Here is a 144,179-nt window from a genome sequence, read left to right on the forward strand (position 1 = left end):
ACCCAGCTTGTTATCAGTGTGCAGCAAATGCTTTAGAGTTCCCGGTGTCCCAATCTCCCCTATTGGGCTCACCAGTGTTCATAGGCAGTTCCAGCATCTCTCACAGGCTCCCGTTCTCCCAGCAGTCAGCATTCTGTCGCAGAAGCTGTTCTTTTCACTCTGTGGTCCCCTTTGTGCTTTCTACATTGTTTGGCAGCTTCTCCTGCCTACCGTACCTCAGCAGTAGACCTTACCTCTCAGAATCTCTCCGTCTGATGCTTCCGGCAGTACACCCGCTCCGCTCTGCAAACTGTTTCATCTCTGTGTCCTGACCGGCTTCGAGAATGAAGTGCCTCTCTCCATTTTAGCACCGGACTGGACTCAAAAAACAACAAGAGCACGCTTCTAGTTCTGGACTCCATACTGCTTCCTCATCTCAGTTATTTCATGAGGAGAATGGGAACACGCATTACAGTTTTCTCAAAGTGAATGGATTGTCTCTATGTTGCAGTAGGCCATATATGTTGGGGCATATAAAGAGTGTGTGTCATAGCCTGAATGGAAATAGGGATACCTGGTCCCTCCATTGAGTCTCCTTCCCACACATGGCGGTTACCTCTGCCATGTGATCCTTCCTCTGACAACAACCCCAATGTCAAGATCAAATACTGGCAGCCCATCCCATACCACATGGGAAGAGGGTTTCTGCTGGGGGGGGGGGGAGTGATAACCTCACTAGATTCACCACAGTCCACTGGTGTCCTCCTCAAATGGATTCAGCTTGTCCTCCTGTGGTGATTTTCCTTTAGTGGCATGGGCAGATGCTATGTTGCTGCCGAGCTTCTCCTTGTTCCATTGCATGAGGTCCCCCATCTTCTTGTGGACATCTTCCACAGTGTGCCTCTCAACACCACAGACATTGATATGGTCTTTGATATCTTGCCACATCCTCCACCACTAGGTCATAGGAAAGTTTCTGCCCGCCCAAGAATACAGGTCAACCTGGTGCTCAACAATGTAATCAGTGACGTTGTTAAGCTCCTCATCTGAAAGTGCTTCTTCCTTGGTAGCTTCTTCTCCTTGACCTGTGCCTCTTCATGGGGTGCTGCCTCTTCCTGCTCTGCAGGCTGATCCTACTTGCCCCTAGTGGACTTTGGTGGTACAGGGGCACTTGTTGGCTCACCACCACATGTAGCAGGTGGATGCTTCCCTCTTCCCCATCCTGGTTCTTGCCCTCTCCGTGGAGCCCACCCACTCATCGTGCAGTTAGGAGAAGGTAGCCTTAAATCTGGCCACAAAATTCACATGGCACCCTCCAAAAATATGAGTTACACCCCCTAACTATCTCTGTCTCTCCGGATGACTGGCAATTTGATAGGCATTCAACCCTCTAAATTTCTCAGTCTCCAAGTATGACAGGAAATGCGCATTGCGCCCCCCAACAATCTCCTGCAATACGCATTCATGGAAGGGCATGGCATATACATTGTTAGGCACATAGGCATGCTGCGTGCAGGGCATCAATTACATGCTTAGGCCCCTCCCTCTGATCTTCACACTGCTGCCTCTTGAATTCATGGAGACACCTGTTCCCCCTACTTTGTGCCATTTCTTGCCTGCTCTTTAGCTAGATTGCCTCCAAACCTTGCCATCGTCTGCTGCCTGGTAGTGTGTGAGTGCTGACTGACCACCGGCACGGCCTTCCAGTGCCTGCTATTTCCCCATTAACTGTTCTCCTGTGTCTCACCTGTCAGGCTCTGTAACAACCTCATCTGCCATCTTGTTACTTACACCTATCTGTTCCACCACCACAATGCCACAACACACATTGTCAGGGCCGAAACTGCTCACCAGTAAGACTGAGATCCTCCTCATTGGGACACCCTTTCCCTCCTTTCCTCTCTCTCTCTCTCTCTCTCTCTCTCTGGCCACCCACTCTGGGCCCTCTTCCTGCTCCTTCCTGTGAGGCTAAGAACCTTATTTTCATCTTCGACTCCACCCTCTCCTTCTATGCTCACATCTCTGACGTCTCTGAGAAGTCAAACTATCAGCTGCACCTCCTCAGTGGTAGTCTTCCTTTTCTCACTTTCTCCCAGAAGCTCACTTTCTCCAGAGTTCTGATCCTCTCTATGCTATTGCAATAGCCTCTTTCTAAATCTTTCGGCCTCTATTCTTCGACCTTTACAACTTATCCAGAAAAGGACTACAAGACTATTCCTTCGCCTCAAGCTCTGAAATTGCTGCACTGGCTCCCTGTGGCTGCATGGATCCAGTTCAAGACTCTCAGCATCACGCAAAAGGCTTTTCCGGGCCTGGGACAGCTCTAACTCCAACTTTCTCTATCAAAACATCTTCCTTCTCAAGCTCTCAGCTCATTCACCTCCAACTCTCTGATGGTCAGACACTACTCCAATCGGAGAACTGGGGGACAATCTATCTCCTCAGCTGGGGCCTCTTTCTGGAACAGCCTCCCTGCCTCTATCAAACTTGGGCAGAACCACCCCTGGTTACGGAAGTAACTCAAGACCTTCCTTTTCACTTCTGCATTCTCTCTTCCTCTCCCCTGCTAATGCACCTGACTGCTCCGCTCACTGGTCACCTGGTCGGTACAACATCCTTTCATCGCAGGACTTTTTTTGCGTTTTTTCTACTGCAAATTTGTTATTGAAAAAAAACCATCAAATTTTTATTGAAGGGGTTAAAAAATGATATATATGGGATGTGGGTTTTGTTAATAGATATAAACTGAAAGGAAATGGGGGTTGGGTGGAAATCCCCTCAAAAATAAATAATACAAAAACTCAATTTTGTTTTAATCACAAATTTGTGGTAAAAATCCCTGAGAAAAAACACCATGCGATGAAATGACATGGATCCATCTGGTCACCCTCTGAACTCGGGCCCAGGCTCCTGCATGTCCAGCTGCCCTTACACTGCCTCCGGGCTCCCCAGCACATAAGGGTCTGCACTAAGGAGCCACCCGCAGGCTGCACTTGTGAGTTAACTGCACGTCCCCCTTCTCCTCCCCCCTAGCACTTCTCCCCTGCCCTCTCCCCCATACGTGCACAAACTGGTCTAGTAAGATCATTATTTTGTCCTCCCTTTGTTTCCCCCTCCTTGTCTTGTCATGCCTACAAACACTTGTGCACAGCCACGTTATAAATGCTGCATCATATCATATCATATCACCACCTGCCTCAGGGGGAACCATGCTACATCGACCAGCACCCCCAAAGCGAGGCTGAGAACTGTCAACTTCACTGCCATCAAAGTTGGCATCCTGAATGAACAATTTCTGCCTCATTATGACAACCATTGCAGCAGGCTGTGACATATGGACGTCAGAAGATCTGGGAGGGCAGCATGGCTGCCATCAATGCAGAGTGTTTTGCAGTTCATACCATGGAACACACCAAGTAGTGCTTGGAGCTCCAGAGTCAGGTGAAGCTGAAGGCAGCCCTCAAGGCAGGTACCACCATGAAGGTGCACCTTGCAGGCTGCCATTGGGTGTCCTGGAGAGGATCAACTTAGCTGTCCATGCCCATATCCTTGAACTGCAAGTATGGATCCAAGTTGCTCGTGAGAACCCACATGGTGTACTTCTCTACTGTGTTTGTATGGTTTGCATGGGTATGCATGATTTGAGGTAATCTCATCTGTACACAGCATGTGTGTTGCACAAATCTTAACAGACATGCAGCGTTGTATCGATGCTAGGAATATATGATGGCAGACATTTGCGAAGTGGACAGTCATAGGTATGTCCACTGTCAGTACATGGAGAGAAAGTCTACTTGTGTGTATGTAATATGAGTTGCTGACAACAAGTACTCAGACAGGAACAGTTGCCAGTTTGAGATTTTGGGGGTACATGAGGGACATTCATGCACAACTCCTCTATGGGTTGCTCATTTGCAAATGATGATTACATCATCCAAACAAAGCAGCTGAGGCTGACACATGTGTATGGATGTCTGGTAATGACATGTTGATACATTAGACTTTCAGGGACGGCTATGTGATCTGTTAGTCCACTGCTAGAAGAGCCAGTAATGGCATGTCATTATGGCATTTGTTTGGGCTTGGAGCAACAGTAATGCTGCTTGCTCCTCAGCAATAGGTGCCTGTACGTGTTGCATGCTTTTAGGTCGGACTGTCAGGGGTGAATGTTGCTAGATATAAGATGGACACGTGCCCAAGCAGGTCTGGTAAAACCTCTCCCCCCCTCGCATGGCCATACTGTGCAGAATCAAATACGGGCTGGCTGGACGGGTCCTGCATGGAAAAGGGAAACTTGACAGCTACAGTGTACCCAGCAGCACACTCTGCTTGCCCAGGGAGCTCCACAAGACCAGCTATACTCCCATTTGTTTAGCAGTTGCCTGTCCTACTAAGGTCTCCTCACTAGACCACTAATATTGACTGGAAGCATCAACTGATACATACACTATTTCAAGTGTAATGGTTTACTTTTTAGGGTTTGAAATTCAGTTTGCAAATGAACAGTATTTAAAACTCATCAAATCAGTGGAATCACCCATACACCTATCTTCTTTTTCAAGTGTTTTTGATTGCAGCATCATACAGGTACATTTCAGCATTTTGCTTACAGCATACAGGTGATGTCATCAATGACATTTGTGATGTCATCTTTGATGTCCTGGGTGTTCGTCTTAGCAGTGCACGGTGGTGGCGCGAGTTATGGTTGCTTAGCTTACCATAACTGCCGAATTTCAAGGGTTTTTAAGTTTTACTTGGAACCATAACGTCCCTTTAACAACGTTTTTTCACTGAATTTCATAGGTTTTTAGTAACGCAACTTAACCATAACGTCCCTTTAACAAAGTTTTTTCACTGAATTTCATAGGTTTTTAGTAGTGCAACTTAACCCTAACGTCCCTTTAACAAAGTTTTTTCATTGAATTTCGTAGGTTTTTAGTAGTGCAATTTAACAATAATGACTTTCACTTTATATACATATCATATGGAACTGACTGAATATCTTCTACTGTACTTGATGTCCGCAAACTCATTTAATGTTTGCGGACATGTTCAAAGAACAGTACCACTACCTAAAAAACTCTGGCGGGGTATGTTTGATTGTTGTATCATAACATAGGAACATTTAACAAATTCAAAAAAAAGCACACAAACACATTATATGTACTAATACATAAGAAATGTAACCCATATATACAACACACTAACCATTCATTTAAATGCACTATGTTCTAAAATGGAATATATCACAAGAAATTAAATTGGCTTCCAACATAATTACCTCACAAACACAACAGAACTGAGAACAAGAGCAGACCCACTGAGTACATAGGACATATTTTACCTGAAATAGTAAGTGTACTTAATTGTATTCATATATTTATAAACTTTCTGTATTAGATAAAAAAAAAATATTATCTTTTTTTTTTTTCTCTCACAGAAATGTCTAGTACTCTGGAATGGCTAGAGGAACATTTCCCACATGAAGAAATATCACCAGATAGTGAAACTAATGGTAAACACTTTATAATATAAAACATTTAATTATGAGACTTCCATCCCTTCTTCACCTAATAACAATCATGATGAAACCCCTAATTCTCCTGTTTTTGTTTCTGTTTCTGCCTCACCTTCTCTGTCATAAATTATTAATATATGTTAAATAAAGTTTAATTTTTATATTGTGTTGTAAATAGTTTCGTTTTTTTAAAAAAAAAAACAATGTAGGTGTCCGCGGACAGTGCAGGTGTTCTGCAATGTTCGTAAATAAACGAAAATAGAGGTGTCCTGAAGAATACTATACCTGTTCGTACTGTTCGCTAGCAAGATGAAACTATTCTAAGAACACACACGGTGTCCTGAAATGTTCGTAAAAAAAAAAAATGAAAGTGTCCTAAATAACACTATATCTGTCCGTAGTTTTCGCTAGCAAGTTCAAACTGTTCTAAGAACACACGCGGTGTCCTGAATTGTTCGTAATTAAACGAAAATGGAGGTGTCTTAAAGAACACTATACCTGTCCATACTGTTCGCTTGCAAGTTGAAAATGTTCTAAGAACACAATTGGTGTCCTGAAATGTTCGTACATAAACGAAATTGAACGTGTCCTGAAGAACACTATATCTGTCCTTACTGTTCGCTAGCAAATTTAAACTGTACTAAGAACACACGCAGTGTCCTGAAATGTTCGTTTCACGTGTGACGCAATTTTAATTAGTTCAGGACCCGAACAGTGTCCGTAGAACATCAACGCGCATGCACTAGCCAATCTCCGTGCATTTGGTGTCCTGCGGACATGCGCTTCCTTCGCGGACTTGTTCGCGAACGGATCATATGACCGCGCCCACGCTGATCGCGTTTTCTGAATGCGGACACTGTTCGGGTCCCCGAACACATTAAAAGTACATTTTCAATTAATCCATAATATTTTTCAATAAAATCTCACCATGGCACAAGTCCCACATAGTAATCCTGAGTTTCTACATACCTTTTGAAACTTTTCAAACTTTTTGTTTGTGTTCGATCTGTCCGCGGACCGCGCGCATGTCCGCGAACTGCGCACAAGCACCCCTATAAAAGACCACGCCCTAGAGCTTATTCTCATTGTGTTTCTGGCTATTCTTCAGAGCACAGCTATTTCTCCAGCAACTTGCTGATTACACCATCGAGATGGCATCCCTGGCTGCAGAACTGCCACCTGGTGCTGCACCTGCTTCAGTACCACCCTCACCCCCTCCACCACCACCACCTCCCCAAGGGCCTGAAGAGGGGAATAGGAGTGAGGATGCAGAGGAGGAAGAAGAGGATGATGAGAATGAGGTAGAGGAAAACCCTACTACCCGCACTAGGCGTGAGTCTTGGGTGTGGCGGTTATTTACCATTCATGGTAATGTTCCTAAGGCTCGTGCGAACCGTGTTACCTGCAATGAGTGCAAAATGATACTCAGTTGCGGGAAGCACAGTAAGTACAGCTTTGGGACCACTACTATGAAGCGACACCTGAGGTCATTTCACTCTGGGGCTATTCGCAGGGTTGTACCTTGCGAAGAACGTAGCAGGTTGATTTCCTCTACTTCATCCTCTGTTTTATATCCTGTCACCACAAGGACCACCTCTGTGGGACAGCGTTTTCCTCAAGCTGCCTCACAGGCCATACAGAATGCTGATGACCCTTACCTTTCGAGGGTCACAGTTGTATGTATGTACTGTGACACAGTACTCTGCAGGGGGGAGCGACTTCGTAGTGCTTTTGAGACTATCATCTCAGAGCACGAGAAGATCTGCTCACTACCCAAATAAAACCCACTCTACATCTTCCTCTCTCAGCTCGCCCTTTCTTATCCCTGTGGTTGGTGTCCCCCCTTTACCTTCCTTTCCCCTCCTCTCCTAGTGCGTCGTGTATAAAAAACCAAAAAAAATACAAATATCAAAAATCAAAAAAAAAAATAAGGCTCTTTTCAGAGCCGCCTTTCACAGTTAAAAAATAGAAGTGAAAATAAATGAAGCAGGGCTCTTTGTATTTTTTAGAAGTCTGCGGACAGTTCGCCAACATTTAAAAAATTGGGTTGCTACCCCATCACAAACATTGCAATTTTCTCTGGGAAGAAGTGGTGGCTGTGAAAAGAGCCTTTGGGTGGTGTTTGTAAGTCAAAAATTATAAATGCTTAACACCTACTTCAAAATGGTTGTTGTAATTCCAAAAAAGGTCACAATGCATTTTGTACATTTCTCAGAAAAATCTGATTGCCAGCATAAGTAAGATGGACTCCATCTCTGCGGAAAATGTATGTACTACGAAACATGATATTTTCATTGTGAAAAGAGGACTTGCCAAAATCTCTTAGAAAGGCACAAACAGCCTTATTAACATTGCGCCTTGCTTTTTCCATTTGTGGACCAAATGAAGAAGAACGAAGCCACATTTGTCTCTGCGCAATCCGTGAAAATATCACTTGAGAATTAGGAAACATGTCCATAACCTTCCCAAGTCCTTCTTTCATAGCAAATTGCAAAAAAAATCCAGTCACATGTCCTAAAACGTTCCCTCCACAATGAATTACAATTATGTCTGGCTGTTGCTCTGTCTCCAAAGTAGCACAGAGAGGTAGCAAGTTCAACCACTTCATTTCACGTACTCCATGCCAGTGTACTTCCACATGTGGGAATCCAAGATATACAGCTACTCCACAGCTTTCTGCATGCACCTTGTAACGCTCACCTGATTCTCGCAGAGGCGCCGGTCTTGACTGGGCGACTACCGTATCTTCAAAGGTGATGTGTAGCACCCGGTTGGCTCTTTGGGCTGGACCTCTGTGCACTGTATGCCTGACGTGTAGAGTAAGATGTCTGCAGATAGAAAATATGGGGTTAATGAACTGGGGTTATTGGGGTGTCCCTATCTCTTTCCTCTTCTCCTCTCCTGTAGACCCCCAAAGGTTAACGCTCTCACCTTAGGTAAGTGAATGCCGAGCTCTCCATCTGCCTCGGGGCAGGGTGCTGTAACCAGTTTCTTCACTGGATAGGTAGCGCAGGCCTCTTGACTTCAGAGGACTGCTGTTCGTCGTTTACTGCACGAACGGTAAGTTTCGAGTCATTCAAATGTCTTTAAAGTCTTTAGTAATGATGTCTCTTGTTTTGCAGGGTTCCGGCGATGGCGGATGACAGGCTGAAGTGAGTTGAAGATGGAGCCCGTGTGATGAATAGAAGCGCCTGGAAGCACGTAAGTAAGCGCTTGTTGCCTGCTTCACGATGCGCTCTAACTGTCTTTTTATTTTGCAGGTACGAGTTCGGAGCGGCTGCAGGGTGCCGGAATACCCACTGGATTAGATGTGGAAAGGAGTAATGGCACGTGAGTATTAAAGTTCCCCAATGTCTTTAAACGCACCTTGTTTTGTCTTTCAGATGCGGGATGCAGCGCCGAAGGCCTCCGGAGCGTGCGAAGAGTTGGTAAGATTTTGCCTTTCAGATGCCGGAATGCTAACCTGTTCTTTCTTGTCTTTATAGGTGTTGCTGAAGACTGGATTCAGGATGGTAAGCCTTTGCCTTTCAGATGCCGGAATGCTAACCTGTTCTTTCTTGTCTTTATAGGTGTTGCTGAAGACTGGATTCAGGATGGTAAGCCTTTGCCTTTCAGATGCAGGAATGCTAACCTGTTCTTTCTTGTCTTTATAGGTGTTGCTGAAGACTGGATTCAGGATGGTAAGCCTTTTTCCTTAGGCCCAGGACCGGATGCAGAAGACACGATGAGCGTTCTGCTGCAGAGGTTGCAGAATAACGCAAAGCAAGATTCATCCACCGGGTGTGGTTTAAATAGCCTCCTGTAGTGCTTAGGTGTCTCCTTCCACAGCCACGCCTAAGTAAGAAAAGAGTTCCTGGTAAGAAAAGAGTTCCTGCCTTCCAGAAGAGTTCCAGTGTTCTGAATCTAGGGAGTGGCTCCAGCCCCACCCAACAGGAAAAGTAGTTCCAAACAGAAGAGTATCAGAGGCTCAACTGGCAGGCAAGTAAGCAGCATGGTCTGCTGAAGGTAAGTCCACCCAAGCATTATGAGCCCGGCGCTTCCAGCGCTGGGACTGGGCATATTTATGAGCCTGGTGCCACTGGTGCCAGGACTGGGTCCAAAAGGTCCCAATTGGGACTGGTTGGCACTCAAACCTGGGTTATGGATCTGCTTCCAAGGGAGTTGGGAAAACCCTGACCTTTTGGAAGCAGAGATCATGACAGTACCCCCCCTCAAGGCCCCTGCCAAACCGGGCTTCTCTGGGGGTTTTGGCTTGTCAGGAAATGTTCGGTGAAATCTTTTGATTAGGCGAGGAGCGTGGACATATTCAGCAGGTTCCCAGGATCTCTCTTGGGGGCCGTAGCCTTTCCAGTCAATTAGGTAGAATAGTTTAGATCTGGAGATCTTGGAGTCCAGAATGCTTTTGACTTCAAACTCGAGTTCTCCATCCACTAGGATAGGTTTTGGAGATTTGGTTAGTCTGGTTTGAGGTTGCACGGGTTTTAATAGAGAGAAGTGGAAGACCGGATGTATCTTCATGTGCGGGGGCAAGTCCAACTTGACCGCTACTGGGTTTACTATGGTAGTGATGGAATAGGGACCAAGGTATCTTGGGTTGAATGTGCGTGGGCCTTTTAGAGATAGATATTTGGTGGATAACCAGACTTGATCCCCTACTTGATAGTGAGGGGCTTCCTTCCGATGTTGATCTGCTCCTTTCTTGTATTGTTCTTTAGCCCTTTGAAGGTGAAAAACAGCTTCCTTAAAGGCTTGGGTGATTGTAGAATGCAGGTAGTCTACTGCTGGTGTTTCAAGATCTTGGAGGGGATCCAACTCCGAGGTTCGAGGGTGACTGCCGTACAAAAGAAAAAACGGGGTTTTCCCAGTTCCCGAATGGACAGAGTTATTGTAGGCATACTCGGCTATCCAAAGGATATCTTTCCAAGTTTTTTCAGTTTGTTGCAGCATGCAGCGTAAATACTGTTCCAGAGTTTGATTGGTCCTCTCGGTTTGTCCGTCGGTCTGAGGGTGGTGACTGGTCGATAGTCTCACATCAATTTGAGCCGACCGACAGCAACTTCGCCAAAAATGAGAAATAAATTGACTACCTCGATCCGAAATTAGAACCGAAGGAAAACCGTGCAGTCGGACGATGTTTTCGAGAAATTCTCGGGCCAGAGTTGCTGCTGTTGGCAAGCCTTTGAGCGGAATGAAATGCGCCATCTTGGAGAATAAGTCCACGATTACTAGAATCGTATTGTATCCGGAGCATGGAGGTAGATCGGTGATGAAGTCCATAGAAAGCGTATGCCAAGGGCGAGGTGGGATGTCAATAGGGCGTAAGAGGCCTGCTGGTCTTTCCTTTTGACTCTTGTTTTGGGCGCATACTCCACAGGACATTATAAAGCCTCTGATATCTTTTTTCCAAGACGGCCACCAGAAGTAGCGCTTGATCTTTTCTGAGGTCTTGGCTATACCGGGATGACCTTCCATTAAAGAGTCGTGATAACAAGAGATTACTTTTTTCTGTAATTCTGTGCTGGGTAGGTATAATCGTTCTTGGAAATACAATAAGTTGTCCTTTACTGCAAAGTCCTTTCCCTGCAGATGCCAATTCTGTATGTCTGCTGGAGTTACAAGTTGCCTGGCTTTATCCTTAACTTCCTCTATGGATTCTGTGGCGATTACACCCAGAATTCTTTGTTCGGGAATGATTGGTACAGGTTTAGGGTTGACCAAGTGTTCTTCCACTCCCATCCGAGAAAGGGCATCGGCTTTACCGTTCTTTGTACCAGGTCGATAGGTAATTATGAAGTCAAACTCGGCAAAGAATAATGCCCAACGGAGTTGTCTAGAGGATTGGGCTTTTGCGGTCTTCAAATATTGCAGGTTTCGGTGATCCGTAATCACAGTAACGGTGTGTCGGGCCCCCAGCAGATAATGCCGCCAAGCCTTAAAGGCAGACTTGATAGCCAGAAGTTCCTTGTCAGTAATCGTGTAATTGATTTCAGGAGGCGAGAATTTGCGGGACCAAAATGCCACGGGATGCAACTGATTGGTTACCGGGTCCTTTTGTGATAGAACTGCCCCCATGGCAAGGCTTGAAGCATCAGTTTCCACGATGTAGGGGAGTTCGGGGCGAGGGTGTTTTAAGATTGGTGCAGAGATAAATTTAGTCTTCAAATCCTGGAAAGCTTGTTCCGCCTCGGTAGACCATTCAAAACGTTTGTTTTTCTTTAACAAGGCAGTGATGGGCTGGACTATTTGAGAGAATTCGGGGATAAACCTGCGGTAAAAGTTAGCGAAGCCTAACATGCTTTGCACACCTTTTACGGAGGATGGTGATGGCCATTTGAGAACTGCATCGACCTTCTTTGAATCCATACGCACTCCGCCAGGTGATAATATGAATCCCAAGAATTCAACTTCAGTCACGTTGAAAACACATTTTTCCAACTTAGTGAAAAGTTTGTGTTGACGCAATCTTTCGAGGACCATTTTCACGTGTTTCCGATGTTCAGATTCCGATGAAGAATAAACGAGGATGTCGTCGATGTAAACAACAACACATACATCTATGAGCTCTCTGAGGACATCGTTCATAAAATATTGAAAGGCGGCCGGGGCATTGCAAAGTCCGAAGGGCATGACCTGATATTCAAATAGCCCATACTTGGTGCGGAAGGCCGTCTTCCATTCATCGCCCTCTTTTACTCGTACCAAGTGGTAAGCTCCTCTAAGATCCAGCTTTGTATATATGCATGCTTTTCTGACTTGGTCCAGGAGTTCAGGGATCAAAGGTAACGGATATCTATTCTTAACGGTGATCTGGTTCAGGGAGCGATAATCGATACAAGTTCTAAGGTCTCCTTCCTTTTTTGGAACGAAGAACAAAGCTGAAGAAGCAGGGGACTTGGAAGGACGAATAAACCCATTTGCCAGGTATTGATCCAGGTATTGTCGAAGGTGAAGGTTCTCAGGCTCGGTGAGGGCATAAATTCTACTACAAGGAGGAGTAGATCCAGGTATCAGGTCTATCTGGCAGTCATAAGACCTATGAGGAGGTAGAGAGTTAGCCTGATCCTTCCGGAAAACATCTTGGTATTCTAGGTATTCGGGAGGTAACTGGCGAGTCTCTGAAGAAATTGCGGCCAGTGCAACACCAGGTGGAGGGTGACAAGTAGAGACACATTCTGGAAACTGGACCGTTCTTGCTCGCCAATCGATCAGAGGATTGTGTTTCTCTAACCAAGGTATTCCTAGAATAATCTGAAACTGAGGGGCCTTGATCACATCGAACACGATCTTCTCATGGTGTCCATCTTGACTTACTAGCGTCACCTCTTGAGTGGTATGCGTTACTGGCCCGGAGGCTATCTCCGTACCATCCACCGTAGTAATGACGTCCTTTACAGCCTTGGGACAAAGAGTTAGATTCATCCTCAAAACCATTTCATGATCCACATAATTGCCGATGGCACCGCTGTCGACGTAAGCTTCAATTGCATGTAATCGATCCGGATTATCAGGGCTAATGAGGACCATAGGTATCACGAAATGCGAGGTCACGGAACTGGTTTTCACGCTCGGCAAGAGGACCTCTATTCTTGTCGGGCGAGGTCGTTTCCCTGCTCAGAGTTTGTAACTTTGGTAACTGCAGCTCCTACTGCCTTCTTGGCAGGTTTCACCGGACAGTCTCGAAGAAAGTGCCCTGAGTTTCCGCAATATAGGCATAATTGCAACTGTTTCCTCCTTTCCCGCTCCCTTTGTGTTAGAGGACCTTTCAGACCCCCTATTTGCATGGGTTCCCCGGAGTCTACTCCTTTGGAAGGAGTTGGCGGTTTGGAAAATACTCGAGCATCAAACTTGGAACGATCGGCCTTCCTGTTCTGCAGCCTGTGATCTATTTGAACGACCAAGTCTATATAATCCGAACAGTCTTGTGGGGGATTCACTACTTGGGCTAAAACGTCTTTGAGCTCTCCACGTAGACCTCTATAAAACAGCGTAATCCTTTTGTCCTCAGGCCATTGAGTTTCCACTATTAGTCTATTGAAAGATGCAATATAAGCCAAAAGGTCTTGATTACCCTGTCGCAACGAAAGAAGCTCATTGTCCAAGGCCTGCCCCTGTGAATGTCTTGCGAACAGTTTTTCCATACTAAGCTGAAAGGCTTGAAAATCATGGAGAACCGGATCATCTTGATTAACTAGAGGGATCGACCAGTCTGCCGCATTGCCACTAAGGTACGAAAGTACAAAAGCTACTTTTGCTTGATCAGTTGGAAAGGCTGCTGGCCGGCATAAGAAGTGCAACCGGCACTGATTGATAAATACTGCAAACCTCTTTGGGTCACCAGAAAATCGTTCGGGCGGAGCCAGAGGTACATTCCCAGGTAGGTTGATCTGCACTGGATTCATAGAGGATGTTGAAGGAAGATTTGCCCCTGATGCGGGTAACGGGGTCTGTCCGGCTTGTGACTGTAGCACTTGTCTAGCAAGATTGTCTGTTCTCTCCTTGGAAATAATTAGTTCCCTTCTTAGAGCATTTGTTTCCTGACGAGCTGCATGCACTTCTGCCCTTAATTCCCCATGTAACCGGGCTAGGGGGTCAGTATCCGAGATTTCCATAGCGCCTGGGCGAGAGTTTTGCGGTAGGCTTTGCGTTCTGTAACGCTCACCTGATTATCGCAGAGGCGCCGGTCTTGACTGGGCGACTACCGTATCTTCAAAGGTGATGTGTAGCACCCGGTTGGCTCTTTGGGCTGGACCTCTGTGCACTGTATGCCTGACGTGTAGAGTAAGATGTCTGCAGATAGAAAATATGGGGTTAATGAACTGGGGTTATTGGGGTGTCCCTATCTCTTTCCTCTTCTCCTCTCCTGTAGACCCCCAAAGGTTAACGCTCTCACCTTAGGTAAGTGAATGCCGAGCTCTCCATCTGCCTCGGGGCAGGGTGCTGTAACCAGTTTCTTCACTGGATAGGTAGCGCAGGCCTCTTGACTTCAGAGGACTGCTGTCCGTCGTTTACTGCACGAACGGTAAGTTTCGAGTCATTCAAATGTCTTTAAAGTCTTTAGTAATGATGTCTCTTGTTTTGCAGGGTTCCGGCGATGGCGGATGACAGGCTGAAGTGAGTTGAAGATGGAGCCCGTGTGATGAATAGAAGCGCCTGGAAGCACGTAAGTAAGCGCTTGTTGCCTGCTTCACGATGCGCTCTAACTGTCTTTTTATTTTGCAGGTACGAGTTCGGAGCGGCTGCAGGGTGCCGGAATACCCACTGGATTAGATGTGGAAAGGAGTAATGGCACGTGAGTATTAAAGTTCCCCAATGTCTTTAAACGCACCTTGTTTTGTCTTTCAGATGCGGGATGCAGCGCCGAAGGCCTCCGGAGCGTGCGAAGAGTTGGTAAGATTTTGCCTTTCAGATGCCGGAATGCTAACCTGTTCTTTCTTGTCTTTATAGGTGTTGCTGAAGACTGGATTCAGGATGGTAAGCCTTTGCCTTTCAGATGCCGGAATGCTAACCTGTTCTTTCTTGTCTTTATAGGTGTTGCTGAAGACTGGATTCAGGATGGTAAGCCTTTGCCTTTCAGATGCAGGAATGCTAACCTGTTCTTTCTTGTCTTTATAGGTGTTGCTGAAGACTGGATTCAGGATGGTAAGCCTTTTTCCTTAGGCCCAGGACCGGATGCAGAAGACACGATGAGCGTTCTGCTGCAGAGGTTGCAGAATAACGCAAAGCAAGATTCATCCACCGGGTGTGGTTTAAATAGCCTCCTGTAGTGCTTAGGTGTCTCCTTCCACAGCCACGCCTAAGTAAGAAAAGAGTTCCTGGTAAGAAAAGAGTTCCTGCCTTCCAGAAGAGTTCCAGTGTTCTGAATCTAGGGAGTGGCTCCAGCCCCACCCAACAGGAAAAGTAGTTCCAAACAGAAGAGGATCAGAGGCTCAACTGGCAGGCAAGTAAGCAGCATGGTCTGCTGAAGGTAAGTCCACCCAAGCATTATGAGCCCGGCGCTTCCAGCGCTGGGACTGGGCATATTTATGAGCCTGGTGCCACTGGCGCCAGGACTGGGTCCAAAAGGTCCCAATTGGGACTGGTTGGCACTCGGAACCTGGGTTATGGATCTGCTTCCAAGGGAGTTGGGAAAACCCTGACCTTTTGGAAGCAGAGATCATGACACACCTTCAACCAATGTATCCACGAATCTCCCAAAATCCAAACAAATTGTTTTCTGAAACACACACCCATAGCTATCTTTTGTTCTCTCAGCAAAAAGAGTATCTGAGAAACTCTCTCCTGGCACAACACACCCACTAAACTTTCCTGACCAATCCCTTTCAGTGCTTATTCTCATTTGCATGACTTCTGAACCCAAAAATCCCCGGATGTAACTCCCGATGTCCGCGAACTACCGCCATGTCTGCGGACATATCGTAACATGAACAGCCCTTCTACCATTTCCACTTCACTCTCTCTGCATTCCCTCATTGGATGTAGCTAAAAAATCACATGACCATGCACCAATCACATTCAATACCTCTAGATCTAACTGCATCATCATAGATCAGCACTGCAAATGTACTGTGAATCTCTCTGAGTACAAGTGTCATATCATTGGCAAGCACCATCTACCAGAAATACTGTACAAGTCTCCAAGATTTCTACTTGCAGCTCCATGCATATCCATATGCATGAACACAAACTTCAGGTATGCATATTTTCTGTACAGTAGATGAACACATTTTCAAACAGACTTTTAGCTTGTGTAATCTGTAAAATGAATTTACTGTATTTTTTCAATTTCCTAAAATCAACTATCACTTATAAACCTTTATACTATTTACTTTCTTTATACACACACACTCAAATCATGTTAAACTAACATTTTTTAAATGAAATATATAGACTACATATATTCAAACAAAATTGCATGCAAGCACAATCTATGTTTAAATCTTTAAAAAAATACTTATACAATTTAATATTTTTTTGGTTTTATTTATTTATTTACTTAATTACTTTAATTAGACATGACATTGAGGCGCTATTACCTAGAACAGCTTACTTACAGAAATAGTGGTATTCACTGGTATATTATAAATTTCACAAGACATAGTAAAGATATTTTTTTTGCTACAGTTAGTCATTCAATACAATTTGTTCATTAAGAACATATCATATGTACTGAACTGATGCAATGTATCTTATGTAAATAAATTAGTTTAATGGTTTTAAAGAAGGCACTGAGGATTTCAATTAAAAAAAAATCAATATCTAAATTAAAAACAAACAAAGTTACTAATTTGAAACTTTTACAATTGCAGTGAAGACCAGTCTCCTGAAAAGATGCAGCCGAATTCGAAGAACAAAGAAGAACTAAGAAGTTACCTGTTAATTTAAGAAAAAAAGAAAGTAGAATATCACCATAATATTTGTATTATTAATCAAACATACTATAACGTTAATACAAGCTATTTTGGTGCCTAAACATAGAGTACCATTTTGTCCAAAAATCTCCATGTCTTAAACAGCGATTTACAGCCAGAATGGCCCACAAATTCCTATTTTTGGACACACAAATTACCCAACTGAACCGCTACAATTTTCATATTATAGAACAAACAACTGTTTTAATTGTATACATTAGATTTACTGTTTTTACTTTTCCACACCACTAGCTTACTTTTTTTTTGTCATCTGAACCCCAGTTTAGTAACACATAAATTCAAGAATACCTATCCCTACTAGTTGCAGTTCCCAATGCACAATCACACACCATTACATACATCTTTATCATCTTACTCAAACACTCATGCACACAGCACACATACATTCCAGAACACCCCAACCCATATCTTCTTTATTTTTTTCAACAGACCCTAAAGAATGCCTACCAAAAGTCAAGTCCATAGAAAGCAACGCAAAAGTAGAGCAAATGAAAATAAAAGTGTCCAACATAAGCATCCATCTCTAGCAGAATTTGTAAAAAAAGTTGAAACAAAACAGCTAATACAGTCATTAAGTGAAACACAAGAAGTTTCAAGTACAAGAACTTTGCCTCCTCTATCAAAATGTAAAACAAACCAAAAAACAATTAACAGAAAATCAGCTATCACTACAGATAAAACTACTTCTTCAAATTTTAATATAGTGCAAAGTAAGCATACCAAGAAAAGTATTTTAGCCAAAATGTACTGTCACAAAGTCCTTCAAAATCTTATAAAAACAGGAGAGAAATCAGGTTCAATGCTTAAAACCTATCGTATGAAATTAATCTTAGAAGCGTTGATCGAAAGTGCAATTCTTCTGAAAAGAAAGTTATTTATTTTACTGTTAAACAAAATGAAACCATTAACAAAACTAATAACTAAATTACAAAAAAGACTTCTCAATAAGCGAAATGTCAACAGAAAGAACTTCTTAAGTATCTGCGGAGGTGAATGGAATCACACTACGAGCACAGAACCATATTTTAATGAAGAAGCGTACAAACAAAAGCAAACAAATACAATTGCCATACATAGCAGTGGTCGAGGTTATGAAAGTGTGAATAATACCATAATGGAACAAGAAGTAGTCCTTACAAAAATATGCCCTGAAAACTTAGAATTACCCATCCATTCAACTGAATCAGAACATCTAGTGTACAAATGTCCATGCACATCAATGTGTAACATTCCCAAACAATGTTTCAAATCTTTACGCCAATTCCTCAATAAATATGTAAAAAGCAAAGACAAAATCAAAATTAAATTACTGCAAAATATGGATACCTGCCAGTGCGCAAGTACACAGGACTCCAAGGACATTCATTGGCCTGCATTACAGGACCTACTTGTAAAACCACTTTCCATGATATCAAAAGGATATCAACACATCATTCAACTATAAGAAATCTAGTCTATAAACTGTACTATGCTAAAAGTCCTGCTTTAGCACTAGCAAAGTTAAATAACATCCTTCTACATGGTACAGCAAAGGACCTACTTGAAGAAATTCACTATATCGAGAAAAAATATTTTGGAAGTGAAAGCCATTTACAGAATGAAATAGCTTTAAACCAATTAAGCAACAATTCTACATATGGCAACCTTTTGCTAAACACATACAAAAAAGAAATACTAAAATTTAAAAGTACATCAGCTGAATCACCAAACCATGTATGTGTATGTTGCCGTAGAACTTTTTATAAAAGTAACACAAAAACGGTAGACCTATCATACAAAATAGAAGTCAATGAAGATTCTAAATGGTTTGAATTAGCTCTCTACCTTGTAGCAGAAAACAAATATGAAATAACTGAGTCTTAATATTTTGCAGTTACTGCACTACAAAACTTGACAACAACCAAACTCCTTCACGTGCTATCACAAATAATTTGGAATTATACCCAGTACCAAAACCCCTACAACAACTTAATTTATATGAGAGCATCATAATTCAAACAGTACACCCATTTCAAGCAATAATACGCCTTCATCCAAAAACAGCAAAATTACCTCCCTCTGAATTGGTAAAAGGCATTCGTGGAAAAGTAGTTTATTTGCCATTAGATCTAAAAGAAAATGTGCATACTCTAGGAGTGCAAGGTCCAATGCAGCAATCTTTAATTATCTTAGTAAATGGAGTACCTACAAAAGACAAAAAAATATGGCAACAGCTGGTAGATTTATGTAAAGTTAGACAAGCCTTCCAATATCTTAAAGAGAATAATGAATATTACAAAGAAATTAATATTGAAGAAACCTTGAACGATACAACTGAAATAATTCAAGGAACAGAAGAAGCTGGTCAATTTGAGCTAGTAGATCCTGCTACAATATCAAATACTTTAGACCATTATACAATTCATCATTTGCACTGTAATGACACCGTAGAAGATGTACTGGAAATTTACCAAATGCGTCAAACAAAAGGATCGCCAATCAGCATATGGGAAAAAAGTATAGAAGCATGTCCTTTTCCTCTACTCTTTCCTACTGGCAAAGGAGGAAGGTATGATGATAGACCTATTCAAATATCAGCTTCAGAATACCGCTCATTACGGATGTATTCTGAACATCCCAGATTTAGACAAAATGTGGAATACATATTCCACCTACTCTTTGAAAGTGAACTAGCAACTTTATGTTACAGGATCACACTTTCAAAATATGACAGCTACACAATTATTAGAAAAAGTGCAACAAAAGGATGAGGTTTTACAATCAAATATTACAAATCTATTAGCAAATATGCGTGGGACTAAAGAGTACTGGTTTAGACGTCATGGAGATGTACGTTCTATGATCAGAAACCTTGGCCCACCCACTTGGTTTGTTACATTAAGTTGTGCAGAATATGCATGGGAAGATTTTCATGATTTCCTACGTATATCAAATAAAAACAAAACAAACATAGAAATACTAACACCTGGAGAACTTTGTTCTTTGGATCCTGTTTTATTATTTTTACCATCACTTCATTGCTATGCTACAATTTATTTGTAATAAAACTGTTCCTCCCCTTGGAGAAGTGCAACACTTCTTTTGGAGAAAAGAATACCAAGCCAAAGGAGCCCCACATATCCACATGCTTTTATGGATTAAAGATGCTCCAAAATTTGGTCAAGACAGTGATGCCACTGTTTTACAGTTTATTGAAAAATATGTCACTTGTGAAATTCCATCAGAAGCCACAAATAGTGATCTTCATGCACAGATTTTACAATTTCAAAGACACAAATGTGGAAAATATTGTCGTCGCAAATACAAAAATAAAGGGAAATACTACACCAAATGCCGATTTGGTTTCCCAAGACCAGTTACAAATACAGGTCAAGTGAACAACCTCATGTCTTCAGTTAGACATAGTGTTAAAGGTAAGTCACCTAAAAATACATATTACATAAAAAGAAAAGAAGAAGAAAAATATATCAATGATTATGATGCAATCACTGCCCACTTATGGAATGCAAACATAGATGTGCAGTACATTGCAGACAATTCTACCGCAGTTGCACGATATGTCACAGCAGACTTAAAGGATAGTTCCGGGACTTTTTTTTTATTGTCCCTACGGTTCGGCCATGTGTTTTTAAGCATAAATCGGTAGATCGTAGAAAACAATCGCTGCGCCTCAGCTAATGACGTGTCGTCATGGAAATGGCAGGACGCCTCTTTCCTCAATAAGTATAAACACACCGTTTCACAACACACAGCAGCAGATTTTCGATTCCAGTATTCTCTCTGTGTTACTTTGAGTATTCTGTGACTCGTTTCTGTGCTCTGGTCAGCTACCTTCGCCACTTCTAGGCCTTGTGAACACCTGTACCATCTCTGTAAATTATTTTACTTTCTTTACCACACAATGGCTACAATAATGCCGTATATGTACGAGCCCGAGTACACCGAGGAAGAACTACTGGAAAGGCAAGCACGCGAAAACGATGGGGATTCGGACGGCAGTTGGGAGGACCAGTCAACGGATGAAGAGCCTGGACCATGTCGCATGGATGGCGTCTCCACCTGGTGCACGTGCAATCGGTGCGAGCTAATGCCCACTGAGGAGGAGAACTGCTGTTGCCGTGAAAATTCCGGGTGCTTGGCCTACATTTCGGAAGGCGAGCCAAGTCCGCAATGCATCACCGAGCTGCCAGAGTTCAGGGAAGCCTGCCTCTCACGGACCGTGTTGAGGATGATGATGGTGCTTATGCACGAACTTCGCGGCACTGTTCGTCCGCGTAATCCGAGTAACGACTAAGTATACTCTGGTTTTGATGTCAGTGATGCCACTACTATGTCATGGTCGTCTCCCACATATAAAATTACATCTACATATCATTCGAATGCATGTAAATTGGGTCCATATTGTGCATTTTCTAGATAGAATTTTTTTCAAAGCAGAATGATAAGAAAGTTTTGTCATTTTAATACAGTTTGCATCTTTCATTTTCACAGGTGGTACAGGCTGGTGGCCTATCGTTGCTTCACTTGGTGGCTTCACGGGAGGCTCGGACACGGCGTTCGGAGAGTAATACCTGCCTGTGCGGTACTTGCCATTAGACAACATTTCCCAAGCGACAGTGGACAATACCGCAGATTTTCCCTGGATGTGCTGCAACCGGAACTTTACAATGTGTAATGTTTATTATTTATGTTCAATTGAAATTAAGATCTAAAATAAAACCCAACATATATTTTAACAATGGTTGTTTTCATTTTTTAAATGAATCTAGTGTGTCTCCATTGAATAGTCTTCCTGTGCCTTGTCTTGTCACACCACATGTCTACGGCCAGAATCCTCCCTCACGCTGGCCGCCCACCTTCAATCCACATAACCTTTGCACCCATATATTCTCCAAGTGGAGCTGTCAGGGAGCGATAAAGGCCAAGAGGTGCCAAAGACCATGTACACTTCAAAGTGGTCTATAGAGCATGGGTTGTTGTTCCCATGTCTACCTCCAGACCCCGTGTCTCCTGCCAAGCATCCCCCCTCACGCTGGACGGCCCCCTGCAATCCACATAAGTGTGTCTCCATTCACGAGTCTTCCTGTGTCTTGTCTGCACGACCAGCGCCCCAATCCACCCCCCGCCCTATCAAAGGCAGTTCGCACCGGGGTACTTGTGCTGCCAAGTGGAGCTGTCAGGGAGCGATAAAGGCCAAGAGGTGCCAAAGACCATGTACACTTCAAAGTGGTCTATAGAGCATGGGTTGTTGTTCCCATGTCTACCTCCAGACCCCGTGTCTCCTGCCAAGCATCCCCCCTCACGCTGGACGGCCCCCTGCAATCCACATAAGTGTGTCTCCATTCACAAGTCTTCCTGTGTCTTGTCTGCACGACCAGCGCCCCAATCCACCCCCCGCCCTATCAAAGGCAGTTCGCACCGGGGTACTTGTGCTGCCAAGTGGAGCTGTCAGGGAGCGATAAAGGCCAAGATGTGCCAAAGACCATTTACACTTCAAAGTGGTCTATAGAGCATGGGTTGTTGTTCCCATGTCTACCTCCAGACCCCGTGTCTCCTGCCAAGCATCCCCCCTCACGCTGGACGGCCCCCTGCAATCCACATAAGTGTGTCTCCATTCACGAGTCTTCCTGTGTCTTGTCTGCACGACCAGCGCCCCAATCCACCCCCCGCCCTATCAAAGGCAGTTCGCACCGGGGTACTTGTGCTGCCAAGTGGAGCTGTCAGGGAGCGATAAAGGCCAAGAGGTGCCAAAGACCATGTACACTTCAAAGTGGTCTATAAAGCATGGGTTGTTGTTCCCATGTCTACCTCCAGACCCCGTGTCTCCTGCCAAGCATCCCCCCTCACGCTGGACGGCCCCCTGCAATCCGCATAATGCCACGACATATAGACGTCATTCATGCACAAACACACCCCTGTTTCGAATTATTTATAACCCACTTCATATTTCTAATGAGCACTTCTTTGCGCTTTGCTAGTCAACCCGTGAAGGAGCTGGTTATCTGCTCTTCGTCTCTGTTAACTTCCGTGACCACTCCGAGGAAACTACAAGAAAGTACTCTGATCCCTGCATCTAACTGTTTGTTCGTCAAGGTAAGGCCATGTACCATAATCATTTTGCGTCCAATTTCTTTTTGTTCAAGACAGTACATGCAAGGAACTAGTCACATGTTCTGAGTTTACATTGGTATTCATAGAGAATTGTTGATCTTTACTTTTCAGAACTTTCCACAATGCCTGCCTGTTCCATTGGCGGTTGCCCTTCGAAGACCCATAATAAATCTGAAGGTACTATAATGCATGTTTTCCCTAAGACAATAGATCAGATAAGAGAATGGGTCCGATATTGTGGATATCCACCGTCTGAGCTTGAAAGTAGAGTCCTAGAAGTCTTTGCGGACAAGAGGGGTGATCGATACCGCATCTGCAGCAGGCACTTTAGCTCAGACATGTACTCCACATCATTGCTAATAAAGAAGAACACACCGCGAGCGAGGCGAAAATTGCTCTCAAACGCTATTCCCACTCTATTCGTCCACATCCCTCCACTGGTGAGTCAAGTTTACGTATTTATCTCTCGGCCTTGCGGTAGTGTGTAGCATTAGCTAACAATAATTTCCCCATTTATGTATCCACTCAATATGAAGGCGGAAGATTCTCCATCCGTGTCGTTATTGCAGTCATCAGCCACTTCAAGCGCCTATCGGGTAATCTTACTTGGCTATTCTGCCACTGACTTTTTTTAGGCATGTAAATCAATAGTTTTAATTTATCGTGTAATTATTTTACCTAATGGTACACCCTTGTACTCGTCCTCTAGTCTTTGTTTTTAGTTATAATTATTGTTATCCAAAATAATGCAAGTACTGTCTTTCAGGGAGATGCTGAGGAGTCCAACGTATTGACGACAACCGTTGATGTCACTCAGATGCTCGAGGTACGTTTCCGGACAGTTCCATCGATGGAGATCATCAGATCTTGCATTCTTGTAGCGTGATTGTTACACACAATGTTTCTTTCGTTTTTAGCCATTGATATGTCCTTCTGTCGTCGCCCTCCTATGTGTCTTCTTTTTTCAATATTGTGTTCATTACTAATGAAAGTCCTACGTTTCAGGGAGTCGCTGGAGCTTTAGTCCAAGAAGAAGGGGGAGCATGCAGTTACGGGTCGGCGCAACAGCTTGCAGAAGTGTGCACCGCAGTTACATCGTCCCTTGATGTTCTTATGCATTTCGAGGTATGGATACTGACAGTTCGATCAAGCGAAATCATATGACGTGATTACATCCGCTATACTTCCTTCTTTATTAACGCAAGGGAGATGACGGACCTTCTTCTACAAGAACATCACCCCTAGTAGTTGATGCAGATCTCTGGGTGGTGACACTTCCAACGATCGAGCAAATCGAATCATATTTACATATCCATTATTTATTTTAGACAACTGATCATCTGTGCAGGTCTATTTAGATGAGCCGTTGACGCCTGCACAAAGTTTCTGTTCTTTTTATCAAAATAGAAAACCATACTAATGCAATTACTGTGTTTCAGGGAGTCACTGAAGCATCATCTTCAATAATATCATCAATGGAAGTCTATGAGGAGCCCGAGGTATGGATCTAACTCGATCAACAATGCGTGAATAATTGTCGTTTGAATGTTCTACACAAAGCATTCATTCGTGTTTTGCTATTGAGATGTACGTGGGTATTGGTCCCCAAGTACATTTTGTGTTTTCGATATTATTATACATACTAATGAAAGTTCTATGTTTCAGGGAGTCGATGGAGCGTCAGTGCGTGATGGATGTGCTTATCATGAAAATATAGTCGTTGCAGCGCAAGAGGAAGTGGAAACATGCACACACGAGTCGGAGCAACAGCGTCCTGATGTTGAAGTTCGAGGCAAGAAAGTTTCAAAGAAAAGAAAGCAAAAGAAGGTTAGTGTCCTGGTCACTATATTATGTTGTTTTTCACTGTTAATAGTTCAATACTGTAAGTTGTGTTTAAACTGAACATCCCTTTTCCAATCTGTCCTCTAGTTGCGAGTGGGTGTACGAACTAGATCTACACAGACAGTGAAGCGAACGAGAGATGTTGCTTGTCAAACCTTTTGGCAGGGACTTGAGACTGGAGATGCATCGTGCCAATGGGAAGAATATGAAGTGATTGACAACGGAGCTATACCACATCCAGCCATTGATAGTGAATGTCCTCCTGGTAGTTCGGATGCAGTCGGAGATCAGTTCACAGAATCCACACCCGCAAAAACTAAGACCGTGAGAAAGTTGAAGAAATTGTCTTATTCACCCATCGCCGGAGAAGGAACAGATGTTGCAATGGAAGAGAATGAAGTGGACGACAATGAAACACCATCAATATCACTGAACATAGCGGAAGACGATATCATAGATTCTACCTTTCATGTGAGTGACATGTCCACAACGTTACAGGCCGAACCAGCTGGGATGCAGAGTGACAGTATAAGGAAAGAGGCCAAATTCATTGTATTCGATAGTTGTTTGATTGATATTATTATTCGGATGAAATGTGGGCATTCGGTTGGTGGGGAAGTATGTGGGGAGCCATTGATTAATGTGACTCGTGCAATTCGAGGCACTAACCTTAAAATACATGCCACCTGTACAAAATACCATCCTTTCTCATGGTCTGCACAACCCACGCTGGGGCAACTGCCAGCAGGCAATCTACTTTGTGCAGCGGCTGAGCTTTTTAGTGGTTCAAGTTTTAAAAAGTTAGAGTCTTTCTTTCAGTTTGTGGGAATCCATTTCATTGCGAAAACTCAGTTCTACAAATACCAAACCGATTATCTATTTCCAGCCATTAGCGAAGTTTGGAGAATGGAAAAAATGTCTATTGATAGTACATTCGCGGGCAAACGGTTCAGGCTAGCCGGTGATGGACAGTGCGACAGCCCAGGATTTTCAGCCAAGTACTGCACCTACCACTTTCAGGACATGGAAAGTAAGAAAATTGTGAGTTCGGTGGTCGTGCAGGTGTCACAAAGTACATCCTCAGTGGCCATGGAGAAAGTTGGCTTTGTAGCATCATTGCAAGAACTACAATCGCAGGGAATGGTGATCGACCTGATAGCCACGGACAGACACGTTTCAATTGGCAAGACAATGAGAGAAGAGTACAAAAATATAAATCACCAATTTGAAGTTTGGCATCTTGCAAAAACAATCAATAAAAAAATCTCTGCTGTAGGTAAAAAAAAAGAAACGCAAGGTATTTCACAGTGGTCCAAGTCAATCAGCAACCATCTTTGGTGGAGCTCAAAAACATGTGGAGGGTCGTTGGAAATTCTACTGGAAAAATGGCGGTCAGTAATGCTACACTGCACAAACGTTCACCGTTGGAACACAAACCAACATTTCCACAATTGTGAACATGGCCATTTGTCCACAGAGGAGGCACGGAAGAAGAAGTGGTTGATTCCTTCATCACCCACTCACAAAGCCATTGAAAAGATTGTATTTGATAAAACTATAACAAGAGATTTGAGGGGACTCACGGAATTCTGCCACACAGGAGATTTGGAGGTGTTCCACAATATGTGCCTAAAGTACAGGCCAAAACGATTGCATTTTGGCATGGAGGGCATGATAAATCGGACTCTTCTAGCGGTCTTGGCACATAACCATAATGTTGGACGTCAACAAAGTAGGACGACCGGAACTTTAGGGACGCTTCGCTACAATAAGGCCTTCACTAAAAGAAGTAAACAATGGGTGATCAAACCAGTGTTTGAGGATATGCAATATGAGTTTATTGAGAGACTTATTGTTGACGTCCTAGATAGGCACATAAATGGAGTTGTGAACGAACCTGTGCAGGGGACAACTGCATTGCCACCCAACATTGCCTCTGTTCCATGTCCACCTAAAGAAGAGCTCATTGAGAAATACACATCACGGTTTAAATGATTGTAATTCGATTGTCTGTTCTCTTGAGTCTCCTCATGTCGCAGGCCCATTGAATATGTGTATCTATGTAATGTGTAAATTAAAGTGATTGCTCAGTGTACATGCAATGTGTCTATCCAACCTTGTTCATCTGCGCATTAAATTAAACCAAACAGTATTATAAATCATTTTTCAAAAAATATAGAATGTCTCCGTATTTATGGTTCTCTGGGGCTGCAAAGCACGCAGACAAAATGCAAAAATGGAGTGTAAATTTCAAGTCCTGTGAGATGGCCTTACACTGAATGTTGCTAAATAGGAATGTGCGCTCGTTCGAAGTGAAGGTCAGCTGCTTTGATTTTTTGCTCGGGTGCCGGAATGGCCCACGACTCAGTATAAGGTTGTATTGTTATTTGACCTTGACAGGCCGGGACCATCCCGAAAGACTTCTTTTTGGGGGTGTGGGGCAATAACGTAAGAAGCGATAATGAAGCCATTTCATGTTCGTTCATTAGAAGAAATAACGTCGGCATAGAAGGAGTGGTATTTCGGGGCTGCCCTACGCACAGACACAATGGAAAATGCAAATATAATGTAAGTAACTCTTTAGATGAGTTTATACCGCAATTTAATTACTATACAGTAGCTTTAAAGACGGGTTAAGTTGTACTTGTTCGTTCTATGTGGCATATTGTTTTGTACCGCCACTATCTTGAGGAGAACCATCTCCTTTTACGGAAGCACCTCAAAACCTTCCTCTTTGCTTCTGCTTTCTCTCTCCCTCTCCCCTGCTACAACTGGTCCACTGTCTGCGACCTCGGTCCTGGGCCCTTCCACTCTCCACCTGCACTGCCTCCCTGTCAACCCCTGCACTGGGGGACTGTCTCAGTATCCTACAGCCACCCCTTGATGTATAATACCCAGTTGCACTGTCCTAGCTATGAAATAATTTCCCGACCTAATATATAAAATGAATAATTTTAATAAATATCTGATGGTGAGACTAATTTCATTTTTTATGTTTTTCAAACAGGTTCATCATGCATTACTGCATGTGTCACGAGTACCAGACACCGGCGGATGGTTTTTTTAACCGCCAGTTGCTTCTCCGCGTGAACAACGTTACCACCCTGACCATTTTATGGGACGATCGCCAAGTACAAGTATGCCCTTACGCGGTACTAACGGCTAGATGCAACATACAGATCGTTGTGGTGGCCTAGTGCCTCGTTGTTGGAACAGCCATGCGATTATCAGTGCGACCGAAGAGCTTATTTTATCGTAAAACAACACCCTGTGTACTGCACACGAACATCGCTTGCCTCAAGACGAACTATTTTGGATCGAGAGCAAAGAAAAATGCAAATCCCAGAATATTCTCTAAACATTTGATGTCGAATAAATGTACTTTGCCAAATGTACAATCTTGCTGTTTGCTTTTAAACCACAGTTGCATATTCCGAATTGTGGCGCTGTATTGTGAGATGATCTAAGACCCTGTGTACAGCAAAGGAACATCGCTTGCCTCAAAACGAACTTTTTGGAACGTGAGCAAATAAAAATGAAAATCGCTGAATATTCTCAAAACATTTGATGTCAAATAAATGTACTTTACCAAATTTACAATCTTGAAGTTTAATTTAAAAGTACAGTTTCATATTCCCGATTGTGGCGCGCTGTGTTGTGTGAGCTCATCTGTGTTGATTTCCGGGTTCTGTGTGGAGTCGCGTAGAAGACGCCTGGGCGCGTTTGCCTACGCAGCTCAGTCACATCACGGATAGAGGCGGGGAATATGAATGTTTTGATAAAGTCTGTTTCAGGGGCGGGGGATTTGATTTAGTGCCGCAAAAGCAGGTGAGCCAGGGCGATGCGGCAAGTGAGAGGATTATCAGAAAATGGCGGCTGATTTTGAGTGCGTTAATGGACGAAAAGTCGGGTATGGTCCATAGGAAAGTTTTCGACGATCTACCGATTTATGCTTAAAAACACATGGCCGAACCGTAGGGACAATAAAAAAAAAGTCCCGGAACTATCCTTTAACTAAAGCAGAAAAGACAGAGCTTCAAGACCTCTGGAATGACCTGTCATCAGATAAAACAGTATCTCAGAAATTATACAGCTTGGGCATAAAATGCTCACCCATAGAGAATGTGGATCATATGAAGCAGCTGATCGTTTAACTGGTACTGCATTGTATGGTAAATCTGAAAATATAGTGTGGCTAAGTCTTGGTCCAGCTAAATCTAGAAAAAGAGTTCTAAAATCATATGAAGATATAGAAACAATAGCCAAACATGATCCCAACAGCCAAGACATTTTAAAAAACAATTTCTTGGACACATACTACCCAAACAGAAGTAATACTTTGGAAAACATGTGTCTATACCACATAGCCCAAAACTACACATACAAAAATAATATGAAACCTGATGAAAAAAAAGGTAAATATAGAGCGACAAACTGTGAAGGCAGCTTAGTTAAACTCACTAAACCAAATTTAATTAATCATATCAAATTGTCATTAAAGACTCCTCAACATAAAGAAGTATATTACATGTCCCTGCTACAACTCTTCAAACCATGGAGAAAAGAATAACAATTACTAGAAAACTATGACTCATATGAGGATGCTTTCAAAGCAAATGAAAGCACTATAACTAATGTAAACTTTACACAGAACAAAGAAATGTTGCACAATGAACAGCAACGCGAAGAAGAACTCCAAGCCCAACTAGATAAGGACACTCCTGACAGTAGTCAACCTTCTGTAACAGGAAGCCAAGAACCACTAGGAGAATCACTAATAATAAATGAGGCAGAATTAGCTATGATAGAAGTAGAAAACACCATGGGGGTATTAATAGAATTCAGCGCACAAGTGGCACACGCGGCTGGCGTACAGTGTGCGCGTGCGAATCCCTTTGCCAGCCGCGTGCGCTAAAATCCATTTCCGCGCACAGCGTATTCATGGATTCCAGCTACCAAAATCAGCCGTGGCACACAGTGGCGCAGCGACCCTGCAGCAGCGCCAGTTACGCCCCCAAGAACGCCTCTTGCGCAGGGAAAAGCCATCAAAATCCCCAATCCAGTGCAAAGGGCTGCGCTAACCCTGTACCAGCACGGCAAGCGGGCTACGTGTATCACTGGGGTGCGCGGGAACTACCTCACGTCATTTCAGCTGGGTACGTGCATTTCAGGGGTGCGCTGGAAGTTCCACACGCGATTTCAGCAGGGTACGTGTATTTCAGGGGTGCGCGGGAAGTTCCACACGTGATTTCAGCAGGGTACGTGTATTTCAGGGGTGTGCGGGAAGTTCCACACGCGATTGGCCCCGTGCGAGCAGGGTACGTGTATTTCAGGGGTGCGTGGGAAGTTCCACACGCAATTCCATCAGAGTACGTGTATCTCAGGGATGCGCGGGAAGTTCCACACGCGATTTCAGCAGGGTACGTGTATTTCAGGGGTGCGTGGGAAGTTCCACACGCGATTGGCCCCGTGCGAGCAGGGTACGTGTATTTCAGGGGTGCGCGGGAAGTTCCACACACGATTCCATCAGGGTACGTGTATTTCATGGGTGCGCGGGAAGTTCGACACGCGATTGGCCCCGTGCGTGCATAGTACGTGTATTTCAGGGGTGCGCGGGAAGTTACACATGCGATTTCAGCAGGGTACGTGTATTTCATGGGTGCGCGGGAAGTTCGACACGCGATTGGCCCCGTGCGTGCATAGTACGTGTATTTCAGGGGTGCGCGGGAAGTTACACATGCGATTTCAGCAGGGTACGTGTATTTCAGGGGTGCACGGGAAGTTCCACACGCAATTTCAGCAGGGACCGTGTATTTCAGGGGTGCGATGGAAGTTCCACACGCGATTCCATCAGGGTACATGTATTTCAGGGGTGCGCGGGAAGTTCCACACGCGATTTCAGCAAGGTACGTGTATTTCAGGGGTGCGCGGGAAGTTCCACACGCGATTGGCCCCGTGCGAGCAGGGTACGTGTATTTCAGGGGTGCGCGGGAAGTTCCACACGTGATTTCAGCAGGGTACGTGTATTTCAGGGGTGCGCGGGAAGTTCCACACGCGATTCCATCAGGGTACGTGTATTTCAGGGGTGCGCTGGAAGTTCCATATGCGATTTCAGCAGGGTACGTGTATTTCAGGGGTTCTGGGGAGTACTACACGTGAATTGGCCGTGTGGGTCCTCCCAGGTGTTCGCTCTACAACCTCCACGGCCTCGGCAGGCATCCCACACCACAGGGGACTACCCTGCACCCCTGCTCATGTCCCGCAGACAGCCCATCCACCATGGGCTTGCCCCCCAGCCAAGCCACATGTCACCTTGCACTACTGATCAACAATGCATGTCTCCCAGCACCCCCACCCCCCAGCAGTCAGGGGCACCCTCCACCAGGCCCCCACTCCTGTCTCCCTGCACCCCCATTCCCCCAGCAGTCAGGGGCACCCTCCACCAGGCCCCCACTCCTGTCTCCCTGTACCCCCACCCCCCAGCAGTCAGGGGCACCCTCCACCAGGCCTCCACTCCTGTCTCCCTGCACCCCCAACCCCCAGCAGTCAGGGGCACCCTCCACCAGGCCCCCACACATGTCCAACTCCTGTCTCCCTGCACCCCCACCCCCCAGCACTGTGGGGCACCTGCCAGCAGGCACCCACTCATGTCCGACTCATGTTCCCCTGCACCCCCACCCCCCAGCACTGTGGGGTACCTGCCAGCAGGCCCCCACTCATGTCCAACTCATGTTCCCCTGCACCCCCACCCCCAGCACTGTGGGGAACCTGCCAGCAGGCCCCCACTCATATCCAACTCATGTTCCCCTGCACCCCCACCCCCCAGCACTGTTGGGCACCTGCCAGCAGGCCCCCACTCATGTCCAACTCATGTTCCTCTGCACCCCCACCCCCAGCACTGTGGGGCACCTGCCAGCAGGCCCTCACTCATGTCCAACTCATGTTCCCTTGCACCCCCACCCCCCAGCGCTGTGGAGCACCTGCCAGCAGGCCCCCACTCATGTCCAACTCATGTTCCCAGCTAACATGTCATCACAATCTAGATCCCTGGTCCCTATGGTCAACCTCCAAATGCAAAACACCCACCTGAGTATTGCATCCACCCACTTAGAAATGGCAATAACATAATAGAACACCAATTGCAAGTTTGGAGACGAACACATGTCCCTCACATACACCCAATGGGTGTCAGTGAATCTCAAAACCCATATAATGACATGCATGAAACCAATGAGATGATACTACACATTGAAGTTTGATCACAAAATATGTATTAAAGGAAACATGAATTGAATCAAAAATAAACTAACAGAAATGGGAATGCAAAAAAAGTAAAAAGAAGCATGTCCGTGAAAAAATGCAAAACCAAAAATCAGAATCCAAAGGAATGGTGTCCAAAGTCACAGTCCACAAAAGAAAATCCAATGGGGAATTATAATTGAAAGCCATTGCACCATGGGTAAATTGTAAAAAGAAAAGAAAATCCAACAGTGAACTATGTACAGGTGAACAAGCCAAGGTCCATGATCCCAACAAAAGAAATGAAACCTATCTAACAACACTACCTAATAAAAAATAACTATATACAAAAATGTGGCCCATTGTCCAAAAGGTCCAAAGAAAATGCAAAAACAAAGGAAACCTAACACTAACTACATAACTATTTACATGGGCAGCGGGCTAGTCCAACGGCTCACTGGATATTGTCATGGGCCAGGGCATCATCGATCTCCTGTTCAATGGCTTGGAGGCGGGCATGTTCCCTGGCCCTGAGGTCTCGCAGGGATAAAGCAGTGTCCAGCTCCAACTCCTTGCGAAGACCCTCGAGGCACTCAGCCCGCCTCAGCGCCCTCCGCATGGAGTTCTCCGCCCTGACCATTGTGAGCCGTTCCTCCTCTGCCCGCTGCCGCTCCGCACCTATCTGCTGGCCCAACGGCTCCCACACGGAAGCCACTCCCATTCTAGGGTTCTCCTGCCCTCCGGCCGATGCCTGCACCCCTGATGTTGATGGCCCCCGAGCCATGATGCCTCCCACGTCGAGCCTGCCACTGCCTCCGACGCAACTGCCTGTGCCAGCACGACGGCATCCAGGCTGATGGAATCCACCGACGCCGTTGTGCACGTGCCCTGCCCGATGATGCCGTCACATCCTCCATTTGCTGGGGTCCAGTTGCTGGTGTGTCCACCCCTGCTGGACCTCTGACTCCCGACTGTGGCAGGGATGGGATCCCCACCGAGCCGGCTGGATTGGTCAGGGGAGGTCCACAGGGGGCCCTGGTGGCATCTGGGCCGGAGGACGGCATGGAGAACGACTGGTGCATAGTCTCCACAGAGGAGGAGAGGGTCGCCAGATTGGCAGACACATGTAGGAAACCCCCGACCATGGCCGATCCCAACTGGGCCACGTCGGCACGGTGCTCTCCGTGATGACGTGCATGCTCCTCCCGGGAAGCACGCACCTCATCACGAATTGCACCTGTGCGCAACACAACACCAATCAGGACCTTCTCCATACGGCCAGGGGTCCCCTCGTCTGCAGGTGGAGGGAAGTCAGATGACATGGACATCCCCCCTACCTGCGGACGGGCCTGGGATGGGGCATCCCTGCTGGTGCATGGTGGTGTAGTCACAGTGTCAGGGACAGTGACATGCACAGGCCCCTCCACGGCGACCTGTGCTGCCTCCTGCCCCTGCCCCTGGACTGCAACACTTGCACCAGCAGGGATGCCCCCACCAGGCCCCATGTGCGCCTCTGTAGCAGTCTCCTCCTCCTCTGCGGAAACCACCAACCTGGATCGCTCCACCCGGTCTTCCGCCCTTGCAAGCCCCTGTGGGGGCTCACCCACCCCTTCCGCTGCAGCCGTGGGTGCATCCCCGCCGCTTTGCTCCACAGAGCCGTCTCCGCCCTCTTCTTCACGTGGCGCTGTGTAGAGGGAGACATAGAACACAAGCATCAGGGTACTGTACAATGGTCCCCTAGACAGGAAGCAATAGCAGATGAGCGGCACTGTCAAAGATCACTTCCATCATGTTCCTCCACAACACATGGCTCAGTGCAGGTAAAACACATGCGGTAACAGGCATGGCGCATGCTATGGACATTAGCATACATGTCCAAGGGATTCTTGAAACATAAAATGTTGTTTTGGAACTCACATGCATCATGGGCCATGCCTATCATATGCACACACTTCACCCTAGTTTCATCCATCTGGCCTTGTACACCACAGACACAGTGGATACAAGGATGACTAGGCTGCATCAGTGAACCTGAACATTGTGACAGACATGTGTCATGCATCCCTGGCATTTACAAGCCACAGACACACAGGTCAGACACACAGACATGGACAGCATACATGTACATGGCATCAGCACCCATCCGTCTCCCCCACCCATGTCCAGGAACAGAGACTGGCATGCTTTCATGTGGCCATTCCGCATAGGGCAACCCATGTTGCATTTGAACACATGCACCAACCGTGTGGTTCACACATTACTGGTCTCACATGCATGACGTCCCTGCACACACACATGCATACATGGCCTATGTCACACATACAGGCAAGTATCAGACAACTAGCACACTGCGACATGCCCTGTCTCACACAGCAATGCTTGGCCACTTACCGCTCAGCTCCAGACGGGTCAGCCTCTGAAGGATCTGGGCGTGGAGCGCTGGGCCTACGCGTTCCAGGACCCTCATCTGGATGGTACTCATGCGGCCCCGGCCCCCCTCCATGAGGCACCGGGCCTTCAAGAGGGTCCTGGACCTGCAGTCATCCCAGCGCTTCTTGACATGTTGGTAGTCGCGGACTGCCACCCCCTCCGCGTTGATGGCAGTCACGATGTCCGTCCAAATCCGAGTCCGTCCTTCCTTGTTGGCGCGCTTACTTCCGAAGAGGGCATCATACTGCCCCAGGACTTGCTCCACCAGGACACCAACTTCGGTGGCAGTGAAGCTGGTGCCCCTCTGCCTCTCTGGCCGGGGGTTGCCAGTGGTGCCAGATGGTTCAGTGCCCGACATGGCAACCCCAGAGGCAGGAGTGGGTGGGCAACTGGGTCCTGGGGCTGGGCTGTGGAGCGATGGTATCCCAGTCGGGAGTCTTCTGTTCCAGCAGGGGTGGACAAAGCAAATGGACCCCTGCAGATGGCTGATGTGCAGGCACCAAATGGCAGGGCACGGTGGCAGCAGGCAGGCAGGCAGGCAGGCAGCAGCCGATGGCTCGTGGGAGGCTGCTCGGGGCTCTGGGGGGCAGTAATCCGGCCTTTTGGGCAGGAGCATGGTCTTCCGTGTGCTTACGCGTGGCCAGCTTGATACGGAGTGATTTGGAACGTGAAAATCTTGCACGTCTGCGTGTAAATCGAGGAAAGGCCCTTAGCGCATAAGCGCGTCAGCACCCATACGCGATTTCATTGGACCAAAGGCCCTTAGTGCGTAAGCGCGTCTGTGACGTTTCGCGCACGGGCGTTTCCCTGGCTGGGCTTGTAGATCCCACGTGCCTTTACATTGCTCTGTACGTGCTTTTCGTGGGGTGCGGTGCGTGTGTTGTCCAGCCGTTGTGGTTCACACGCTATTACTTCACAGCGGGTGTTGGCTACGCGTTCTTCTACACGCAAGGCAGACGGTGAGTGGTACCCGCTCCCCCAGGCCCGATCGCGTGAAAAACTTCACGCGAACCCCCGTGATACACGTAGCCCGCTCCCCCAGGCCCGATCGCGTGAAAAACTTCACGCGAACCCCTGTGATACAAGTAGCCCGCTCCCCCAGGCCCGATCGCGTGAAAATCTTCACGCAAACCCCCGTGATACACGTAGCCCGCTCCCCCAGGCCAGATCGCGTGAAAAACTTCACGCGAACCCCCGTGATACACGTAGCCCGCTCCCCCAGGCCCGATCGCGTGAAAATCTTCACGCAAATCCCCGTGATACACGTAGCCCGCTCCCCCAGGCCCGATCGCGTGAAAAACTTCACGCGAACCCCCGTAATACCCTGATCGCGTGAAAAACTTCACGCGAACCCCAGGCACAATAGCAGTATGGGACATTCATCATTGCTGTAGATTGGCGCTTTTGTCATGCGCAGGGACGCTACCGCCTGCCTTCGTGTGGCGGACGTGTTTAGGCCTGTGCGTGTCTTTGGCCGTGCGCGGCTTTGCCCTATCCAATTCCATGAATACGTGTGGTTCGCGTGCGTGTGGGCATTCCGTCTGCTTCACAGCAGTAGATCCCAGTTACGCCCTTATTTTCGCGCGTCGTTCCAAATTCCGCGCGTTACGCCCCATGTTCCGCCCCCTTTTTGGTGTGTGCGCCGAGGTTGTGCGCTTTCACTGTGCGCGTCGCAGGTTTGGCGCACATCCCGAGGAAACCACGCGCAGGGACTTCTATGAATCGCAAGTGGGCGCATGCGTCTGTTTTTTCGTGCTTGCGCCTGCTTGCCCCTGCTTGCGCATAGATTTTCGGCGCACGTTTGTTCCATGAATCGGCCCCCATGTGTCAGTATGAAGATAAGGAAGACTTAACTATACTACAATCAAAACTAAACAATGAGCAAAGTAGCATTTTTCAAGAAGTAACAAAACAAATTGCACATGGTGTAAAACATGAAAAAAAATATGTTCCTGCCATAATTATAAACCTATACTACTGTACGCCAGTGGTGAAGCTGGTTCTGGCAAAACATTCCTAATCAAAATCATTAGTAAGTTCCTTCAACAATTGACAAACAACAAACGGTCAGCTGTTGTCACTGCCCACACAGGTTTAGCTGCCTACAACATAGGTGGTGTTACATTACACAGATTACTACTATTACCAGTAGAACAACCAGAACAAATTACACTATTAGAAACTTTCTGCAGAAACTGCAATGGAATTACGCAGAGTATTGAAACAAATGAAAATGCTACTAATAGATGAAGTGAGCATGGTCTCCAACCTGATGTTAGCTTTGATTCATCTCAGATTACAAGAAGTACTCAAAACAGACTATGAAGAGCTCTTTGCAGGAAAACACATACTTGTTTTTGGAGATCTGCTTCAATTAACACCAGTAAAAGGTGAGCCTGTTTTTAAAACATTAGCACACAAACTCTGCCGTAAAACTGTTGGCAGCATTGGAAATGTCAAGCTTTGGCAACATTTCCAATACAGAGAATTAACAGAAAACATGCGGCAATCTGCATATCTCACTTATGCCAACATTTTAAAAAGTATCAGAGTTGGTATACTTTCTAAAGAAGCAGAAGCAATATTGAAAACCCGGCACATTAATGCACTTTATGGCGATAATGCATGTGCTACAGATGTTATGGAACAATTAGCCCACAAAAATGTCAATTGTATGGCCTTAATGCCAACTCTTGCAAGCTGTTTCAAATTCAATGAAATCATGCTAAGTAAAGAAATGCAACCAATCATGGAAATTAGCACCACAGACAAACTAGTTGTACATGGTATGACACTACCCATGTGTGACCAAGCCACAACAAGACTAAATAGTTTAGAAAAATCTATCTCAAACACAGCAGGCTTAGAAAAGATATTAAAATTATCCTTGCAGAGTAATGCTTAAACGTAACGTTGACGTGGACCAAGGACTAGTTAATGGAGTACTAGGTACAGTTGTTGGCTTTCAAACATACCCACACGACAACAAAATTTAGTTTGTCAATATACTCTTTGACAAACTTTCAGAAGTAAAAAGGATAGGACGCTCAACAGCTAGATTCCTTCTCTTCAAAGATATGTATGTACGCAGAGAACAATTTTCTCTAACTCTTGCATACGCAGTCACGATTCATAAATCACAAGGTCTTACCCTAGACAAAGCAATGATAGATATTGGTAACACAGTCTTTAAAGAAGGCATGAGCTATGTAGCACTATCACGCTTACGTACACTTGACGGTCTATTTCTATCAACTTTGATGCAAGCAAAATAAACGCTGATATTCCTTGCATTTTAGAATACAATAGACTTCGCTCACTATACACCCGCCACCTAAACACATATTCTGTTCCACAAAAAGTAAAACATTATAAAAGAAAAATAAATGAAACAGAAATGCAACAGGATGTCACTGCAAATCCTCCAAAGAGAGTAAAAGAAACTAATACTTCATCAAGTACCACAAGCAAAAAAGAATCAATTAGGGAAAGTAAACCAAGTACTTCTTTAAAGAAGGAAGACAAACTCCAAAAAAACAGTTAGATACAGAACTACCTGGACCATTTAAATTCTCAAATATAGTTGGTATAAGTTGCTACGCAAATGTAGCAATGAATATTCTATTTCAATTACCACCAATTGTTGACAACATATACTTACACAGTACAGACCCATTGTGTTTGCAAATGTTAGTACTTCACAGAAATGCAGCAAACAATCCTGACAACACGCATAGTGTTTTTGGAATAAGACAACAATTGGACTACTGTGCTGGAATGGTGAAATTCACTATTAATTCACAGGAAGATCCACAAGAATGTCTAATGTACTTATTACAAGTACTGGAAAACAAAAACATACCTATAAATGAAATCTTTCAGATTTCATACATGTGAAAACATACATGCACTCTCTGCAACAATGTGACACAAGAAGAAATCCCCAATGAACGCTTCATATATATATCAATACCAAATTGTGAATCCATTCCATTTCAGCGACTTGTACAAAGTGCAAACCATGGTAGATTATGCTCTACCTGCAATTCAGATAATCACTCCACGTTAGTAATACAAACACATAGTAAATACATAATACTAATGCTTCTACGTTACAATGCAGATGGTACTAAAAACAACTGCAAGCTGACTGGATTCACACATGGTCAAATATCACTTGGTAAGAAAACCTTCACAACAATAGGTATAATCTACCACGCAGGAGCCACAACCAATTCAGGGCACTACACTGCATATATAAAAAAGAAATGTGGATGGTTTGAATGTAATGATAGTACCATTACTCTAAAGCAGAGATTACCAGGAAATCTTACACACGCTTATTTGATGTTCTTAAAACCAACATTTGATAACTAAACTGTATTTAAACCCTAAGTAAACTTGTGTTAAAAAATATAATCTATTAGAATACTCCAAAGCTATCTAACTGCTCAAAGATTCTACAACAACTAATCAGATAAATGAATACCACTAAATTAGACCAAAAAATACACAGTTAGAATACCCCAATTGGTATCTAACTGTCCCAAAATTTAACAATATCCAAATAGGTAAATCAATACCACTAAAATATATCAAAAAAATAGACAGAATACACCAATTAGTATCTTACTCCAAAATGTTATATCAAAACAAATAAATAATATGTTACTGCTCCAAAAAAATACAACAAGCCAAAGTATAAAGCATTAGCCAGAAACAACAAGTGAACACTGAAATCAAACAAACAAATAAACTGTAGCATAACAGAAAAAGTTTTTTTTTTAATCCAACATGGATTTTTTTTTCTCCCACAGACCCAATGATTTTAGCAACAAATACAGAAACTGAGCAATTTGCACAGTACTCTGATTTGTAATCTACTAAATATGAGGGTCCAAAAAAAAAAGTATATTGATTATACAATGTAATAAGTCATTACAAAATACTAATACCAACATGCTATTTTCTTTTATCACAGAAATGACCAAGAAAAACATGTACTCCCGTTACTAGACCAAACAGTAAGTATACAATAATAAGGAGAAACATAGCAGCATATCACATCCATAGTATCTAATACCTTTGTTCCTTATACATTTGTTTTTCACCCAAAGTTATAAGCAAATATGAATGTGATATGCTGCGGTGGTTGTTCCCAGGGCATACAGTCTTGGGTGCATGGCCAAATGGCCATGCAGCTAAGACTCAAAGTTTCACCGCGCTGTCCACGGACGACCGCGAATCCAAGATGGCGGGCGCTACCGAAAATCTGACGCGCTTCACGCTCCACCCCGTCCAATCAGCGAACACGTTGCATGTGCGCGAACATCACGCAAGCTGATTGGCCAATCAGAACACTGTCCGTGGAGCGAACAGGGAAGTGTGTCCGCGGACCGAACACAGATATCACTAATTTTTTTTTACCTACTTTTTGGTCATTTTACAAAAAACTACTGGACGGATTTTCACCAAATTTGCAAAAGCACGCTTTCGGGACCAAGCCGCTGCTCCTGGTCCAAATTTGGTGAAAATCCGTCCAGCGGTTTGGGCTGTAGACGCAAGCAAAATTGTTTTCCCATTCAGTCTATGGTAAAAAAAAAGTTTTGGGACCACCCTTATAACTTTGCCCCCCCTGGACGAATCCTCACCAAACTTTGCATAAAAATTCAGAGTGACGCAAATACTTTTTTCAAAGTTTGGTGAGGATCCGTCCAGGGAGAGCGAAGTTGTAAGCCGCCCAAAAAGTGCTCTTCCTATGGAAACAGAAACTTAACCATAACTACATGGCCACTACCGTGGCCATGTTATATATATATATATATATATATATATATATATATATATATATATATATATATGCAATCACCTAACGGTGACAATAATACAATTCAGAATACAAGTCAAACAATTGAATTCACTTATAATGATGCAGTATAGAAAGCACAGGAAAAAGAACAGTTTTGGTTTGTGAACAGATAGCGTTTAGGTTACTATTTCCCAATGAGCAAACCTACACAAATGTGAGTAAGCAGCAGGTATTCAGGAATGAAAGACAAGGTCTAGAGTTTTTAGGCAATCTTCCCTCCCCAAACAAGAGAGAAAATCATTTTCGGCAAATGACACTTTTAAACTGACAGGTGAAATGGCTTCGTAAAATAATGTAAAAGGGTGCAAACATGCTAAATGGAGAAAGGTTCTAAGGAAAGCAACTCTAAAGAAGTCCTAACACACATGAGCTATCATATAAACAACAATACACACTTGAGATCAAGATGAGATGGAAAAGGCACCCAGAAATGGGCAAAAGACACATGTAACTTTGACTAAAATTGAAAATTTGCAGCAAAATTTTACTATGCGATATTGGAGAAAAACAGGTCAAATACACTGTTCCACAAAGGTTTTAGTTGTGGATGTAGCTAAGGATCTTAGTTATCAGTGAGAGTTGAAATTTCATTACTATCTTTAAAACCAAAGAAGTTATAGAGGTTTTAGTGAGAGGCGTTCTTGCAAAATAGGCGCGGAAATTAAAACAGGAATTCAGTTTTAAAAATGACAGATGGGTTTTCTTATACTATATTAAGGACTATTAAAAAGAAGATGCCACAGATGAAACTTCACAGCTACATGGCCAGCGCAACCAGTCCATGGTGGATACTCGATTTATGGGATTTTCTTTAGTTATTCAAAATCACTAAGGAGTTATGGTTTTGTAACACAGGTGAGACAATCAGCGCAAAAAGGATTCTAACAATACTAGGGTTCTGAATTTAAAGATGGGATGTTTTGAGATTGGGGCAATACAGTGCAGATATACTATGGGTCACTGTTCTTCCTATTATACTTACAGTCCCATGAAATTAAATTGGACCGTCAGCTCTGTTCAATGAATCAGGTCAGTTCTACTGGCAGCAAGGCACCTCGGGAGGGATTGGATCAGCGGCGCGGTTCTGGTCAATTTGGACTGCATCTCAGACTGGATTTGGAAGGGCCCCTTCTGGTTACTGGACACGGTAGACAACAGAATGCAGGTTTCAGCGGGCATGCCTTAATGGTAGCAAGCCAAGCTAAATCAGAATTATTCTTTTAAGTTCTGTATGTTTGCAATTGGGTCAAGCTAGCAAGAGTTCTGTGATGTTAAAGTCTGGATTCTGCAAAGAAAGAAAGAATTCTGGATCAGCTACAAGATGAAGAGTTCTGGAATAAGGTGATGCGCTGACATGTGGATGGTTTCTGGAAGCAGTGTGTACTATATGTAGTGAAACTCCTATATTTATACATTACAAAGTTTATGGCGTGGGCAGAACTTCAAAAACACACCCCCATGTCTGTGAGCAGCTACAGGCATGTGCTTTGTCCTGGTTGGCGGTCTGAACAAAGCTTTCATCTTTTATGACAAGATTTAGAAACTCCCACCTTGATTTTTACCAAAACATACATTTTGCACAAATGTACATTTCTAACATTATGTACCCAAATGAACTTGGACACATATATTTTATATTCAATTGTCTACATTCATATTCACTCCCCATCCTTGTGCAAGCTGTCTTGGTCATTCTATGGATTTTTATCAATTTCAACTTTAACGGTTTGGATTAATCATTTCTAATTCAGTACATCTCTGCGCTTCGATCAGTGGATTATCTACATACAATTTTAGGTTTGCAACATTATTCGTTCTACTACAATAAGACATTTTTCATAACTTTGGTTCCATAAATGTTACAAGTTTCATCAATGTCTTCAAATCACAAGGCTGAAATTAGTTTAATGTCTACCAATTTTCAGATTTGTTTCTCTTAAGGTTGCTCAGTTAAAGATTTCTAAACTTTAATCAAACATAAGGATTTAAAATAAAAGTCCTCCTTTGTAACCTCCCCTTCTCAGGTAGCAGCTGTCCAGTCTTTTGATCAGGGGGAGGTTCCGTCCTGGAGGGGGAAGTTCCTGCCCCTCCCAGAAGAGGTCAATGCTCAGCCTGTCCTTTGTTCTTTGACTCAGCCCCAGACGAAAGTCTACTGAGGTCCCATTGTACTGCTTGTTGTCATTATGCGGGAACCATTAGCATCACTTAAGCCTTCCTGTAGCAAGGGAATGTCAAGCTGAGATGTCAACTTTCCCAGGCCAGGCACTGTCAGATCAGAAATAAATAGTTGGTTGATTAGCTGCAGACTGAGTTTCTGTAAAATTCACCTACAATCTTTTATTTAAAAGATATAAAATGAACAGAGTTTATAATGGATTTTGACATTTTAAATGAATTAAGCCCTTCATAGAAAAATGCTTTAACAGGCAGGTTTTTCACTTCCTCATGAACAAGAAAACACTTTTAAACTGGGTTTAACATCCAATTTCCTTAGGTAGCTGTCAGGCAGTGATGCCTGTATTCCTCTGACTGCCGGGAGAATCCATCATTTCAGCACACTTTCCTTTCCATAATTCTCTGGGAAAATGACTGAATTTTTAAGGGGATTTTCGTATTTTGCCCTTCTGTTGCCTTGTTTCAGGTGACAGGTGACAGATGACAGATGCCAACAGTGATTCCTGTGTTTACACCAACTTTGCCTGTGTGTGTGTCAGGGTGTGCAGCTCTTTTGTGGTGCACGCACCATGCACAATTTTTCAGATTCTGATGCGCACAGTGGTTATCACCTCAATTTTTGGCAGTTTCCTTTCACCATTGGCAAAGGGGTGCAGCGTGGCGCTTTAGCGTGGATAAAAATATTCCACATATCCACCCCGACTCCATTGTGACATCCAGTCGTGGGGGAGTTGGGCACGTGGTATTATTTTTCCTTCGGTCCATGTAAAAAAATAATCTAGTTGTTTCTCCCGTCAGCAAGGGATGTGACACGCTCTCCTTGCTGGTTCTGGTTGGGGGTGTCGTGTAACACTCCGTTCTCTTGATTCTTTATTTTTTTTCGGTCCCCAAGGAGGTCTCCTTGGTGATTAGGTGGTTATTAGTTCCAGTGTTAGAAAACAGAACATAGCACGGTTATGGAAATATACCCACTACTGCTCCCGAGGGGTGAAGTGGGGCAGATGCATGAATTGAATACAATTTACAATATTCCCCGCCTACATTTAATAATGGTCTTAACCATCTTTCCTTGTACGTACTCAATGAACCTTTAATAATTATTTTTATGTCTCTGGATTTTCCCCTTCTAGGTTCCCAGTAAGCTCCTTTATTTGCCGCAAAGTATGCCTCGGATGGCAACTCTTTAGCTGGTTTATGTGAACCCACTTGTCTTCCCCTTCTGTCAAACTGCCCTTGAGGATGTGGATTCTGTTTGCGACTGGTGAGATTCTGTCCACAATTTCAAAAGGAACCCCCCAACTTGGGAGGAATTTGTGCTCTTTGGCTTGGTTCCTTTGGACATTTTACAAGTAGACCCAGTCTCCTACTTGATATTCCTTTTTAGTTGTCTTAAGGTCATAGTGGGTCTTCATACTGTCTGCAGATCTTTCTAGATACCACTGAGCATACGCAAAAGCATGTTGAAGGTGTGTTCTCAGATTTTCAACATACTCATAAATTGTGGAGGCATTAATCAAGATCTGCTCTTGGGGTAGCACCATCCTTTGTCCAGTCATCAACTCAAATGGAGATATTTTTGTTGCAGAAGAAGGGGTAAATCTGATGGCCAGGGTAATCGAATATCCCAACTTGACCCAGAATCTGCCACACACTTTTTAAATATGCTCACAATAGTTTTATTGTACCTCTCAACTCCACAACTAGAGGAGATCCGGTATGCAATGTTGAATTTCCTTTTTACCCCAAGTATCTCCCACATCTTTGTCATCACTTCGCTAGTGAAGTGACTACCTCGGTCCGACTCATTCCTTTGGGGTAGTCCAAAACACAAGAAGATGTGATTGATCATCAGGGCAGGTGCCTTGTCTGCCTTGCAATTTGGGGCCCAGAGCCATTCCACCCATTTAGTAAACAAGCACGTTATGGTTAACATGTACTTGTTCTCCCTAGAGGAGTGAATCATGGTTCCCGATGAAATCGACTTGCAAATCTGACCAAGGCACTGTCATCCCCCTCGGTGTGTGAGTGACATTGGCTGAAATTGTGCACACACAAGACACCCCTTCAAGTATTGGTCGAGGTCCTGCCCATGTGTGGCCAGAATGCAACCTTGTAATATTTCTAATGTTGTATGAAACCCCTGATGACCGGCTGTGGCCGCATCATCGGCGTGACTTAGCATCAGGCTTAAGAATGATGTGGGGACCACCCATTGGTCATTGCCAGATATGGATCTCCTCACCAACAAACCGTCTTGGATTTGGACATTTCATCAACACTCTGAGGTCCTCTTTCCCAATGCAATCGGTATCCTTCAGGGGAAAATTCTCAGGATCCTCAATGTGTTAATAAAACTTACCAATTATTGCATCCCCTTTTTGGGCCGTAATCAAACCAGCATTTAGGGTCTCCATACTCCACTGGGCAGTGGATTTCCCCCAACAGGGACTCGATCTCAAGTAGATCCCCTTGTATGGCTCTGGTTTTGGCCAGCTGATCAGCTAAGTCATTTCCAGTTTTGTCTGGCCCCTCTACTTTAGAATGACCCTTGATCTTTTTCCAGTAGATGGTCATCCCACTAGAGGTGACCAGATCAGTTTAGCAGTCCTTTGAAGGTGCACTTTTGGGAGGCGAACGTTTGTTGCCATGTGCATTTCTTAATCACAGCACTGCGAGCTGCGGTTGCTCTTGCTGTGTATCTATCACTTCCTGGAGGAGGCAGTACCTGCGGAGGCCACGTGACGGATCACGTGACCCCATTTCCTCATTTAACAACAGACCAGCCGCCCGAGTGGTGAGTTTAGCAGTCCTTTGAAGGTGCACTTTTGGGAGGCAAACGTTTGTTGCCACATGCATTCCTTAATCACAGCACTGCGAGCTGCGGTTGCTCTTGCTGTGTATCTATCACTTCCTGGAGGAGGCGGTACCTGCGGAGGCCACGTGACGGATCACGTGCCCCCATTTCCTCATTTAAAAATGGACCAGCCACCCTTGCGGCGTTAAGCCCGCAGCCGGGACAAGCGCGCAGCATTTACAGTACTGTTTGTCAGCTGTTTGGCTCTGGGTGGCACTGGAGGTGATCCTATACTACTATACTACTTCTGCAAGTTTGATTCACTACCATTTTGTTATTTGTATGGTATATTAGAGAATTTAGTAGGACACTGGGTGACTGTGGAGAAGTTCTCTTTGAGCCCAACTATAGCCCTACATTTTCTATTACTTACGCTTTTAACTTGCATGGAATCTTGTGTTGGCCAGCTCCAGTACTTAGTTGGACATTGGGGAGGAGAGACGGACTAAGTCTGCTCCTCAAGCCATCGGGCGTTCCTAAGGCACTGTAAACTCAATATAACTTTTTTTAAATTTACGTTATAGTTACTTTGAAAATTGTTGCATGTTACACAGATTTTAATTACATTGTGCTTCGTTTCCAGCCCTTTCTTATTCCTCTCCTTCTTTTATTTTGCTACTCTATCCTCATAGAGGCTGCGAGTTGTACTCTCCTCTTACTTTTTATCTGAAGGGAGTGTTTTTTTGTACAATTGAAAATATTTAAATATGCCAGCACTTAGAAGCGGGTTTGAAACTGTGCAGCAGAGTCTAGAGAATAAGATAGTAGAAGTTCAATTGGTCTCGCCAACACAGTGTGAGGCCCTTGTTAATATAGACCATATGGAAAATAAGACTGCCTTTAATGTATTTGTTGAGGTTAGGGATGGATGATCCAAGATCCAAGCACACACCCGAAGGGAGTGTGGGGGGACCATCCATCACCGATTTTGCAGTTGTGGAGGTTCAAGCTCCCACCGGGAGACATTTTGATATATTAGATATAGAGGCCACTGGGGTCCATAGGGATATGTTGGATTTAGACAGGAACATACAGAGGAGGAATGCCTGCAGCAAAGTCTATTTGGTACTAAAAGAATGGTTCGTTATCACGCATCCACTCCACTTCAGAAGATGTTTTTAAGTGGAAAAATGCAAGCTGGGGAAATTAACAGCTTGGATTTACCCAAATTGAATACAATGGGAAATAATAAGGATAACTACCCATTTGGCACTAAGCATTCCACTCATATCTCGCCAGCAGTGTTTATTTTTGGGAGGGATGGTCAGAATAAGATGCAAGGTGCTATTAGCCCAACCCAGTCTAAGCATGACAATTGGGGAGAACAATTTAAAGGGACACCTATCCATTCAAATCATAATCTTAATTTACCTAATGGGGGGAAGATTTGGATGATCCTTTTTATTATGGCAGATGCTACGGGCAATTTACTCAAAGCATTTATCGATCTGGGGATACCGACAGGGAGATTTCTATCCAAGGGTAAAGATGTGAGGAGCCTATCTGAGGGGGCTCCGAGTTGTATTACTAGAGACACTACTATGATGGAGAAACAACAAGAGGGTAAGCAATTAATCCCCACTAGAAGGGCATTAGAGACTTCTACAATGCCTATACATAGGAAGACAACTTGCACTCAATGGATAAGGAACAGTACCTTTGTCCTAAAACAGTGGATAGTTCCACGGAACCTCACCAAACAATATTGGAAAGTAATTCTGGTGTTAAGAATAAACACAAAATACCCTGTTCAGACGGGGAAGAGAGAGGAGATTACCTGCTACCCCTTCTTTCTAACCTCCATATTAGCTTAAATCTGGCTTTGAAAACTATAGGTGAGTCCCAAGAGATGCTCAATGGCTCTATGGTAGGCCAACAAGCAGCTTTTAACCAATTAGTCACTTGTTTGGCATTTTTGGAGGGCCTACTGGAGGGTAAATCCCATAATTATCATAATATTAAAGAATAGAATATATACGATAAATATAAAGAGGAACAAAGATATGGATGCTAAAATCACCACTTTGTTGGAAATTATGCTTTCCGGGGATCGCCCTACCTCTTTAGATAAAGGGATAGTGGACTTAGACCTCCATGACCAAGGAGATAAAAAATCCAATGAAATGAAAATAAAGGTGGAAATTAATTGAGCTGTCCTGATAGTCTTTCAGTCCTTGTGGACGTTATGGTAAGAGATACTGGGGGCTTGCTCTAGAACAGTTTTTGGAAAACTCTAGTGCCCATGAGCAGGGAAGTGAATCATCTAAGGTGAGGGAAGCCTTGAACGTTAGTAGTGAAGAAGCGATAATTATCCAACTTACTCCACCTAAAAAGGGGAAAAAATGTAATCAAAAGACTAAAAGCCTGATTCATGGAATCATTTGTGTGAAAAACGCAGATTTGCGCGCCTTTCTGCCTGAAAATCCCTGTTTGAAGTATGGGGATTTTTGGGCAGAAAAGCATGCAAATCTGTGTTTTTCACGCAAATAATTCCATGAATCAGGCAGTACGCATATAGAGAAAAAAATAGTAGACCCAGTATTAGAAATTGATGGAATGATTAATTCTGATGAAATAGATCCTGTTAACAATTCGGACTATGATATTAATGAGGTACCACAATCTCCAGTGAATAGACATAAAAAAAACAAAAAAACAAGCTATGGTGCTCAAAATAACTAAAAATATGCCCAACACAAAAATTAAAGGCAGAAATTCTAATCTTAAAGCAATTAGGAATATTATAGCTCAAGAAGAATGTGAAGATAGTGAGGTAGTGAATGTCCCTAATAGAGAAGAAGGTAAGGCACGGAGGGAGGTTTCCAACAAAGGCTCTTTAGCTGGGGGAGAAAAAAATACCAACCTGAACATGCATGAGAGTAATCTACTGAAAATTGGACACGACCACCCCCAAACTAAACAAACCAAGATGACAGCTTTTGGCAAAATAACCAGCACCAAACATGCCAGAACATCAGTAGGCATGCAACAAATTAAAATTCCCCCTGCGTCCCAAGTTATAATGCCGATAGTATATTCCAATACCCCCCCCCCTTAATGTGCCACTTGCTATGGTCGAGAGTGGGAGTGGTTGTTCGACTAATAATATGGGGGGAAAGTCCCCTTGATACTCAGTTGCTTAAAACCCAGGATTTCCAAGGAAATGCGTTGGCTTAAACATCTGTTGATAACACAAAGATGCAATCTAGTTTGGGTCAGCCCCCTTTAAAGATCCACACAGGGAAGATTCTGGGTTGGATCAATAATAACAAAACTGACTCTCAGACTAGTTTAAATACAACACATCTTTTAAATTTGTTCAAAAAACATCTTCCTTTATTGCGGGCTATAACAACTGATGATATAGACGCTATCGCCTTACCCAATCATAATAATCATTGTATGGTAAGTTGTTTTCATTCAGTGATGGTGGCAGATATGGTGCGTGCACAAGAAAAAAATCTTAATTCTTTGGGATATGATCTAACTACATTATCAGACGACAAAGAGGCTGATCATTTTCTTCAATACAAGGAACCGATTAATACTCAAATGCAACAAACTACACAATTGGATAATAAAAAAGTAGGACATGTAGATCCAGGGATGGCTTTAATTTCTAGTCTTCTTAATAGTGGTCAAGATTGGTCATGGTTGCAACCAATGCTCAAAACATTAGGGACCCTTACACAAGGTAAGGGGTGTTCCTAATAGTTTTAATATCGAGGTTATTTCCTAGAATTCATGTGGGGGACTACACTTAAATACATTCCTGACTAAAGGTGAAATTTACACCTGTCCCTGTATTTATTTTTTTCAAGATGTTGTCTGATATGTATATAGAGGGATTCTATACATTCTCTTCTTTAGCATCTAGGGGGCCAGCTGATCGCCCTAGTGGCAGTTTAATTACTGCTGTTGATTTTAATTTGGGGTTTCAGGGTAATGTTATTTTTAGGAGTGATTGGCTTCTGGGTATTGTTCTAACGTCAAAGAATAATGTAGATCCGATCCTCCTGTTGAATTTATATTGGAATCAGCTAAAAGTGACCATCGATACAGTGGAAGGTTCTCTTGGAGAAATTTTGGGTGGTTGGTTTGAGAAGGGGTTCGGAAATTGCATTATCTTGGGAGGTGATTTTAATTCGGCCTGTGCTGAGGGCTCTATGCTAAATGAAAGAGGGGTGATCCCTAAATTGCTTCATCCGAGTATTAAGAGAGGTATATAATGGGATAAGTTCCTTGATCATTGGGATTTGGGGCTTTTAGATCATGACACAGAATGGAATTTACCCAAATATACCTGGAAAAGAGGAAGCAACAGTTCTAGAATTGATTTTTTCTATGTATCTAATAGCTGGAAGCAAGCATGTGGAAAATTGACACTGATAAAAATAGAGCTAGGTGATCATATTCCTATATGTTTTTCTTTATCAATTCCGAATATTTGTAATCACACTAATCCTATGTTTTTGGGTCTAAAGGCGGCAAATAATGGGAGAAGGATTGTTTGGAATAAGAAAACAAATATGAAATTCAATACCTTGGTTTTGTAGAACCTAACCCAATTATCATATCGAATTAGTAGGGAAGTGGACTTTGTGTCGGGGGGATCTTATTACAATAATATTATAATGTCATGTGTTTATAAAATCAGCATAACACATAATAACTGAAATCTAGGGGGAAGGTAGGTGACTCCAGAATCCAAGAATCCAAATGCATCAAATATAGGGATTTAAAAACTTTAAAGAAATTACCCATCTCCTGGTCTGAATTTCAGTTTAGGAAGAAAAAAATGATCATGAAACACAAACATCTGATTAAGTCCCTGAGAATGGATCAATTGATGATGTATAATCTCTGCAAGGGCAGAGACGTTAAATTTTGGGCTACTGTCAACAATGCACTCACGCCAGCAAAAGATAGACTTGATTGTCCTATCTAAGCTATGGCGTGGTGCGCCTATTATAAGGAAAAATTTGCATTGCCTTCTGCCATCTCTAGGGAACAGGATTTGGATTTAGGTCCTCCAGTGGTGGGTGATTGTGGGTGGGATATTGAAGATATTATGTGGGCCATCAATAAACTTAAACCATCTAGCGCGCCGGGCTCCGATGGTATCCCTCCTTTTGTCATAAAGGTGGCCCCTGAAATGTGGGCTGAGATGCTCAAACCCATATTTGATGATATTTTTAAAAATCATATCATCCCTAAATCCTGGGCTCAAAGCATTATTGTTCCAATATTTAAAAAAGGTGATGTCCTCAACCCCCAGAACTATAGACCCATAGCTCTTTAAGATGCTTCTAGTAAGGTTTTCGGTATTCTTCTTTTAAGGGACCTTAATAAAGTTATTAGGAGGAATGTCTGTTTTAGTAAATTTCAGGTTGGTTTTAGAGAGGGTCTGGGAACCGATCTGAATGGTTATATTTTGGCCCACTTAAGAGATACAGTCCATCAGTCCAACACGGGTGACGTCTTTATGGCATCCCTAGATCTTTCCAATGCCTTCGACGGGGTAATCAGAGCAAGATTGTGGACTAAAATGTTATCAATGAAAATTCTGTGAAAGATTGTCCAACTCTTGGCTCTGTTGCATAGGAATACCTTGGTCAGGGTTTGTTTGACCCAGGAAGGTTTGTTATCTGATGCTATTGACACTAAGGTTGGGGTCAAGCAGGGCTGCTCACTTGCACCCACGCTCTTCAACCTATACGTTAGCAATGTGGAGGACATGTGGCACGGTCCCTCCATTGCGCCAGCTAGGTTGGGGAGTTTGGCTATTGAATGGATGGCCTTTGCTGATGATTTTATTTTATTTGACCGTACTCCACGTGGCCTTCGTAGAAAGATGGATTTTTTTTTCAGTATGCGATGATGAACAACCTCTCACTGAATGCATCCAAATCCCGAACGATTGTGGTCACTAAGAAAAGAATTGTCAAATCATATACTTGGAAGATGGGAGACGATGGGGTGGAACAGGTCCAGGCTATAGCATATCTAGGCTTTAACTTTACTAACAAATCTAGCCTTAAAATGTGGAAACTGAGCCTAGCAGAAAAAGCGTCAAAACTAAAAATTCAAATGAAATTTTTGAAGGTTAGGGTATGTACATTTTCACTCCTTCCGATCAGACGTTATTATCTTGCAAAAGCTGAGCCAATTCTTTTGTGCGGTCTGGACATTTGTACCCACGATATGAGCTCATACCTCAATGTGGTTCAGGGGAAATTTGGAAAGAAGTACTGGGCCAATCCATGGCAGTCCCCAATGCCATTATTCACCATGAGTTATGTCTTATTTCACTTAAAGCCAGATACCTGTGGAGACAGTTATGTTTGTTTAGAAAGATGAATGATCCTCCAGCAAACACCTTATATGAGTTGTTCAATAGGGTCGCTAAATCCAGGTCAGTAAAATCTAATAGAGGATTCAGTGATAAAATGAATCTTCTGTTAGATACTCTAGGTCTTTCTTTAGAAGACCTGGTACAACGGCCAGGATTAGTTAAGAGACTTTTATTTAAGGCAGATTGGGTGGACACTGTAAATGGTATAGTCTTACTCCTCTTATAAGGAGTATGCTAACTTTGGACATGTAAGAGAATGTATTCCGCTTTATATACAAAGATTCCCTTGTTACAGGGCAAGACTAACTTTTATGCGCTTTAGACTCAATCAGGTGCCGACTTTAGAAAGGATGGGTCACTGGGGACATAAAGAAGAGATGCCTAGGCAAGCTCAAACTAGTTTCACATGTCACTTCTGCGGATGTTGCCATGTTAGAAACTCTCAAAAACCTTGTCCTATCCTGTACCCACTTTGACTCTAAACGAGCGCTCTATCTTAACGATAGATTTAATAGGGATCTTGAAATGTCCATCCATTTGTTTTGGAGTCTTTGTATGTGCAGTGTAAATATTTCTTTAATTCTGGCATTAAATCTATTACTCCAAAATATAATAGAGGAATTAGAAAAAAGGAATTCTATATGTAAGGCTTCTACAGAAGAAAAATAGGACTGGCAAGATAATGGAAAATAAGGGAATAAAAAAATACATTATTAATTCAGGGCTGGTATAGATATTGTCTGATCTTTTTACGATAATGTTTGTGATTTTGATGAATGTTTTCTACACTATATATGTTGTTTTATAAAATGAATTGTATATGTACATTGTGTATGAAATGTTTTATGTAAACTAACAATGCAACAATAAAAAAAAAAGAGGTGACCAGATCATCAATATTCTGTATTAATTTTCCATGTTTTAGTGGTTTATTGTTAGCACATAGCATGCCTCTGGTTTTCCAATTAACCAGCTGCTCCACAAACCCGTTCCGTACATAATCTGAATCAGTAATTATGACCAGTTTGTGGAGTTGGTGTTGGACAGCAATGAGGATGGCTTGATGCACAGCCATCAGCTCTGCCACTTGACTGCTATGGGGACCAATCTGTACCCAGCGGAGGGTCCTGGGGGGGATTCACCCATGCATTCCCCATGCCGGCCACAAGTTCCTTCTTCCCGTTGTTGTCAACATGGTAGGAACACCCATCCACATAGACAGTGGGCATTCCTAGACACGTGTCGTCTTCATAGACTTTGTGTGGGGAATTAAGGTATGTCTCCATGTTGTCCTTGATTTTAAGACTTTCGTCCTCGAGACAGTTTTCTCTGGCACAATCATGCAAGTCAGCCAGACCTTGCACGAGGGGGCTCTTCTTATTTTGGCCATATCAAACCTCCACAGAAAAGCCTTGCATTGACATAATCCAGGAAGTAATTCGGGAATTACTCACATTTCTGGCCCAGATTCTGTCACTTTGCAGATATTGCAGAGACTGCTGTGGAGTCTCCACTATGATGTGTTCCCCCTGGATAAACGGGCCGTAATTCTTCAATGCCCACGCCATTTCCAGTAGTGCTCACAATTGTTGAATTTTTCCTCCACATAGGATAAAGTCTTTCTCACATACGAGATGACTTTATTGACCTTGTCATGCTTTTGGTATAATAGTGCAGTCAAGCATGTATTTGAGAACCCTGTCTCCTAGAATAACTCTTTGTTTTTGACAGGGTAAGCTAGGCAAGGTGCTTGTAAGAGGCTTCTTTTGAGTTGTCATACTGCCTCAGCTTGTTCTGGACCCCACTCCCACTTGACTTGTGATCTTTGCGTAATCCTCAATGAACTTTCTGTTGTAATTAGTCAGTCCAATGAGGCTCCTCAGCTCATGCAAAGTTGTGGTTTTTTTTAGTTTCTGGAGTGTGTCTACTTTCTTTTCTTGGGGACAGAGACCCATAGGAGTTATCTCATACCCCAAGAAGTTGACACGGGTCCTGCACCACTGTGCCTTTTGGAAAGAGAGTTTTGCTCTGGGAGCCCTCAACTGTGTCAGAACATAATGGATCTCCATTATGTGTTCTGCCACGGTTGAGCTTTTGAATAGGACATCATCTACATAGGCCAGGTAACCCCTTTTCCTCCAAGTCGGGCATGGCCTTATGCAAAAAGATATTAAATTAATTTACTGGAGTTGATGTATCCGAAGGGAGTCCGGGTTCCAGTGTACTGCTGCCCCCGAAGGTAAAGGCCAGTTTGTATTGGTCCACCCTACTGGCAGGTACAGTCCAGTACCCATTGGTCAGGTCAATGGCAGTGTATACCTTTGACCCCTGGATCTGGGCCAGCCCTTGGTCAATGTAGTGAAGAGGCCATGGGGAATTGTGGACCCATTTGTTAAGCTCCCTCAAGTCACCACAGAATCTCCACTGGCCGTTTGGTTTCAAAATCCCCAGCACCGGATTATTGAAGGTGCTGTGGACTGGACGAATTATCCCACGGGACTAAAGGGTCTTAATTATTTCTGTAAGGGACTCCATAGATGCGAGGGGCAAGCAGTACACTGCTTCACAAACACTGGAGTCATGCCAGGGTCCGTGGGAATTGTTGTTGTATGGATTTCGGTGCGACCACAGTCATATGAGTCCACCGTAAAGAGATCTTGAAAACATAAGCAAACTTGTCTCTATTTTTGCTTTTGCTCCAGAGTCTTACAGGCATCAGCTAGGTTGACTCTCTCTTCAACCATCTGCCTGCAGCCAGGAAAGAATTCTGGTTTGACTTTCTCAGCGGCCTCCTCCAGCTGGGTGGAGAAGGCCCTGGTTCAAGTACTGACTTGGAATGATGGCTTCAAGTGGGGAAGGCAGTTCTGGTGGACTTGAAAGATCACCTCATCCCTCCTGAAGTCACAGGTCACCTCTTCCTTACCATAAGGGCTGGAAGAGTACACCAGGAAATTCCCCCATGCCGGGTGAAGGCCCTGTCTGGTGTTGTGTCATTGTTGCTATCACTGTCAAAACAGTCATTGGAATTGGTCCTATCAGTTCATTACCTAAACCTATGGAAAAATATCAGTCATCAACCACCATTCCAATAATGGTGTCTGCGCCCAGAGTGATACTCCTAAGGTCGCTGTTATCTGCCACTATTGGAATGGTGTTGTGTTCTGTATTGACTAGTGGTGTTGGGTTTAACCCCAACCCTTGCTGTTGGAAATGGGCATTTAGGTGAACATATGCGTCAGGATTTGCAGTTTTGTCCTCTTTTAATTTTTACTTTAAGTGTGAATTGTTGGGTCCTTTCTGGCATGGTGACTTCCTGTCCAAACTGAACTTCAACTGCATATGGCAGCAATTGAGCTGACTGAAATGCTTTCTCTGGACCATCAAAGTCCATGGGATTAGCCGTTAATCGGAACCAGGCTTTGAGGTTTATTAGCTCCAAACTAATGGCAAAGCGATTGAGAATGTCACTGCCTAAATAAAATGCAGCATGGACATCTCGCACAGTCCAACAATTATGGACTATGCTCTTATTGCCTATGGAAATTTTTAGCATACACCTGCTAGGCAGGAGATGTTTGGAATTGCGTGTTTCCAGGTCCATTTCCCATTTGTCTATCAATTTAAAGGTGGGAATGACTGGATCTTTTGGGAGTTTTCGGAACATGGTTTCGCTGATGAAGCTCTTACCGTTGTTAAAACACACCCGGGTGAGAACAGAGTCCTTCCCAGCATTTAACTGAATAGGGATGAACAACTGTTCTCCAATTTTCTGAAAGACAGCCAAGGTCTGAGATGGTTTCTCATCATTTTGGACTACAGAGTGGGATTTTCTGATTGTGAATTGGTGTAGAATTTCAGAGTATTTCCTTCCAGTGTGGAATGCCACTTGAGACTGGAAGGAAGGTTGATTTTCAGAAATAGAGAGAACTTCCCATCACCGGTTTGTTGTGCTACAGCAATTACTGTCACGTCAGGGTTTTTGTTGTTTTGAAAATGGAATTCAATGTGGTCAGGTTTTTGTTCAACCATGTGGCATGTGCCATTTAGACTAACATGGTTGACGCTATATTTTAATTTTCGGTCGGTTAGTCTGGGTCCAGAGGACCTTGTTTACACAATTTATTAGGAGAGATAATCTACGCAGGATGTCATTCCCAAGTATACATGGTGTGCCTCTGGAGTCACATCTATGACTTGTGTTGCCCAATTTTAATATCTAAATCCGCAGTCCCTTCAAGAGGAATTTAATTCCCATCAAAGTTCTGAAGTTGTCCAGGAAGAGGGGTGAGATTGATCTGGTATCTCTCCCACCTTCCTGAATTCAGCTGATCAAAGGCCCTTTTTGACAGAAGGGTGGCTTGGGATCCAGTGTCCACCAGTGCCAAAAATGTACATTGCCCCTGTATTTGGCCTGGGGCATAAAATCTTCCCTCCTTTTCCTCAAACGGGCAAAGATAATGCGCATTTTGGCACAATTGGTGGGTTAATTTCTTTACTCTTGATTCTGACAGAGGGGTATTTTGGGCAGGATTTTGTTTGGGATCTTGGGAATCTGTAAGAAAAAGGTGACAGTTGGATATTGGGGAAGTTTTGGGCTCCCCTGGTTCTGATTCTGCCCCCCCCCTTTTTGGAGGCAGTCACCAGAATTGGTTTGGGCAAAGTGATTTTCTGGCTGGTCATTCTGGGGTTCAATGATGGGCGGTTTTAACTCAGTCCCCACATTTACCCAGTCTTGATTTTCCAAGGGCTTTTAAAAAATGGGGAAGGAAGTGTCCTCTAAGGCTTTAGATCCCTGTTACCCCTGTGCCTCCTCCCTTGGAACCAGTGGATTGTCGGGGTGCTCTCATTGAGTACCAGACCCTTGGTTTGAGGGGTTATGAGCCGGCACGCTCATCTGAGGGTTCTGCTGAGCCCTCACCATGTGACCCAGATCCTGTGATAAGTTCTGGACCTGGTGCTCCAGTTGGGACACCAGCTCTGGCTTAAAAGGGGGTCTCTGTTCCATCCTAGGTGGATCACGGGAAGGGTAACTGTCTCTTCTCCCATAATACCCTTGGTTTTGATAGTTCTGGTAACCCTCCACCCTTGGCCTCCCCTCTCCCGGATTGGGATGCCTGGGCTCAAGAAAGTGGGGAAAGAAAGGAGGGTTGTTTTGGGGGTTGATGTTTGGCGGGTACCGGGAGAAGAAGCTCAACTCGTCATTTGGGGGATTACTGCCCTCCTGGGGAAAGTTAGGAGGGAACTTTCCTGGGTTGGCAGCTACCTGGTTGGATCCCCCCCCTTGGGCTGGGGGAGTCCACACATAGCCCAGGATGGGTCTGTTGCAACAGGGATGTATATAATCAGGGGAGTTAGGGGTCCCATTTGTGGGATTACCTCCCTGACTACCTGTCTGGGATTGGCCCGAGGGCTTTCTGGTTCTTTAGTTAGAAGGATTTTGTACAAGAATATTTTTAGGCCCCCCATCTCTATATCTAAAATGGGGGCAACTTTCACCTCCGCTACCTTAGCAGCAGCAGGGGTGTTGGCTGGTTTGGGGGTTTTATTTGTATTTGTATTCACTACCGGTTTCTGCACTTCATAAATACGAGTAGCCTGTTCAATGACCCAGTCTAGTGATCTCTTCTCGTCTTCTCGTGAAAGTCCCTCACCAGCTGGGTCATGATGTATTTAGGGAGTGCATGAAAGAAGGTATTAATGAACTCCCTACTGTCTGTGTGCACCCTCCTGGTGGTCTGCGCAAAGGCACGTTTTAATTCTTGCACAAATTCTTGTGGGGCCTGGTCTTACCCACATTGAAGATTGTAGGCCACCTTGCGGGCCTCTTGAGAAATCCTATGTACCGAAAAATGTTTTAAAATGGCCGCCTCATAGGTGGTCTATCTTGAGTGCTTCTGATCCTCCAGCCCCGCAAAGAAGCTGGAGTATTCAGGGGAAAATGTCCATTTGGCCTATTGAATGCAACTATGGCTATCTTTCAAATGGAAAGTATCCATCATTTGCTTGTATAACTGGAGGTGCTCCCAAATTGAATATTTAGCATTTTTATGATAGGAAGTTATGACGCTCCTAATGGCCTTGATCTGTTTCATGGGATTTTTCAGTAGGGCCCTCTTAATTGTGTTGGCCTTTTTAGTCTTACTCACCCGTGTCCACTCATCCTCTGACTCAGAGGAACTGCTACAGGAGGTGGCTATCTGATCCTCTAGGCTCTCCCGGATTCTGCGAGCTTGGGAATGGCTTGCAGAATTTGGGGGCCTAGTTTCTTGAGAGCTGTGGTGCTCAGAATAGTCTTCTCCCTTGCTCCCAGGATTGGCTGAGCAACCCCCCCACTGCCCTAGCTGGGAAGAGGTTTTTAGGATACTCTTTGTGGGCCTAGTTTCATGGAGTTCCCCACCAAATTTTACAGACTGATCCTTTGGTAGGCAGTATTTTTGGGATCCAGTTCCCATGATTCTCCCCTCACTTGAGTCTTCCAGATCAGAGAGGCTACCCCTAACATTTGGGAATCTGTACAGAGATGCCCGCCCATCCATTTCTGGGAGGTGCTGATCTGTCAGTCCCATGTTTCCCATTCTGCTGAAGTCTACCATCCCTGTGGCCCTTGGTTCATATGAGCCAGTGGACATGAGGGCGGCAGAGTCCATGGTACTGAAGGGGTCTTTTGATCCTCTATTAAGGCCTTACTGGTTTCAATGATTTGCTCTTGCATAGCTATCTGTTTGTGGAGACTATCATTCTTTTCACAGAGAGCCTCCTTGTCTCTCTGTGCTTCCTGCCTGGATTGGAAATACTGGGCCAATTTTTGCTGCAGGAGACTCACTTCCTGGGTTTTGTCATTATTGGTCTGAGTGTTCTTTGCCAGAGCATCCTCCACCCGCCTGGTGTGCTCTAATAGCTTCTCATTTTCAGTTTTAACTTCACTAAACTCCTGAAGGGCCACTTTCTTTGCTCTAACTTTTTAATTGGCTTACATCCTGGCCTAAGGCATCACTCTCCTGAGTTAGAGTGCCCCTCTGCTCAAGCAGGTCGTCCCTCTGTTTTTTGAGTGCATAGGATTTCTGGGGCTCCTCATCAAATTCTGCTTGAGATCCTAGGTCTTTAAGAATTAATGTATTGTTTTCATCTTCCAAGGTTTCTATTTGATTCTGTAAGGGGATCACCTGCTCTGCGCAGGCACTGTTAAACTGTACTTGTTGTGCCAGGTTTTGCTGACTCTGCTGTAAAAAGTCAACCCTTTGCTGACACTCCTTTTGCAGTGTCTGCACTTGGGTATCTTGTTCTGCCTTCTCTTGCTGTAAGAGAACCAGATCTTCCTTTAATTTGGTAATATACTGCTTAGCCTCTGTTTCAGATTCTTGGCTCTTCTGGAGCCTTTGTTCTGCAGAGTCCAGATTAGTTTGGATCGTCTGCAGTGTTTTCCCTTGCTTATTTGCCAGAACTATATTGTCTGCATACTTTTCCTGTATTATTCCTATGTGGAGGTTCAGGTAGGCCGCTTTTTTGGCAATTTTACACTGCTCCTCTTTTATTTTTGGGGCCATGTACAGTTCGCTAAGTGCTTGGTGTAATGGACCCTTGTTCTGCCATGTATCTAGATCTATTACAGTGACTTGTTTTATTTCCTGCAGCCATACCTGTTCATCCTGTTCAAGCCACTCACCCCTGACAAACAGTTGTGCAGGCAGTGTTCCCTAGCAATATTAATTTCTTCTGAATCGCCATCTCAGAAATCTCTATTTCCTTATGGCTTATTTCAGGGTTAATTTATTTTTGCAAACAGGGTGAATTTTTGGAGTATTTCTTTTGAGGGGTGCTTGTACAGTGTAGAAAAGTATGCCAACCCAGCAGTGTCTGTACCCTGCAGGTTAGTATGCTGTGCAAGACTATCACGGGTGGTATTTCAGATTGAGAATTGCGGCACAAGCGCCCAAGCTGTAAGGGAGTTCAATCAGGCACTCACCCAGGTCTTGCCAAGCATATAACACGTGATGAAACCCTTATTTATTTTTGTCTATAAGTTCAATATACTGAATGATATACCACTCAAATCACACCCATCTTAAAATACCCCCCAGGTCACTCTGAACCAGGAATCAGGCTGGTTTGTAAGGGTAAATATTTATTTATTTATTTAATATTCAAATCACACATAAGTTTTATACAGAGATATATATACCATATATATATATGGGGTAGCAATCACCTAACGGTGACAATACAATTCAAAATATAAGTCAAGCAATTGAATTCACTTATAATGATGCAGTATAGAAAGCACAGGAAAAAGAACAGTTTTGGTTTATGAACAGATAGCGTTTAGGTTACTATTTCCCCCTGCAAAGTACTGAAGTACAAATGAGCACACCTACACAAATGTGAGTAATCAGCAGGTATTCAGGAATGAAAAGACAACGGGCCTCATTCCGAGATTGGAGGCAGCCATGGTGCTATTAGCACCATGGCTGCCTCCAATACCGGTACCGACTCAGACCTGGTTCAATGGGGACTTACTGGTGTAGTCCGACCTTTGCGAGACCGATAAATCCCCATTGAAAAGGCAATCCCCATTCTCATTTGAGCACCCATAGGGCTGAAGGGGAATGGGGAGGGAGCTAATAACGGTACCGCAATTTACGGTACCGTTATTTGCTCCCTGGTCCCTTTCAGCTCCCGCTAAGGGAGCCTGGTAAAACCAGGTGCCCTTAGCGGGATCCACTAAGGGACCTCGTAGTAAGGGTCAAAGGGATTACCGGTACCGATGTCCTTAACGGTGCCCGGTATCCCTTTGCGCCCTACTCGGAATGAGGCCCAAGGTCTAGAGTTTATAGGCAATCTTCTCTCCCTAAACAAGAGAGAAAACCATTTTCAGCAAATTACACTTTTAAACTGACAGGTGAAATGGCTTTGTAAAATAATTCAAAAGGGTGCAAAAATGCTTAAATGGAGAAAAGTTCTAAGGAAAGCAACTCTAAACAAGTCCTAATACACATGAGCTATAATATAAACAACAATACACACTTGAGATCAGGATGGGATGGAATATGCACTTTGAAATGGGCAAGACACGTAACTTTGACTAAAATTGCAAATTCGCAGCAAACTTTTACTATGCGATATTGGAGAAAAATGGGTCATATACACTGTTCCACAATGTTAGTTGTGGATGTAGCAAAGGCTCTTAGGTATCAATGAGAGTTGGAATTTCGTTTCTAGCTTCAAAACTGAAGAAGTTATAGAGGTTTTAGTGAGAGGCGTTTTTTGAAAATTAGGCGTGAAAATTAAAAAAGGAATTTGGTTTTAAAAATGACAGATGGGTTTTCTTATACTATATTAAGGACTATGAAAAAGAAGATGCCACTCATGAAACTTCACAGCTACATGGTCAGTGCAACCAGTCCGTGGTGGATACTCAATTTCTGGGATTTACTTTAGTTATTCAAAATCACTAAGGAGTTATGGTTTTGTAACACAGGTGAGACAATACTAGAGTTCTGAATTTAAAGATGGGATGGGTTGAGATTGGGGCAATACAATGCAGATATACTATGGGTCACTGTTCTTCCTATTATACTTACAGTCTTTTGAAATTAAATTGGACCATCAGCTCTGGCCAATGAATCGAGTCAGGTCAGGTCTACCGGCAGCAAGGCACTTTGGGAGGGATCGGATCAGAGGCGCGGTTTTGGTCAATTTTGGACTGCACCTCAGACTGGATTTGGAAGGGCCCCTTCTGGTTACTGGACATGGTAGATAACAGGATGCAAGTTTCAGCGGGCAAGCCTTAATGGTCACAAGCGAAGCTGAATCAGAATTATTCTTTTAAGTTCTGTATGTTTGCAATTTGGTTAAGCTAGCAAGACTTCTGCATTGCTAAAGTCTGGATTCTGCAAAGAAATCTTGATCTTCAAAGAATTCTGGAGTCAGCTACAAGATGAAAAGTTCTGGAATAAGGTGTTGCGCAGACATCTGGATGAGTTCTGGAAGCAGTGTGTACTATATGTAGTGAAATTCCTATATTTATACATTACAAAGTTTATGGTGTGGGCAGAACTTCAGAAACACACCCCATGTCTGTGAGTGGCTACAGGCATGAACAGAGCTGTCATCTTTTATGACAGGATTTTGAAACTCCCACCTTGATTATTACCAAAATGTAACTTTTGCACAAATGTACATTTCTACCCTAATAAACTTGGACACATATATTTTATATTCAATTATCTACATTCATATTCACTCCCCATCCTTGTGCAAGCTGTCTTGGTCATTCTACGGATTTTTATCAATTTCAACTATAGCGGTTTGGATTAATCATTTCTAATTCGGTACATCTCTGGGCGCTGTGGATCATGTACATACAATTTTAGGTTTGCAACATTGATCGTTCTACTACAATAAGACATTTTCATAACTTTGATTCCATAAATGGTACAAGTTCCATCAATGTCTTCAAATCACAAGGCTGAAATTAATTTAATGTCTACCAATTTTCAGATGTGTTCCTCTTTAGGTTGCTCAGTTAAAGAGTTCTAAACTTTGATCAAACATAATGATTTAACATCAAAGTCCTCCTTTGCAACCTCCCCTTCTCAGGTAGCAGCTGTCCAGTCTTTTGATCGGGGGGGGGTGTTTTCCCTTCCTGGAGGGGGAAGTTTCTGCCCCTTCCAGCAGAGGTCAATGCTCAGCCCGTCCTTTGTTCTTTGGCTCAGCCCCAGACGAAAGTCTACTGAGGTCCCATTGTACTGCTTGTTGTCATTATGCGGGAACCATTAGCATCGCTTAAGCCTTCCTCTAGCAAGCAAGTGTGAAGCTGAGATGTCAACTTTCCCAGGCCAGGCACTTTCAGATCAGAATTAAATAGTTGATTAGCTGCAGACTGAGTTCCTCTAAAATTCACCTACAATCTTTTATTTAAAAGATATAAAATGAACAAAGTTTATAATGGATTTTGACATTTTACAGGAATTAAGCCCTTCATAGAAAAATGCTTTAACAGGCAGGTTTTTCACTTCCTCATGAACAAGAAAACAAATTTAAACTGGGTTTGACAGCCAATTTCCTTAGGCAGCTGTCAAGCAGTGTTGCCTGGATTCCTCTGACTGCCTGGAGAATCCATAATTTCAGCACACTTTCCTTTCCATAATTCTCTGGGAAAATGACTGAATTGTTAAGGACATTTTCAAATTTTGCCCTTTTGTGGCCTTGTTTCAGGTGACAGGTGACAGATTACAGATGATAGATACCAGCAGTGATTCCTGTTTTTACGCCAACTTTGCCTGTGTTTGTGTCAGGGTGCAGCTCTTTTGTGGTTTATGCAGCATGCACAATTTTTCAGATTTTAGTGCACACGGGGGTTATCGCCTCCGTTTTTGGCAGGTTTCTTTCCCCATAGGCAAAGGGGTGCAGTGTGGCACATTAGCATGGATAAAAATATTCCACAGTACCCAAAATCCCACACGCGTTGAGGTCCCTCAGATTGAATTTTTCCGCCAACCTAGTTGGTCGCCTATGTAGAGCTCGTAAAATGTTATATTGCTAACTTTGTCCGCAGGACCTATGGCCGTCTAGTCTCTTAACAAATCTTCTTGATGACTGCTTCATGGGTTTCCTGCTGCCGACGACATCTACAACTGCTTGGCGACTGTTCAACTGCTTGCCATCTGCTTGCGTGGCTTCGGCCCTCCAGCCAGTCTCTTAAAGTAGAGAGATATGGCGCCCTGGGTTTATTCCTCTCTGTTAATGTATTTCCGTCACCCCTCTCTTTCTCTTCTTGGTTTGGCTGCCACTACCCTCTGCTATGTAGAGGACACCCTTTAAATGTTGCCTGTCCTGTAACAGCAAGTTTCCTTGGAAGGACTCCCATCGCTGATGCAATCAGTGTCTACCTTGCAACCACGACGAGTGCTCATGCAAGGCCTGTAAGCTCTTTTGCCCACATGGCCACCGAAAGTTTAGACGGCACCAGCCAAAGCTCACGGTTCAGCACCCTAAATGCAACCGCTTTTGCGGCATGTGACTGGGCATCCCTCTGGGACAGGTACTTGCCATAAAAAACACACCGTCGTTCACACAATGTCAAAAGGCCACAGGCACCTAGGGCCTCAGTGGCATCACTGAACGTGACTATGCATTCAGGCTCGTCGAGCACAAGGGCACCCCCTATCTCTAAGGCCTTACTGGGAAAATCTCCCTTTGCTGGGCAGCCTTTTGCTCTTCCAGACCTTTCTTTTTTTAAACCATTTTTTTAGTTTTATTACAATATTTTAAAAAGAAAGTAAATGTAATATAATTTTGACAAGGATGAAAATATTATACGCGTTTGGTAATATAAAACATGTATTGTGCTAAATTAGCAATACCAACTATTGAATGAGATTCATCCCATTCTCATATTTCTTAAACAGGATCTCCCATGTAACTTTTTCTCATTAATATCCCTTAGTTAGTAATTACTTTAGACAACGCACACCTTTTACACTATTAATGTATCATGGTTGTTCCTTAATCTGTCCAGAAAGAATGACATTGCAAATATCAGTTTATTATTTTCACCCTCATGCATTTCTGACCACAGTTCTTCTATTGATCGCGTTGAGTATTTAGCCATCTCTTGGCCCATGCAGCATGTTCTTTCATCTCTCATCATGGGGCATATCAACACCAGATGTTACAGGGATTTTTCGGAAGCATGATCTGTCTTGTTCTTCAGTATCTTTTATCTTGTGTCTGTTTTCTTTTGTTTCCCAAACATTTAGTCTACATTTTAGAATTGTTGTTCATCTTTTGTTACATGGAAATTTCATCATGCATTTAGCAAGTTCATTACTTTTTTTAGCCTCAAATGGTGTGTTCTTCATTCTTTTGTGTTGCATTATTTGATCATACGTCGATCCAGTCTTGCCGAATAACTTTTTTTTTACTGCATTCAGGTTGGCTCTCAAAGTTTACTTGTCTGTGTTCAGTTGATTTAAGATGAATTTGCAGACGGATCTCCATTTGCCTAGCAATTTGTCTGTATCTTGTACTTCTGGCTTGTTGAGGCTCATGAATTGTGGTATATTATCTGCTCCAAAACACCTTCCTATATAGGGTTGGGATGTTCCATAGCACAATTGCATTAATGGCAGTCTAGCTCATCTCATACCTCATAAAGACTGTGGGCTATCCTATTGGGAGTTGGAGAATCCTCTTCCATATTATGTGTTCACATCGAGTCCACATTTCGCACTCACAGCCAAATAAAGTCTCTGCGCCATAAGTAAGAGCCGGAATAATCTTATTCCTATAGAAGCGTACTACTGGTACAATGGAATATTTCCCATATTTTGTATGCACCCTTTCCACTTGGGCCGCCAGTTATTTACATTTGCCCATCATCTTGCTTACCATGGGCTGGTCACTGATTGCGTTCATGGTGACTCCCAAGTATTTTGCTTCAGTGACAATTTTCACAGTTTTATTGCCGAGCCTCCACACACAGTTTAGGTTTTTTTTTCTTCTTGTTACCACCTCTTATGTTAAGTATTAAGATCTCTGTTTCTCAACATTAATCTCAAGACCATTTTCTTCTGTATATTTTTTCAGCGCTGTGATCTTCCTCTGCAATCCTATGGGTGTCATGTCTAGGATTGAAATGTCATCAGCGTGCAGGATCAAATTGATATGGTTTTGATTAATCTTAGGTGGAAATGACTGGACTACTTCTAGAGCTTCATGGACATCAGAAATAAAAAAAGTTAAACATCGTCGTACCCAGGGGACAGCCCTGCTCGCTCCACAAGTGATGGGCAATGTTATATGAGCACTCTGGTCCAAACTAATTTGTATTGATTTTTCTGAAAACAGTTCTTTTACTGCTGTAATAATGCTTCTTGGACAGCCTTTTCTAGTCATTTTTGTCCACAACAGCTTGCGATCTATCCCGTCAAAAGCATGTGCCAAATCGATGAATGCAACGTAAATAGGAGTCTTTTTCTTAATTTCTCAAAATATTTAAGATAAACAGATTTAGACTACAGACAACACCCTTGACAAATCCTGTTTGTCTAAGATCAGCAAATCCAGCTTCTTTTATCCATGTTGTCAGTTGAGCTAAAAGCTATGTTGCGAAGATTTTCCCCACTACATCAAGTAGTGCTATCGGTCTGTAGTTCATCGGATCCATTTTGGATCCATTCTTGAAAATGGGTACGATTACTGCTCGTTTCCACATACTCAGTATTCTTCCTTGTGTTATGATCATTTTAAAGAGTTTATAGTAGAAATCTGCCCATTCATCTGGATTCTTTTTTACTATAAAGTTTGTCAGACAATCAGGTGCTGGTGCTCGTGATGAAGACAATTTTTTGATGTTGTTGTAAATTTCTTCTCTTGTAATGGTAATGTGCCATTCCTCTCTTTCAGGTCCTTGATGGTTTCCGAAGCATATGTGTTTCTCAAACAACCTGCTATAGTGTTTAATCCAGTTATCTTCTGTGATTAAGTTGCATAGACTTGCATTCTGGTGATTTTCCATTTCATTTATTGTGACCCAAAAGTAAGTCTCTCGCATTTCTTTGAGCTAGACAGCATTTAATATTCAGCATCATTTTGTTCTATCGAACAGTTCCACCACTTTAGCCAATTCTTATAATGATTTTTCACTTTTTTTCTGCTTAACGTAATCTTCTGTGTTCAAAAGATATTTGTTTAAGTCTCTCAGTGCCTTTCTTAGTTCTCTTTTCTTACACACTATTTTAGGATCGTAGGCATGTCTCTTTATATTGGGCTTCCAATCTTTGTCCCGCTGGGTCTTATAGATTTGCAATAACTCATGATATTCTATCTTTCTCTCGACATCTCTGTGATTTCCGTCACCTAAATCGTATGTCAATTTTTTTATTTTGGTGGAGTTCAATTGCAATCGATTCATCCCAGGCACTACGGACACTTCTTGATTCCAGATTTTTTTGACTTTTGTTGATTGAGATTTAAAACAAATTCATATTAGATTATGATGGCTTTGGCTTGGTTTAAAGACCTTCAGCTCAGTGATCATATTTGTCATATTTTTTAAGGACACAATATAATCCAGAATGGAGTTTTGATGCTCTCTTTTCCATGTAGGGCTGGAGGTATATCACCTGGCACATGTCCATTCAGGATGCCCATGATTCTAGTGTCCAGTTCCTCTAACAACATTTTTTGTAATGTATTCTTTTGTTTTTCTTTTGTTTTGTTAGAGTTTTGAAATGTGGAAATGATATCTAAATTGAAGTCTTCGCATGGTATGATCAGTGCGTTGTCTTCTTTATCTGTAATCATATCTATTAGATCACATACTTGATCAAGAAACACTATGGCGCCAGCCGCTTGATGTTGCCAATAGATATTCAAGATATGAATTTTCAAAGTGGAATCTCTTTGTTCACTATTCTTAGCAACTGTGGTCAGTTGAATATAAACTGACAGGTTTTTTGAGCCTATTATTTTAAAGCCACTGTTGTGTTTCGTCATAGTGATCAAACCTGACATTGGATGTCCTTTAGCTTTCTTTATTGCTGGGTTGAAGGCTTGGTTGAAGGCTTGGTTGAAAGCTAACTCGTAGCCTTCCACAACCGGAGGAGTCAGGAGCCAGGTTTCTTGGAGGCATATGATGTCTAAACGCTTTAAGAGCTCCGGTAGTTTCTGTGTTAAATGGATAAAGCCACACGTGTTGAAGGAGTCCAATTGGTGGCCATTTTTTGGCTCCTGTTAACTGTTGTTCTCAGCATTTATTTCAACAGCTATCCAGCTCCAATCATCTTTACACAGACTCTTTCTTTTGCTTATTTGCTTAACGGCTTCATCGGTCAATTTCTCACTGTCAATTGTCATCTTAAATTAGTCTTTAGAGTTTATCAAGCTTCTCATCTCTTCAACAACATCTTCACATTCTTCATCTTCAAGCTGTTTTATTAGATTTTTTGAATTTAGATCTTTCACTGCACAGAGTCCGATCTTGTTTTCATAACGCCTCTTTTTAGCCGCAGCATCTCTGATTTATTTCTTGTTTTTCCTTAATTTCTATCTCCTTAAATGTAAAGCCTAAATTCCATAGGTTAGCGCCATTATCCATTTTCAAGTCACGTACTATTCTTGAGTGAATGTGTAAGACTACTCTGTCCAATGTTGTTTCTGAGATGAATTCGACCATTTTGATATCAATGGTTGAAATTAATTTCATTATAGGAATGTGGTTCAACAATTGCAAGACATTATATCAATTGAGAATCAAATCGTCCTTTCCAGTAGCAGTCGCAATGCGGTATCTCTTTTCCCATCTTTCTTTATCACGTTTTCTTCCTTTGTTTGTTTCACGCGTTTATCGCTACGCCACGATTCCACTTCTCTATGGTGCATGGGTTTCTTGCTTTTTAACGTTTGGTTCTGGGTCCTCAGTTCCGACTGTACCTTCCCTGTCGCGTTCTGCTTTATTATCTTATCATTAGGCATGTCATACTCCTCCCTTAGTTCAGGCAAACTCATTTTGTTTAGGCCCAATTTTCTTCAATCTTCAATGGTTACAAATTGTACACATCTTTGCCTCTCCGCCTTCTCAGAGGCTGTATTTAGCATCTTTTCTTTTTCTGAAGAGAGAATCAAAACTACTATTTTCCAGATTTTTGGAGCTCCATTAATGCTCATACTCCTAGATGGAGGTTCAACATCTTCTTCTGTTTCTGCAAGTGCAATCACGCTCTCATTAGCCTCATCAGCATCTGAAGCTCTGTCTTCTTCACTTTCTGTTAGATCGTACGTAGACAAGTTGAGGAAGTCCTCCCTAGTCACCTTTGATTCTGGTATTTCCTCATGTTTTTTTAATTTCCTTTATTGTACTATCAATCGAAACAGGGGTATTCCCATTCGTATCTGGACTCACCTTATCATTTTCTTTTTTATTTTCCTGCTTCTCCGTGCTCGTGTTAATGTAACATTCAGAGCCTTTACATTTCTGAAGAATTTACATGAATTTTTAGCATTTACATGCTTTTTTTTCCCCATATTTATATTTTTTTTCAGTTTTTTCCTGTTTCCTGTTTTTTTTTCTCCATGGTTCATTTTTCCTTTTTCAAAGATTCAGTAACTTTCTTTTTCTAAATTCTCAGAGGATGTCTTCTCACTTGCGATAGCATCTTTCCGAGAATCCGGAAGCGGATTTCATCATGGTCGAAAACCCGCGAAGGGTCACCATTCATCAACTTGGCACATGGTTTCTCCTTCTCGCAATTCTCGAGCGCCACAGCCACAGGGTCAACCAAAAGGCCATCTGCTGCTTTCGACGTTGAAGGTGTTATCATTTCTCTATTTTCCACAATGCGTGTAAGAAGTCGTTCGTGTTGCCCAGTTGAGACTTGTTCAAGTCTGGAACCATCATTCTTGATGTTTTATCAATCCAATCTTCTTTACCTCTTGTCAGGTCATTGTTTATTTCGTGGCACTCTTTTTGTGACGCACACTTGTTCAGTTGTGTTGTCACTTCTTTATGTGTTGTTGGCGTGGTTTCATGACTATTATGTTTTTTTTTAAGGATTGACAGAGCTTCCTTAGCAACCTGTGCCAACAGTATTTTGTCTTCTCCATTAGAGTTCAATGCACTCTTCAAAATATTTGTTGTCATCTCGCCTCTACGCTTTTCATTTTACATTTGTGTCTTCATTTCCTGAATATCCATCTCCACCTTCTGTATTTTAGCATTCACGCATTTACCAAGCGTATTTTGATCTCTATTGCTTTCACTAAATTGTTCATAGATTTTGAATAGTGGGGCTATTGCAATCGTCATTGCCGACATTAAATTTGGTCTCAGCTCATTACCTTTGGATTCTGTTACTTGTTGTATTAAGTTAATTTGCGCAAGCTCTTTAGTTCCAAGTCTCTGTTTCATTGCATGTTGAGCCGTCAATGCTCTATGTCTATTTGCCTCAGTGGGCGTGCTTGATGATATTTCGTCAAATGAGGTGGTCTCAAACGTAGATTCCAAGTTAATCGTTTTTACTTCAGGTTCTCTTTTTTTTACCTTGTTCACAGTATTCAATGGTCTCTTTACTTCCCTCAAGATGTGTCTTTTTTGTGAACAAGATATAAAGACAGTCGGGCTAGAGTCAATTCTTCTTCTTTTAAACGTATGATTTCTTATAAATCCTACATTATCACTTTCTGTAAGATGACTTGGTTTTTGAATCTCCACAGCGGAGACATATGCCGGCTCTACGCAAGTCGGCTTCTTCACAGCTCTGTTTAGCTGCTACTTAGCCGCCCTATGGGCCGCAGGCTCTTAATTAATAGAATTGGCTCTTGCATTCAGATCTTTAAATAGTTGGTCGGCTAACGCAACAGATTCTCTCCTTTGATTGTGTTGTTGCAGCTCTGAATTCTCTATTGCATCTGTCAGAAAAATTGTACTCCCAAAAGGTAACCACTTAGTGTTTTCCGCGGCTATGTTTTCACGTTCGCTTGCCACTGAGCTTTGCTTATCTTGGGCTGTATCTTCCTTTTTATCGTGGGTGCCATCAACTTGAACATTCAGTTTAGCTGGGTCACTGTCTTCTTCATAAAACACTGCATCGTCTTCCAGATCAGTACAAGGTGTCTTGTCATTCTCTTTTGTTTGTGTATTTTGTTTAAACTCTATAGAAGGGCTACCGAGGCAATGGGCGGGGGAGGCTGGGTTCCGGCATCCATCGCTCGGGCCCTCCGGATCCGCAGGTCACCCCCCTCTGCCACGGCATCCGGGCACTCCTCCGCACCAAGGCAGCCAGGGCCATAGCCCACAGACACCACGGATGCCGGTGAGAAAGCAAGCACGTTCGAATCAACTGGCTTCGTATCGCTGCCGCCAAGTACTGCGTCCTGCAGAGTGTCTTGTGAACTCAGACTTTCTCCAGCTAATAGCAGACCTCTCTTTCAGTGTATTTCACTTACTCTCTCCCTCTCGCTCAACTCGCCTGCAGTCAAAGTTTTTGGGAGCCTCTCAGGAGCCGACTCACAGTGCTTCAGCTGCGAACGAGTCTGTCTCGAATCCATGTCTGTGTCCGTGGACCAGATCACAGGTCCATGTAAAAGGCATTAAAGCTCCTCCCGCTCCTCCCGTTGCACCCGGAACACACAGAACACTCCTGCCACACTTAACGACGCTCCGCGTCGGGGTATAGGTTTTATAGAGTTGCTCCTCCTCCTTGAAAAAACAATGGTGGAAAGACTCCACCAGACCCTTCTGCCTCTTCTCTATGGACTTAGGAGTGGTTTGAGCAATACACAGACAAAATGGCCCAGTTCATTGACTTTTCAGACCGGTACATTACACCCAAAAGACCCAGGGAAGAGGCCTCTGCCCCATTCCTTACAAATTTCAGAAATCGGCTGATCACGTCCCAGACTGGGATCAGGATCAGATGGAGGAGCAGGGCCCTTGGCTAAAACCAATGCATACCCCTGTCCGTGACATCATCTGTCTAGATCCCCCTTCTTCTCCAGCACAGAGGGCTTTGTCACCTGTTGACAACCATATGTTGTTTAATACCATTTTAAAAAGAGCAGCCAATCATTTCCAAATTGCAACACTTGAAGCAGCTCCAGACTCTAAACTCTATAAAGAGGCACATGGCCCCTTCGTCGCTATCCCTGTCACACACCCATCACCTTCTAACCCACTCTACATAAGGGGTCATGCTACACTGGATTCCTTGGTGGTTACTACCACTTGTAAGAGTGCAGGGGTTCCACTGTCCTTGGCAGAAGCCCCTCCGGACAAAGACTGTGAAAAGCTGTATGCCCTGGGTAAGTCGCTGCCTCTGTGACCTACTCCACAAGGATGGCAAATAACACCACTCTCCTTGCAAGTTGAAGCGATGTCCAATGGGGCCTAGTTCAGGATGGTCTTCAAGATGTCCCAGAGCCCACCCAATCATGCCTGCTGGTGGTTGTGGCTGAAGTCAGACAAGTAACGCATAACATACTGGAGAACACTCTGGACTCGGCTGAGAACACTGGACGTACCCTAGCCCAGTGGAACATACTTAAAAGACATGCCTGGTTAAAAAACTCCAGCTTCAAACCCAAAACTCTTTCTGATCAACAAGCCAGTGGAGGACTCCAAACGTTTAGGGAAGGCGGTTGATGACGCCCTAGAGGCGGCAAGGAAAGAACACGAATCTCTAAAAGCGCTTAGCCAGGTCACGGCTTCCACCAGCATGAAGCATCAAACTCATGTTAGGCCTTTCGTGGCCAATCCTCCTCCCACAATACTGCTCAGGGAATAACACCTGCTGTTCTGGCCAGGGCTCCTCTGGTAACCTCCATTACCAACAAAGAGTGCCTCATAGGGGCAAGGCTAGTTGCAGGACCTCTACTCCTAGAGGCTCACCGGCCTCCAACTCAAAGTGACTCGCCGGTTCAGGTCCTCTCCCACACTTCCCCGGTCGAGGGGCAAATGTCATAATTCATCCACGCCGAGGAGAGGATCACTTCAGATTAGTTGGTACTAAAGACGGTTGCCCATGGGTACTGTATCGAGTTTCTCTGAACACCTCAATACCACCCACTGATGGGCAGTCCCCTGTTGCCAGAACACCTGCGTATCCTGCTCGAAGAAGTTCAGGTCCTGCTGGAAAACGGCACCATAGAAGTTGTTCCCTTCTCCAGGTACACAAGGGTATTTATTCAGTGTTCTTCCTTGTACCGAAAAAGGATCTCACCATGCGCCCTGTTCTAGACCTGCACCTGGTGAACAAGTATGCCAGACCTCAAATGTTGAGGATGACAACACTGCAGGAGGTAATCCCACTGCTGCAGCAGGGGGATTTCATGATCACATTGGACATGAAAGATGCATACTTTCAGATGTCAATGTTGCCAGTGCACAGAAAGTACCTCAGGTTCATGATAGAAAACAGCCACTAACAGTTCAAGGTCCTCCCCATCGGCATTGCCTCAGTTTCATGGGTGTTCACAAAGGTACTCACCTGCACAGGTCGTCCATTCAAGCTTATCCTTACCTAAACAACTGGCTCATAAAAGGGGATTTGTACGAACCATGCCAGACAAATACCCAGAGGACGGTAGAGCTCCTCTTCAACCTAGGATTCTAAATCAATAAGAAAAAATGCAGTCTGCCCCCCAAATTTCTGTGGACTCTAATTTGGACAAAAGAGAGTGTTGTCTTTCCCTCCAACGAGAGCGTCCAAAACATGCTGTTCAAGATCCCTCACCATGTAGCCATCAAGTGACTGTATGCAAATCCATGTGACCTATGGGGAGGATGGCTTCCTGCTGCTATCTAGTTCCTCACGCTCATCTGCGCATGCGCCCAATACAAGAGTGGCTCTTGAGCCAATGGTTTCAGGGCGGCAGCCTATGGTATGATCTAGTGGTTATCTCAGCAGCCCTCATTCCGTCCGTGCAGTGGTACTCAAGAGAAAACCTTCTGCAAGGGAAAACCTTCGCCACCCCCACAGTAGGAGCCACTTTCACCACAGACGTATCTCCGACAGGGTGAGTGGCTCACTCCTTTGACAGATGGCACACATTTTGTGGTCTCTAGCAGTAGCATCCAATCACATCAACCTGTTGGAACTGATAGCAGTGTTCAAGGCCCTGAAGTCCTTCCAGACACACATCCAGGGGAAAACAGTTCTGGTCCTCACGGACAGTACTACAGCCATGTACTAACAAGGGGGTACTCACTCTCTAGGGCTGTCCAAATTGTCCCAAAAAATCTGGCAGTGGGCACGCAAACACAACATGTTCCTCCTTTCTCAACATGTTCCAGGGGAACTCAATCTTCTAGCAGATATACTCAGCAGAGATTTCCGCCTTCCTGTAGAGCTTGAGTGGCAACTACAGGAGAACATTTTACTCAACATCCTCGCAAGATGGGGCTTCCCAGATATCGACTTATTTGGCACTCTGGAGAACGCCCAATGCCCAGATTATGCCTCCAGGTACCCTCATAAATGCTCCAAGGGGAATAGTCCTTGGATAACATGGTCTGTGAAGTTTTTCTACGCTTTTCCCCTGATTCCCCTGCTCAACAGAATAGTGAAAAGGTGCAGCAAGAACCAGTCATGATTATCCTGGTGGCCCCTAAGTGGGCCCGCCAGCCTTGTTATTTCCATCTGAAGGCAATGTCAGTCTCCCCTCCCAGAAGGCTGCCATACCTGTACAACATGCTGTCTCAAGACTGGGGAGAAACACTACATCCATGCCCTCAAACTCTCAATTTAGCAGCCATGCTCCTGACATCATAGCGTTCGGGCACCTCAAGCTCTCTCAAAGATGCATGGACACACACAGAGAGGCACGGAAACCTACCACCAGGCATTGCTACTCTAACAAATGGAAGAACTTATGTTAGGCAAGATTGTATAAAGCAAACATGTGGGACACTACACCAGTCTTGTCCTCTTGGTATTAGGTATTCCACCTATTGGCATAGGTCTGTAACACACAAGTTGGTAGAGTGACTGAGCAGCCAGTCTTGTCTCAAGAGTGGTAAATGTGAGCTGTAGAGGTGTAGCATTCGAAATCCACACATACAAGTATCCAAATAACACTTACACTCAAGGTCTTCTAGTAATATAATTATGTATTCATTTTACAGTCAGTTTTAAATAAGCATTCTTTAAAAAGGGGAATGTACAACAGTAAAAATACACTTCATAACACGTTCTCAGAATAAAGATAAGCAAGTAGATACTCTTTAGAGAAGTCCCCAAAAATGCACTTAATTCTACCAATAAGAGTCAAGCAAGACACATCCCTAGTGGGAAGTAGACCAAGACCAAGTGCTGGTGATATAAAAAATTGTTTATCTAAAATAGGGCAAGCAGAATCTACTCTGCTCATGCCGAGAGCTTCTGCAGAAAACATGCTACAAATCAGCTTTTGCGTCATCCAGGAGAGGGGAGGCCTAGGGGGCACATGAAGAGTCGGGATTGGTCACTAGGGGTGAGCACCTATATGTGCCATAGGGTTAGTGTGCGGTGGTTGGAGCAGGATCATGTGGTGCTGTGATGATGCTTCTCAGGTCAATTGGTCAGCTGGGCTCATCAGATTGGCACGCGGTGTTGGCAACTTTTGCAGTGCTACATATTCAATAAAACACTTGACATTTGCCCTTGTGGCCACACATTCCCATTCATCTAATATTACACTCTATGTTGTCCTGCAGTCTTTAAGGCTTGTGAATCTCGAAACCAAAGGAAAGACATTTCTCAAGTGCAGGTTAACTATCATTGGGCATAGGTCATAGTGCATGTCTTAAGCTCAGTGTTAGATCTGTTAGTAAGCGGTCCACAGTGTTAGTATAATACAAGATATATTATTCAAGGGGCTAAGACTTTGAGATTACAGTGTGGTCTGGAATGTCCATCTGGTACAACAAAGATGTCACTGAATTTAAGGCCTAAATTACACATTAATAATAATGGGTCACGAATGCACATACCCCAATGGTCATAAGTGTTATTGTGGGGGTTAAAGGCGGTTTGTTTAAACATCATTAAATCTTTGCTAATCTGTTTTGGCACTATGAAGGGTGGAAGAGAATCGAAACACCTCCACAGTGCAGTTCTGCTTTGCATGGGGAGACGGGACCTCCTGAATGGCATTTCACATAAGGCTTCTTTACACATGGTCCTTACATTATGATTGTGATCAACTAGAACACGTTATCATTTCTCTTTGACTGTGTGCTCTCATTGTTATAAAACTCATAATAATAATTTGCGTATGCACAGGTTATTTTTCATCCTAAATTAAGCAGTCCATTACCAAATTTTCTACATGCAGGCCCTAATGCATATTCTTATAATAAAATCCTACTGGTTACAACATGTGATTGCTAAATTGCTTTTGTATGATAGTATGCATATGTTTACATTGAACTCAGAAAGGAGGTAGCTTTGTGCTGGCATGAACAGTGTTATGTTCTGTTATGCATTTTGTTATTACAATCTATTTCTATTAAACTTCATACTACACGTTAATACACTTCACACTTGTATAACTGGAATCTAATGTCAGTGTTCTAATTATACATACATTATACAACGTTCAGATATATGCTTATTGTTCTGCTGCAATCCTTTCATTATTCCGCATGCAAGGGAAACAGTTTATGAACAACCTATTTTGGTTGCTAGCAGAAAAGACACTTTGGTTTTATTATAACAAGGCGGGGACACACAGGGCATACTCAAGGGTTGTTCTTAATAGTCTAAACATGTTCAAAGGTTATGGGAGTAGTATTCTTTATGGCCTGGGTCTGTGAGGTTGGGGCAGGTTTATAGAGATGAAGGACTTTCTGCTGCCAGGCCTTGAGCTGGGCCGCGGCAGGGTCAATGAGGTGAGACGGAAGACAGAAGATACAGTGCGAAGTTTGTTGCATTCACGCGGCCAGTCTCCCATGAGTACCGGACGGGTGTAGAGATGACAGAGAGGAGGAGGTGGGGGGAGTAGCTTGTCCGCTGTGCGCACCTTGCTGGTAGAGCTGCAGGCCTGTGTTCTAATTTCATGGCTGGCCTGTCATTATGAGAAAACAAAATGGAGTCGGTAGCACACAGAATGGAGTCTGATTCAAATCTAGTCTAGGCTGTCTTCAGGGGGTCACAGTTCCTAGGGGTATTACCGTGCGGGTGCTCTGGGGCTGGGGCCCTGAACCCAAAGCAGCCGCATCAGGGCCTATCCAGGATGTGTGTCGTCTTAGAATGGAGGGGGGCTTCTAGGACCCACTCCTCCCACACTCAAACTTCCTACACCCTGAGGTGACTTCAACTACTAGGACAGTATTGGCATTATATATATATATATATATATATATATATATATATATATATATATATATATATATATATATATATATATATATATATATATATATATATATATATCACTTTTTTCCACTTGGTGGCATTCTGAGGTTGTGGAAAGGAAAGGTTAAGGGAAGGAAAATGTTTAACAGGTTCTCAGAGTATGTGAGCACTTTTCAATCTCCCAATGAAGTCTAGATAAAACCATTCCCAGCAATATTAGTTAAAAACCAATGTATCACCTATGAGGGACAGTTAGAATCAAAGTCTGTGGGTCAGAAGAGTCTGCCAGGAGCCAGGACAGCCAAAGTCAATTAGAACAATGTCTATGGAGGTGAGGCACTTCTTAGATAGCACAAAGGTCTAGCACAAAGTTAAAGAGTTTGTAGAAAATCACTGTTGGGCCACTAGCTGTTCGGCTTCTGAAAGGTAGAGCTGAGATTAGCTCTTCAAAAAGCAGCTACTGCAAGTCTCAAGTGAGATAATGCAAGCTACAGACAAAAGGGCTAAGTACCTCCTAGTCAGTACTGTACCACAGGTTAGAAGAAGAGGATCCAGTTGGCTTCTGTTCTGGAAGACTCCTGCACATGCAGTTCAAAGGTCATCTGATGTTACAGGCTCTTGTCAGTTTAGCGGCACTTCAAGATTTCAGCTACTGGCAAATAGCACCACCATGGATATAGGACACTGTACACTGGATGGGCTTCCTTCACTCATTGAGTCCAGCACTCTGGTGAGGTGACTCGAGCTTGGGTCGTCCTACTTCGGGATGGTCCTCAGGATTTTCCTGGAGCTTCAGTTTGGCTTAAAGATGTTGCCCTTGACTATGGAGTTCTCGACCCCTGGCACTCATTGTCAGCAGCACCAAAGGAGTACAGAGAGTTGGGGAAGGTTTTCCAGCAAAGTTCGTCTTGGGGTTAGTTGGTCCTACCAACCCAAGGGGAGAAGTTGTCCTGTCCGGATTCTCTAGTCGATTCGAAATAGCAGTTTCAGCACAGCAGCAGGGCTTCACCGGGCAGTTCAACGGTCCAGGAGGATGCAGCAAGCTTCTTTTCATGATTCCTTCTTCGGATGTTTCCTCCAGTGGTCGACTCTGTCTTGAGTTCAAGAAGCCTTGCCTTTTATGCAGGTTTCTCCCCTTCATGCACAGCCTAGCTGTCACTCACACAGCAGGGTGGCTGCCCTGCCGGACAGCCAGCCAGCCAATTAGCAGTGGGTGGATTCAGGTAACCAAAGAGACTAAGGACAGGGAGTTTCGTGCACCTCCCTCGCTTCCTGCCCTGCCAGACACACTGGAGCAAGAGGCGGATTTCAGTGCTGAAGCCTGCCAAAGGCAAAACAAACAAAAGGGTTAAACCTGGTTTGGTGCAGAGGGTAAATCCTAACACTTAGTATAGCAGCACTGCATTTTTGGCTACATTTAAGCCGCATCTTTTGACTACTTTTTGCTTTGTGATTTTTTCACTGCAAAGGTATTTTCACCACAACGTTTTCACTGACTACATTTGTGTTGGCAACATTTTCACTGTATACCCTTTCATTTGAATATCCTTCCATTTCCTCTGTTTCTATGTGACCCCATTTCTGAGCGTGATATTATTTGTTTGATTTCTCAAGCCCATCCTTCTTCTGGCCCTTCGGATATCTTTCCTGCTTCCTTGGTAAAATCCATATTTACTCTACTGGCTCCTATTCTCACTACTCCCCTTAATCTTTCATTATTTTCAGGTCCACCCCCCCATATTTTAATTGCCACTGTTATTCCTGTTTTAAAGACACCTTCTTTAGACCCCTCTGATGCTGCCAATGTTCACCATATTTCTCTCCTTCCCCGTTTGTCTAAACGTTTAGACAGGGTGGTTTTGTTTCTTCCTATCTTAATACAACTTGCTTCCCCCTCAACAATACAAGTGGTGTTCTGGTTTATCAACTGAAACAGAACCTTTATCAGTTTCTAACTTTATTATTCACACTCATCATCTTAAGTTGTCTCTATTCTGATTTTGCTTGACCTAAGGGGAGTATTTGATACAGTTTACCACCGCACTTTGATTGCTACTCTTTCTTCTTTGGGTCTCCTCTACCAGTTCCTTTCCCTCCCTTTGTGGTGTTCCTCACGATTTGGTTCTCAACCCACTGCTTTGCGCTCTTTATACTTCATCTTTAGCCTCAATTCCTAACTATGAGTTAAGGTGCACCTTTATGCTGATGATACACCAGATCTTAGTCTCATTCCCTTCTTTTAATCACTATATTCATCAGCTCCTTTCTGGGTGTTAATCTGCTTCTAAATCTTAAATATCCTTTCGTTTTCTTTGTATTAATCCTAAATAAATACCTTAATGCTCTTTTTTCATACTTCTCCTAGAATTTCCTTGGCTTCTTTTATATAATTTCTGACGCTGCGGCTCTCTATCCCATCCGGTTTTTAATGTGGTCATTTTTTTTTCCTTTTCTCCACAAGCTCAAATTTCAACTGTGATTAAATCTTGTAATTTCCATAGTTTTACTATTAGTAAAAAGTGCCATCTGCTTACTTTATCCTCTATTAAAGCTTTGCTGCAATCTATGTTCGTATTTCATCTTCGGTACTGTTCTCTTTATGTTGGGCTGCCAAAGTAATGTATGGTAATGTTTATTTATATAGTGCCTATACACAGGGAACACAGAGAATAAACAACAGTAGCTCAGAGTGATTGAATTTCTGAGACAATAACGGTCTGCACAGGCAGGTTAAGTCAATATGATACATTTAACAGTTTAGATATAGCAAATAGGCCTGACAGCGATTCTGTGGTTTTTAAAGTGCACATTAAGGGTGAAGACAAGGGAGGACAGACAGAATGATCTTCAGGCCGGGCTGTATACAGATCGTGCAAGTGCGGAAAGGGCAAGGGAGGCTGGAGAAAGTACTGAGAGAGAAGCTGTCAAGGTTTTATTACAAGTGCAGTGGGGGTGGAGGGCCTTACGGCAAGTGCAGAAATGACTGGCAGGGATGTCTGGGACCTGTGAGACTCTGTGGTACACCAGACAGCCAGTCTGAAGTGGGAGAATGGAAAAACAGACTCCCGTCCCTGCCCTCTCGCGCCTGTCCTAAAGGATCACGGCCCCGGCACCCGCCACGAGAAGAGTTTGCCCATCTACCAGATGACCAAATACCCTGGTACAGGAACATACGGATGTGTCCATCTGCCTGCCCGACAGCACGACCTGCCCATGCTGACACCTGCGGCACGGATCAACTAGACTAAAGCCAACACGTCGTTAGAGATGCCATGACGACCTAGTCAACGATCAGCGCACCTGTGCAAATGTATACGCTGGACACTCCCACACCAATCTACACGAAGAATATACTCAGTGCTATGACGTAGGCGACAGACATACTCACGGACGTGCATCTTTATTATTTTTCATATAGGCTTTTAAATGCAGAAACGCAAGACGCATCATGAACTCACCTAAAGAGCTTGCTTACGCTTTTCCTAGAACCAGATGCAATAATGAGAAATATAACGAAGACATGATACTGGTCATAAGACAATATGTTACTATAACCTAAAGCGCCGTGCACCAAATGGTTCTACCTATACACCAGGCCTAAGTAGGCCGCAAGCAAGAGCTCCCATGAACGAGAAAAGAACAAGAGTTGAGTTGCTGATCCTGCAGAAGGAGCCCGGCGAGAGCAGACAGCCAAGGTCGTAATGTTGCAAACCCACATTCCGAAAGCAGACCATCAAGGGCACGATGTTGCAACCTCGCATGCCGCACACCAACGTTAAAGTCACACCTGCAAAATTAAACTAAGCGCACAGTGGAAAAACAATCTTAATGGTGAAAAGTCTGCCTCAAACACGGTCCCACCTCACGTGACCAAGCCGAACTTGACAGGATGCCAATCCCAGAAGAAAGAAGGCGTCTGGATCCCTCAGTACGAGACACAGGCAGATACACTTGAAAGGCTCAATGGGCATCTGCGACAGTGGGAGTAGTCGGCCTTCCAGCTCATGAATAAGTCTTCACATTGTCTACACGTACTCATAGTGAAACATTGTTGCAAATAACAGGTGCACCGCGAGCTGGGAACAGCGATGGTCCCAGACTGGGAGGCTCGCGAACACACCAATCAGAACATGGGGCTCTTATCACTGACGCCATTTAACATTGACCAATCATTAGTAGTCTTCATGTAACAATTCTCATGTATCTAATTGTAGGGACAACCCAGATATATCACCTGACCCACTTTACCCACTAATATTGTTCTCTATACGTATGCTATACTAACCCTACCACTCGAATAACCAATCCAGAGTGGAGATAGGTTTTTTGCTAACTTTTTGAGATGACGCAAGTAGCGCGTCATATTAAGGTAAAAAGGGCCTGCGAGCCCACGATTGTGTGTGTGTCAGGACGGACGCGTACGCTCCTTGACCCATCCCTGCCGTTTGTGTTTAATAAACAGCAGAAGTCACCTTGCTTCTTGTGTGTGTTGCATACTCTATCTCGTTTGGGATATACGGGAGGAGTTGGGGCCTCCCTGCCCGGAGGTCTGCGGACGGCCCGGCCGACCCCGGCAGAATTTCCCCCCCCGACAAGTTGGAGGCACTGCTGAGATCTGTTTAAGATCCGCCTTTTTATTTTTTTTTACTTTTTCCAGGGACTCCGGTTGCGAGGAGGCCCGGCGGCGCGGCCCCCTCTGCCGTTGCCCCCTTCTGAGGACTACAGGACCATCGCGGAGCTGCGAGAAGACCGGACAGCGCAATCCGGATATTGGCCCTTGGGAGCCGGTTGAGAAGTATCCCGCCCGCGGTTGGCGAGTGTCCAGACGTGGTCCAGACGAGGGGAGGTGGCGAGCCGCTTGGAGGGGTGCACGCAGTCGAGCGGCCCCGCATCAGGAGAACTTGGTGAGCATGCCACGCACAACAAGAAATGTGAAATTGTGAGGGAGGGGGGAGGAGTTAAATAAGGGAGGCGGGAGGTGTTACACAGGTGTGCGGCGAAGGGTTGAGAATTTGGTGTTGGAAATGGAGTGAATGGTAGCCGAACAAGTGTGAGAGCAGACGGCTACGTTACGCGAAGGGAGGGGGCGGAGCACGAAAACATCACGTGCGGCCGCTCATAGACACTGATTGGCCTAGGTCGCGACTACGTGTAAGGGTGTGGGTGTGCGTGGTTTCCTACGATTTGGCATTTATCGATCAATGAGTAGATGAGGATCCCTATTGTTCGAGCAAGAAACTCGATAGGTAGATGACGTTTCCCTGTAGGCGGTAGCTAGGTAGTTGCCTAATACGGAAGATAGTTGGCTGGTTAAGCCCTCCTGTTGAGGGGCGTATCACACGCGAGGCGACGCAGCGTGCGCAGTCCGATTATATGATTGATTTGATTACCTTGTTCCAGGAGTGACAGGAAGACAGCTGTAGGGTTAACGGGGGTAGATTAGAAGTGTATTTTGAATATAAAGAATATATGAAGAACTCATCAGTAGCTCGAAGAAATCGGTGACGTCACCAGTAGGGTTTTCATAGGATATCCCGAGCACAAGGCGTATTCCATCGTGAGGTTGGTGGGGGAGAGAATTGTGGTAAGGAAGTGAAAAGGGGGATAAACGGAAATAAGTCAATTGGGGAAAGGTGAACAGGGGGAACGTGGCCGCGCACGGAGAACGCCGGCCACGGCCAGTGTAGAAGGGGGAGGAGCTCGTGGAAATAGGACGACTGTATAAGAACGTATCAAGGGGTACGCAGCCACAGGGGGCTACGTGTGCCTCGGCCGCAGGGGGCCTTAGGGGGGACAGAAGGAAACATATAAATGCAACATACCGTATTTTCTGTAATTTTTCTTAAACGGACTATCGTAAGTCCCCAAACCTACGGGGCCAGGTAAGAAAAATAAGGCTGTATATTGCAATCTGCTATTGAGATAAACTGCTACCAGATAGGGGAAGGGTAACAATTGGAGCGCTACTATGTCATACGGGGCAGGATCGGGAGGGTGGGGGAACACACTCACTACCCCACTACAACACATCTGCACAACACTGCCACCCCATAGGGAGAAACTGATTAAATATAGCATAGAATGGACCCAGGGGACGGATAACAAGATGCTAACACCATGGTAGCTTCTAACGATATGTCCAACATTCATTATTAAACCATCTGCACAATACATATAAAGGGAAGAAGTTGGCAAACCATGTGGAGGTGTTTAATTTATGGAGGATGTTCCAGGGGTCAGGCCAGGATCAAATGGAATGTTCACCATGGGGGAAATACCGGAAGGAAAAGAGATTAAGGAGGAAGGAAAGAACGGGGAAAAGGGGGGTGAGAACCCAAAGAACACGGGGAACTGAAGAGAGGGAGGAGAAGAGAACAATAAAACAGATGAGATAAAAAAGGAACAGAGCAACGAGATACCTATAGCAAAGGGGGAAAAAACAGAGGTAGGGGGGTTGTACCCTTTAAGAGAACTAGGAGAAATAGAAAGAGGACAGTTAAGGGCGGCTGAGGGATACTCGAACCCGGCATACAGCCCTCCACCATATGTGGCTCATAAGAAGATGCTAGCGGGGGAAGGGGGAACTGGAGTAAACCAGACTGTGGGTAGCTGCACAGATATTATTAAAACTACGGGGTTCATTAACAGGAGAAGAGAAGGAGGTAGTAAAGAAAACAGATGAGGATAATGCCAGAGATAGTGAAATGAGGGGAGAAGAGCTGTTGCGACAACAGGAAGAGATTTTGGAGGAACAACTAGCAACATTAAGGGATGAGCGGAATGAATTGATTAAGGCGCTTGAAAGGGAGGAGAAAGAGAGAGCGAGAAAAAGAAAAGAAGGTAAGGACGAATTGGAGAGAATACGAGAACGAAGGGAGGAGAAAAAGAGAGAGGCTGAAAGGGTAAAAGCAGCAGCAGAAAGGGTATCAAGAGTAGTACTGCGAGAAAAGAAAAGGGAAGAGGAAGAAAAAGAAAAAGAAATGGCAATATGGAGGAGGAGAGTATTATCAGAAACTAGTAAGAAATACGAAGAAGGGAGAGTGATGGAGAGTATAGTAGAAAGAGAAAGGATGAAATGGGAAAGAAAAAAGGAGGATGAAAGAATATTAGAAAAGATGAGAAGCGAAGTGATGGAGGAGTTAAAAAGGAAAAGGGAGGAAAACAGTAGGGAGATGGAGGAGAGAGATGAAGGAGAAAGAGAAGATAGGAGTAGGGAGAGTGGAGAATGGGGGAATGTATATAGAAACACAGAAGTATCAACAACATCAGCGCAAAGGGGAGTGGTTGATAAAGGAGAAACAAGAGAACTGGACCTGATAGATTTAGAAACAGTGACGATCAAGGGGAAAAAAACCGAGTGGGGGTTACCGTCTATGTCTGACTTTTGCAGTGGGGAAGAAGAAGGAGTGGAGAAAGAAGGAAGTAGCAGTGGAAGGGAAAGTCTAGATAAACTATACATCACCCGAACCAACGTAGATTCACCATGGATAAGTAGAAGAATGGATGAACTGGGAAGAAGTGAGGAGGGAGAGCGAAGAGTAGTGGAAAGACAAACACATGAAACAACACCATCTCCATCACCATCACACCCTCACCCATTGCACACTACATGCTCAACCACCTCACGATCGTTACGCAAAGTAAAACTCACGCCATTCACAGAAGAATTGACACCCTATGCATACCGGCTTAGAGACCTCTTCAGTCGCAGACAAGAAAGTCGAATAAACATGCCCACATTAAACGCAGGAAAAAATGTAGAAGAAAAAGTTGAGACCAGGAGAAATACTGACGAAATTGAAGATGTAAAAGAAAGGGAGGAGGAGGAAGGGTGTGAGGACTTGGTATTGTGGAACACACTGGGTGAAACAAGACATAACTTGATGCCACTTTTAGAGAGAGGAGGGGTTAGACCACAGTACGTCCCTTGGAAGCATACAGATAAAGAAAATATAAAATGCAGGCTCCCATCATTAAGTGGAGGTGCGGGTAAATGGATATATGAAATGGAAAAACACACCGCAGGACAGAAACTAGCAGTAGGAGATGTAAAGGGCCTGTTAATATCAATATTAGGGGATAGAGCGGATGACATTTGGAAGAGAGCGGGATTCCACGGGGTAACAATAACAAACACATCGCACGATGGGGCACCATTCGCAAACTGCAGACATGCACTATGGCAGGCACTGAGGGTACAGTACCCAGACACATCAGACATAGGTGCAATTACCTCTCGTAAGATGCGTGAAAATGAAGATCCTGTTGATTATATCCAGGAGATTCAAGAGAAGTGGCGTATGGAAACGAGGGAACAATGGGATAAAACACCAGCAATATTCTATCATATACTAGTACAAGGGCTCCCAGAAGGAGTTCAGAAACAACTAAAGAAAGTAGTGGGAATGGAAGCAAAACCATGGCCAGAAATACAACTTACTATAGTACATCATTGCAGAACATGGCAAGGTAAAATGAAACAAAAGGAAGAGGACAGGAAAACAGAAGAGGCTAAACTAGTACAGAAAAAACTTACCAAGTATACGATGGAAGGGGCACTAATAACTACGCCCACAACAATGACCCAAAGCCCCGCACAAGTAGTGGCTGCACAAGATTGTGCACAAATACCACCTTCGCAGACTGTAACACAACAGGCGCCGCAAATACAACCATGCATGACTAGCATGGGAGGTGGACACACGATGACAGGAGCTGGTTATTATAATTATAACAGGGGGAGAGGAGGATTTATGAGAGGGAGAGGATACGGATATAACACCCAACAACAGGTGGGAGGATTTAGAAACCCCTACCCCACAGGGCAACCAGTATACCAGGACAACACAGGGAGCTTTCCATGGCAAAGTAGGGAACCACCGGTGTGTTGGAGTTGTGGACTATTAGGACACATGTCCCGCACGTGTAGAGTTAGACCTGGTATACCATCATGGAGTGAACAGGGACAACAAAGACCCTCACAGGAACAGCAGGGCATACAGCAACAGCAGGCGTTGCAACAGGGAAATGAACAACAACCACAACTGGCACAACAACAGCCACAGACGTGTTCGCTGCCACAACAACAGGTAGCGATGACACAGCAGTCCCAAGCACAACAAACACAACTGGGTAGGGTGACGGTCTTGGGACACAACTCTTACACAGGGAATGGCCAATCATTGTACCCCCAATAGGACTGCCCACAGACGGCCTTGGTGTGTCCCATCCTGTCAGTAACACCTAATAGTGCGGAGGAGCCACGCATAGAGGTAACGACAGGTGACAAAAAATTATCATTCCTTGTCGACACCGGGGCAACCCGGTCTTGCATAAGGGAAGGTAAGTTTAAGATGTCAGGCGAAGCCATGAACACCCAAGGATTCTCTGGGGCTAGAGGGTTGGTTCCCTTTACTGATAACATTCCCTTATCTATTGGAGATTATGATTTGTCAGTCCCACTTTTATATTATAGTGCCTCACCAGTGAATATATTGGGGAGAGACATAATGAACAGGTTGAATATGACGATCTCCTTTACTGAGGACGGCATAATTTGTTCTACTCCAGGGATTAACATGCTCACAGCGCGACAAATTATGCAGGCATATTGCGGACAGACCGCGATTAGGGCGGAGCCAATAGATGGCAAACTATTCCAGTATGGAACTGATATGGCAATTGCATGGATGCCAGGGATAGAAGGGAAAATATGGAGGAGGCCAGCAACCTATCTCTTCAGACCAGAAACACCTGCTAATGAACCAGAAGGGAAGGTGTTCTTAATGGACATTGAGAGTATTATTGCAACAGCTGACTACATTGCTGTACATGCCCAAGACAAAGAAGGAAGAGCATGGAGGGCAGTGATAGCATTAGCAGAAGGATGTAGGCTCACCCAGGTGTCAGATGAGGAGCTGTTCTCGGATGAAAAGGAAGAAGGTGAAATGGTGTTTATGATGAGTGTGGAAATATGGCTAAGGGTGGCGTACAAACAAGTAGCACAGAAAATTGCAATGGCACTTGAGGCACCCGCATGCACCCCAGTTCCCTTCTTTGAAGAGGATATGTCAAAAGTACCCAAATCATTGTGGACTACCGGCCCCTATGACGTGGGGTGTATAAAAAGTATAGGGGGAGTAAGAATAAAATTGAAAAAAGGTGCAATACTTCCCAGAGTTAAACAGTACCCACTATCAAAAGAGGCAGATGAGGGTATCTATGAAACCATAACGGCCCTTGTAAATAATGGCATATTGGTCCCCTCAGAATCACCTTGCAACACGGCTGTGTACCCAGTGCGCAAGGCTAAAGGGGGGTCTTGGCGCTTCATACAGGACCTCAGGCCCTTGAACAACATAGTAGAAGCAGAATATCCCGTAGCAGCAAACCCGGCCACGATATTATGTGGCATTCCAGCAGAGGCATCAGGATTTACAGTGATAGACCTTAAAAATGCTTTTTTCTCAATACCATTACACCCCGACTCACAAGATCTGACGAGCTTTACTTACAGAAACACAAAGTGGAAACACACTAGATTGCCACAAGGGTATTGCGAATCACCCTCAATTTTCAATAGAGTGATACAGATGGATTTGGGTAATATTGAAGTGGAAAGCACGGTGTTGCAGTATGTGGATGACATAATAATATGCAGCACGAACGAGAGAACATGCAGAGAGGACTCTTTAAAGATGTTGACAATATTGGCTGAAAAAGGTTACAAGGTAGACATGGAAAAGATACAGTACTGTCAAGAACAGGTACTTTACATTGGTCAACTTATATCCCAATATGGAAGAAAGATTGCACCACAAAGAGCACAAGCAATTTCGAACACTCCACTGCCACAAACTGTGAGGGAACTGCAGCGTTTCTGGGGCTGTGCAACTATTGTAGGGCATGGGTGTTTGATTACAGCTCGTACATAGGACCCCTGCTTGAGGCGTTGAGGGAAGCTAATAAAGGGGAGAGAAAGCTGGGGTGGACAATGGAGATGAAAGAGGCTTTTGGTGAATTAAAAGATGCGATATCTACTGCTCCAGTGCTTGCATCCCCAGATTATGAGAGACGATTTTTTATATTCTCACACTGCGACTCAGCAGTAATGAAAGCAGTGTTGGCTCAAAGAACAAGCATGGGCTACAAGCCAGTAGCATTTTACAGCGGCCACTTAGATCCTGTAATGTTGGGTCACTTCCCTTGCGAACAAGGTCTAGCCGCAGCTGCCTTCGCAGTGGAAAAGGCATCAACAATCACCATGGGATGCCCAACTACCTTGTTTGTGGAGCATGCACTATTTGCGATATTGAATAAACCTAAGTCCACCCTAACCACGCAGAGAGCATCTGGTTATGAGATCATTTTATCAAGAGCTGAACTATCAATTGTTAGATGTAGAACGGTCAACCCTGCAAGGTTCATAGCAGAAGTAATTGAGGAGGGAGATTATGCCCACGACTGTACAGAGATAACTGAAATATACTCATGTAGCAGGAAGGTGGAAGAAAACGCACTGGAGGGTGGTGAGCTCTTATTTATTGATGGGTCATCAACTATCGACCAAATGGACGGTATTAGGAGAACTGGGGCAGCAGTGGTAAAAATGATGGAAGTACCGGTGTGTGTGGCAATAAAATGTGTACAATTACCACAGCATTACTCCGCTCAAGCAGCTGAATTGGTTGCACTGATCTTGGCGTTAAAGGAAAGCCTTCACAAATGAGTAACCATATACTCAGACAGCGCATTTGTTACATCTACTGTCCACTCAGGGCTGTCAAAATGGAGAAGGAGAGGATTTAGAAGAGCTGATGGCACTCCAGTGCAACATGCTCTGTTATTGGCTGAACTAATTGAAGTAATAAACGACCCCCAAGAATTAGCTTTAGTAAAATGAACAGCACACACCAATGGTGAAGATCACGTCTCAAAGGGGAATGCAGCAGCAGACGCACATGCGAAGTATGCTGCATACTTTGGTGAGATATGGAACCCCCCAGAGTCACAGAGAGGGAGAGGGAGGGGAATAGCTAAGGAGATGTTGATAAGAGAAGGGTACTCCCACCTCCCAGCCACGCAGATTATGGAGCTACAAGCGGCTGCACCAATGGCCGAAAAAGAAATATGGGTAAAAAGAGGATGCATAATGTCACCAACTGACGCACTATGGCGCCAAGGTGGCACTGGAAAAGTTGTAATACCATTGGCACTTTTGGACACTGCCCTAAGCCAACTTCATCATCCAGCCCACACAGGCAAAGAAGTAATTGCAGCACGAATTAGGGAAGACTGGTTCTGCCCCGAGCTAAATTCTCATGTGTCTAAGTTTATCAGTAATTGTCTCACATGTCAACAGTTTACGGCCGGCCATACTCTAAAGGTGGTAAGAGGTACTATACCCCGGCCAGAGGGACCTTTCCGGCATCTCCATATTGATTATGTTGATATGATCAATATATGCCAAGGAAATAGGTATATGATCGTAGTAGTATGCCCATTCTCTAGGTGGATTGAAGCAGGGCCCTGTTCACACCCAGATGCTTTTAGAGCAGCTAAATTTCTAGTGAGGGAGGTCTTCCCAAGATGGGGAGTGTGCGAGGTGTTAAGATCAGACAATGGCCCACATTTCGCAAACGAAATGTTCCAGCACATTACATCCTTGTTGAACATAAAACATACATTTGCATGTGCATACCACCCACAGGCCAACGGTAATTGTGAACGCCTGAATGGCCTATTAAAGGAGGCCATAGCAAAGATAAAGCAAGCAACTAATAAGAATTGGCTATATTGTCTTCCATTAGCCCTATTCGAACTAAGGAATAGACCAGGGTCCGACCACCACCTCACCCCACACGAGGTGGTTACCGGACGTCAGATGCGCCTTCCCCTAACGCCAACATCAAGAGCATTTACTGACAATGAAAGTACTGCCGATGTCTTTGGAGATGAAATGTACCAATATGTGTCTTCTTTGATTACTAGTGTGGTGTTTGTGTCTCAACAGCTCGAGCGCACACGGGGCGGGTCTAACAGCAATCAACGAGAAGACGCGGATAAAGAATTGGACAAAGAAAGACTGTGTAAAGTTACTAAAGGTGACCACGTATTGCTTCGCAACTTCAATAGAAAGTGGAGCGACCCCCGGTTTACTGGCCCACATCTAGTAGAAGAGGTATCAACGAGAGCAGTAAAGCTACAGGACAAGCGCGCATGGAATCACCTACACGATGTAAAGATCTACAGACCTCAGACCCGCCCCAGCGCCACCGACAGGTCTGTTGGAAGAATAACAACAACATCGCCAACGGAAGAAGAGAGTTCTACCACAGCCAACGACCCAAGTGTCCCCATACCCTGTCACTTCCCAAATTGCCCAGAGACAATAACTGAAGAAGAAAAGGGTGATTCCCATACTGCCCACCCCATGGTCACACGCTCCAAGAGTAAAACTACTTCCGCCAATTGAACAAAAACCCCCTGCCCATTGACACCTACCCCCACTACGAGTAATAACTGTACTAAAGGACATTATATTGCACAATTACACATGTAAACACGTGAATGCTTTCTCTTTTTTTGTCTCGCACATGCAGGAACTGCGTATTATTGTACTGTTAAGAAAATAGATAACTAACAAATTCATTGCCCAGGAGTAGATGGTACCCCCAGACGATTACTACCCAGAAGAATTGTCACACCAATTTGTATATGAAATAAAAAGGCCAACGTATCTGAAAAAGAGAAGGGTACGTGTGTACTACACAGCATTCCTCTTGGCCATAGAACACTCAATGCCCCACCTCCACCCATACCTGCCTGCCCTAAGAGATAGGTCGCTTAGATTGGCGTGGGAACAACTCTTCGCCTGGGCACTGAATGACTATCTGATAGGGAGAGCTTAACTAACAACAACTAATATTTAATAATAAGCATATTGAGAATTTTCAGGCGGGCAACTTTAACGTCGCAAGAATACGCTGCCGGACCGCAGCAAAGGTAAGAGCAAAATGCCGGTGAAATTAGCATATGTAATAAAAATAATAGGGATTTTGATGATCACTGGGTTCTTGGCTGCCTCTGTATGGCAGTACAGCTGTGCTATCAATATTATTGCTGTACCCAAACCTAATATACCCCCACCCCCAGCTACAACAGGTGTTACGTCAGGTGATATTAGTAAAACTATACACAAACAAAATAGAGTTAAGCGCAGCACATACTCAGATAATAAAGGTATTGATAATTATATCCAAGATTCAGCACATGTCTCAAACAACATATGGTATCAACACATGACCCGCATTGGTAAGCAGACAACAGAAGACAGCTGCTACGTTTGCTCATTAATACCATACGCCATGAGCGCGTCCCGAACATTTGTGGCCACGGAAATAGATGAAAAGACAGCACGATGCATTATATACTTGGCACTGTTCCAAACGAAAGGAAGATTTCAAGGGACAGTGGTGCACATGGTGTGGAAAACACGAGATTCATACCCATACGAAAACAACTTCCTCAAGACCTATTTGAGTTACCACAAGAGCAGTTTACATGCTGAAGCATTCAGATACATAACAAGTGGTCCTGCAAAAGGGGAGACAAAGAAAGTGACATTGCAGTATTTGCCATGTGATTGGTATGCAACAGAAGTTCCTGGTAAACTAGGATGCTGGGAGAGGCCACTGGTGACGATAACAGGGAAGGCGTACTTGAATAACAATTGGGAGATAGGAGTGATTGGAAGCAACATGGTGACAAAGGAAACTATCTCAACTATCGAGGCACACAACCACAGATGTTGGACGACTTGGATCAAGTACGTACCAATGCTCACATGGGTAGAGACAGATGAAGACCCAATAACAATTCTGCCGCTGACTGCGCCTAAGGTATGCTACCAACATAAAGGGGAAGTGGACGTAGGATACAACACCAATTGTGCCAGCGTGATGGAGTTGCCTGAGGGGGAGCAGGAACAGCAGTAATAATGGATCATTACTGGGCCTGTGGAGAAAAAGCATACCACACACTGCCCCCCCTGTGGAATGGTGTATGCACGATGGTACACGTGAATGTACCGTCACTAGTGGTACCCAAGAAGCATGTGAATGTGGCAAGCTTTCCCAAAATGGATGAAGGGGACAGGAGAAAGAAGAGATCTGCACCACCCCAGGAGGAGCAAGGGAACAGGACCAACGGTAATAAAACCGTCCTGAATAGAAGGAAAAGACAAGGAGAACCTCTGACTGGAAATTACCTATGGGGAAGGTCGGAAACAGCACTGACTTCAATTCCGCCAGAACACAGACTATTCAGCAGGGCAGCAATGTTCTTCTCCTCCATAATACACCCAGGACTGCAGGCTTACGCAAACGCAAAATGGCTCCAGATAACTAGATGGGAATTAATGATGACCATCAATTCTACAGTGAATGGGTTTAACGCAATAAAAGAGGAGTTGCGAGCTGTAAGGATGGTAGCACTCCAGAACAGATATGTATTGGACCTCCTCACAGCCATGGAAGGAGGAGTATGCGCAAAGATTGGACAATCATGCTGCACGTTCATTCCTGCCAACGATGCTGACAACGGCACACTGACAGAAGCAGTTTCACAATTGGCCCAGATGCACTCCAAAATGATGGATGAAAGCAACGGTGTAAAAAGGATGAGAGCTGGTTTTCACTATTATGGTCATGGATGCCATCTTGGCTGTCAGATGGACTGAAAATTATAGTTGGTTGTACTATTTTGGCTGGAGCTACACTGATCATAATAAGATTTTGGAAGACCCGAAAGGCACGCACCACTGACGAAATGCTTGAAATGGTTGGTATGCACCCCTTGATGCCAGTAGATGACGGCCAACACACAGGCATAATAATACAAGAAAGGGAGAAGCTGCGAAACCAGATCATCACCAACCATCTGGACCCACCTTCAGTGAAGATCGAAAACCCAAGGAACCCCAGGAGTTACATAGGGAAATGGGTATACTGTACTCCTGGAGGAACCTGTGAATATATGTACTGGTCGTTTGAAGATCATGTTAACCACTATGGACATCTAGGAGGGATAAATAAAATATGGAGAGTGAGAGGTGATAACGAAAAGGATATGTTTGTGGTCGACAAGTCGACCAGAGGGGGGGCTGAAGTGGGAGAATGGAAAAACAGACTCCGGTCCCTGCCCTCTCGCGCCTGGCCTAAAGGATCACGGCCCCGGCACCCGCCACGAGAAGAGTTTGCCCATATACCAGACGACCAAATACCCTGGTACAGGAACATACGGATGTGTCCATCTGCCTGCCCGACAGCACGACCTGCCCATGCTGACACCTGCGGCACGGATCAACTAGACTAAAGCCAACACGTCGTTAGAGATGCCATGACGACCTAGTCAACGATCAGCGCACCTGTGCAAATATATACGCTGGACACTCCCGCACCAATCTACACGAAGAATATACTCAGTGCTATGACGTAGGCGACAGACATACTCACGGACGTGCATCTTTATTATTTTTTATATAGGCTTTTAAATGCAGAAACGCAAGACGCATCATGAACTCACCTAAAGAGCTTGCTTACGCTTTTCCTAGAACCAGATGCAATAATGAGAAATATAACGAAGACATGATACTGGTCATAAGACAATATGTTACTATAACCTAAAGCGCCGTGCACCAAATGGTTCTACCTTTACACCAGGCCTAAGTAGGCCGCAAGCAAGAGCTCCCATGAACGAGAAAAGAACAAGAGTTGAGTTGCTGATCCTGCAGAAGGAGCCCGGCGAGAGCAGACAGCCAAGGTCGTAATGTTGCAAACCCACATTCCGAAAGCAGACCATCAAGGGCACGATGTTGCAACCTCGCATGCCGCACACCAATGTTAAAGTCACACCTGCAAAATTAAACTAAGCGCACAGTGGAAAAACAATCTTAATGGTGAAAAGTCTGCCTCAAACACGGTCCCACCTCACGTGACCAAGCCGAACTTGACAGGATGCCAAGCCCAGAAGAAAGAAGGCGTCTGGATCCCTCAGTACGAGACACAGGCAGATACACTTGAAAGGCTCAATGGGCATCTGCGACAGTGGGAGTAGTCGGCCTTCCAGCTCATGAATAAGTCTTCACATTGTCTACACGTACTCATAGTGAAACATTGTTGCAAATAACAGGTGCACCGCGAGCTGGGAACAGCGATGGTCCCAGACTGGGAGGCTCGCGAACGCACCAATCAGAACATGGGGCTCGTATCACTGACGCCATTTAACATTGACCAATCATTAGTAGTCTTCATGTAACAATTCTCATGTATCTAATTGTAGGGACAACCCAGATATATCACCTGACCCACTTTACCCACTAATATTGTTCTCTATACGTATGCTATACTAACCCTACCACTCGAGTAACCAATCCAGAGTGGAGATAGGTTTTTTGCTAACTTTTTGAGATGACGCAAGTAGCGCGTCATATTAAGGTAAAAAGGGCCTGCGAGCCCACGATTGTGTGTGTGTCAGGACGGACGCGTACGCTCCTTGACCCATCCCTGCCGTTTGTGTTTAATAAACAGCAGAAGTCACCTTGCTTCTTGTGTGTGTTGCATACTCTATCTCGTTTGGGATATACGGGAGGTGTTGGGGCCTCCCTGCCCGGAGGTCTGCGGACGGCCCGGCCGACCCCGGCAGAATTTCCCCCCCCGACAAGTCAGTAAGCTGTGTGGAAAGGAGCGAAAGAAGGAAGAGCAGACAGCTAGGTTAGCAGGGTTGGGTGAAAGAGAAGGAAGAGGAGAAGAGGAAGGTCTTGAGAAGTTTCCGAAACTTAAGAATATGAGGCTAAAGACAGAGGGTGGCAGTGAGGCTGTTCCGCCTGCTGAGGAAAGGGATCTCCCTCCAAATCTTTGCTTGGAGATCCGGCTCACCCGCAGAGGTTGGAAGTAGATGAGCGAAGGGCTCGAGAGGGACAGTATTTAGAGTATTTAGGAAGGCAGAGTTGAAGGTAGGTCGGTCCCAGTCCCTAATATACCTTCTTTATTTACATTCTATTTTATATTCTGCCATTAGGATTCCTTGTTGCCTCCCCTTTTCTGCTTATGTCACTCCTGAGCTTGCTCATCTTCTCTGGGTGCTGATTCAGCAACATTTTAAATATCTGTTTCTTTGATGCACCCCAAATGTTTTCATGCTCTAGTGCCTTCCTCTCTCTGTTCATGAATCTCTTCATATCATCCCTCTAGAAATGTTCATTCTGCATCACAATGTCTGTTGTCTGTTCCTCATCCTCTGTGCGCGCCTTAACGTTTTCGTTCCTTTCAACTTCTTGATCTGAAGTGCTGAAATTCTTTACCTTTTGATCATTATTGTTGCACTTTTCTTGCTCAATGTAAGTGACGTCTAAACTTGTATTTACTTTAATCTGTTTTTTTCCTGGAGCCGTCACGTGAATTTAGATCTTGCTGGCTTTTGTTTTTTTTTTCACTTACTCAATCTGTGTATAGTGATTATATTTTTAGAAAGTGCTTTGCATAAAAGTCCTTTATTAGCGCAAATAACTAAACCTTGAAATCACTGGTATAGGCTGACTGCCCTATGAACATAAATATGGGACTTCTCTTCCAAAGAAATGGATCCTTGCTAGACGACGGACAAAAGTGCAATGTGAATATGCTTCCAAGATGTATGCTGCCACCATTCAGATATATAAGTGCTTCACGCCCCCTGTTTAAAATCCTAGGGAACGTATGAAATGTTTCCTAAACAATGAGGAACAACTACATTGATCCACCAACCCCACAAATCTAGAACAACGTTAGGTAGAGCAAGTGCGGATTTCATGCAGCCCCCTTCCGCACAGTGTACCCACAGGGGCATGTATTGGTATCCATCATACATATAAATATATAACTATAGTATTTCCCAATCCAGAAAATAAAAGCCTGCAAGAAAACAAAAGCCTGCAAGCAGATGCACATTAATGGTGTTTCACATAACTTCATCTATGCTCAAGGAACAACGTGCACAATTCTCACAAACAAGTCACTCGAACCAAGTAAAGGCACTGCTCTTAGAGTTGTGTTTTTACACCTTTGCTTTGTGAAGATATACATGTGTTCTTTCCTATACTCTTCATTTTTCCCCCCAATAATTTCTCAATTGTTGTAATATTTTTTTCACAACTGTTTGAAAGCATGGTTATAAAAACATAAGAAAAAAGAATAATGTTGATATCAGGTTTTTTTAGACTGCATTAAGCCAGATTCGAGGATTAGTGGCTGAGCCTTTAACAAATCCAAAAAAAGTATTGTGTGCTAACTTACCCAAATCACATTCTGATGATCATTAACACCATTATTCTGATACACTTCTTAGCCCTGCCTCTTCCTTCCTTCTCTTAACTATTAGATCAAGGGCGTCTCTTGCCTGGGCGTCCGAAGGGAAGGGCAGATGAAGAAAAGGGCAATTCCTGTTTGGACCAGGAGGACCTAACACCCGACCCCCTTCTCAGATAGCCGGTAAGCATGCACCAACATGTGTTACTCTCTCTGTCACCACAGGCAATTCCCCACCCCCTCTGGTCCCCCTGTGATGTTCCCTTGTGCCCCCCTTCTCGCACACAGGTGTTGCCTGTTTTGCTTGACTCTTCTACCCCGCTCCCCCCTCACCCTTCTCAAGCCTACTTCTGCAGGAGTCTGTCCTGATACATTCTGGTTTCACCATCACCGTCTTGTGGCCAAGGTTGGATTTGACTTGCATGGACTTCATTCATTCATAGTGCGTCACCCTTTCTTAACTCTCATGCTGGACTTCCTTTGCATCTTGTACTCATGGTGGCCCTGAATCATGCTGTTCTCATCTTGTATAATGGCTTGCAACATTATGTGTTACCACTGACTTCTGCAATTGTATTCACTTTCCCCTTGCTTCTCCACTCTTTTGACTGCTAACTCTGTTCTCTCCTCGTTTCCCTTCTCCCTTTTCCTATCTCCTCCCCTTACTTTCTTCTATGCACTTAATCTATGAGAATTGTCCCTGGACGTACTATGATAGCAATCTCATCTGTCTCCTCCCCCCTCCCCTTACTGGTTTTTTCCTCCCCACAGCCCCTCCAGCACTATCTGAAATGTCATCAGGCCTAGTATGATAGTCGCTTGTTTTGTTCCTCCCCTCCCTTTCTGCATCCCTCTCCCTCACCTTTTGTTTTCTCCGGCTCTACCAGAAATGTCGTCAGGCCTAGTACGGTGGTCGCCTGTCTGTTTCCATTTCCTTCCCACTCTCCCCCTCCCTTCCTTATCTATGTCTTTGCTCTTGCACTATCTGAAAAGTCGTCAGGCCGAGTACGATAGTTAATTTCACCTTCTTACTGTTTATGGCCTGTATGTCATTGTATTTTCCCTTGTTCCCTCCCTTGCCTTGAATCGCTTTCAAACACTTTGTGTATAAGCACTATTTAAATAAACTATCATATCATATGATAGGTGTGAATGCAGTGAAAAACTCAGAGGTTTTCCTCCTGTGTCTTTTCTCACGCATCTGCATATTATGATCCCTAATGCCAACAAAGTTTGGTCCTTGATTCCCACACAGGGCTCTAATGCTGCCGGTATTACCCGATTATCATCTGTGTAGAGTGGGTTCATTCACAGTCTAGCGTTAAGTTGTCCTGCACTAGTAGGAGCCTGGTGCATTTTGTGAATGCGGCCAGCACGATTGAAGAAGTCCATGGTGTGCATGTTGCCACAGCAAAGATCACCCACATTCTGTTGCATGAATGTAATCAAGGACACTAGAAAACCTCAGGATTCCTTTGACCTACCCCACAGAAACGCACTTTTTCCTAGAATGATCTCTGCCATGCGTGGAGTTGGAAGGAAGAACACGCTAAACCGCACCAACACGAAATAGTTTGCTCATTTATTTGGAATCTCTCAGATGTCCTTTGATATTGAGCTTGACTCTTCTCAAGTCAATTGCATTGCCTGTCTTGAGCCACTTTTTTCACCAATCACATATGAACTTTTTCACATTGAACGCAGGATGCAACACCCACATTTCGATGTGCCCTTGTTTTCCGTGAGTGCATATAACTTTGCTATTTAATTTTCAAGTACACACATTCTGCACATGCACACGTTTTGCATGTCCTGGGGGGCGGATTGGGCTAATCACGCCCTGTACATTTAGAGGTTGCATGTCACAACTGGGGAGTCATGACACATATAATGAAATATATTACAATAGTTAACTATAACACAGTCAGTCATAAAATATAATTACTATCATTTGTCAGAACACTCTAAAAAGGGTTCCTGCCACATAATTCCTACCTTTGATAGCGAGAATAATTTAATGCTGACATGTCTCAACATCAAACACTAATACAAATGATTCTTGTACTTTTTTCTAATACTTATGACGGCGGTTTTTAGAAGTGCACTGCTTCTTTTGAAAAGCCGGTAAAATGGAATGTTCTGAGGTAATTAGATCAGGAATCTGCCAATTTACAGTAGACCCTGTGCTCAGATCATCTTTCGCATGCCACTTTGCTGGATCTGCCTTTAAATTAAAAAATAACGAGCTCGTCAGCTCTATTAATAATATAGCAAATCAAGGAAACGACTATGTGCTTTCATCCCATTTTCAGGAGACAGCCACTCATGCCACATAATCGGGAAATAATATAACTGTTCAAAGTTGTTTGATAATTAATGTTTGAAAATTTGATTTAAAAGCAAACATTACACAATATATTATATCGCGATGGCATCATTTATTCATACTTTTCAGTTAATGGACGTTTTAGTATATTTGTAGATTAGAGAAAAATAGCATCTTTCCTTCATCTATGGAAATAGGATACATTTTGAACGATAATTCAACTGAGTGTCCATATAGACCACAGATACCATACCTGCAGGTAAATACAGGCCAGGGTGACATTAATGCTCTCAACTCACGCACATGCCTCCTGTTCCAGATGTCTCGCAAGGAGCTGAAACTCCTTTCTTAAACACCAATGCCAAGACTTTAAGCCCTAGACCACCACATGTTAGCCCGATTAATCAAGGCCTTGTCTGATTACTTGAGGTGGAGTGGATACTGGCACAGGAAAAGGGAAACACATGTAATCCCAGTAGATCTGGATGGCCCAAATGCTCAATTCATGTAGAGGTGATGCCTGTAGTATGTTTAGACGAAACTCAGGTGTTGGGATCTAAGTGCAACGTCACAACCGTGGGAGCAGGTTCAGACTAGGTATATTTAATTAGCATAGAGAGCTGGTTACTTAGTGTCAGCCTTTTCACCATTTGATTAAACATGTCTGCACATGTTCTATTTGCAATTAACTTCAACACACTTTAGAGAGCATTTCATGGTGAAGTGAGGAGCAGCAACAACATTATTCATCATGTTCGGAGTTTAAGCCCAAAATAGTTTAAGTGCTTTGTAGCTAGTGTTAGTCAAATATGTTGTGTTGTGTTTGCATTTAAGAGAATTCATAATATGTTGTATTAGCAATTGGTGAAAGGGTGGATGAGGTGCTACATAGTGTAATATTTAGTAGGACAGATGTTGATTCGTAACATAAGGGCTGTCAGCTACGTTAACAAGAGTTCCGCCATCTTGTATTGGACCATGTTAGAGGTTGCACCTTCTGTTAGAACATGAGGCCCCATCTTGTAGCTTTTGCTTTGTTCATATACTTAGATTTTGATTCTTCCTTTTCCCCAGTTAGTGTTCTGAAAGCCAATGTCCCTGGAGGGAGGGAGAAGCGCTTGTGTAGATAGTAGGTAATGGTCCAAGGACCAGCTGTCCACAGGAGCTCAGAATGAAAGGCATTATCTTCTGATGATTAAACTAGTGCAGCAGGTGTAATGGGCAGTCTGGTGAGAACAATACACAGTGTTGAGATATTGCCAGAATATTGAGCTAGGTTGGGGATATACTGCCCCCATTGAGAAATGGCAGGTTTCAATGGAGCTAAAAAAGTGTTAAGCTAAATAAAAGCAAATTAATATAAGAAATTAATCCCCAAGAGGAGTGCCTCGGCTGTGTATTTTTTTTTTTATGCCACCTGGTTCCCAAGATAGAGAGGGAAGGATGCACACTAGAAAAGCAACATGTTTCAAGATGGGAGCTGCAAGAGTTTTGCCAAAGAGTACAGCTGCAAGGTGAAGGAGCCGTTTGGATTGCCAAGTTGCCTGGTCTCACCAGAAAGTTGAATTGTGCTCATTTTGTTATCACAGGGTATTGATTTAATTGCACACCTTAGTTCTGAGATTGGTCTGTTTCAGTGGGAATGCACATCACAACTTATCTGGTGTTGTTTTAGCCAATTAGAAAAAAGCATTTTCTGATGACTGCACAATTAGGTCATTCATAGGGGGTTGCATTCATATTGACACAGATAGGTCATTGACCAATAGGGCAGTAAAACATAGGAGATGTTTAGATTTTGTGTAGGAACTAGCCACTAGGAAATGTATTTCTTAAATGTTGTATCGGTAGATTTTTTGGTTTTCTGATATAAAACTGAAATGGGCGTGTTGAGCAAGCTTTCAGTTTTCAGTTCTATGGTACTGACTGATGCTCCTGGACGTATTTGCATGTAATAAAACAGTGTTTTCCTTGCAAAACATGCACTCCATATTGAGCGCTTCGATTTTTTTTTTATTGATCAGTTCTGGACCTACCATAGAAAATTGGTGACCCAGATTTGATTCCAGATCCCCGAGGGGCTGGGGATGCCCATGATGCATATCCTGGGTCATGGAACCAATCTGCAGTGACCAGTCAGTGTGCACACCAAGTGAAGGTTGGCAGGCACTGTCAATCATTGAAGGCATGCCAGATCCCAGTTATGCACTTGAAGGGAGACACTGCATCAGAGGAACTCAGAAGAAGGCCTAGAAAGTCAGTGCACACTCGTGGGAAGAACAATGGGGAGTCAACAGGGTTGTTTTTGTGTGCATGAGAAATGGAAGGGAGAGAAGGGAAGCCCCTCCAATAGGAGGGGTATACACCTTATGATATTACATAAGTGTTTTTTATTTATAAGAGAGGTGACACTCCCTGCCAAGGATAAAGATGACATAATAAGCAGTAGTAGAGATGAAGAATTGATGTGGCGTATCTCCTCTTAGAATGAGGAAAGGAAGTGGTGTAGTTGAAGTGACGGTCCTGTAGAGAAAGGATGCATGATCCATGTGTCCTAGAGTGAAAGAGGCGTGAGGAGGGTTGAGTTCCCCCATCTCGAGAGAAAGGAGACAGAGGAAGAGTCTACACCATTGTGTAAATAATGATGCTTTATTTGATGATTTTGTTAATAGTTGTGTATATGGGAGTGGCTGGAGTGGGGCAATAGTATTACACTGTCATGATCTCTGCTTCCAAAAGGTCAGGGTTTTCCCAACTCCCTTGGAAGCAGATCCATAACCCAGGTTCCGAGTGCCAACCAGTCCCAATTGGGACCTTTTGGACCCAGTCCTGGCGCCAGTGGCACCAGGCTCATAAATATGCCCAGTCCCAGCGCTGGAAGCGCCGGGCTCATAATGCTTGGGTGGACTTACCTGCAGCAGACCATGCTGCTTACTTGCCTGCCAGTTGAGCCTCTGATCCTCTTCTGTTTGGAACTACTTTTCCTGTTGGGTGGGACAGGAGCCACTCCCTAGATTCAGAACACTGGAACTCTTCTGGAAAGCAGGAACTCTTTTCTTACCTAGGCGTGGCTGTGGAAGGAGACACCTAAGCACTACAGGAGGCTATTTAAACCACACCCGATGGATGAATCTTGCTTTGCGTTATTCTGCATCCTCTGCAGCAGAACGCTCATCGTGTCTTCTGCATCTGATCCTGGGCCTAAGGAAAAAGGCTTACCATCCTGAATCCAGTCTTCAGCAACACCTATAAAGACAAGAAAGAACAGGTTAGCATTAGGGGCTTCAGTGACAGCTCTTCACTTACCTGGTCCATCGGCTGTCACCAACGCCTCGCGCTGCATTCCGGCATCTGAAAGACAAAGGCTTACCTACTCTTCGTGCGCTCCGGAGGTCTTCACACTGCATTCCGGCATCTGAAAGACAAAAGCTTACCAACTCTTCGCACGCTCCGGAGGCCTTCGGCGCTGCATCCCGCATCTGAAAGACAAAACAAGGTGCGTTTAAAGACATTGGGGAACTTTAATACTCACGTGCCATTACTCCTTTCCACATCTAACCCAGTGGGTATTCCGGCACCCTGCAGCCGCTCCGAACTTGTACCTGCAAAATAAAAAGACAGTTAGAGCGCATCGTGAAGCAGGCAACAAGCGCTTACTTACGTGCTTCCAGGCGCTTCTATTCATCACACGGGCTCCATCTTCAACTCACTTCAGCCCGTCATCCGCCATCGCCGGAACCCTGCAAAACAAGAAACATCATTACTAAAGACTTTAAAGACATTAGAATTACTCGAAACTTACCGTTCGTGCAGTAAACGACTGACAGCAGTCCTCTGAAGTCAAGAGGCCTGCTCCCCTTATCCAGTGAAGAAACTGGTTACAGCACCCTGCCCCGAGGCAGATGGAGAGCACGGCGTTCACTTACCTAAGGTGAGAGCGTTAACCTTTGGGGTTCTACAGGAGAAGAGAAAGGGAAGAAGAGAGAGACATTCAATAACCCAGTTCCTTAATCCCATATTTTCTATCTGCAGACATCTTACCCTTCAAGTCAGACATACAGTGCACAGAGGTCCAGCCCAAAGAGCCAGCCGTGTGTTACACATCACCTTTGAAGATACGGTATACGCCCAGTCCAGACCGGCGCCTCTACGGGAATCAGGTGAGCGTTACAGAATGCAAAGCCTACCACAAAACTCCCGTCCAGGCGCTATGGAAACCTCGGATACCGACCAGCTAGCCCAGTTACTTGGGGAACTAAGGGCAGAAGTGCATGCAGCCCGTCAGGAAACGAACGCTCTAAGAAGGGAACTGATTATTTCCAAGGAGCGAACAGATGATCTCGCTAGACAATTGCTACAGTCACAAGCCGGACAGACCCCGTTACCCGCATCTGGGGGAAATCTTCCTTCTACATCCTCTATGAATCCAGTGCAGATCATCCTACCTGGGAATGTACCTCTGGCTCCGCCCGAACGATTTTCTGGTGACCCAAAGAGGTTTGCAGTATTTATCAATCAGTGCCGGTTGCATTTCTTATGCCGGCCAGCAGCCTTTCCAACTGATCAAGCTAAAGTAGCTTTCGTGCTTTCGTACCTTAGTGGCAATGCGGCAGACTGGTCGATCCCTCTAGTAAATCAAGATGATCCGGTCTTCCATGATTTTCAAGCTTTTCAGCTCAGTATGGAAAAACTGTTCGCAAGACATTCACAGGGGCAGGCCTTGGACAATGAGCTTCTTTCGTTGCGACAAGGTAATCAAGACCTTTTGGCTTATATTGCGTCTTTCAACAGACTGATAGTGGAAACTCAATGGCCTGAGGACAAAAGGATTACGCTGTTTTATAGAGGTCTACGTGGAGAGCTCAAAGATGTGTTAGCCCAAGTAGTGAATCCCCCACAAGATTGTTCGGACTATATAGACTTAGTCGTTCAAATAGATCACAGACTGCAGAACAGGAAGGCCGATCGTTCCAAGTTTGATGCTCGAGTATTTTCCAAACCGCCAACTCCTTCCAAAGGAGTAGACTCCGGGCAACCCATGCAAATAGGGGGTCTGAAAGGTCCTCTAACACAAAAGGAGCGGGAAAGGAGAAAACAGTTGCAATTATGCCTCTATTGCGGAAACTCAGGGCACTTTCTTCGAGACTGTCCGGTGAAACCTGCCAAGAAGGCAGTAGGAGCTGCAGTTACCAAAGTTACAAACTCTGAGCAGGGAAACGACCTCGCCCGACAAGAATAGAGGTCCTCTTGCTGAGCGTGAAAACCAGTTCCGTGACCTCGCATTTTGTGATACCTATGGTCCTCATTAGCCCTAATAATCCGGATCGATTACATGCAATTGAAGCTTACGTCGACAGCGGTGCCATCGGCAATTATGTGGATCATGAAATGGTTTTGAGGATCAATCTAACTCTTTGTCCCAAGGCTGCAAAGGACGTCATTACTACGGTGGATGGTACAGAGATAGTCTCCGGGCCAGTAACGCATACCACTCAAGAGGTGACGCTAGTAAGTCAAGATGGACACCATGAGAAGATCGTGTTCGATGTGATCAAGGCCCCTCAGTTTCAGATAATTCTAGGAATACCTTGGTTAGAGAAACACAATCCTCTGATCGATTGGCGAGCAAGAACGGTCCAGTTTCCAGAATGTGTCTCTATTTGTCACCCTCCACCTGGTGTTGCACTGGCAGCAATTTCTTCAGAGACTCCCCAGTTACCTCCCGAATACCTAGAATACCAAGATGTTTTCCGGAAGGATCAGGCTAACTCTCTACCTCCTCATAGGTCTTATGACTGCCAGATAGACCTGATACCTGGATCTACTCCTCCTTGTAGTAGAATTTATGCCCTCACCGAGCCTGAGAACCTTCACCTTCGACAATACCTGGATCAATACCTGGCAAATGGGTTTATTCGTCCTTCCAAGTCCCCTGCTTCTTCAGCTTTGTTCTTCGTTCCAAAAAAGGAAGGAGACCTTAGAACTTGTATAGATTATCGCTCCCTGAACCAGATCACCGTTAAGAATAGATATCCGTTACCTTTGATCCCTGAACTCCTGGACCAAGTCAGAAAAGCATGCATATATACAAAGCTGGATCTTAGAGGAGCTTACCACTTGGTACGAGTAAAAGAGGGCGATGAATGGAAGACGGCCTTCCACACCAAGTATGGGCTATTTGAATATCAGGTCATGCCCTTCGGACTTTGCAATGCCCCGGCCGCCTTTCAATATTTTATGAACGATGTCCTCAGAGAGCTCATAAATGTGTGTGTTTTCGTTTACATTGACGACATCCTCGTTTATTCTTCATCGGAATCTGAACATCGGAAACACGTGAAAATGGTCCTCGAAAGATTGCGTCAACACAAACTTTTCGCTAAGTTGGAAAAATGTGTTTTCAACGTGACTGAAGTTGAATTCTTGGGATTCATATTATCACCTGGCGGAGTGCGTATGGATTCAAAGAAGGTCGATGCAGTTCTCAAATGGCCATCACCATCCTCCGTGAAGGGTGTGCAAAGCATGTTAGGCTTCGCTAACTTTTACCGCAGGTTTATCCCCGAATTCTCTCGAATAGTCCAGCCCATCACTGCCTTGTTAAAGAAAAACAAACGTTTTGAATGGTCTACCGAGGCGGAACAAGCTTTCCAGGATTTGAAGACTAAATTTATCTCTGCACCAATCTTAAAACACCCTCGCCCCGAACTCCCCTACATCGTGGAAACTGATGCTTCAAGCCTTGCCATGGGGGCAGTTCTATCACAAAAGGACCCGGTAACCAATCAGTTGCATCCCGTGGCATTTTGGTCCCGCAAATTCTCGCCTCCTGAAATCAATTACACGATTACTGACAAGGAACTTCTGGCTATCAAGTCTGCCTTTAAGGCTTGGCGGGATTATCTGCTGGGGGCCCGACACACCGTTACTGTGATTATGGATCACCGAAACCTGCAATATTTGAAAACCGCAAAAGCCCAATCCTCTAGACAACTCCGTTGGGCATTATTCTTTGCCGAGTTTGACTTCATAATTACCTATCGACCTGGTACAAAGAACGGTAAAGCTGATGCCCTTTCTCGGATGGGAGTGGAAGAACACTTGATCAACCCTAAACCTGTACCAATCATTCCCGAACAAAGAATTCTGGGTGTAATCGCCACAGAATCCATAGAGGAAGTTAAGGATAAAGCCAGGCAACTTGTAACTCCAGCAGACATACAGAATTGGCATCTGCAGGGAAAGGACTTTGCAGTAAAGGACAACTTATTGTATTTCCAAGAACGATTATACCTACCCAGCACAGATTTACAGAAAAAAGTAATCTCTTGTTATCACGATTCTTTAATGGAAGGACATCCCGGTATGGCCAAGACCTCAGAAAAGATCAAGCGCTACTTCTGGTGGCCGTCTTGGAAAAAAGATATCAGAGACTTTATAATGTCCTGTGGAGTATGCGCCCAAAACAAGAGTCAAAAGGAAAGACCAGCAGGCCTCTTACGCCCTATTGACATCCCACCTCGCCCTTGGCATACGCTTTCTATGGACTTCATCACCGATCTACCTCCATGCTCCGGATACAATACGATTCTAGTAATCGTGGACTTATTCTCCAAGATGGCGCATTTCATTCCGCTCAAAGGCTTGCCAACAGCAGCAACTCTGGCCCGAGAATTTCTCGAAAACATCGTCCGACTGCACGGTTTTCCTTCGGTTCTAATTTCGGATCGAGGTAGTCAATTTATTTCTCATTTTTGGCGAAGTTGCTGTCGGTCGGCTCAAATTGATGTGAGACTATCGACCAGTCACCACCCTCAGACCGACGGACAAACCGAGAGGACCAATCAAACTCTGGAACAGTATTTACGCTGCATGCTGCAACAAACTGAAAAAACTTGGAAAGACATCCTTTGGATAGCCGAATATGCCTACAATAACTCTGTCCATTCGGGAACTGGGAAAACCCTGTTTTTTCTTTTGTACGGCAGTCACCCTTGAACCTCGTGTTGGATCCCCTCCAAGATCTTGAAACACCAGCAGTAGACTACCTGCATTCTACAATCACCCAAGCCTTTAAGGAAGCTGTTTCTCACCTTCAAAGGGCTAAAGAACAATACAAGAAAGGAGCAGATCAACATCGGAAGGAAGCCCCTCAATATCAAGTAGGGGATCAAGTCTGGTTATCCACCAAATATCTACCTCTAAAAGGGCCATGCACATTCAACCCAAGATACCTTGGTCCCTATTCCATCACTACCATAGTAAACCCGGTAGCGGTCAAGTTGGACTTGCCCCCGCACATGAAGATACATCCGGTCTTCCACGTCTCTCTATTAAAACCCGTGCAACCTCAAACCCAACTAACTAAATCTCCAAAACCTATCCTAGTTGATGGAGAACTCGAGTTTGAAGTCAAAAGCATTCTGGACTCCAAGATCTCCAAATCTAAACTATTTTACCTAATTGACTGGAAAGGCTACGGCCCCCAAGAGAGATCCTGGGAACCTGCTGAATATGTCCACGCTCCTCGCCTAATCAAAAGATTTCACCGAACATTTCCTGACAAGCCAAAACCCCCAGAGAAGCCCGGTTTGGGAGGGGCCTTGAGGGGGGGTACTGTCATGATCTCTGCTTTCAAAAGGTCAGGGTTTTCCCAACTCCCTTGGAAGCAGATCCATAACCCAGGTTCCGAGTGCCAACCAGTCCCAATTGGGACCTTTTGGACCCAGTCCTGGCGCCAGTGGCACCAGGCTCATAAATATGCCCAGTCCCAGTGCTGGAAGCGCCGGGCTCATAATGCTTGGGTGGACTTACCTGCAGCAGACCATGCTGCTTACTTGCCTGCCAGTTGAGCCTCTGATCCTCTTCTGTTTGGAACTACTTTTCCTGTTGGGTGGGACAGGAGCCACTCCCTAGATTCAGAACACTGGAACTCTTCTGGAAAGCAGGAACTCTTTTCTTACCTAGGCGTGGCTGTGGAAGGAGACACCTAAGCACTACAGAAGGCTATTTAAACCACACCCGATGGATGAATCTTGCTTTGCGTTATTCTGCATCCTCTGCAGCAGAACGCTCATTGTGTCTCCTGCATCTGATCCTGGGCCTAAGGAAAAAGGCTTACCATCCTGAATCCAGTCTTCAGCAACACCTATAAAGACAAGAAAGAACAGGTTAGCATTAGGGGCTTCAGTGACAGCTCTTCACTTACCTGGTCCATCGGCTGTCACCAACGCCTCGCGCTGCATTCCGGCATCTGAAAGACAAAGGCTTACCTACTCTTCGTGCGCTCCGGAGGTCTTCACACTGCATTCCGGCATCTGAAAGACAAAAGCTTACCAACTCTTCGCACGCTCCGGAGGCCTTCGGCGCTGCATCTCGCATCTGAAAGACAAAACAAGGTGCGTTTAAAGACATTGGGGAACTTTAATACTCACGTGCCATTACTCCTTTCCACATCTAACCCAGTGGGTATTCCGGCACCCTGCAGCCGCTCCGAACTTGTACCTGCAAAATAAAAAGACAGTTAGAGCGCATCGTAAAGCAGGCAACAAGCGCTTACTTACGTGCTTCCAGGCGCTTCTATTCATCACACGGGCTCCATCTTCAACTCACTTCAGCCCGTCATCCGCCATCGCCGGAACCCTGCAAAACAAGAAACATCATTACTAAAGACTTTAAAGACATTAGAATTACTCGAAACTTACCGTTCGTGCAGTAAACGACTGACAGCAGTCCTCTGAAGTCAAGAGGCCTGCTCCCCTTATCCAGTGAAGAAACTGGTTACAGCACCCTGCCCCGAGGCAGATGGAGAGCACGGCGTTCACTTACCTAAGGTGAGAGCGTTAACCTTTGGGGTTCTACAGGAGAAGAGAAAGGGAAGAAGAGAGAGACATTCAATAACCCAGTTCCTTAATCCCATATTTTCTATCTGCAGACATCTTACCCTTCAAGTCAGACATACAGTGCACAGAGGTCCAGCCCAAAGAGCCAGCCGTGTGTTACACATCACCTTTGAAGATACGGTATACGCCCAGTCCAGACCGGCGCCTCTACGGGAATCAGGTGAGCGTTACATACACGCAGTGCATAGTGGTTTTGTGTGGTGGTTTACTAGTAGAAGTGTGTTAAGGAAAGCAGATGAATTTTTGTTGTGGGAGGGTGGACTGGTCTTGTTGGAATAGTGTGGATTTTGAGGTAAGACACTGATTGATCGGTGTTCAGCAAATATATTGTTTGTTTTAAACAAGGTTGGAATTGAGAAGAAGTAGGTCTACTCTGTTGGAGCACCTGTGCAAGATGCTCCAGCAGTATAGGGAGAAGATCCTGATGTACCCACGTTAGTTGGTTCTGTTAAGGATTTTGAAGAGGCGTCATGCTCCAGACAAGGACTCTTTGTACTGGACAGGGATGCAGTGCACAAACACAATGTTTTTAAATGCATGGATTTGGATTCAGCTTTGAGAAGGCAGCCAACCCGTCTCAAACCCCCCTTAACATACACCCGTGTCGCAATGGACCCATGATCCAGGCCGGTGTGTAATGATAGAATATTTATTTTTTATTATGAATAAAATCAAACACATTCAATATAGAAGAAAAACGTCGTTGCACACTCTCTTTCATGCGCCACTTAAACCAAGAAAACTCCACTCAATTGGAATATAGAGATATATTTCTGTATTGGTGCGGGTAAGTGCCCTTTGTGATGACATGTGTTTCAACGGACCACGCCGTCTTTTTCAAATCCGGGTTAATTCATTAAAAAGTGATACAATACAAATACACAATTAAACATAAAAAGTTGAAGTCCAAAAAAACCATTCAATGTGTCAAGTGTAGCACAGACAGAGAGGGTGGGAAATGGGAAGGATTAATTGGGATGAACAGTGTGACATTAAACGTCAAAACAGAAATTGATTCATTGTATAATGCCATTCAATAAACAAATTGGAGACATAAACGGGATAGGGATGGTTGGAAAGAAAAGAAAACCAAATAGAATGCCATGAGTTCATTTGACTCTGAAAATGTAAATATTCAAATAGAATATGAAATCGTTTTTGAAATAGATGAATCTTATACAATATTTTAAGTTGCTTAATTTCGAACGTTGCTATTCAGCTAAACATAATGATTCACGGGATCAATCCCAGCCTGCCAAACAATATTCGGGTTATTGAATGCTGTATTGGCACATCTGTTAACTTATGACTGTCTAGTTAGTGTTCTAAGCGGTATAATTGAGTTCATAGTGAGTGTATTTGACCGGTTGAATAGATCATGTTTGAATTATGACTTCCTGTGAATAGAGAAATAAAGCACATCTTACGTGGTCTTAACATGCGAAACACTCAGTCTAACATCGGGCTGCTTAGAGAGTGCGCTTCAATATCTCCTTGTGCTACGTGTGCTCAATAGATCGGTCTTCTCCCATGCCGTGCGGGCTGGGGCAGCAAAATACTCCCTTAAGCGTGTCTTACCTCTGCAATACCGCATTAACACCTCTGTACGATTCTGTCCGCATTCGCAGAAGAATCAAAAATGGTGGCTTTATAAAGTTGTTGGTGTGGTTGTCACAGCAACCTCAATAGTCCTTTGTTAGTTACTGATATGAGCGCCATCTTTTAGTGTTGTGTAAAACGTACTGCCTTTTATCCAAGATTAAGTATGATCTTACTTAAGAATAATACAGATTACAAAACGTATATTAAAGACGTTTGTGAAGTAAAAATAAGAAATGTCACCAAAATGCAAAGCAAAACTAATTCAGTTTGAGGAACAATTATCCCGGACGTTAATGTTCTGGATGGATACAGTAAAATTGAAAATAAGAACAATCATATAAAACATGTTAAATTAAGTGCAATTAAGTCTGATTAAGATGTGGAAACAGAGAAATAATATGAGGCCGGGAAGCCCAAAAAGAAACACACCAACACAGGTTACAAAGAACATACAAGTGCTTTATTTAAAAGCTACAACAGTTACCAAAGTCAATTGACAAACGGATAGCTATTCGGCACTCAGAGTAACATAACGAACTTCAACGAGCGTTTGATGCGTTAGTGAGAGAGACCGCACATTGGAACACTTGGGTCTTTTATACTGTTTGTCCATCCCTTGGCCAACCCTCTCGTGGGTAACCATTCTGTGAGCCGGGCCTATGGGTTCCTTGCCAGGTTAATCCTTTAATATATGCATTTTTGATTATTTTCACTGATATAGTTGTACATTTACATATAGGGCAACGGTAGGACAAGGTCACAGTTCGTGACCCCAACAAGTGGCCTGCATGCATATTAATTATTCATGTGTACGGAGGTCACAACGGCCAGAATCTTACTCAGAATGTCATTCGGCCTCCATTTTGATGTTCAGGGTGACTTCCATATAACAAGAGAACCTAAAATGGCGGCTTAATCCAAGATGGCGATTTACATTACTTTCTCTAAGGTCAAGACCTTGCCGTGGAGTTTGTTCGCATATTATGTTTAGACAACTTGGCGTAGGCCAATACACATATAATTGTGGCGATAGGAGGCATAATATTGATTCAATTCCGACAAACCCTCCTTTTGGCCTATGCCAAGTGCTAATATCATTTCTAATATCTCTGTAAATAACTCCATGCATTGTTGTCCATACATCCTGGATCATTGTCCGTAATATCTATAGCCATTAGGTCGTTCATCAGAACCTCTTGTAACACAAACTCTTTAGATGCTGTATCTGGGGCATACATTTTGTGCCCTATTGTGCTCACTGCCTGAGCACAACATCCCCCTAGCATTGCACATATACTAGGTAGACATTGGAAACAGCAACAAAGGAATAGCAGAATTCCCAAAATAACCAGTATAACAGAAAGCACCTTCCAACCCCGGGATCGTAAAGAACCCTAGAACCAGGCGCTAATATTCCAATCTCCCACAGGAACATGCACTTCAGAACTAAGGATGTGCAAGTTCTGTATTGCTTTGAAAATTGTCGGTGAGGAATCTGGTACAAAAACATAGCAAGCGGACCCCACTAATTTGCATACTCCACCACGTTCTGCCAGGATGACATCTAATGCCATCCGATTTTGGAGTGCTACCAATCTTATTGCTTTTTGTTCTAGTGTCATATGGTAGAGTATATCTGTGGTCCGATTGATGGTTCTCTCCAGAACCCTTGCTAGTCCCCTAATATTTTCAGAATTTGCTATCTGTCCCCAAAATGGCACAACTGATTTTGCTATATCTCCCAATACTTGCCCAGGAGTATCTCCGTCCTCGTCCCGCCGTGGGCGAGCCTTAGAGACTTCCAATGTACAAGCTATAAATACCCCAGGTAACAGGATTCCTAAATAACAGGTTCCCTGCCAATCCCTGGGCAACCAGGGAAATGCTGTACTACCACAAACAAAATAGACAGGCCTCCCTACATACAGAGGCCTGTTCTCCCCGGTCAAATTTACAATGTTCACACAACCTTCAAAATCTCCCATTGACCGAGTGCCATTTCTTTGTACACAAAAGGGGACTGAATCGGGGATATGATTAATAGAGTAGGAAGGAGGCACAGCGTCCTTATTGCCTATTGGAGCCATTTTAAAGGAATTTAAAGTTTGAAAAGGAAGAGATAGTTTATCAGATGGCCTAATAGAAGCAACATTAGGTTTACTGCTATTTGCAAAAAGCGAGCATCCCAGGGGAGTCAATTCACGTTTCTCAAAATCATTTAAATTAGTTCCATCAAAGTTCCCTGAGATGCTATCATTCCATCGGCCAAAGAATAGTGCTCTAAGAGAGGCATAGCAAGCAGTCGTTAAAGGTAAAGGGTGAATATACCATCCTAGCCCCTTGTTCCCATGTTGCAGTAAATGGGTACAAATCCAGCAATTACTCTTATTAAAAATGGCATGCGTTGAATTCATTATTATCATTAAAGTGTAATTATGGTACTTTCGTCTATGCTGGGAGTCTCTAGGTGACAAAGTGTGAAGGTGTACAGAGGGAGTCAAAGCGGTAGGTACAATCTCAATTGGCAGTAGAGGTTTTAGAGGGTACATTTCTTTGAAGTACCAAAGTCCCACAGCAGTAACTATAAAAATTCCAATTATTATTAACACAACACAGCAATACGTTTTCGGGGCCCAGGCACATTGTTCGTTGTCCGAGTTGGTGACCCCCTTATTTATAAGTCCAATGCGAACAGCAGCGGTGGAGGTGGCAGGCATCGTAGTTTCTCAATCGACGACCCCAATGTTCGTTGCTGGCGACACTACTGTCGCACGACTTCTTAGTCCTTCCCCTACCCTAGCCAGCAGAATCCCTTTTTGCCTTTTTTTTTTTTTTTAAAAAAACTTTCCTTTTGCAAGAGAAAAACTCTCAATGACTTCCTCTTTTCCAGATGCACAGGCAAAACCTGTGCCGTAGTTCTATTGTCTTCGTCGAAGGTCGTACCTGGTGGTACCCGGTACTGTTTGATCCGGAAATAAGGTAACGTCACTTCCTGAGGGAAGCAACGTATCGGAGGCGACAGAAGTCGCCGAACTTGAAACAATGTTTTCTGGAAGTGACCTTTTCAAAGAGTGCGAAGACACAATGGACTGTTCCCCAAGCTCCACGGGCTCAGGGAAATTCTCCGACACACTCACAGCACTGTTTGCTGCTCCAGGATCAGAGATTGTAGCATCAGCAGTTCTGCTTCTTCTGTAACGTGTGGCGTCGGTTGAGGAAGTTTCTTGACATGCGTCGCGTGGATCCAATGCTACTTTCCAGCCACCCGCACTGCTGTTTGGGTGACCAACAGCACCGGTTAGGGTCCCCGCCAGCGAGGCACGAGACAGGAAGACCTTTCGTAGGCCTTCACCAGGACCCAACTTCCAGGCTGGATATCATGACCTGTGCCCAAATACCGTACAGGTAAAGCTGATTGGACCTGATGATAAATGAGATACAGATTTTTAGTCAACTGGTTACAGTAGTCTACAAGCAATACTTTTTTGACCTGCTTCAGGGTTTTGGGCTTCGGAAGACCCCAAATGTTAGCAGGTCTCCCCATCACTACCTCAAATGGAGAGAGCCCAGTCTTAGTTTGAGGTGTGGTACGCATGGCTAACAATACAAAAGGTAAGGATGCCATTTCAATTTGGTGCCGGCACGTTTCCTGTTCAGTAGTATACAGGCAGTCAAGTAATTCTTCGTCACCGCAAACAGTATTTTGTGGGAAAGGTAGGAGTTCAGCCGGATTAAGAACACAACACCTCTTAATTTGAATGTGAGGGGCAAACAGAATTAATTCATACCTTGTCAGCCGTGCTGAGGTGAGGTGTTGCGCTTGGGTTTTATTCAATAGGACATCTACAGAGTGAGGTACCATCAAAATTAAATCATGGCCTAGGACCATTCCCTCACTCTGTATTACCGACGAGGCAGCAGCAGCGACAGCTCGCAAACATCTTGGCAAAGCGCACGCGACAGGATCAAGGGCGGAAGAGTAGTAGCCGCACGGCCTATTCTTCCCTCCGTGTTCCTGTGTTAACACAGCCATAGCGCATCCAACATATTCATGCACAAACAACACAAAGGCCTTGTCATAATTTGGAGTACCCAGAACCGGTGCAGAGCATAACGCAGTTTTGAGAAGCTCAAATGATCGTTGATGTTCCGATTTCCATGGCAGCGGCAAAGAAAAGCCCTTCTTCGTCAAAGCCAACATCGGTTTTATCACTATTGAAAAGTTTGCGATCCACAACCTACAGTAAGAAGCCATACCTATTAAGGCTCTGACTTCCTTCTGTGTATTTGGAACAGACATGCCAGAAATGTGTTTTATTCTTTCAGGTGTCAATCTTCTCCCCTCCTTTGACAGGAGGTAGCCTAAATAGGCGACCTCCTGACAAAAATATTGAAATTTTTATGACTGTTTTTAGCCAGATGAACAAGCAACAATACAGTGCCTTCTTTACAAGCACTTTCAGAATCTGCAGCCAAAAGCAAGTCATCGACATACTGAAGCAGTGTACAAGTAGGTGGCAATTCAAGGGTATCAAACTGCTCTTTCAAAGCTCTACTATAAATGCTTGGACTTTCAGTATACCCTTGAGGTGCACGAGTAAATGTGAACGAACGTCCTCCCAAGGTGAATGCGAACAAATATCTACTCTCCTTTTGTATAGGGATACTAAGAAAGCATTCTTTAAATCCACAACACTAAAGTGCATAGCTGTAGCAGGGATCATTGTTAGTATCGTTGTTACATCAGGCACAATTGGAAATTGTGGGGCGACAACTTTGTTAATAGCACGCAGATCAATAATGAAACAGTATGGGATTGCATTGTCGCCTTTCTTGTATACACGCAAAATCGGGCTGTTACATAAACTACCTGCAATCTCTTCAATCACTCCTCGATGCACAAAATCGGAGACAATGCACTTCAGAGCACACTCGCCTTCAACTGATATTTTATATTGCGGAATGCGTGGTAGTTTAACTCCATGCTTCATAACTATTTTAACAGGCTCAATCTGTAGCACCCCGACATCATTGTCGTCAACCGCCCATAGACATTCCAGAACAACACTAAACTCAGGAGGCAATGGTCGAGTCAAGAACTGAGAATTGGGAAGTTGCTGTGGTGAAACCGTCAGTCGCACTCCGTCAGAGGAACAATGAATCACTGCATTCAGTTTCTTCAACAAATTTAACCCCAGCAAATTCTCTCCACAGTTCGAAATCAGGAGGAAGGGACAATGGTCCGTGAAGGGACCCAAAGAAACAGGCACCGGCGAAGAAACCGGGCAAGCAATTGGTATGCCAGAAAACCCTACAGAAACATGTGTTTGCCCTGACAGTGGAATGTTTGGAACCCGGGAATGATCAATGGAGCACTTCTGTGCTCCAGTGTCTATCAAAAACTGATGTTTCCTATTCCCCACTAACAATTCAACGTAGGGACCTTTCTGATTAATGGGAATAGGTGAAAGTTCCAAACCCTGCTTCGGGCAGTCCTAACGAAATAAAATGTCGTCGGAAGGAAGCATTTCAGAAAGGTAGGCAGCAGAAGGGTGATCAAATATGTTTCTCGTGTCCACACTCGAAGTCTCATTTTCCCGTGAAAAAGGTTGCTGAGGATCTTGCGAAAACTGACCTCTATCAGGGCCCCCTGCTCCAGGGCGACCTCTACCCATACTCCCAAATGCATTGTTTGACCTTTGTCGAAGGACGGGGCACTGTGCTCGCCAATGACCTTCCTGGCAGCAATAGGCACATTGATTAACATTCACAGGACCCAAAGGAGCGTTTCCTTTTGGGACATACTGACCTCTGGTCTGCGAAGTACCCCCTCTGGGATTTCTAACGATTTGTTGTAACAATACTTTAGTCTTCAAATCTCCTTTCCTCTTCTCTATTTTCTCCTTTTCATTATTAACACGGTTCTCATAATATTGAGCCATGTGCAAAACTTCAGATTGGGATTTCGCCTGCCAAGCGCTCTCAGAGGACATAATCTGTGACTGGATGTCGGGCAACAATCCACGTACACATTTGTCCACAAGCAACCTTTTCCCAGACTCTGTGCCCAAGTCCTGTCCACTGAAATCAGAGAATACCTGTTGGAATCTATTAAAGAACTCGGTGGCACCTTCAGTTTTTCCTTGCACCCCGGCCGTAAGCTTTTCCCAAATAATTCTTTTCTCAGGAATTATGGTTTTCAATTTTGCGACAATTCTATCAGGCAAAGTAAGTATTACCTGAGGTGGTTTCTCACCAGCTGGTCTTTCCCCATCAAACCTAGTCATGTTAGCCCACATATCTCCCAACCCTGGACACATCGTCTATTGTTCGAACCTGCTTCCATAAATCTACGGGCAGGAGTACAGGGAATAGCAAGTCAATATCACTTAAGGTGAACACAGAGGACTGCAAAATGGACTCTATCTCTTTGTAGAATCCTGTCGGGTTTTTCCTAATATCGGGAATTGATTGTCTAATAGTGTTCACTTCCTGTCGTGAAAACGGGACGTGAACAAATTGTGATACATAATGTGCAGGGATGTCCACAGCGGGTGCACCAGTCCCAACGTTAGCGGGAATCTCAATCTTTGGGACAAATGTCGGAGGAACCTCTCTCATAGGCAACTGAGATATAGGTAACTCTGACCGCTTACTAAGCAACAGAGCCAGGTCGAGCGCTAAGGCAGCTGAAGAAGTGTCAGGCGAAAAAGCCCTCTTACAAATACCCAATAACTCTATAGGACAACTAACCTTCTTCCTTATACATTCATCCTGCAGGTACTGTACCATTACCTGAATCACCTTCTCTGCATTTCTACTGTATACTGACTATACGTGTCATATACTTCATCCGGCGGTATCGATGAATCCGAGATCCATCGAATTGCATCTTTGGTACAAATTCGTTCTTCCTCAGATGCCGATCTACGACACGGAAGGAACCGTTTCTGCACATACATACTGTCGTCTTCACCATCCTCATCCTGTAATTTCTCAACAAAGTCCCTCCTATACTCAAACAATCTCTCAACATGACCATGTACTTTCTCCTCTCTGTCCCTCGAAAGCGCTAAATTATTTAGATCCCTCACCCCTTGTGGGAGATCCGAATTATGTAATCTACCCCGCATTACACATAAATGAGTCCCCAAACCTTCGATAAAAACATTTTTCTCGGGAAAATTGCCCATATTTGATAATGTGGAAAAAATGTTAGCTTGATCACATCTCTCCATACAGTGCTTAGCCCATGCAAATAATTCCTGTTTCTTGTCTGCAGAAACCGTATTTCAAGTGACACTGTTCGACCCCGCACCCCGATCAACTTCAGTCAATACAGAACCACTTGGGAGCGGAGGTGTGGGCAAATTCAATGAGGGTGCAACTATCGGCGCAAGAGGAAGGGGTGGTAGGATAGATGGAGGAACAACAACTGGAGGAATAGGAACAGTAGGTTGTACGGGGGAACAGGAATAACAGCAGGAATATCAGCAGGAATGGGCAGAGCACCAGGGAGAGGATCATACGGAGATGGCGCAGAGGCACCAGGCCAGCGTTCGTTTAACAATTTTTCAATGAATTCTTCAGAAGCATGGAAATATTTAGAGGGATACATTTTCTGGATACCGAGTGAGAAAGCCCTACCCATATTTTTGACTGACTCCGAATGTTTTTCCTTATCATATAACAACGCTTTTTCGGCATTTGTTTTATGACGGCGTGCATGTTTATCCCTACTTTTAAGCTGCTGCAACGCTTCTTTTTTCCAATTCTGCAAAACATCAAATGCTGCAGGTCTGGCCTTCTTTTTTAGCAAGACCGATTCTAGGTATTCAATACGGGGGATCTCGAAACTACCATTGATTGGCCACTGAAATTCGGAGGCATGTCTGGTTTGTCTGTGCCAAATATCATTAAATACTATACTTCCAATGCCATACTTACAGCACATAGTACATGCCGGCGACCCCTCCTGTGGTGCCGGGCGGCTAAATTCCAAAGATTGTCGATCGCTGCGGAACAAAGCCCTAAAGCAGATAGACAATTTCCCAGGCATTTTACAAAAAATTGGTGTTACCTGGTCAATAATTGTGTCTGCAGATACAATACGCCAAATTCAAATTGTCAGGGTTAAATTAAGAGTCGGGTCACGACTACACCTGACCAAACCTAAGGAGGACCGTACGGTTTACCAAATAACTTACCTAACGAATTTTACCTTGTGTTTGGTGGTTTAGTATTACAGAATACAAAGAGGGTGAACAAATTTTAAGAAATATACCTTTCTGTCAATATATACAATTGTCCATTGAGTTTGAAATACTAACATTCTGAACTGTTAATTGCAATGCAGGGTAAGCTTATTATGCATTGACTTTGAAATAGATATCTGACAGAAAATACATAGTTTATACAAAATTCAAGATTCAAATGTCTCATAAGAAGGAGGACATCTCATTGTCTGAGTTCAGACCTCTACTGTCATTTGAATCTTGAATTTTGTATAAACTATGTATTTTCTGTCAGATATCTATTTCAAAGTCAACACATAATAAGCTTACCCTGCATTGCAATTAACCCTTTAAGTGCCATGGGTATTTCTCCCCAGTGCCAGAGCCTTTTTTGGTGATTTTGGTATGTGGCCATTCAATGGCTTGTAACTTTTTTGTTACATGAGATATCTTGGCCAAATTTGGCTCCTTTTTTTCCCACATGTAGGCGGTCGTAATGCCACCCAGGAATCCCAGATTGCTGTAGGGGAGTGAGAGAAAATAAGGAAAAAGTGCAAAAATGTTGGGTTTTTTCAAAAAATGCCAATAAAATGATGTACAAAGAAGCCTGTGGTTTTTTCCTTGTAAGAGCTAGGAACAAATGGTTTGCTGTGCTGAGTTCCCCAATGTGTTGGCTTTCAGGAACAGGTTGAGTGGAAATGGAAAAAAAAATATTTTGATGGGGTTATCAACCGTTTTGTGAGAGGTAGGCGATTTTTGCCATTTTTGCCAATTGGACATGCATGGACGGAATGGAAGAAAAGGGCAGGAAAGCCAAATTGGAGGACAGAAAGGCATATATTTCTGAAAAGTAGACAAAATTCCAAGTTTAGGAAGGGGTTATTTGCATAAGTCAGGCAACAACTAGGTAGGGGAAACTGCCAGCGAATGGGGGAAAAGCGGGAAAATGACTGAAAAAAAAGGTATGTGTTGGACATGTTTGGCTTGGTACGGCAATGGATTCTATGAATTTTGAGAAAAGCAATGCTCCGCTACATTCCCCCGACTCTTGCAGTTAGGAGAGCATACCATTTTTGTAGTGTTTTTACAAAACAAGCAATACCACAAGCCAAACACTGAGCCATGGTACACAGGAGTTGTATGCTCACGGCCTGACCAGACACACTTAGCATGTGTAAATTGGGAAAACCAATGTGGTGAGGAACGGCAGCCATACATTTTTTGAAAGAGCACAGGCAGACCTTTTCAAGGGTAGGTGACTTGTGCAGGTTACAAAAGTGTATGGTGGCTAAAGCAGCGACTAAATGTAGGTCACATTTGGGAAAAGAAAGGGTTGTGAGACAAAGGGCTCCAGCAAATGGGTCAAAACGTTATGAAAACCACACAAACACAACACATGGCCTACCGTCCCGCGTTCCCACAGGTGTCCCGATGAAAACGGTATCCCACATGTGTGGGTGCACCTACCTGGCCGCCAAGGGGAAAGCCTAAAACACAAGTAACCCCAAGTCTGTTTTCAGAGCGAAATCTCAGACATTCTGCCGACCGGCACAACGTACAGATATGGGCCTCGGGTGTCCAAGCCACCGAGGAAAACAGGGAGCCCCACGCATTTCCGAAAAGAGGACACCCGTGGGAATCCGCAGAGGTATGATTTGTGCACATCGCCCCAGAATTTTTTACCCAGACAGCCCCGCAAAGTCCGAAATGTCGGGAAAAAAACCCTTTTTCTGCACATTTCGCTCGATGCACCCATCGAAACACGCCCCCAACAACACATGGCCTACCGTCACGCGTTTCCACAGGTGTTCCGATGAAAACAGTACCTCACATGTGTGGGTGCACCTACCTGGCCGCGAAGGGGAAAGCCTAAAACACAAGTAGCCCCAAGTCTGTTTTAACACCGGAAATGTCACACTCTCACATCATACAGATATGGGCCTCGGGTGTCCAAGCCACCAAGGAAAACAGGGAACCCCATGCATTTCCGAAAAGGGGACACCTGTGGGAATCCGCAGAGTTATGATATGGCCAAATCGCCCCAGAATTTATTACCCAGACACCCCTGCAAAGTCCAAAATGTGGGAAAAAATACGCATTTTCCGCACATTTTGCTCGGCTCACCCATCGAAACACACCCCCAACAACACATGGCCTACCGTCCCGCATTCCCACAGGTGTCCTGATGAAAACGGTACCTCACATGTGTGGGTGCACCTACCTGGTCGCCAAGGGGAAAGCCGAAAACACAAGTAACCCCAAGTATGTTTTCACACCGGAAATGTCACACTCTCACATCATACAGATATGGGCCTCGGGTGTCCAAGCCACCAAGGAAAACAGGGAACCCCATGCATTTCCGAAAAGAGGATACCCGTGGGAATCCGCAGAGGTATGATATGCCCAAATTGCCCCAGAATTTATTACTGAGACACCCCCGCAAAGTCCGAAATGTGGGAAAAAATACGCATTTTCCGCACATTTCACTCGACTCACCCATCGAAACACGCCCCCAACAATACATGGCCTACTGTCCCGCATTCCCTCAAGTGTCCCAATGAAAACGGTACCTCACATGTGTGGGTGCACCTACCTGGCCGCCAAGGGGAAAGCCTAAAACACAAGTAACCCCAAGTCTGTTTTCACTCCGGAAATGTCACACTCTCACATCATACAGATATGGGCCTCGGGTGTCCAAGCCACCGAGCAAAACAGGGAACCCCATGCATTTCCGAAAAGAGGACACCCGTGGGAATCCGCAGAGGTATGATATGCCCAAATTGCCCCAGAATGTATTACCCAGACACCCCCGCAAAGTCCGAAATGTGGGAAAAAATACGCAATTTCCGCACATTTCGCTCGGCTCACCCATCGAAACACGCCCCCAACAACACATGGCCTACCGTCACGCGTTCCCACAGGTGTCCCGATGAAAACGGTACCTCACATGTCTGGGTGCACCTACCTGGCCGCCAAGGGGAAAGCCTAAAACACAAGTAACCCCAAGTCTGTTTTCAGAGGGAAATCTCAGACATTCTGCCGACCGGCACAACGTACAGATATGGCCCTCGGGTGTCCAAGCCACCGAGGAAAACAGGGAACCCCATGAATTTCCAAAAAGAGGATACCCGTGGGAATCCGCAGAGGTATGATATGCCCAAATCGCCCAAGGATTTATTACCCAGATACCCCCGCAAAGTCCGAAATGTGGGAAAACATACGCAATTTCTGCACATTTCGCTCAGCTCACCCATCGAAACACGCCCCCAACAACACATGGCCTACTGTCACGCGTTCCCACAGGTGTCCCGATGAAAATGGTACCTCACATGTGTGGGTGCACCTACCTGGCCGCCAAGGGGAAAGCCTAAAACACAAGTAACCCCAAGTCTGTTTTCAGAGGGAAATCTCAGACATTCTGCCGACCGGCACAACGTACAGATATGGGCCTCGGGTGTCAAAGCCACCGAGGAAAACAGGGAACCCCATGCATTTTCGAAAAGGGGACACACGTGGGAATCCGCAGAGGTATGATTTACGCACATCGCCCCAGATTTTTTTACCCAGACACCCCTGCAAAGTCCGAAATGTGGGGAAAAAAATGCTTTTTCCGCACATTTCGCTCGACGCACCCATGGAAACACGCCCGCAACAACACATGGCCTACCGTCACGCGTTTCCACAGGTGTCCCGATGAAAACGGTACCTCACATGTGTGGGTGCACCTACCTGGCCGCCAAGGGGAAAGCCTAAAACACAAGTAACCCCAAGTCTGTTTTCAGAGGGAAATCTCAGACATTCTGCCGACCGGCACAACGTACAGATATGGGCCTCGGGTGTCCAAGCCACCGAGGAAAACAGGGAACCCCATGCATTTTCGAAAAGGGGACACCTGTGGGAATCCGCAGAGGTATGATTTGCGCACATCGCCCCAGATTTGTTTACCCAGACACCCCTGCAAAGTCCGAAATGTGGGGAAAAAAATGCTTTTTCCGCACATTTCGCTCGACGCACCCATCGAAACACGTGCCCAACAACACATGGCCTACTGTCACGCGTTCCCACAGGTGTCCCGATGAAAACGGTACCTCACATGTGTGGGTGCACCTACCTGGCCGCCAAGGGGAAAGCCTAAAACACAAGTATTCCCAAGTCTGTTTTCAGAGCAAAATGTCAGACATACTGCCGACCAGCACAACGTACAGATATGGGCCTCAGGTGTCCAAGCCACCAAGGAAAACAGGGAACCCCATGCATTTTCGAAAAGGGGACACCCGTGGGAATCTGCAGAGGTATGATTTGCGCACATCGCCCCAGATTTTTTTACCCAGACACCCCTGCAAAGTCCGAAATGTGGGGAAAAAAACGCTTTTTCCGCACATTCCGCTCGACGCACCCATCGAAACACGCCCCCAACAACACATGGCCTACCGTCACGCGTTCCCACAGGTGTCCCGAAGAAAACGGTACCTCACATGTGTGGGTGCACCTACCTGGCCGCCAAGGGGAAAGCCTAAAACACAAGTAACCCCAAGTCTGTTTTCAGAGGGAAATCTCAGACATTCTGCCGACCGGCAGAATGTACAGATATGGGCCTCGGGTGTCCAAGCCACCGAGGAAAATAGGGAACCCCATGCATTTTCGAAAAGGGAACACCCGTGGGAATCCGCAGAGGTATGATTTGCGCACATCGCCCCAGATTTTTTTACCCAGACACCCCTGCAAAGTCTGAAATGTGGGGAAAAAAATGCTTTTTCCGCACATTTTGCTCGACGCACCCATGGAAACACGCCCCCAACAACACATGGCCTACCGTCACGTGTTCCCACAGGTGTCCCGATGAAAACGGTACCTCATATGTGTGGGTGCATCTACCTGGCCGCCAAGGGGAAAGCCTAAAACACAAGTAGCCCCAAGTCTGTTTTCAGAGGGAAATCTCAGACATTCTGCCGACCGGCACAACGTACAGATATGGGCCTCGGGTGTCCAAGCCACCGAGGAAAACAGGAACCCCATGCATTTTCGAAAAGGGTACACCCGTGGGAATCCTCAGAGGTAAGATTTGTGCACATCGCCCCAGATTTTTTTACCCAGACACCCCTGCAAATTCCGAAATGTGGGGAAAAAAATGCTTTTTCCGCACGTTTCGCTCGACGCACCCATCGAAACACGCCCCCAACAACACATGGCCTACCGTCACGCGTTCCCACAGGTGTCCCGATGAAAACGGTACCTCACATGTGTGGGTGCACCTACCTGGCCACCAAGGGAAAAGCCTAAAACACAAGTAACCCCAAGTCTGTTTTCAGAGGGAAATCTCAGACATTCTGCCGACCGGCACAACGTACAGATATGGGCCTCGGGTGTCCAAGCCACAGAGGAAAACAGGGAACCCAATGCATTTTCGAAAAGGGGACACCCGTGAGAATCCGCAGAGGTAAGCTTTGTGCACATCGCCCCAGATTTCTTTACCCAGACACCCCTGCAAAGTCCGAAATGTGGGGAAAAAACGCTTTTTCCGCACATTTCGCTCGACGCACCCATGGAAACACGCCCCCAACAACACATGGCCTACTGTCACGCATTCCCACAGTTGTCCCGATGAAAACGGTACCTCACATGTGTGGGTGCACCTACCTGGCCGCCAAGGGGAAAGCCTAAAACACAAGTAACCCCAAGTCTGTTTTCAGAGGGAAATCTCAGACATTCTGCCGACCGGCACAATGTACAGATATGGGCCTCGGGTGTCCAAGCCACCGAGGAAAACAGGGAACCCCATGCATTTTCGAAAAGGGGACACCCGTGGGAATCCACAGTGGTAATATTTGTGCACATCGCCCCAGATTTTATTACCCAGACACCCCAGCAAAGTCAGAAATGTGGGGAAAAAAATGCTGTTTCCGCACATTTCGCTCGACGCACCCATCGAAACACGCCCCCAACAACACATGGCCTACCGTCACGCGTTCCCACAGGTGTCCCGATGAAAATGGTACTTCACATGCGTGGGTGCACCTACCTGGCTGGCAAGGGGCAAGCCGAAAACGCAAGCAACCCCCAGTCTGTTTGCAGAGGGGAATCTCAGCCATTCTGCCGACCGGCACAACGTACAGATGTGGGCCTCGGGTGTCCAAGCCACCGAGGAAAACAGGGAACCCCATGCATTTTCGAAAAGGGGACAACCGTGGGAATCCGCAGAGGTAAGATTTGTGCACATCCCCCCAGATTTTTTTACCCAGACACCCCTGCAAATTCCGAAAGGTGGGGAAAAAAACGCGTTTCCGCACATTTCGCTCGACGCACCCATGGAAACACACCCCCAACAACACATGGCCTACCGTCACGCGTTCCCACAGGTGTCCCGATGAAAACGGTACCTCACAAGTGTGGTTGCACCTACCTGGCCGCCAAGGGGAAAGCCTAAAACACAAGTAACCCCAAGTCTGTTTTCAGAGGGAAATCTCAGACATTCTGCCGACCGGCACAACGTACAGATATGGACCTCAGGTGTCCAAGCCACCGAGGAAAACAGGGAGCCCCATGCATTTTCGAAAAGGGGACACCCGTGGGAATCCGCAGAGGTAAGATTTGTGCAGATCGGCCCAGATTTTTTTACCCAGACACCCCTGCAAATTCCGAAATGTGGGGAAAAAAACGCTTTTTCCGCACATTTCACTCGACAAACCCATCGAAACACGCCCCCAACAACACATGGCCTACCGTCACGCGTTCCCACAGGTGTCCCGATGAAAACGTTACCTCACATGCGTGGGTGCACCTACCTGGCTGGCAAGGGGCAAGCCGAAAACGCAAGCAACCCCAAGTCTGTTTTCAGAGGGAAATCTCAGACATTGTGCCGACCGGCACAACGTACAGATATGGACCTCGGGTGTCCAAGCCACCGAGGAAAACAGGGAACCCCATGCATTTTAGAAAAGGGGACACCCGTGGGAATCCGCAGAGGTAAGATTTGTGCACATCGCCCCAGATTTTTTTACCCAGACACCCCTGCAAAGTCCGAAATGTGGGAAAAAAAACGCTTTTTCTGCACATTTCGCTCGACGCACCCATGGAAACACGCCCCCAACAACACATGGCCTACCGTCACGCGTTCCCACAGGTGTCCCGATGAAAATGGTACTTCACATGCGTGGGTGCACCTACCTGGCTGGCAAGGGGCAAGCCGAAAACGCAAGCAACCCCCAGTCTGTTTGCAGAGGGGAATCTCAGCCATTCTGCCGACCGGCACAACGTACAGATGTGGGCCTCGGGTGTCCAAGCCACCGAGGAAAACAGGGAACCCCATGCATTTTCGAAAAGGGGACAACCGTGGGAATCCGCAGAGGTAAGATTTGTGCACATCCCCCCAGATTTTTTTACCCAGACACCCCTGCAAATTCCGAAATGTGGGGAAAAAAACGCTTTTCCGCACATTTCGCTCGACGCACCCATGGAAACACACCCCCAACAACACATGGCCTACCGTCACGCGTTCCCGCAGGTGTCCCGATGAAAACGGTACCTCACAAGTGTGGTTGCACCTACCTGGCCGCCAAGGTGAAAGCCTAAAACACAAGTAACCCCAAGTCTGTTTTCAGAGGGAAATCTCAGACATTCTGCCGACCGGCACAACGTACAGATATGGGCCTCGGGTGTCCAAGCCACCGAGGAAAACAGAGAACCCCATGCATTTTCGAAAAGGGGACACCCGTGGGAATCTGCAGAGGTAAGATTTGTGCTCATCGCCCCAGATTTTTTTACCCAGACACCCCTTCAAAGTCCGAAATGTGGGGAAAAAAACGCTTTTTCCGCACATTTCGCTCGACGTACCCATGGAAACACGCCCCCAACAACACATGGCCTACCGTCACGCGTTTCCACAGGTGTCCCGATGAAAACGGTACCTCACATGTGTGGGTGCACCTACCTGGCCGCCAAGGGGAAAGCCTAAAACACAAGTAACCCAAAGTCTGTTTTCAGAGAGAAATCTCAGACATTCTGCCGACCGGCACAACGTACAGATATGGACCTCGGGTGTCCAAGCCACCAAGGAAAACAGGGAGCCCCATGCATTTTCGAAAAGGGGACACCCGTGGGAATCCACAGAGGTAAGATTTGTGCAGATCGGCCCAGATTTTTTTACCCAGACACCCCTGCAAATTCCGAAATGTGGGGAAAAAAACGCTTTTTCCGCACATTTCGCTCGACACACCCATCGAAACACGCCCCCAACAACACATGGCCTACCGTCACGCGTTCCCACAGGTGTCCCGATGAAAACGGTACTTCACATGCGTGGGTGCACCTACCTGGCTGGCAAGGGGCAAGACGAAAACGCAAGCAACCCCCAGTCTGTTTGCAGAGGGGAATCTCAGCCATTCTGCCGACCGGCACAACGTACAGATGTGGGCCTCGGGTGTCCAAGCCACCGAGGAAAACAGGGAACCCCATGCATTTTCGAAAAGGGGACAACCGTGGGAATCCGCAGAGGTAAGATTTGTGCACATCGCCCCAGATTTTTTTACCCAGACACCCCTGCAAAGTCAGAAATGTGGGGAAAAAATGCTTTTTCCGCACATTTCGCTCGACGCACCCATCGAAACACGCGCCCAACAACACATGGCCTACCGTCACGCGTTCCCACAGGTGTCCCGATGAAAACGGTACCTCACATGTGTGGGTGCACCTACCTGGCCGCCAAGGGGAAAGCCTAAAACACAAGTATTCCCAAGTCTGTTTTCAGAGCAAAATGTCAGACATACTGCCGACCAGCACAACGTACAGATATGGGCCTCAGGTGTCCAAGCCACCAAGGAAAACAGGGAACCCCATGCATTTTCGAAAAGGGGACACCCGTGGGAATCTGCAGAGGTATGATTTGCGCACATCGCCCCAGATTTTTTTACCCAGACACCCCTGCAAAGTCCGAAATGTGGGGAAAAAAACGCTTTTTCCGCACATTGCGCTCGACGCACCCATCGAAACACGCCCCCAACAACACATGGCCTACCGTCACGCGTTCCCACAGGTGTCCCGATGAAAACGGTACCTCACATGTGTGGGTGCACCTACCTGGCCGCCAAGGGGAAAGCCTAAAACACAAGTAACCCCAAGTCTGTTTTCAGAGGGAAATCTCAGACATTCTGCCGACCGGAACAATGTACAGATATGGGCCTCGGGTGTCCAAGCCACCGAGGAAAATAGGGAACCCCATGCATTTTCGAAAAGGGAACACCCGTGGGAATCCGCAGAGGTATGATTTGCGCACATCGCCCCAGATTTTTTTACCCAGACACCCCTGCAAAGTCTGAAATGTGGGGAAAAAAACGCTTTTTCCGCACATTTTGCTCGACGCACCCATGGAAACACGCCCCCAACAACACATGGCCTACCGTCACGTGTTCCCACAGGTGTCCCGATGAAAACGGTACCTCATATGTGTGGGTGCATCTACCTGGCCGCCAAGGGGAAAGCCTAAAACACAAGTAGCCCCAAGTCTGTTTTCAGAGGGAAATTTCAGACATTCTGCCGACCGGCACAACGTACAGATATGGGCCTCGGGTGTCCAAGCCACAGAGGAAAACAGGGAACCCAATGCATTTTCGAAAAGGGGACACCCGTGGGAATCCGCAGAGGTAAGCTTTGTGCACATCGCCCCAGATTTCTTTACCCAGACACCCCTGCAAAGTCCGAAATGTGGGGAAAAAACGCTTTTTCCGCACATTTCGCTCGACGCACCCATGGAAACACGCCCCCAACAACACATGGCCTACTGTCACGCATTCCCACAGTTGTCCCGATGAAAACGGTACCTCACATGTGTGGGTGCACCTACCTGGCCGCCAAGGGGAAAGCCTAAAACACAAGTAACCCCAAGTCTGTTTTCAGAGGGAAATCTCAGACATTCTGCCGACCGGCACAATGTACAGATATGGGCCTCGGGTGTCCAAGCCACCGAGGAAAACAGGGAACCCCATGCATTTTCGAAAAGGGGACACCCGTGGGAATCCACAGTGGTAATATTTGTGCACATCGCCCCAGATTTTATTACCCAGACACCCCAGCAAAGTCAGAAATGTGGGGAAAAAAATGCTGTTTCCGCACATTTCGCTCGACGCACCCATCGAAACACGCCCCCAACAACACATGGCCTACCGTCACGCGTTCCCACAGGTGTCCCGATGAAAATGGTACTTCACATGCGTGGGTGCACCTACCTGGCTGGCAAGGGGCAAGCCGAAAACGCAAGCAACCCCCAGTCTGTTTGCAGAGGGGAATCTCAGCCATTCTGCCGACCGGCACAACGTACAGATGTGGGCCTCGGGTGTCCAAGCCACCAAGGAAAACAGGGAACCCCATGCATTTTCGAAAAGGGGACAACCGTGGGAATCCGCAGAGGTATGATTTGTGCACATCGCCCCAGAATTTTTTACCCAGACAGCCCCGCAAAGTCCGAAATGTCGGGAAAAAAACCCTTTTTCTGCACATTTCGCTCGACGCACCCATCGAAACACGCCCCCAACAACACATGGCCTACCGTCACGCGTTTCCACAGGTGTTCCGATGAAAACAGTACCTCACATGTGTGGGTGCACCTACCTGGCCGCGAAGGGGAAAGCCTAAAACACAAGTAGCCCCAAGTCTGTTTTAACACCGGAAATGTCACACTCTCACATCATACAGATATGGGCCTCGGGTGTCCAAGCCACCAAGGAAAACAGGGAACCCCATGCATTTCCGAAAAGGGGACACCTGTGGGAATCCGCAGAGGTATGATATGGCCAAATCGCCCCAGAATTTATTACCCAGACACCCCTGCAAAGTCCAAAATGTGGGAAAAAATACGCATTTTCCGCACATTTTGCTCGGCTCACCCATCGAAACACACCCCCAACAACACATGGCCTACCGTCCCGCATTCCCACAGGTGTCCTGATGAAAACGGTACCTCACTTGTGTGGGTGCACCTACCTGGTCGCCAAGGGGAAAGCCGAAAACACAAGTAACCCCAAGTATGTTTTCACACCGGAAATGTCACACTCTCACATCATACAGATATGGGCCTCGGGTGTCCAAGCCACCAAGGAAAACAGGGAACCCCATGCATTTCCGAAAAGAGGATACCCATGGGAATCCGCAGAGGTATGATATGCCCAAATTGCCCCAGAATTTATTACTGAGACACCCCCGCAAAGTCCGAAATGTGGGAAAAAATACGCATTTTCCGCACATTTCACTCGACTCACCCATCGAAACACGCCCCCAACAATACATGGCCTACTGTCCCGCATTCCCTCAAGTGTCCCAATGAAAACGGTACCTCACATGTGTGGGTGCACCTACCTGGCGGCCAAGGGGAAAGCCTAAAACACAAGTAACCCCAAGTCTGTTTTCAGAGGGAAATCTCAGACATTCTGCCGACCGGCACAACGTACAGATATGGGCCTCGGGTGTCCAAGCCACAGAGGAAAACAGGGAACCCAATGCATTTTCGAAAAGGGGACACCCGTGGGAATCCGCAGAGGTAAGCTTTGTGCACATCGCCCCAGATTTCTTTACCCAGACACCCCTGCAAAGTCCGAAATGTGGGGAAAAAACGCTTTTTCCGCACATTTCGCTCAACGCACCCATGGAAACACGCCCCCAACAACACATGGCGTACTGTCACGCATTCCCACAGCTGTCCCGATGAAAACGGTACCTCACATGTGTGGGTGCACCTACCTGGCCGCCAAGGGGAAAGCCTAAAACACAAGTAACCCCAAGTCTGTTTTCAGAGGGAAATCTCAGACATTCTGCCGACCGGCACAATGTACAGATATGGGCCTCGGGTGTCCAAGCCACCGAGGAAAACAGGGAACCCCATGCATTTTCGAAAAGGGGACACCCGTGGGAATCCACAGTGGTAATATTTGTGCACATCGCCCCAGATTTTATTACCCAGACACCCCAGCAAAGTCAGAAATGTGGGGAAAAAAATGCTGTTTCCGCACATTTCGCTCGACGCACCCATCGAAACACGCCCCCAACAACACATGGCCTACCGTCACGCGTTCCCACAGGTGTCCCGATGAAAATGGTACTTCACATGCGTGGGTGCACCTACCTGGCTGGCAAGGGGCAAGCCGAAAACGCAAGCAACCCCCAGTCTGTTTGCAGAGGGGAATCTCAGCCATTCTGCCGACCGGCACAACGTACAGATGTGGGCCTCGGGTGTCCAAGCCACCGAGGAAAACAGGGAACCCCATGCATTTTCGAAAAGGGGACAACCGTGGGAATCCGCAGAGGTATGATTTGTGCACATCGCCCCAGAATTTTTTACCCAGACAGCCCCGCAAAGTCCGAAATGTCGGGAAAAAAACCCTTTTTCTGCACATTTCGCTCGACGCACCCATCGAAACACGCCCCCAACAACACATGGCCTACCGTCACGCGTTTCCACAGGTGTTCCGATGAAAACAGTACCTCACATGTGTGGGTGCACCTACCTGGCCGCGAAGGGGAAAGCCTAAAACACAAGTAGCCCCAAGTCTGTTTTAACACCGGAAATGTCACACTCTCACATCATACAGATATGGGCCTCGGGTGTCCAAGCCACCAAGGAAAACAGGGAACCCCATGCATTTCCGAAAAGGGGACACCTGTGGGAATCCGCAGAGGTATGATATGGCCAAATCGCCCCAGAATTTATTACCCAGACACCCCTGCAAAGTCCAAAATGTGGGAAAAAATACGCATTTTCCGCACATTTTGCTCGGCTCACCCATCGAAACACACCCCAAACAACACATGGCCTACCGTCCCGCATTCCCACAGGTGTCCTGATGAAAACGGTACCTCACTTGTGTGGGTGCACCTACCTGGTACCCAAGGGGAAAGCCGAAAACACAAGTAACCCCAAGTATGTTTTCACACCGGAAATGTCACACTCTCACATCATACAGATATGGGCCTCGGGTGTCCAAGCCACCAAGGAAAACAGGGAACCCCATGCATTTCCGAAAAGAGGATACCCGTGGGAATCCGCAGAGGTATGATATGCCCAAATTGCCCCAGAATTTATTACTGAGACACCCCCGCAAAGTCCGAAATGTGGGAAAAAATACGCATTTTCCGCACATTTCACTCGACTCACCCATCGAAACACGCCCCCAACAATACATGGCCTACTGTCCCGCATTCCCTCAAGTGTCCCAATGAAAACGGTACCTCACATGTGTGGGTGCACCTACCTGGCCGCCAAGGGGAAAGCCTAAAACACAAGTAACCCCAAGTCTGTTTTCACACCGGAAATGTCACACTCTCACATCATACAGATATGGGCCTTGGGTGTCCAAGCCACCGAGCAAAACAGGGAACCCCATGCATTTCCGAAAAGAGGACACCCGTGGGAAACCGCAGAGGTATGATATGCCCAAATTGCCCCAGAATGTATTACCCAGACACCCCCGCAAAGTCCGAAATGTGGGAAAAAATACGCAATTTCCGCACATTTCGCTCGGCTCACCCATCGAAACACGCCCCCAACAACACATGGCCTACCGTCACGCGTTCCCACAGGTGTCCCGATGAAAACGGTACCTCACATGTCTGGGTGCACCTACCTGGCCGCCAAGGGGAAAGCCTAAAACACAAGTAACCCCAAGTCTGTTTTCAGAGGGAAATCTCAGACATTCTGCCGACCGGCACAACGTACAGATATGGCCCTCGGGTGTCCAAGCCACCGAGGAAAACAGGGAACCCCATGAATTTCCAAAAAGAGGATACCCGTGGGAATCCGCAGAGGTATGATATGCCCAAATCGCCCAAGGATTTATTACCCAGATACCCCCGCAAAGTCCGAAATGTGGGAAAACATACGCAATTTCTGCACATTTCGCTCAGCTCACCCATCGAAACACGCCCCCAACAACACATGGCCTACCGTCACGCGTTCCCACAGGTGTCCCGATGAAAACGGTACCTCACATGTGTGGGTGCACCTACCTGGCCGCCAAGGGGAAAGCCTAAAACACAAGTAACCCCAAGTCTGTTTTCAGAGGGAAATCTCAGACATTCTGCCGACCGGCACAACGTACAGATATGGGCCTCGGGTGTCAAAGCCACCGAGGAAAACAGGGAACCCCATGCATTTTCGAAAAGGGGACACACGTGGGAATCCGCAGAGGTATGATTTGCGCACATCGCCCCAGATTTTTTTACCCAGACACCCCTGCAAAGTCCGAAATGTGAGGAAAAAAATGCTTTTTCCGCACATTTCGCTCGACGCACCCATGGAAACACGCCCGCAACAACACATGGCCTACCGTCACGCGTTTCCACAGGTGTCCCGATGAAAACGGTACCTCACATGTGTGGGTGCACCTACCTGGCCGCCAAGGGGAAAGCCTAAAACACAAGTAACCCCAAGTCTGTTTTCAGAGGGAAATCTCAGACATTCTGCCGACCGGCACAACGTACAGATATGGGCCTCGGGTGTCCAAGCCACCGAGGAAAACAGGGAACCCCATGCATTTTCGAAAAGGGGACACCTGTGGGAATCCGCAGAGGTATGATTTGCGCACATCGCCCCAGATTTGTTTACCCAGACACCCCTGCAAAGTCCGAAATGTGGGGAAAAAAATGCTTTTTCCGCACATTTCGCTCGACGCACCCATCGAAACACGCGCCCAACAACACATGGCCTACCGTCACGCGTTCCCACAGGTGTCCCGATGAAAACGGTACCTCACATGTGTGGGTGCACCTACCTGGCCGCCAAGGGGAAAGCCTAAAACACAAGTATTCCCAAGTCTGTTTTCAGAGCAAAATGTCAGACATACTGCCGACCAGCACAACGTACAGATATGGGCCTCAGGTGTCCAAGCCACCAAGGAAAACAGGGAACCCCATGCATTTTCGAAAAGGGGACACCCGTGGGAATCTGCAGAGGTATGATTTGCGCACATCGCCCCAGATTTTTTTACCCAGACACCCCTGCAAAGTCCGAAATGTGGGGAAAAAAACGCTTTTTCCGCACATTTCGCTCGACGCACCCATCGAAACACGCCCCCAACAACACATGGCCTACCGTCACGCGTTCCCACAGGTGTCCCGATGAAAACGGTACCTCACATGTGTGGGTGCACCTACCTGGCCGCCAAGGGGAAAGCCTAAAACACAAGTAACCCCAAGTCTGTTTTCAGAGGGAAATCTCAGACATTCTGCCGACCGGCACAATGTACAGATATGGGCCTCGGGTGTCCAAGCCACCGAGGAAAATAGGGAACCCCATGCATTTTCGAAAAGGGAACACCCGTGGGAATCCGCAGAGGTATGATTTGCGCACATCGCCCCAGATTTTTTTACCCAGACACCCCTGCAAAGTCTGAAATGTGGGGAAAAAAACGCTTTTTCCGCACATTTTGCTCGACGCACCCATGGAAACACGCCCCCAACAACACATGGCCTACCGTCACGTGTTTCCACAGGTGTCCCGATGAAAACGGTACCTCATATGTGTGGGTGCATCTACCTGGCCGCCAAGGGGAAAGCCTAAAACACAAGTAGCCCCAAGTCTGTTTTCAGAGGGAAATCTCAGACATTCTGCCGACCGGCACAACGTACAGATATGGGCCTCGGGTGTCCAAGCCACCGAGGAAAACAGGAACCCCATGCATTTTCGAAAAGGGGACACCCGTGGGAATCCTCAGAGGTAAGATATGTGCACATCGCCCCAGATTTTTTTACCCAGACACCCCTGCAAATTCCGAAATGTGGGGAAAAAAATGCTTTTTCCGCACGTTTCGCTCGACGCACCCATCGAAACACGCCCCCAACAACACATGGCCTACTGTCACGCGATCCCACAGGTGTACAACACATGGCCTACTGTCACGCGATCCCACAGGTGTCCCGATGAAAACGGTACCTCACATGTGTGGGTGCACCTACCTGGCCACCAAGGGAAAAGCCTAAAACACAAGTAACCCCAAGTCTGTTTTCAGAGGGAAATCTCAGACATTCTGCCGACCGGCACAACATACAGATATGGGCCTCGGGTGTCCAAGCCACAGAGGAAAACAGGGAACCCAATGCATTTTCGAAAAGGGGACACCCGTGGGAATCCGCAGAGGTAAGCTTTGTGCACATCGCCCCAGATTTCTTTACCCAGACACCCCTGCAAAGTCCGGAATGTGGGGAAAAAACGCTTTTTCCGCACATTTCGCTCGACGCACCCATGGAAACACGCCCCCAACAACACATGGCCTACTGTCACGCATTCCCACAGTTGTCCCGATGAAAACGGTACCTCACATGTGTGGGTGCACCTACCTGGCCGCCAAGGGGAAAGCCTAAAACACAAGTAACCCCAAGTCTGTTTTCAGAGGGAAATCTCAGACATTCTGCCGACCGGCACAATGTACAGATATGGGCCTCGGGTGTCCAAGCCACCGAGGAAAACAGGGAACCCCATGCATTTTCGAAAAGGGGACACCCGTGGGAATCCACAGTGGTAATATTTGTGCACATCGCCCCAGATTTTATTACCCAGACACCCCAGCAAAGTCAGAAATGTGGGGAAAAAAATGCTGTTTCCGCACATTTCGCTCGACGCACCCATCGAAACACGCCCCCAACAACACATGGCCTACCGTCACGCGTTCCCACAGGTGTCCCGATGAAAATGGTACTTCACATGCGTGGGTGCACCTACCTGGCTGGCAAGGGGCAAGCCGAAAACGCAAGCAACCCCCAGTCTGTTTGCAGAGGGGAATCTCAGCCATTCTGCCGACCGGCACAACGTACAGATGTGGGCCTCGGGTGTCCAAGCCACCGAGGAAAACAGGGAACCCCATGCATTTTCGAAAAGGGGACAACCGTGGGAATCCGCAGAGGTAAGATTTGTGCACATCCCCCCAGATTTTTTTACCCAGACACCCCTGCAAATTCCGAAATGTGGGGAAAAAAACGCGTTTCCGCACATTTCGCTCGACGCACCCATGGAAACACACCCCCAACAACACATGGCCTACCGTCACGCGTTCCCACAGGTGTCCCGATGAAAACGGTACCTCACAAGTGTGGTTGCACCTACCTGGCCGCCAAGGGGAAAGCCTAAAACACAAGTAATCCCAAGTCTGTTTTCAGAGGGAAATCTCAGACATTCTTCCAACCAGCACAACGTACAGATAGGGGCCTCGGGTGTCCAAGCCACCGAGGAAAACAGGGAACCCCATGCATTTTCAAAAAGAGGACACCCGTGGGAATCCGCAGAGGTATGATTTGCAGACTTGGGGTTACTTGTGTTTTAGGCTTTCCCCTTGGCGGCCAGGTAGGTGCACCCATCACATGTGAGGTACCGTTTTCGTCGGGACACCTGTGGGAACATGAGAAGGTATGACACCTGCTGTTGGCGACATGTTTTCGGTGAGTGGAAACAGGGAATTGTCTCTGAAATTGGCCGGAAATGTAGACAATTCTCAGACATTTCGCTCTGGCCACCCACCGAAACACACCGCCAACAACACGTGGCCTACCTTCCTGCGTCCCCACACGTGTCCCGATGAAAACGGTACCTCACATGTGTGGGTGCACCTACCGGGGGTGCAAAAGGAAAAGGGTAACCGACTGGGAACCACAAGCTATTCGCCACTGCCCATTTTGTTCATGTGGGCAACCTACAGATTTGGGCCTATGGTGTCGAAGCCAGCAAGGGAAACAGGGAACCCCATGCATTTCCCAAAAGAGGACACCCGTGGGAATCCACAGTGGTCTGCCTTGCGCAAATTGCCCCATTTATTATTAGCCACAATCCCTGACAAAGTGTGATATTTGGTGGGGAAAAAACACAATGTTCACTTTGTCTGGGGTTCTGGGTAAAAACATCTGGGCCGCTTCGCGCAAGTCAGACCTCTGTGCATTCTCACGGGTGTCCTGTTTTGGGAAATGCATGGGGTTCCCTGTTTTCCTTGCTGGCTTTGACACCCTAGGCCCAAATCTGTAGGTTGCCCACATGAACAAATTGTGCTGTGGCAAAAGGCTTGGGGTTACTAGCAGGTTACCCCTTTCCTTTTGCACCCCCGGTAGGTGCACCCACACATGTGAGGTACCATTTTCATCGGGACACCTGTGGGAATGCGAGAAGGTATGACATCTGTTGGTGGCGACGTGTTTCGGTGAGTGCACACAGGGAAATGTATCTGAAATTGGCTGGAAATGCAGACAATTCTCAGATATTTCCCTCTGGCCACTCACCGAAACACACCGCCAACAACACGTGGCACACCTTCCTGCATCGCCACACGTGTCCCAATGAGAGGCTGACCTCTTGTGTGCAGGTGTGGTACCTGAGTGACAATGGGTACATGTTTTGTATAGTAACTTCGCTGTAGTGCGCTTAGGAAACAGTAAAGTACTGGTAGTAAGCCATGTCACATGCACCTTTCCCCACACTTCCCATACATACCAGACACAATGCAGTTAGACACGCAAGGTGGGATTTAGCACAAGGACAAACCTCCTTGTGTAGCTCAAGAAGGTTTGTCTTTGTGAGCAGTGATGCCACGACAAGGCACCCACCGGATCACTGGCCATTCGTATCCCTTTCGTGTCTGCAGTCAGTTGGCATCCATTTCAGCAGTTGCACTTCTACCAAATCACTAGCACCACCGCAAGTGTACCTACACATCAGCATATCTACACACTTAGACCACGTGGACATGTGTGTACAATGCAACTGTGTCTCCAGCAATATCTTAACTATCATTTGGCATCAATTTCATAGCAACTGTGTCTGCATGCAAACTTTATGTGCCGGCAATCACATGTGGACAGTGATATCAAGTGCATACTGGCTCACTTCCCTACTCTGCCCTAAAGGCGCTATCTTCCACACCAGCTTAGAGTATGCCCATAGTACCCACACAAAACAGCCATCCTGCAACATGACAATCATTTCGGCAGTGCTGGAAAAGTCCATTCACAGAAATTGCATCTGCATGTTGTTTGTATCTTTACCTAATTCACACACCAATCATATCCAATTCATTCCTACAGAAGACGTGTCACTTACACCACACATAACATTACTCGCAGTAAAACAATAAACAAGGCAGGATCTTACGAGGTACGCAAGACACCGCTGCCATATAGTTGGTGTCCAAGTACCACTTTCATTACACTTAGACCTCAAGGAAGGGAGCCAAAGTGGCGTGTATTATTTTGAAAAGACACCCCTGGAGTGGAGGGAACCTGAATGGTGTTCTGGTCTTTTACAACGCACAGCTTGAGTAGAGGGAGCGGGACTGGCCTTTCTTTGCTTGCCAAACCTTAGGTGGAAGGAGCAGATTTCGGTTCCTGTCCAAAGTACGCCGGAAGCGGATGGGGTTTTCCAGACGTTTTTTTTTGTAAGGCAATTCCGAACAGGAGCAAGCTGCACTCCCATAGGGGAGTGACCCAGAGTGCTCCACCCTTCTTCTCCATGGCCCGCCGCAACTAGAGGCGGTGGAGTGGCATTCCTTTCCAAGATGCGCCTGCTTTGGAAGAAACAAGCATTGCGTTACTTTGCAAGGCACACCACGCGCAGAGGGAGCTAGACTGCCTTTTCCTTACGAGGCAGACCTGAAGTGAAAGGTACCGGGGGTGATGTCTCTTTCCCAGGCAGGCCTCAAGTGGAGGGGGCAGGCTAGCATTGCTTGCCAAAGCACGCCAAAGGGGAGTAAAGCAGAGTGCTGTCCCCACCTACTCCAAGGCACACCTCAAGTGGAGGGAGCTAGAGTGGCATTTCTTTCCAAGATGTGCCTGCTTTGGAAGAAACAAGCATTGCGTTACTTTGCAAGGCACACCACGCGCAGAGGGAGCTAGACTGCCTTTTCCTTACGAGGCAAACCTGAAGTGAAATGTACCGGGGGTGATGTCTCTTTCCCAGGCAGGCCTCAAGTGGAGGGGGCAGGACTAGCATTGCTTGCCAAAGTACGCCAAAGGGGAGTAAAGCAGAGTGCTGTCCCCACCTACTTCAAGGCACACCTCAAGTGGAGGGAGCTAGAGTGGCATTTCTTTCCAAGATGTGCCTGCTTTGGAAGAAACAAGCATTGTGTTACTTTGCAAGGCACACCACGGGCAGAGGGAGCTAGACTGCCTTTTCCTTACGAGGCAGACCTGAAGTGAAAGGTACCGGGAGTGATGTCTCTTTCCCATTCAGGCCTCAAGTGGAGGGAGCAGGACTAGCATTGCTTGCCAAAGCACGCCAAAGGGGAAAGACCCGCATGGCACAACTCAAGTACAGGGACTCATAATGATTACTATTTCGTAGGCACGCCTCCAATGGAAGGAGCCTGATTAGCGTTCCTTTGCAAGTCACGCTTTGAGCTGAGGGATCTAGACTGATGTACATTTTCTTGGCAGGCCTCAAGGGAAAGCTACGGCTGTGGTTGCCTTTCCAAGGCAGGCCTCAAGTGGAGGAAGCAGGACTAGTGATGCTCGTGAATGCACGCTAAATCAAGTGAAGTGAGTTGACATCCTGTTGCATTTTCATTGAAGGTACACCTCCAGGGCAGGGTGCAAGAGTGCCATTCCTTTACAAGACATGCACGATTTCAGTGGCTAAGGGTCACTTTCAAGGAATGATGGGCATTTTCGGAAATCAGTCGATCGCCCATTAATTTTCCTTTGTATGATACAAAAGGAAACAAGGCTGAAAGCAGAGGGCAGGCTGGGAAGGGCATTGGGGACAGTACACCCGAGTATCCTTCCTCTTTCCTTGTTTTGTACACACCTTACATTTTCGGTACGGTTGTGCCTTTGTGGCAGTGGGAGGAACATAATCACCAAAGTGTCGCTCTTGCAATCTGTCCACATCTTCGACCTCTGGAAAGGATGGAATTTGTACATGAACATTAGCCAGCGATTGAACAATTTCTAATTCAAAATCCAAAAAGGAGAGCTTGTTTTCTGGAGTTGCTGCACGGTACACCACATAAGCATTGTACGTTGCCATATGCACAATGTGTGTGGCTAACTTTTTGTACCAGAAACGCGACTTGCGTTCGCGTGGTATGACTCAAGCACTTGGTCATTTTTGTCTACTCCACCCATGTACTTGTTGTAATCCAGAATGCAATTGGGCTTCAACACTTGCTAAGTCTGCCTGTGCAGAGGGACAGCTGAAGTACTTTCATCAGAATAGTACTTAGCATGTACACATCCCTTTTGTCGCAGAATTTCACTGCTAACAATTCATCCTGCCGCAATGCCATACATTGTCCCTTGGGCAACTTCTTACACACAAGTTGTCTGGGGAAGCCTTTGCGGTTACTGCGGATTGTACCGCATGCCAGTGTGCCCACATTGAACAATTCCTTGAACAGTGGAATTCCTGTGTAGAAATTGTCTACATACAAATGATGTCCCTTGTGGAGCCATGGTGTGAGAAGATCCCAAACAATCTTCTCACTTGTCCCTAAATGGGCTGGGCAGCCCGGAGGGTTTAGGGTAGAGTCTTTACCGGTGTAGACTCTCATGCTGCTGACATACCCAGTGGTACTTTCACACAACATGTACATTTTAATCCCATATCGTGATCTCTTGCTAGGAATGTATTGCCTGAATACAAGGCGACCTTTGAACAACACCAACGATTCATCAATGGATATGTTCTGGCTAGGAACATACACCTCTGCAAATCGGTGAGTGAAGTGGTCCAGAAATGGCTTCAATTTGAACAGCCTATCAAAGTTTGGGTCCGTTTTGGGTAATGCTGCCGAGTTGTCATTGAAGTGCAACATACGGTGCAGTGCTTGAAAGTGATTTCTGCTCATTGTAGCTGAAAAAAAACGGGCAATAAAGTGGTGCTACAGTAGACCAGTATATTGCGACAGACGGCTTGTGTCCAATTCCCATGAGCAAAATGAGACCCCAAAACTGTCTCATTTCAACATCGTTTGTGGGTACCCATGCTTGCGCTCTGGAGTGGGGTTTCAGAGTGGGACCCCTAGACCTCATGAACTGTGCAGCGTATAAATTGGTTTGCTGAACCACATCTGCAATTAACCCATCATCAACAAAAAGGTTGAAAAAATCAATAGGCTGAAAACCTTCTGTATTCACTGTGCACCCTGATATACCATTGAACGGGGGCACAACAGGCTGAGCCATTGCTGGAGGCACCCAGAGCGACTCTTGAGTCATGTCAGGAACTGCCACATTGCGTGGCGGTCTTGCACGTCCCCTCCCCCTTACAGGTCCCTTGCGTGTGGGAAGTGTGCGGAAAGGTAGACGCACTCTTCCTTCCTCTTCATCATCAGATGATGACGATGATGAGTGGGAGGAGGGACTTTCGTCAATGGCCATCTCACTTCCCCAATCACTTCCCTCCTGCCCCTGAGAAGCACTATCTGTTTCAGAATGCATGTACACATCTGTGCCTTGCTCTGAGCCAGACTCCATCACTGCAGCTAATGCCTCCGCACCAGACATTGATCGCCGAGAAGCCATGAGTACCTTCGCTATGGAACCCTTCACTGCCCAAAGACCAGATGAAGACTGAAACAAGAAGTATGTGTGCTTCTGAAAGTATGGAACGTAGCACAGTAAGTGGTATTCAGTGCCACAAACCTACTCCACACAAGTACACCAAAAGGTCCAGACTTTGCTCACAAACTGTAGCAGCCCTCTGCAATATGACGTACTCCCTGCACGTTACAATAAACGGAGTAGTACTTTGCAAACACTCACGTGAAATGCTAAGGACCAACTGACTGCTTTCCTACAAGTGGGTCGACAGCTACAACACACCTGCACCTAAAAGAAAGAGAACAAAAAATCTATGGACAATGTACTATTCCGCTAAACTGTACAGCCACACTACCTATTCAGAAATAGCCAACATGCTTTGCACCATGCCCTCCTCCATGGGATGCTTGTGGATGGGAAATCGAGGTGAGAAGGAACCATGCAACGTATTAGTGATTGGGTGAGTTGAAAAGCCATAGGCAATGAAGAAGCAGAAAGGGAAGATAAATAAAATACACGGCTGGCCCTTCCGGGCAACTTCTGGCACACTTTTTACAAAAACACCTGCTCATTCACATAGGGGTGTCTATTGTAAGGGGAAAGCTCACAAGGACAAAATTATTGCAAGGCCAAGCAAATTGATGTAGGCTGAAGCAAGTAGTGATGGGTACCTAAGAAATAAGTAGCAGAAACATACTGAATGCTTTGACATGCCATGAATGCAAACAATTTCTAGAAAGTGGAAGTCTCACTGCCAACATACTTACTACCATTTTTATTCACTTTTCACATCTTCCAGTGCGTCCATCAGTCACTGGGCAAACCCCCCCTAAAATAGCGTCTGGGCAAAATCCATTATGTTTCCAATGAACAGCTCCATGCCTGTTTTGGAAAGGTGCACCCCATCTCTGTGAAACATCACAGCACCTTTGATATTGCCATGGTGAATGGTCTGTATTCTGGTGTTGCCCTCTGTCAGTCTAGTGAACTCGCCATTCAGTTTCCACACCGAGCGGTTGATGGCCCTTCTATTCCCTTGAGTTCTCCAATCCATCCTGGGAATCACCTGGGACCAGGCCACCACAGTGTTTGGAAACCTCTGTGCAATCCATTCAAGGTCTGCCATGAGCTGCTCCCGTACCCCCTTCCGTCCCACAGACGCAAAATCATTTCCTCCCAGGTGAACCACTATAAGGTCAGGGGGGGCTTTCCTTTTGCTTGGGCAGCGATGATGGCTCCTCGGAGCTGGTGAAGGCGCATCCCCCCACCCCAAACCAATGCACTGCAAGGCCATCCCTTCCAGACCCAGATGTAGGTGGCCCTTGGAAAAGTCGTGCAGCCCTTTGGATATAAGAGTGGCCGAAAATCCACACAACCCTCATCCTCACTAGGAAATGGAAACAGGAAAACCCCCATGATTATGGCTACACATACATTTTACCAAATTACACAACAATTGCGCCAATACATGACTCTTGTAACAATCCCAGACACACACTTTACCCATTCGGAAACCACCTCTCATTTGAGATAACAGTAGGTCGACACATAATTTCCACATTATTTTCAGGGGAAGGAGGTGGAGAAGATAGTATGTCACCTTGTGCCAATAACACAGTTGTGCTGGCGCAATTGTAAACAGTAAAAGTTGTCTGCTCCTGTGGCCCACCGCCTGCCCAGCACGGTGGTAAGGTGACTTGCACATGCTACATCGTTACACTTTGGCAGGGTGACTAGTCTCACAGAGGATATGAAGTCCACAGGAAGTGTGCTTTGTACGCTCTCTGAATATAGGTACCCTGACAGAATGTGCCACATGTACCACAAATGGGTGCACCTTCAGACACTTTCAATGTGAGTGTTTCGGCCATAGCTCCAGGACCACTGGTGAACTTGGGGGCACTTCACTACCAAGGAAGGGAGGTGGCCAAGGTCACACCCATCACCCACCACTACCCTACATCGCTTCCTGGTCAGCACTACAGCTTTCCTCTCCTGGAAGGGATTGGACCCTGCCAGGGCACCCTGCACCCACTGCTGAATTTGGAGGACAAAATATCCACCTGGGGGACGGACGCCCAAGGCCAATGTCAACCCCCCCTCTCTAGCTACCCTGCGTTACAGTTTTTCCCCCTGCAAAAGGATGGGGACCCTGACAGGGAACACTGGGACCACTGCTGGAATTGGACCACAGAAATGGTGAACTTTGCAGTGAAAGGAATGAGCTCTGTAAGAAGTGTGCATAGCATGCTCAGAAAAAATGACCATCTATATAACTACTGGAAAAAATGTTTTTAAAATTTGCTGCTACTTATGTCGGCCAAACCTTTCCTTCTGCAAAGCAGCTGCCTTACTCAATGCACGGCACACCCATCACTGGCCCCCGACCCTCCCCACTACCCTTTCCCACCCTTATCACTGACAATGCAGCCACAATTCCTTCCACCGCAGTAACCCTCCACCCCCACATTACCAAGTAATAAATGTTGTACTTACATAAGTCAGCAATAGCTTTTCAGTAGCCGCAACTGCAAAGGAAACATAAAAGAATTAAAATCAATGCTTTGCCTACCAATAACACATCCAAACTGTCTGGCAACTATCTGTACATTTTTCACTTCCTTCCACCAGTTCCATGACACTTCTCAGTCATCTTTTTTTTTTATATATACAAAAAGAAAGTCCAGTATTTCAACCGGTGTTGCTTAACACTCTTCCCCCATCAACGATGGAGTCAATTATCCAAAATACTTTATTTAAATCTCATCTATTTCATAAAAACAATCATAAAAATGATCATAGTACATAAAACATATATCATATGTTAAAACCACACAAGTAAGAACACCATAAGTGAAAAATGTTATAATCATTTCTTTAGGATCATACACTCTGATTCCTATGCCACACAATTGATGGCCTATTTCCTATTGGTGTAATGTAAACAACCTCAGTCATCTACCACTACAGAAGGCTAGACTGCACACGGATTGGAAATGGAAATAAGACAAGTGGGCATATGGCACCCTGCAGAAAAAAAATAAAAATAAATAAATCCCGGATATCTGGCACCAAACCATCACTGTTTGGAAACATCTGTGCTATCCATTCCAGTTCCTCCATTAGCAGCTCATGTATCCCTTCCCCTCCCACAGACGCTAAATCTTTTCCTCCCAGTTGCACCACTGTAGGGTGGGGGGGTTGCATCTCCTTTTGCATGGACATCGCTGATGGCTCCTCTGAGCTGGTGAAAGCACTTCCCCCCAACCCCAAACCAATGCGCCAGGAGGGCATCCCTTTGAGAGCCAGATGTGGTTGGCCCTCGGAAAATCATGCAGCCCTTTGGGTGAAAGAGTAGGCAATTATCTAGACAACCCTCATCGTCACTATGATATGGAAACAAGTGAACCCCCATGATTATGCCTATACATACAGTTTACCAACTAGCTGAATGATTGCGTGAACACATGGCTCTTGTAACAATCCCAGACACACACTTCACACATTCGGACATGCACCTCTCATGTGAATTTACAGTAGGTCATTACGTAATTGGCACTTGTGTTTTAGGGGAAGGAGGTGGGAAAGAGGTGAAGAAGACAGTATGTCACCTTGTGCCAATAACACAGTTGTGCTGGGGCAATTGT

Source organism: Ambystoma mexicanum, chromosome 1q (assembly GCF_040938575.1).
Source record: "Ambystoma mexicanum isolate Mex_15411 chromosome 1q, UKY_AmexF1_1, whole genome shotgun sequence".
Taxonomy (NCBI): Eukaryota; Metazoa; Chordata; class Amphibia; order Caudata; family Ambystomatidae; genus Ambystoma; species Ambystoma mexicanum.